Source organism: Hyla sarda, chromosome 4, assembly GCF_029499605.1.
Source record: "Hyla sarda isolate aHylSar1 chromosome 4, aHylSar1.hap1, whole genome shotgun sequence".
In the NCBI taxonomy this organism is placed as follows: Eukaryota; Metazoa; Chordata; class Amphibia; order Anura; family Hylidae; genus Hyla; species Hyla sarda.
The window spans coordinates 387,297,463-387,441,641 of NC_079192.1; the positions used below are offsets into that span (position 1 = coordinate 387,297,463).

Sequence of the window (144,179 nt, forward strand, 5' to 3'; positions counted from 1 at the left end):
TGTGGGGAACTATACTGCACCTAATTTGGGGAACTATACTGCACATTATGTAGGGAACTATACTGCACCCAATGTGGGGGGAACTATACTGCATCTAATGTGGGGGAACTGTACTGCACCTAATGTGGGAGAACTGTACTGCACCTAATGTGGGGGACCTGTACTGCACCTAATGTGGGGAAACTGTACTGCACCTAATGTGGGGGGGAACTGTCGGGGGGGGGGATCATAATGAAGTGCTCCGTCTTCCAGGCAGCCTTAATCTGGCCCTGCTAATTGGGGGCAGTAAGTGTGAATCTCTCTGTAGCCCGGAAATAGCCATTTTTAATAGCGATTTGCAGGGAATATATTCGGATCAGGAATATATTCGGATCAAACCAAATTTTAGGGACACAGTAGGAATATAGCTTTAATTTGAAGGACTCTGGTCTTTTTTAAATCTTATGAACTATGGGGGAGATTTATCAACTGTGCAAAGGAAGAGTGGAGCAGTTGCCCATAGGAACCAATCAGATTGCTTCTTTAATTTTACAGAGGCCTTTTAAAAATGAAAGAAACAGGCTGATTGGTTTCTATGAGCAACTGGTCAACTTTTGCTCTGTACAGGTTTTGATAAATCTCCCCCCTGTGTTCCTATGAAACTACCATTTGTTGGAACAACAAACCTGCAGACTGCTCTAAAACCTCTGCAGTCAGGGCCATATCTATAGAGGTAGCAGAGGTATCTAAGGGGCCCCAAAGCACATCTGCCCTATAAGAGACCAGCATTATAATTGGCATATGGGGTCCTGTTGCAGATTTTGCATCGGGTCCAGAAGCTACAAGCTATGCCTCTGTGTGCAGTTATGGCCACTTTGTGGAACATTTTTATATCTCTTTTCTACAATGGAACATCTGCCAGCTGCACCAATCTTATGGGATAATCTACTAACCAAATAATCATAGCATATGGGAGTATGTAGAAGATCTTACAGCCACTTAATTTGGATTACCTCCCTAAGTAAGTGACTGTAAGGCATGGATATATTTGGCAGAAAGGGAACATAAATACACTGCTCAAAAAAATAAAGGGGACACTGAGATAACACATCCTAGATCTGAACAAATGAACTAATCGTATGAAATACTTTCGTCTTTACATAGTTGAATGTGCTGACAACAAAATCACACAAAAATTATCAATGGAAATCAAATTTATCAACTCATGGAGGTCTGGATATGGAGTCACACTCAAAATCAAAGTGGAAAACCACACTACAGGTTGATCCACCTTTATGTAATGTCCTTAAAACAAGTCAAAATGAGGCTCAGTAGTGTGTGTGGCCTCCACGTGCCCGTATGACCTCCCTATAATGCCTGGGCATGCTCCAGATGAGGTGGAGGATGGTCTCCTGAGAGATGTCCTCCCAGACCTGGAAAGTTGGTGGATGGAGTGAGACATGATGTTCCTGATGTGCTCAATCATATTCAGGTCTGGGGAACGGGCGGGCAAGTCCATAGCATCAACGCCTTCCTCTTGCAGGAACTGCTGACACACTCCAGCCACATGAGGTCTAGCATTGTCTTGCATTAGGAGGAATCCAGGGCCAACTGCACCAGAATATGGTCTCACAAGGGGTCTGAGGATCTCATCTCTGTACCTAATGGCAGTCAAGCTACCTTCTGGCAAATGCCAAACGTCCTGTACGGTGTTGGGCTGTAAGCACAACCCCCACCTGTGGACGTCGGGCCCTCATATCACCCTCATGGAGTCTGTTTCTGACCGTTTGAGTGGACACATGCACATTTGTGGCCTGCTGGAGGTCATTTTGCAGGGCTCTGGCAGTGTTTCTCCCGCTCTTCCTTGCACAAAGGCGAAGGTAGCGGTCCTGGGTTGATGCCTCCTATGGCCTCCTCCACATCTCCTGATGTACTGGCTTGTCTCCTGGTAGCGCCTCCATGCTCTGGACAGTATGCGGACAGACACAGCAAGCCTTCTTGCCACAGCTCACATTGCTGTGCCATCCTGGATGAGCTGCACTACCTGAGCCACTGTGTCGGTTGTAGACTCTGTCTCATATTACCACCAGAGTGAAAGAACCGCCAGCATTCAAAAGTGACCAAAACATCAGTCAGGAAGCATAGGAACTGAGAAGTAGTCTGTGGTCACACCTGCAGAACCACTCCTTTATTTGGGGTGTGTTGCTAATTGCCTATAATTTCCACCTGTTGTCTGTTCAATTTGCACAACAGCATGTGAAATTGATTGTCAATCAGTGCTGCTTCCTGAGTGGACATTGTGATTTCCCAGAAGTGTGAGTGACTTGGAGTTACATTGCGTTGTTTAAGTGTTCCCTTTATTTTTTTGAGCAGTGTACCAATGTAAAAACAAAATAGGATAGGGAAATCTGCAAATAAATAAATAAATAAATAAATAAATAAAAAGACAAAATAAATAAATAAATAAACTAACGAAAAACCCCCACAGATGTTCAACAGTCAAATATTACAACTTCTAATTTGGTAATTCCGAGCAAGGAGCAAATGGTCAGGAAATCCAGAACCATTTTGATAAAAAAATGTGGAACATTCTACTACCCTAAACCTAAAAGAGAAAAAAAAAAAAAAATATGACGCCTTTCACTCTTTCCCCCCAAAAATTGGTTTACATTCATTTTAATAAGTTGAAAGTTATCAAGGGATGTGTAGGTCAATGATTTATTTACATCTTCAATTTGTGTGGTGGGTAGAATATGTAAAAAGAAAAAAACACAGAGATGGCGCCTTGATGGTGCCTTTACCCTTTTAATTCTAGGGGGTAAAGGGGGGGGTAGGTCGGGAGAGGAAGGGGGGGGGGGGGAATATTCTGCTCACCTTTCAGAGTTGTGCTGCAACCAGGCACAACTCTGTGAAGCGTTTTTGCTGGTGTGCGGCAAGGTTCCGGGGCCGCTAACCGCTGGAACAGCTGGCCGATGTCCTGGCTGGTCTGCGGGGTGCCAGCCGGTGTCAGCGTTCTGGAGCGCTGCTTCTGTGGGATGGGTACCGTCGGCTGGTGTGTCCCAGATGTCCAAGTGCAGTCCGCTGGCAGATGTTGCAACTGCTGTCAGTGGTGATGGCCCCCTCGATGTATACTGGTCCCTTGCGGTCAGAGCGCAGTTGGAGTCACGGTGAGCAGAAGGGTGCCACTGTCCTCGAGACCCCGGTGGGATAAAGTTCTTTTCGGTTGGTGATCGGGAGCAGCTTTCTTGCCGAGACCGCAGGCAGGCGGTGGCAATAATATAGGAGAAAATGGCAGGAGTCCCCACGCGGGGGTATCCCCTGGAAAAATTCCTCGGCGTTTGCTGTGAAAGCACTTCTCATTGCGACAATAAATGGCTGAAACTTCTTGATTAGAAGGGGGGATTTATTATAGAAATGGGTTGCAAAAATAAAAAAAAATAAAAAATAAAGAATAAGAGATGAAATTCAGAAGGTGGACAACGCGTTTCAAAAGGGGAATCCTTTCTTCTTCAGGTCTCTGGGTTTCCAGGGGATACCCCCACGTGGGGACTCCTGCCATTTTCTCCTATATAACTTGTGTTGTGGGAATGTGTACCTGTGCACCATTTTGTATGGTTCCTTCTCCATTGCAACAATTTGTGCAACATTTTACTAATGCTTTCCACAGATGGTTTTCTAAGCCAGGTCTGGTCTGGTGTAGATTTTAAGGGGTACTCTGCCCCTAGACATCTTATCCCCTATCCAAAGGATAGGGGATAAGATGTCTGACCGTGGGATAAGACCCAGACATCCGGTGTACGACGCAAACTTCGCTCCATGACGGACAACTGGTGATGCGGGGTGGAGGCTTGTGACATCACGGCCATACCCCACTTGTGAGGTCATGGCCACGCCCCCTCAATGCAAGTCTATGGGAGGGTGACACACCCCCTCCCATAGACTTGGATTGAGTGGGAGTGACGTTACGAGCCTCTGGCGCTGCACCAGACGCTCTAAACGAATGCCGGGTGCAGCAGGGAGATCACGGGGGTCCCCAGCGGCAGGACCCCCACGATCAGACATCTTATTGCCTATCCTTTGCATAGGGGATAAGATGTCTAGGGGTGGAGTACCCCTTTAAGACAAATGAAGGGCTTTGCGACTTTATACCAAAAATCGCACATGATAAATTTGTGACCACTGCAGACAAACAACTTGGTTTTAACAAACCTACAAAATTATGAAAAAATTGTCTATTTGTAAAGTCACAAAATAGAAAAAGCATAAAAAGTAAAATTTACAGAAAAATATAGTCTACATACGATGATTAATTCCCCCCCCCCATTGTGTGTTACTGAGTATGTTTTACAGTTCTATCTCACATTCTCTACAACCAGACCCTGGGTGACTTGATTTTGCAAGGAGGTTTTCCAGTTGGATGAACCTCTTTAGTACACAGGCTGAGCAATTCTCAGTCTCAATGGGGTAGGAAAACTATAAGAAAGAAGGAGGTCTTGTAGAAGGGTTAACTTCAATTGAAAACTTTTTTTATTTTTTATTTGCAAAAGTTGTCTCTTGTATTGCACCCCAAACATCTGGTACGCGGAGTGAACTCCACTCTGTGGCGGATGACTGGCGATGCGGGGTGGAGGCTCGTGATGTCACAGTCACGCCCTGCTCGTGACATCACAGCCATTCCCCCTCAATGCAAGTCTATGGGAGGGGGCGTGACGGGCATCCTGCCCCCTCCCATAGACTTTCATTGAGGGATCGTGGCCATGATGTCACAAGCTGGCGTGACTGTGACGTCACGAGCCTCCGGTGCTGCACCCGACTCTCTAAACGAATGCCGGGTGCAGCAAGAAGATTGCGGCAAGTAATTATAGGTCATATATTTGTATTGGTAATTATATCCATACATCATTTAATCATTACATTATTAGTTATGTTTTAGGTGTTGTTTTTGCCTCTGTGATACTATGCTACAAGTGCGGAATAAAAAGTCCAGACTATAAGCACTGTTTGGGTTTTTATGTAATATACACCTATCACATCTGTTATTCTTTCCTGTGGTCTGTTTTTCCACTAAATTCCTGTTTTAACTACAGACAGTAACATTTCTGTTGATCATCTCCCCTAATGAAGACAATAGAGCCTTCACACTGGCTATAAATGCTGCAACGTAAAATAGTATAAAAATAAAATAAAGCAGCTGGGTATCCAGAACATGAAGGATAGCGCCGGGCTGTGATTAATGTACGGGTTTTATGTACAGTTAAAAGGCGTATTGTGTGGCTCAGAAGCAGAAAACCATCAGATGTTGAACAATAGCAGCGCAAAGCTCATTTCCTAGTATGTAGTTCTTTCCATTGTGTTGATAAAGGATGGTCTAAAAGGACAGATATTATATCCCCGGTAGAATAAAGCTGCTCAGGTGTTAGGACAACAATTAATAGCTTGTTTTGCTCAGGACCGTGACTCAAGGGTTTTATACGGGGAAGATCTGGTCACCTGTAGGGCTGAAGAACTCAAGGGACAAGAAGGAAAACAAGTTGACCTCCCAGGTTGTTTCGGTGGTGACTATGATGCAAAAACAAGAAATTGTTTGTGGTATTTACTCAATTATACCAATCAAGCTGTGTGAATGTAATAATAAAGCATATGTTCCGGTCACAATGTCAGACAACAACAGGATATTGCCTGCAAACAACATATTGAGCCTGTCCAGGCCCATAGGCCAGCATTTATCATTGTAGGTGTTAGTGAAGCATTTATCATTGTAGGTGTAAGTGAAGCATTTTCGACACCTTTTTTTTGTGTGCTGGTAATGTGCAGGAACATCAGATTTATTAGTCGCAGAGCATTTGACACATTTTGTGCAGGTCACATTTTATGAAATTTCTCTCTTCACATACACCAAAAAGCTAAGCTAAGTCTGGGCTGGTGTAGTTTTAGAGACTTTTCAGTAGCTTTGCGCCTTTTTTGCGCCTTTTCACAAAAAGGTGCAGTTCATAAAACCCTTCCATATCATGTGTATTGCTAAAATCAGTGGATTACAACTCAAAATCAGCAGAAATGTTTAAACCAAAAGGTGCAAAAAAGGCGCAAATAAACCCTGCTTGCGCTTTTTTTGCACCTTTTCTACAAACAAAAAAGTCTAAAGACAATGATAAATGTCGGGCATAGAGTGCTTAAAGGGGTACTCCGCACCTAGACATCTTATCCCCTATCTAAAGGCTGCTATTGAGCGAACTTTGTGCCAGATTATTGGCGATGCAGGGTGGAGATTCGTAACATCACGGCCCAGTCCCCTCAATGCAAGTCTATGGTGCTGCACCCCACGCTCTAAACGAATGCCGGGTGCAGCATGGAGATTGCGGGGGTCCCACCGCTGGGGACCCCCGCGATCTCCCTACTGCACCCGGCATTCGTTTACAGCGTCGGGTGCAGCACCATAGACAACTTATCCCCTATGGATAGGGGATAAGATGTCTAAGGGTGGAGTACCCCTTTAAGCCTGATACTTATATAATTTAAAATTGGTAGAGCACACCTAAAACCTATTCCCTTTCTACCCCACTTTAACAGCACTTATTATTGCCAGCTCTGCCCATTCCCTGGTGCATTTTTGTGGCTCAATAGTGTAGATGGGCTGCATTTTATCCTGATATTGGTATATTGATCTGTTCCTGTCTTTGGGATTCCATTTCTGCCTGAACCCTTCCTTATGTACGATATCTCCTGTGACTGACCTGGATTGATGACCCAAAACCAGTGTAGCCTGCTTCAACCCTCTTCCCTGTTCCTGACTCCACCTAGGCCTGCATACTGTACCAAATAGAGACACAAGTCTACTTCATGGAGGATACAGGATAACACCCGGGAACAGCAAGCTAAGAAGCAATGTTGCATAAAATCTTGCAAGTTTATTCCAGTCATTGAGAGTTTCATCCCAAAAATATTGTACAGTTGACTTATCAGTAGAGATAAGTGAACTTCCCATGATTCATTTCTTGTCTGATTTGACAAATCTGACAGATTCTTTTTGTATTTAGATCCTGATTTGGATTTTTAAGAGCCCTGATTTCCCTGCACTTATCCATGCAAAGTATATACAGAAGCAGGGACTCCTGGACAGTATGTTAAGCTTCTGGACCAGATGCATCACCACTTACCTCTTGGCTGTCAAACATCACCACTTACCTCTGGGCCGCTCAACATCACCACTTACTTCCGGGCCACTCAACATCACCACTTACCTTTGGGGAGCTCAACATCCCCACTTACCCCTGGGCTGTCCAACATCACCACTTAACTCTGGGCTGTCCAACATCACCACTTACCTCTGGGCTGCCCCCAAAATCACCACTTACGCCCAACATCACCACTTACCTCTGGGCCGTCCAACATGACCACTTACCTTTGGGCCGTTCTACATCACCACTTACTTCTGGGCTGCTCAACATCACCACTTACCTCCAGGCTGCCCAACATCACTACTTACCTCTGGGCTGCCCAAATTCACCATTTATGTTAAGATTCGGCTAGTTGGATGTGGATCCTCTGTGTCAGCGAGGGATTGGCGTGGACCGTGTCGGTGGACCGGTTCTAAGTTGCTACTGGTTTTCACCAGAGCCCGCCGCAAAGCGGGATGGTCTTGCTGCGGCGGTAGCAACCAGGTCGTATCCACTCGCAACGGCTCAACCTCGCTGACTGCTGACAAGGCGTAGGACAGAAGGACTAGGTAGAGGCAAGGTCAGACGTAGCAGAAGGTCGGGGCAGGCGGCAAGGTTCGTAGTCCAGGAGGATAGCAGGAGATCTGGAACACAGGCTTTGGACAACACTTAACGCTTTCACTGGCACAAGGCAACAAGATCCGGCCAGGAAGTGCAGGGGAAGTGAGGTAATATAGACAGGGAGAAGGTGGAAGCTAATTAGGCTGATTGGGCCAGGCACCAATCATTGGTGCACTGGCCCTTTAAATCTTAGAGAGCTGGCGCGCGTGCGCCCTAGAGAGCGGAGCCGCGTGCGCCAGAACATGACAGCCGGGGACCGGGACGGGTAAGTGACTTGGGATGCGATTCGCGAGCAGGCGCGTCCCGCTATGCGAATCGCATCCCCGCCGGCAATGTCAGTGCAGCGCTCCCGGTCAGCGGGTCTGACCGGGGCACTGCAGAGAGAGAGATGCCGGGAGCGCTCCGGGGAGGAGCAGGGACCCGGAGCGCTCGGCGTAACAATTTACCTCTCGGCTACTAAACATCACCACTTACCTCTGGGCTGCTAAACATCACCACTTACCTCCCGGCCGCTAAACATCACCACTTACCTCTGGGCTGCTCAGTTTACAGAAGCATGGATAAAACCAATCTGTAAGGAATCACAAAAAGTTCAGATTCTAACAAAATCCAAATATTCGGTGAAATTTTGACCAAATTTAAATTTGTTGCCAAATTGACTGGTTCATCTGTGTGTCATGTGTTTCATAAGATGCTCAAGATTTTCAAAAAATCCAGAATTTTTTATAATCCTTTCTCACAGCAACACAGATATCTTCTCCATGTGCGCCATGTGGTATTACCCATCCGCAGAACATCAGTGTTTGTGCCTGCAGTCAGTAGAGGAAATCTCCGGCTTATATTTGTTACCATTTTAGAAATGCAAGAATAGCTAATTCTAACATAAAGTTATTACAGAAGAATTTTCATTCTCTTTTGTGTTTGGGAAAGGCTTTAACTAAGCCCATGACAACATCAAATGACTTGAGATAATTAGCATTGTGACAAATTCATGACCATTTTCCCATTCATAAGCATATAAAACCCTTACATTATCTAAAGTGGCTGCCTTAAGATCCAGCTGCAGGAGAATCACTCACCCATCTTCCGAAGCAAAATGGGGCTGAAAATTGTATAAGAAAAAAAAAAAGAAAAAAATCTGACTGGCAGCTAATTTTCATTCATGAAACTGCACAGAAAATCTAAACATCTGCTCAGATGACTATTCATTGCGTGAGCTGCGCTACCTTTTCCTCCTCACAAACCCCATTATATCTCTTGAAATCACATTTCTCATTTTTTCTCCACCAATATGCCATAAATTCACATAAAACAGCAGTATGCAGTAAATTGGGGGTTATTTGTTAAAGGAGTTTTCCAATTTAGAAAACCTATTTTCATATATACTAAGTAGAGCTGAGTGAATTTTTGAAAAAATTCAAATCACTATTAAAAACGACTATTTCTGGCCTACAGGGGTGTAGAGCAATTTGACTTGTCCTAACACACATAGGGAGTGTGCTGTGTTAGTGAAATAATAGTGTTATTCAGTATGACATGCAGATTACAGGCATCGCTATTAGATTCACTGCTGCAGAGCATCGATGGGGCAGCAGGGAGACAACATGGTGTAAAAATTGAAGAGAATAAAGAGATGTTTTAATGTAATTTGAATGCATTTTAATTTAATTTGAATTTATTAAAATTTTTTGAATACCCCTTCTGGTGAGCATCAAGCTGGCGGTCCTCCGCTAGGTGAGATACCACCTGTTCCAGCCCCTGCCTCTCAGCGCCCCCCATACTATGAAAAGTCAAATGTTTAATTTAATCAGTTAACGTTCACTGTTATCGCTCCAAGCTGTTCCATTGAATTCTTGTGATTATTCCATAGGTAATATGACGTAGACGACCATAGGGCCTCAGTCTTGAAAAAGATTACATCAATTTTTTTACATTTAAGAATATTCAATTCCCAAGTTTAATGTTACAGTGTTTACACAGAGCTACAGGTGGCAGCAGCATGAAAAGACCATAATCTGGCAGAATTATACCGCCTGCAATTGGTGGCAGCACAAGGAGACCCTATAGTGGCAGAACGACCCAGTCTGGAGGTGGCAACAGCATGACAAGACCATAGGGCCTCACAATAGAGAATATTAAAGATATTCTTGAAATTTTAAATTGAAGATTTTAGATACATTAACATTTTAAAAGTTAAATTTAAGGTGTCAACAGCATAAAGAGACCATATGGTGGCACAATGACACAGCCAGGAGCTGGCGGCAGCATGAATAGACAATAGGGCTTCACAATCCCTAAGATTAAAAGATGAATTTTTAAATTGAAATTGAAGATTTATGGTAGCTAGTTAGCCATAAAATATTTTTAGGTAATGTCCCAGGCTCAGCAACATCAGTAAACCATATAGTGGCTGAAAGGCACACCCTGAAGCTGGCGGCAGCATGAGTAGACAACAGGGCTTCACAATCCTTAAGATTAAAAGATGAATTTTAAAATTGAAATCAAAGATTTTGAAATAGAAATTTAAGATTACACTACCAAGTTTTAATCTCCCGGGCCCCGGCATGTGGTTACAAAGGACCAAATCTAAAAAGGAGTCACATGGCAGCACAATGACAGAGCCTGGAGGTGTCATCAGTATGAGGAGACCATACAGCGGCTGAATAACCGCTTGGAGTTTGTGGCAGCATGAGGAGACCATATAGTGGCTGAATGGCACAGCCTGGAGGTGCCTGAAGCATGAGGAAACCATATAGTGGCTGAATGGCACAGCCTGGAGTTGGCTGAAGCATGAGGAGACCATATAGTGGCTGAATGGCAAAACCTGAAGGTAGTGAAGCATGAGGAGACCATATAGTGGCTGAATGGCACAGCCTGAAGGTGTCTGAAGCATGAGGAAACCATATAGTGGCTGACTGACGCAGCTTAGAGTTGGCTGAAGCATGAGGAGACCATATAGTGGCTGAATGGCATAACCTGGAGGTGGTGAAGCATGAGGAGACCATATAGAGGCCAAATGACACAGCCTGGAGTTGGCTGAAGCACGAGGAAACAATATAGTGGCTGAATGAGACAGCCTGGAGGGGGCAGCAGCAGCATCAGGAGTCCTGAAAGTGATTAGGTGACAGAGTGGTGCGGTGGGTGGCAATACCAGTACCCGGTGATGAAGGTGGGAGAAAAAAGGCCTGATGCGGAGGAATGTTTGTAACTGGGGAGCAGCGCCTTGAATCTGTTTGGCACTATCCATATTTGTGAAGTGTTGGTGTGGCACCATGGTCAATCTACTCTGATGCATCAGGCATTGGTGGGTGGAAATCCTGGCTGATCCATGCCTGATTAATCTTCACAAAGGTCAGTCTCTCTACATTTTTCATGGACAGACAAGGTCTCCTTGGGGTGACTATAGGACACAGTGGAGGATGAGGAGGCAGAGTCGCACACTGCAGCAGGACCAACTGCCTGAGAGTGTGGAGGCAAAAGCGGTGTGACCTGTCCAAGTTGCTGTTGTGGCTGTGAAGGAACCACATTCACCCAGTGGAATTTCTGAAACTGGGGACCAGCACCTTAAGAATGGAGCACAGTGTAGCCATCAGACAGTATGGCCCCCGCCACTGCGGGTTTGTGCACCATCCGGGATTCCGGTTCAGATGCAGCAGCAGTTAACTGTAATCGGGACACTATAAGGAACTGTCCTATGCGTCAATGTCCGCTGCAGGAACCCTACACCCTCTGAGTTAAGCACTATGTATCGGGTGCTACTCAAACTAAGTAACTGCCTTTATACATAGAACTGTTTATAAGTCCACACAAGTATTGTTTGTGGTAAATCCCCTGATGATGCCCAAGATAGGGGCTGAAACGTGTAGGTAGTAAACAAGTGTGGTGTGGCTGTTCATATACTAATCCACGTACAGTGGTATGAATCTCGGTATCAGTTATTAATATGATTTTGGTATTGGGCATTATTATACACTAATATACTTTGAGGCGTGATTTTAGTGTACTAATATTAAAAGCTATGTTTTAAAGCACCCCCATATTTTCCTAATAATTTGGATTTTCGAATTCTGTTAAATGCTGGGAGGTATGAGCCCCTTGCAGGCTCTTGTATGTTTCATGCAATATCCTATATGACCAGCACCTTAATCATGTTTTGCAGTATCCATGGCAACACATTGAGAGAGCCTGGAGTTGGTAGCATCAGCATGAGGAGACCATTGAGCAGCACAATGAGAGAGCCTAGAGGTGGCAGCATCAGCATGAGGAGACCATAGAGCAGTACAATGAGAGAGCCTGGAGGTGGCAGCATCAGCATGAGGAGACCATAGGACAGCACAATTGGAGAGCATGGAGGTGGCAGCATCAGCATGAGGAGACCATATGGCAGCACAATGACTGAGCCTGGAGATGAAGTGAATGACCGAGTGAACCAATCAATCACGGCTGCTGGGTTACTGGTCGAGACACAACTGCTAGCTGACACCGGGAGCTCAGACCTCTCGCTGCGACTCCCGCTGCCACACGCCCCTAATCTGCAGCAACCTCTGCCTGTGCCTGATGAATTTAGGCCTATGCCACTCCTCTGTGCACATCCTGGCACTTCTCTGCCTGACATACTTATTGCCTATATGATGGGAGTACAATACGCTTCACTACGCTTAAAACAGTATTTGTCTAGAACAGCAGCAGGTGTGTACTATTGGCTGTCCTTTCACAGTATCTAGACCCTTGACAGATTAACATGTACAAAATAGTACACTACTTAGATGTACATATGTGGTCTGCTCTTATGAGGACAGAAAAATGCGCTACAGTAAGGCTTAAAAAAACGTATTGTAGTATAAGACCAGCCCCTGGACTTTCACAGTATCTAGGCCCTTGACAGATTAACAGGTACAAAATAGTACACTACTTAGATGTAGGTATGTGGTATGCACTTATGAGGGCAGAAAAATGCGCTACAGTATGCTTAATAAATGTATTGGAGTACAACACCAGCCGGTGAGTATTTTTGCCTGGCCTTTTACAGTATATAGGCCCTTGAGAGTTTAACATATACAAAATAGTACACTACTTAGATGTAGAGAAACAGCAATGCTTCAGCTCACCCCAGGTGCGCACGGACAGGGCGCGGACCTCGCCCAATTGAACAGCAGAAGAAAGAGGAGTCCAGCGTCCAGAAACTCGGAGGAAAATATTTATTCACCAGATGGTCATGGCAGGAACACAGGGTACAGTGACGCGTTTCGGCTTTACAACGAAGCCTTAGTCATACACAAATTGTACTACAAAAAGACCGGGTTTTATACATGTGGGTGGGCGGATATGACGTAACGGCACACCTGTACTGACAGGTGGACGTGACGTCAAGGCCACACCTACACAAGATGGTATAACCACCCACATGTAGAAACCAATGGCAACCGCCACTGCAAGACATGCAAAACATAAACCAAAAGAATTTTTTATCTAAGATTTATCGAATATGGACGCTTTTACATGAAAACAGTATTAAAATATTTTATAATATATTAACATACATAAATATGACAATTTCTTTATTACAAAAATATCTTAAATATAAAAGAGAAGAAAGATATCAACATCATTTGTAAGATACAGAAATCTATTTCTCATAGTAATAAAAGAAAAACCGCATATCCATGAAGCATTCACACTCATGGTTTATATAAATGAGTGTGTTGCGGAATTATGCTATCGCACTACAAAAATGCAACACACTCATTTATATAAACCATGAGTGTGAATGCTTCATGGATATGCGGTTTTTCTTTTATTACTATGAGAAATAGATTTCTGTATCTTACAAATGATGTTGATATCTTTCTTCTCTTTTATATTTAAGATATTTTTGTAATAAAGAAATTGTCATATTTATGTATGTTAATATATTATAAAATATTTTAATATTGTTTTCATGTAAAAGCGTCCATATTCGATAAATCTTAGATAAAAAATTCTTTTGGTTTATGTTTTGCATGTCTTGCAGTGGCGGTTGCCATTGGTTTCTACATGTGGGTGGTTATACCATCTTGTGTAGGTGTGGCCTTGACGTCACGTCCACCTGTCAGTACAGGTGTGCCGTTACGTCATATCCGCCCACCCACATGTATAAAACCCGGTCTTTTTGTAGTACAATTTGTGTATGACTAAGGCTTCGTTGTAAAGCCGAAACGCGTCACTGTACCCTGTGTTCCTGCCATGACCATCTGGTGAATAAATTTTTTCCTCCGAGTTTCTGGACGCTGGACTCCTCTTTCTTCTACTACTTAGATGTAGGTATGTGGTATGCACTTATGAGGGCAGAAAAATTTGCTACAATACGCTTAAAAATGCGTATTTTTTGCACAACGCCAGCCGTACCCACAGTGCTGCAGCACACAGTCGCTGTCTACTAAACTTAAAATTGCACTCTCTCACAGACTATTAGGAAGGGAATGCTGGGTATGTATTATATGTCTACAGACTAGTGTAACCAGCAGACCATTTGTTGTAGAACAAAGAGGGCAGAACAATGCGCTACAGTACGCTTAAAAAAAATTATTGGAGTAAAACACCAGCTGGTGATTACTTTTGACTGGACTTTCACAGTATCTAGGCCCTTGACAGATTAACAGCTACAAAATAGTACACTACTTAGATGTATGTATGTGGTATGCACTAATGAGGGCAGAAAAATGCGCTACAGTACGCTTAAAAAAACATATTTTTGCACAACACCAGCAGTACACAACAGTGCTGGAGCACACAAAAGCTGTGTACTAAACCCAAAATTGCACTCTGTCAAAGACTATTAGGAATGGACTGCTGGGCATTATACCATCTACAGACTAGTATAACCAGCAGATGATTTGTTGTGGAACAATGACACAGAATTGCGCTGAAAAATGATTCTTGCCTCATCTGCTAAGGTTTATGAAGTTGAGGCAGCTTGTTTTAATGAATGAGACAACACACAGCTCTCTGCCCCTCTCTGTAATAAAATGCCGTAGAAAGGGACTGGGAGGTTACTGGCTGCAGTAAAAATCCTTTTCAGTGGAAATAAGCACTACTCTCTGTCTACCGGAACGCTGGACTAGGATGTGAAACGCTGCTGGAATGAGCTTTCCCCCCCCCCCCCCTTGTGCCCCCCCTTGCAGCAGTAGGTCACTAGCAGCTCTCATGGCCACCAGTAAGGGGCCCGAGCCCCCGCTGCACCCCCCGCCCCCCGGACCATCTACTCCGGCATCCTTTTTTTTAAATGAACATTCAGCCAGCAGCCCTGTCACCACGCAGGGGCCGCACTATGCAGACTGGGAAGAGCAGACAGGAAGCTCCTCCCCCTCTCTCACTCCCCTGTATGCTGCTGCTAGACCTTGTGGAGCAGGCCTGCTGTGTGTATACAGGCCCGGACACCACCAGTATGGAAGACTTACCTGCCCACTGCCCACTGCTGATGCTGCCCTTTTAAAGTAAGTAACTTGCTTGGGGGAGAGGGGGAAAGTTGTAGGAGACAGTGGGAGGTAGTTCAGTGTTTCCCAACCAGGGGGCCTCCAGCTGTTGCAAAACTACAACTCCCAGCATTCCTTTGGCTTTATGAGCATACTGGGAGTTGTAGTTTTGCAACAGCTGGAGGCCCCCAGGTTGGGAAACACTGATCTATCTATCTATCTATCTATCTATCTATCTATTATATATCTATCTCCTATATATCTATCTCCTATCTATCTATCTATCTATCTATCTATCTCATATCTATCCATCCATCCATCTATCTATATCCATCTATTTATGCATCTATCTATCTATCTATCTATCTATCTATCTATCCTCATATCTATCTCATATCTATCTATCTATCTATCTATCTCATATATATCTCATATCTATCTATCTATCTATCTATCTCATATCTATCTATCTATCTATCTATCTATCTCATATCTATCTATCTATCTCATATCTATCTATCTCATATCTATCTATCTATCTATCTATCTATCTATCTATCTATCTATCTATCTAACTCAGATAGATGAGAGATAGATAGATAAATAGATATGAGAGATAGATAGGTAGATGGATGATATATAGGTAGATACACACACATATATATATATATATATATATATATATATATATATATATAGATAGATAGATAGATAGATAGATAGATAGATAGATAGATATGAGATAGATAGAAAGATAGATAAATAGATGATATATAGATAGAGAGATGATATATAGAAAGATACATATAGTAGAAGGAGAGCAGCACCCAGGAAAAACAAAATTCGGTGCACGCAGAGTCCAGACCCGGGTCAGGGATCCATGTGTAAGCAGAAATTGGAAATATCCGCAGCACACTGAGTAGTAAAATTCAAACAAGTTTTATTCCATCACAGTGGGGGTGTCCAGAACAACGTTTCAACCAGCTCCCTGGTCTTTTTCAAGCTCGAGCTTGAAAAAGACCAGGGAGCTGGTTGAAACGTTGTTCTGGACACCCCCACTGTGATGGAATAAAACTTGTTTGAATTTTACTACTCAGTGTGCTGCGGATATTTCCAATTTCTAGAAAGATACATAAATAGATGGATAGATAGATGATAGACAGATCAATAGATAGATGATAGATACATAGATATGATATAGATAGATACATAGATTACATAGATATATAAGATAGATAGATAGATAGATAGGAGATAGATGGATATGATATAGATAGATGGATATGATATAGATAAATTTATATGATATAGATAGATAGATCAGTTTCCCAACCAGGGGGCCTCCAGCTGTTGCAAAACTACAACTCCCAGCATTCCTTTGGCTTTATGAGCATACTGGGAGTTGTAGTGCTGCAACAGCTGGAGGCCCCCCTAGTTGGGAAACACTTATCTATATCAATCATCTATCTATTATCTATCTATCTATCTATCCAAAAAAAAAAAAAAAATCAAGAGACCAGCAGCACACAGAAAAATTAGTGCAAAAAAGGTGGAGATTTATTGCATTATCCCAGTGTGCAAAAGAAGCGACGTTTCAGCGACCTCTCGTCGCCGTTCTCAAGGAGCTTGTATACTGGGATAATGCAATAAATCTCCACCTTTTTTGCACTAATTTTTCTGCGTGCTGCTGGTCTCTTGCTTTTTTCTAGTACAAGTGAATCTCTCACCAAGGTCCACAACCAGCGTGCACCATTGCATTGGTTTTCTTCATTTTGTTGTGCTGCTCTTCTGGAGTTTTTTTTTTTTTTTTTATCTATCTATCCATCTATCTATCTATCTCATATCTATCTATCTCATATCGATTTATATCATATCTATCTATCTATCCATCTATCTATATCCATCTATTTATGTATCTATCTATCTTTCTATTTATCTATCTATCTCATATCTATCTCAGATAGATGAGAGATAGATGAAAGATACCGTATTTATCGGCGTATAACACGCACTTTTTAGGCTAAAATTTTTAGCCTAAAGTCTGTGTGCGTGTTATACGCCGATACACCCCCAGGAAAGGAAGGGGGAGAGAGGCCATCGCTGCCCGCTTCTCTCCCCCTGCCTTTCCTGGGGTCTAGAGCGCTGCTGTCGGCCCTTCTCACCCCCTGGTTATCGGTGCCGCTGCCCGTTCTGTCCCCCTGACTATCGGTGCCGGCGCCGATAGCCAGGGGGAGAGAAGCGGCGCCGACAGCCAGGGGGAGAGAAGGGGCAGCGGCACCCATTGCCGGCGCCGCTGCCCCGTTGCCTCCCCCCATCCCCGGTGGCATAATTACCTGAGTCGGGTCCGCGCTGCTCCAGGCCTCCGTCGTGCGTCCCCAGCGTCGTTGCTATGCACGGCGCGGCGCACTGACGTCATGCGCCGCGCCGTTCAGCACATAGCAACGACGCTGGGGACGCACGCCGGAGGCCTGGAGCAGCGCGGACCCGACTCAGGTAATTATGCCACCGGGGATGGGGGGAGGCAACGGGGCAGCGGCACCGGCAATGGGTGCCGCTGCCCCTTCTCTCCCCCTGGCTGTCGGCGCCGCTTCTCTCCCCCTGGCTATCGGCGCCAGCATCGATAGTCAGGGGGACAGAACGGGCAGCGGCGCCGATAACCAGGGGGTGAAAAGGGCCGACAGCAGCGCTCTAGACCCCAGGAAAGGCAGGGGGAGAGAAGCGGGCAGCGACGGCCTCTCTCCCCCTGCCTTTCCTGGGGGTATATCGGGGTATACACGCGCACACACGCACCCTCATTTTAACCATGGATATTTGGGTAAAAAACTTCTTTTACCCAAATATCCTTGGTAAAATGAGGGTGCGTGTTATAGGCCGGTGCGTGGTATACCCCAATAAATACGGTACATAGATATGAGAGATAGATAGATGATATATAGATATATAGATAGATATGAGATAGATAGAAAGATAGATTAATAGATGATAGATAGATAGATGATAGATAGATATGATATAGATAGATAGATGATAGATATGATATAGATAGATAGATAGATAGATAGATAGGAGATAGATGGATAGATAGATGATTGATAGATAGATAGATCAGTGTTTCCCAACCAGGGGGCCTCCAGCTGTTGCAAAACTACAACTCCCAGTATGCTCATAAAGCCAAAGACATGCTGGGAGTTGTCGTTTTGGAATAGCTAGAGGCCCCCTGGTTGGGATACACTGATCTATCTATCTCATATCTATCTATCTATCTATCTATCTATCTAACTATCTATCTATCTCATATCTATCTATATGTCTATCTCATATCTATTATCTATCTATCTATATATCATCTATCTATCTATCTACAAAACTAAAGATCCAGCGGCACTCCCAGATAAGGTGCAAAAACAAAGTGTTTTATTCCCCCATGTATGTGTGACGTTTCGATATCATCCCGCCATCTTCATCATACGTACATTTGTACATTCTGTAGTCTCTGTGACATCACTGTGCTTCATAATAAACTGTGACATCACTGTGCTTCATAATAAACTGTGACATCACTGTGCTTCATAATAAACTGTGACATCACTGTGCTTCATAATAAACTGTGACATCACTGCTTCATAATAAACTGTGACATCACTGCGCTTCATAATAAACTGTGACATCACTGCGCTTCATAATAAACTGTGACATCACTGTGCTTCATAATAAACTGTGACATCACTGTGCTTCATCATAAACTGTGACATCACTGTGCTTCATAATAAACTGTGACATCACTGTGCTTCATAATAAACTGTGACATCACTGTGCTTCATAATAAACTGACATCACTGCTTCATAATAAACTGCGACATCACTGTGCTTCATAATAAACTGCGACATCACTGTGCTTCATAATAAACTGTGACATCACTGTGCTTCATAATAAACTGTGACATCACTGTGCTTCATAATAAACTGTGACATCACTGTGCTTCATAATAAACTGTGACATCACTGTGCTTCATAATAAACTGTGACATCACTGTGCTTCATAATAAACTGTGACATTACTGTGCTTCATAATAAACTGCGACATCACTGTGCTTCATAATAAACTGCGACATCACTGTGCTTCATAATAAACTGCGACATCACTGTGCTTCATAATTGTTACGCCGAGCGCTCCGGGTCTCGCTCCTCCCCGGAGCGCTCGCAGTGTCCTCTCATTCGCAGCGCCCCGGTCGGACCTGCTGACCGGGCGAGCTGCGATATTACTCCCAGCCGTAACGCGATTCGCGACGCGGGACGAGCCCGCTCGCGATGCGCATCCCGGCTCCCGTACCTGACCCGTTCCCCGTCTGTGTTGTCCCGGTGCGCGCGGCCCCGCTCCTTAAGGCGCGTGCGCGCCGGGTCTCTACGATTTAAAGGACCACTGCGCCACTGATTGGCGCAGCAGGCCTAATCAGTATCCTCACTATTAACTCTGAACTGTGATGTCACTGTGCATATTTACCCTGTATTGTCACTCGTAGTGCAAGGTAAATATGTACAGTGGCATTAGGATATACAGGCTTAATATATACAGTGATGTCACAGTGCAGTGTAAGTATCAACAGTAATGTTGCAGTATAGAGATAACACACAGTGATGTTATAGTTCAAAGATAATATACACAGTGATGTCACAGTACAGGGATAATACACACAGTGATGTCACAGTACAGGGATAATACACACAGTGATGTCACAGTACAGGGATAATATACACAGTGATGTCACAGTACAGGGATAATATACACAGTGATGTCACAGTACAGGGATATTACACAGTGATGTCACAGTACAGGGATAATACACACAGTGATGCCACAGTACAGAGATAATACACACAGTGATGTAACAGTACAGAGATAATACACACAGTGATGTCACAGTACAGGGATAATACACAGTGATGTCACAGTACAGAGATAATACACAGTGATGTCACAGTACAGGGAGGGATAATATACACAGTGATGTCATAGTACAGGGATAATGCACAGTGACGTCACAGTACAGGGATAATACACAGTTATGTCACAGTACAGGGATAATACACAGTGATGTGACAGTACAGATATAATACACACAGTGATGTCACAGTACAGGAATAATACACAGTGATGTCACAGTACAGGGATAATACACACAGTGATGTCACAGTACAGGGATAATATACAGAGTGATGTCACAGTACAGGGATAATATACAGAGTGATATCACAGTACAGGGATAATACACAGTGATGTCACAGTACAGGGATAATACACACAGTGATGTCACAGTACAGAGATAATACACACAGTGATGTCACAGTACAGGGATAATACACACAGTGATGTCACAGTACAGGGATAATACACACAGTGATGTCACAGTACAGGGATAATACACACAGTGATGTCACAGTACATGGATAATACACACAGTGATGTCACAGTACAGAGATAATACACACCGTGATGTCACAGTACAGGGAGGGATAATATACACAGTGATGTCATAGTACAGGGATAATACACAGTGACGTCACAGTACAGGAATAATACACAGTGATGTCACAGTACAGGAATAATACACAGTGATGTCACAGTACAGGAATAATACACAGCGATGTCACAGTACAGGAATAATACACAGTGATGTCACAGTACAGGAATAATACACAGTGATGTCACAGTATAGGGATAATATACAGAGTGATGTCACAGTACAGGGATAATATACAGAGTGATGTCACAGTACAGGGATAATATACAGTGATGTCACAGTACAGGGATAATACACACAGTGATGTCACAGTACTGGGATAATATACAGAGTGATGTCACAGTACAGGGATAATACACACAATGATGTCACAGTACAGGACAATACACAGTGATGTCACAGTTCAGAGATAATACACAGTGATGTCACAGTACAGGGATAATACACAGTGATGTCACAGTACAGGGATAATACACACGTTGATGTCACAGTACAGGGATAATACACAGAGTGATGGCACAGTACAGAGATAATACACAGTGACGTCACAGTACAGGGATAATACACAGTGATGGCACAGTACAGAGTTAATACACAATGATGTCACAGTACAGAGATAATACACACAGTGATGTCACAGTACAGGGATAATACACAGTGATGTCAAAGTACAGGGATAATACACAGTGATGTCACAGTACAGGGATAATACACACAGCGATGTCACAGTACAGGGATAATACACAGAGTGATGGCACAGTACAGAGATAATACACAGTGACGTCACAGTACAGGGATAATACACAGTGATGGCACAGTACAGAGTTAATACACAGTGATGTCACATTACAGGGATAATACACAGAGTGATGGCACAGTACCGAGATAATACACAATGATGTCACAGTACAGGGATAATACACACAGTGATGTCACAGTACAGGGATAATACACAGTGATGTCACAGTACAGGGATAATACACAGTGATGTCACAGTACAGGGATAATACACAGTGATGTCACAGTATAACCATCTCACAGCCGGACCACCATGTAATTTCACCAGAAAATAAAGCAGGGCCTCATGTTCAAGTATCGCCTAAGGCCTCACAAAGTCTAGAACCGCCTCTGGTCGGCAATACCATGGGACCCAGTGGGACCATAAGTCCCAGGTGGCACTTTTCAGGGGCGGCATTATGCTGCCCCCTTTTTTTTTTGTGCCTAGTAGGTTCATTGTAGGGTTGGCGCCGCCGCTGCTCACTGTTCTAAAGCAGCTGCGGGGTATAATAGCGCAGCGGGCACTTTAGACAGTGAGTCTGCCTCCGGCCGACCGGGGTCTGACGAGGGACGTTGCACAAGTGATGTACTTCTGCAGACCCGCTCAGGAGTACGTCAGTGACGTCACTCGTCAGGCCGCTGCCGGAGAGGAGAAGCGCTGTGGAGGGCAGGTAAGTGTGTCTCTGTGTGTGTCTGTGTCTGTCTGTGTGTTTGGGGGGGCTATGGCTACCTAATGTGAGGAATCTATGCTACCTAATGTGGGGAAACTATGTTACCTAATGTGGGGAATCTGTGCTACCTAATGTGGGGAAACTATGCTACCTAATGTGGGGAAAGTATGCTACCTAATGTGGGGAAGCTATGCTACCTAATGTGGGGAAACTATGTTACCTAATGTGGGGAATCTGTGCTACCTAATGTGGGGAAACTATGCTACCTAATGTGGGGAAACTATGTTACCTAATGTGGGGAATCTGGTCCACCTGAGTAAGTGACACATGGAGGGGGGGTGCTGAACAATTGATGTTTTTTTTTTGGGGGGGGGGCGGGGGGCACAGGAACATTCTTTGCACAAGGGCCCTCTGCTGTCTGTGTCCGCCCCTGGGTAGAGAATAAGGGGTAAAGTGGAACATAGAACATATGCAGTTATTTTTTTCTTAATTTTTTTTTTAATGAAGTAAACGAGATAAAGGTAAGCAATGACTTTTCCTCAGTCTGAAGCGCGGTCCTCATCGGCAGGAAGCAGTGAGGAGGAGGAGGATGACGGAGGTTCTGATTCCATCTCTGCTTCTTTTTCGTCCCTCTCTATAAATAGGGCCGTGGCCATGAAGAAGGCCCCTCCGATGACTGCCATTATGGTGCAGGTCATGAGGGCATACTCCAGGCTGCGGTATTTCAGAAGAGGGGATTTTGCATATCCTTGTTCGTAGGTATCAGATATCAGGCCGATGAGGTACGGGCTGCCGGCGTCACCTAGGAGGTGATAGATTGTCATCTGCACGGCCAGGGCTGAAGATCTCCTCCACGGAGTTACTACTTTTAGTATAATGTCAGATATGAGGGTGAAATTTACTGACAGAAGCGTCTCTCCGATGAAGATGAAGATGTTGGTGGCAACGAGGCTGATGTTGCCAAAAGTCAATGCCAACAGAAGAAAAGGGGCGGAGAGCATCATCGCGCATCCACACACAAGCGGGTCCGCCCGTGGGTTGGATTTGCGATATCTTTTACTTATCTCCGTCCCTGCTACAACTCCCAGAATGCCGGAAACGACTGTAACCACACCAAATATTAGAATGTCGTGATAGTCACACGGTTCAGCACGGCAAGGGTCCTTCTCTTGTAGGAGTGTTCGTGCGTGGGTCAGGTATGACGGACCCCATACACCTATGGCTCCCACTATGAAGGATACAGCCGTCGATCCCATGGTGGTTAACATGAAGCTTCGATTTTTAAATAGTTTTTTCAGATCTGTCGCCCATTTGGCAAACTTCTGGGATTTGTTGTTCTTCTTCCCGTTTGTAGTCGTTCTTGGAAGCTCCTTTGTGACCAAAATCATCAAAGCCACAGCTATGAGGCCCAGGCCAGGGGTGACCCGAAATGCCCAGTGCCAATCACCCCTTGCTGCATCAGTCACTTTGGGCCCGATGATGTATCCTAGTCCGCAGCCTACAGGTATGACGGAGTAAAACACGTTCAACATGCGGGTCCGCTGGTCACTTGTAAAAAGGTCTGCAATGATGGAGGGGGCGATGGTGCAGAAAGTCGCCTCTCCGGCTCCAACCAGTCCACTCGTCAGCAGGAAGAGCAGGAAGTACCCGTCAGGGATGAATGACAGGGTAAGTGTCATGCTCAGCCAAACGATGACTCCTGCGCAAACAGTATATTTCTTATTACAGTGGTCGCCCAAATATCCGGCAATTGGTGCGACCAGCACGTAGCTTCCAATGAACAATGTATTCAATAAGCCGGACAGACTAGCATTGGTGTCATATGCTTTCTGTATATAAGGCAGCACCCCCGCCACGTTGGAGCGATTTGCATAGATGAGCAAATTAACAAAGGCGAGGATCACTACGGTGATGATGGAACGTGCGGTGGACATCACGCTTAGAGATGGCAGGTTCTGCCTCTCAGGGATATCGCCCTTTTCTACATCCATATCACTATGGTACTCCATTGCTTCTTCCTCCTCCTTCAGCAATGGGTCTTGTGGAGAGGCCATGGTCACAGGTCAGAGCCTGAAAACACTAGAGAGAGAGAGAGAGATAAGTGAACACATTAGACAACATGTCATCATTCCTGTCATTATACAATAGATCCTTCATACAGAGCAGAAATGTCCAGCACAGAACCACAAGATAACACTAAGACCATCACAGCCTCAGAAGAAGACGCTTCTCTATAAGTGTTTTATATGGAGACGTCTTCCCTGAGGTTACCAATGTCTGATAACCCTGAACCTGTCCGGTCCTAGTAATATCTGATAACCCTGAACCTGTCCGGTCCTAGTAATATCTGATAACCCTGAACCTGTCCGGTCCTAGTAATATCTGATAACCCAGCACCTGTCCGGTCCTAGTAATATCTGATAACAGTGAACCTGTCCAGTCCTAGTAATATCTGATAACCCTGAACCTGTCCGGTCCTAGTAATATCTGATAACCCTGAACCTGTCCGGTCCTAGTAATATCTGATAACCCTGAACCTGTCCGGTCCTAGTAATATCTCACAACCCTGATTCTATCCGGTCCTAGTAATATCTGATAACCCTGAACCTGTCCGGTTCTAGTAATATCTGATAACCCTGAACCTGTCCGGTCCTAGTAATATCTGATAACCCTGAACCTGTCCGGTCCAAGTAATATCTGATAACCCTGCACCTGTCCGGTCCTAGTAATATCTGATAACCCTGAACCTGTCCGGTCCTAGTAATATCTGATAACCCTGAACCTGTCCGGTCCTAGTAATATCTGATAACCCTGAACCTGTCCGGTCCTAGTAATATCTGATAACCCTGAACCTGTCCGGTCCTAGTAATATCTGATAACCCTGAACCTGTCCGGTCCTAGTAATATCTGACAACCCTTATTCTGTCCGGTCCTAGTAATATCTGATAACCCTGAACCTGTCCGGTCCTAGTAATATCTGATAACCCTGAACCTGTCCGGTCCTAGTAATATCTGATAACCCTGAACCTGTCCGGTCCTAGTAATATCTGATAACCCTGAACCTGTCCGGTCCTAGTAATATCTGATAACCCTGAACCTGTCCGGTTCTAGTAATATCTGATAACCCTGAACCTGTCCAGTCCTAGTAATATCTGATAACCCTGAACCTGTCCCATCCTAGTAATATCTGATAACCCTGAACCTGTCCGGTCCTAGTAAAATCTAATAACCCTGAACCTGTCCGGTTCTAGTAATATCTGATAACCCTGAACCTGTTCGGTCCTAGTAATATCTGATAACACTGAACCTGTCCGGTCCTAGTAATATCTGACAACCCTGAATCTGTCCAAGTAATGGCGGATTATAAGGGCTTGGCTGTATGGTCACATGGGAGTTCATACTGTAGACACAATTGGGCTATCCTGCTATATACATTTACTAATAATGAACCTACCCCACCTCATTGGGATCTATCCATACCCTATATGACTTTCTGCCACTAGTTGATTTGAAAATTTTCCCTTTCGGAGTACCCAGAGTATTTCTATTGTTAGTACACACAGAATTCTATTATATAATATTATATTTCTGCCCTAATCTTTCTGTCATTCTTTTACTACACCACCAAATCTTTCTCATAGACTTATATCTTTTAGAACTTCATGAATTAGGACTCTTTTTCTTGGGGGCTTTTTTGGGCATAATTGCATTTTAGCAGTTTTGCAAGAAAAAGCTCTGGTCATGACACTATCTGTGCGTTTTATTATGTTTAATGCCTAAGCCAAGTATTGTCACAATGCTATGAGAAATATAACTTTTGTTATTTCTTTTGGAAATTAATTTCTTGTTTTTTTTTTTGCTAGAAAAAAAAGCAACAGCAATAAAAAAAAACTGTCAAACAAAATGCCCTGTGTATATATGAATAGAAGAGGCTGAGACTTACCTTGTGGTTCTCTCTTCAGACAAGGAACGGTCAAAATCTTGAATTCTCTATCGCAAATAGAAACTCTCTAACAAACACTTTGCACCACAGGTTGTGAATGCAAAACACACTGAAGAGACTGCAGCCGGCGCGCACCTCCTTGTACAGCTTACGGTGACATCATCACAAGCATGTGTGACATCACAGGGTTCTAAACCATCTTCAGGTATGTGTATATATATATATATATAATAATTATGTGTAGCGGTATTAGTCCAGTGATGCAGATTGTAATACCTTTTTTATTGGACTAACAGAATTTTGTAGAGACAAGCTTTCGGGATTCCTACCTGATAATTTATAAAGTCCTTTGATCATTAGTCCTTGACTATTGGACTTGATAAAGGGAGGAATCCTGAAAGCTTGTCTCTACAAAATTCTGTTAGTCCAATAAAAAAGGTATTACAAGAGACTGCAACATATTTTTTGATTTGTGTGTGTGTATATATATATATATATATATATATATATATATATATATATATATATATACAGTATATATATAGTTCCAAGCGTGAGTAGGTGCCTCCAGCTAGGGTCTGTGTCCAGGATCCTGCATACGAAGTTCCAAGGAAAATGCTGTGGCTCTCAAGGTATGGTGAAAAAATGAAAACTATTTATTCATCCCAAATGTGCAAAGAGCAACGTTTCAATGGTCTCACACCATCATTATCAAGCCACTTGATAAAGATGGTGTGAGACCATTGAAACGTTGCTCTTTGCACATTTGGGATGAATAAATAGTTTCCATTTTTTCACCATACCTTGAGAGCCACAGCATTTTCCTTGGAACTTCGTATGCAGGATCCTGGACCCGGATCCTAGCTGGAGGCACCTACTCACGCTTTAGGAGTGCTGCTTTCTTCTTTGACACATATATATATATATATATATATATATATATATATATATATATATATATATATATATTAATATACACCTAGAAATACATCAAGTACATAAAAACATCTTTTAGAAAAATATTTCTCCAGGCCTGCCGAGTATATCCCCATACTTCACAGTGTCTTCTTAGTTTATATATTTTAATCTTTTGACCTTTTAACCCCACTAGGACCAAGGGCATCCTGGGACTTAAAGGGGTATTCCTGGCCAAAACTTTTTTTTTATATATCAACTGGCTCCAGAAAGTTAAACAGATTTGTAAATTACTTCTATTAAAATGTTTTAATCCTTTCAGTACTTATGACCTTCTGAAGTTAAGGTTGTTTTTTTCTGTCTAAGTCCTCTCTGATGACACCTGTCTAGCAAATCCCCATAGCAAACCTCTTCTAAACTGGGCGTTTCCCGAGACAGGTGTCATCAGAGAGCCCTTAGACAGAAAATAACAACCTTAACTTCAGAAGCTCATAAGTACTGAAAGGGTTAAGATTTTTTAATAGAAGTAATTTACAAATCTGTTTAACTTTCTGGAACCAGTTAATATATATTAAAAAAGTTTTTGCCTGGAATACCCCTTTAAGATTGAACCGATTATTATTGATGTATGTCATGAATGCATCAACGGTCAGATGGTCGGACGACCAAATGATGACCACTTTGTCTACATACCTCCCATACCATGCGAGGCTTGTGGAAAATGGATTGGTGTCAGAAAAAATAAACTGCTCCTCCCACCAAAAAACAAAAAGCTTAGCCAGAGCTGGTGATGACTTTGCTCCCATTGAAGCACCCGTGCGCTGCAAATAAAAATTGTTACCAAACATAAAATAATTGTATTTTAACACAAAATCTACCACCTCAATAATGTAATGTCTCAAATCCACAGAATATTTAGAAAATCTCATCAGTATATCCGCGATAGCTGATAATGCCAGGTTTTTCGGAATACTGGAATAGAGCGATTCAATGTCGCAAGTAAGCCACGACAGAGAATCGCTCCATGTGAATTTAGTTCTTCTGACCAGGAGTTTACTGAAAATTCAGATTGTTCAGATACCACGGACACTCGCGGGGACTCAGAACTGCAATATGTGAACACTCACAAGAATCGCAATGCGAGAAGACAGTCAAAAAACGAGGAAGGCGCGGTGGCAGAAAACATAGGAAGAAGAGCTTCGGAGCGTAACAAAAACAAACGGAAAAAGTAATAAAAGAGGATTTTCAAGTCATTAACATTTCTGCACAAATCATTACAGATGAAGAAACCTCGGTCCTGTGGAAAGGACTGGGTTTCTCTCCTACACATCATTTTGATGTTTATCGGACAATTTTGGATATAAATAAATTTGTGAGAACTTTAACAGTTAAGAAACATTTTTTTGTGGAAAATGCTGATGAACCATCGGACCCACCTCAACTTTCTATAAACCCTGATTTACCACTAATGCATACATTAGCAGAACAAATTGCTTTTAGAGATCTCTGTCTCCTTGAAAATAGTGGGATATCAATTTGTGATGAAGTGAATACTGCACATACCTTCTCCACTAAAAACCAAAATTTTTACCCCATACAGACCAGACCAGCAATTTTTGGTTGGTTCCAGGACCTTATCATGAAAGATTTGGTTAATCTACAATCAAAAGTAATGTCCAATACAACTCGTCCTAATTTGAATAAAAAGGAGGCTGCTGCCATAAAGAAATGAAAGAAAAACAAAAATTTGACGATCCGATACGCCGATAAAGGCGCCTCGGTAGTATGTATGGACACGGGACTGTATATCAATTTAAATGAAAATCTACTATCTGATGATAAAACTTACCTTAAACTTTGTGGGGATCCCACTGAACCTTTTAAAAAAGAACTGTTGACTCTGTTGGAAGAGGGGAAAGCCAGATCTATTTTGACCCAAAAAGAAGTGGATTATATTTTCGTGCCTGCTCCAATTATTCATATCTTCCACTCGCTACCCAAGCTGCATAAGGACCGATTCCCGCCGCCGATCCGTCCGATCGTGGCGGGGATCGGATCCCATAACGAGCACCTATGCGAGTGGTTTGACTCAGTACTGCAACCTCTGGTTATGCAATGCCCAAGTTATATCAAGGACACTAAGCACTTGCTAAAAATCATGGATGAATTCACATGGAGCGATTCTCTGTCGTGGCTTACTTGCGACATTGAATCGCTCTATTCCAGTATTCCGCAAAACCTGGCATTATCAGCTATCTCGGATATACTGATGAGATTTTCTAAATATTCTGTGGATTTGAGACATTACATTATTGAGGTGGTAGATTTTGTGTTAAAACACAATTATTTTATGTTTGGTAACAATTTTTATTTGCAGCGCACGGGTGCTTCAATGGGAGCAAAGTCATCACCAGCTCGGGCTAAGCTTTTTGTTTTTTGGTGGGAGGAGCAGTTAATTTTTTCTGACACCAATCCATTTTCCACATGCCTCGCATGGTATGGGAGGTATGTAGACGATGTGTTCATCATTTGGTCGTCCGACCATCTGACCGTTGATGCATTCATGACATATATCAATAATAATTGGTTCAATCTTACGTTTACCCACACATAGTGTAAAAGTGAAACCCCCTTTTTGGATGTCATATTACGTGGCAACCCTGATACAAATAAAATTGAGGTTGATCCTTACAGAAAAAAGATATCAGGCAATACCATCCTAAGGGCGAATTCATGCCATTCCAAACAAACAGTAAGAGTCATACCAGTAGGTGAACTTATACGAATTAAGCGGAACAGTTCTTCCGCCGAGGTGTACCGCAGGGAAGCTGATGCAGCATGCACACGCCTGGCGGCTCGAGGTTACCCTGGATGGCTCTTGAAACAAGCTTGGTCGAGAGTGGATCCTATGGATCGAAAATCCCTTTTTACAAGTAAGCAACCAACTGAATCACAAGATTGTCCTACATTTCTCACCACGTACAGTCCAGAATTTAATGACATCAAACGCATTGTAATTAAACACTTACCTTTGCTATCAACAGATCCCACGGTAGGGGAGATTATAAAGTCAGGTGTGAGATTTGCAGCGAGGCGGGCACCTACTCTATCCAATCTCCTTGTTCCCAGTATGGTGGACACGGCTAGTGTTACCACCCAGTGGATTAGCACCAAGAGCTTCCACAAGTGCGGTAAATCGCGGTGTGTGGTATGTCCCTTTGCCGAAAAATGCCAGAAAATAGAAGGTACAGTGGATGGCAAATGCCATGTCATTCACAACTTTATAAACTGTGATAGCACTTTTGTTGTATATACAATCATGTGCACACAATGTCACTTAACATATGTGGGTTCCACCAAAAGGTCCCTTAAAAAACGCATGCAAGAGCACATTAGACATGCTGCTGGCCCTTTAAGCTCGAACATTTCTAACATATCTAAACATTTTCTAATATGTCATAATTCAGACACCACTTCCCTCAGGTTCTCAGGCATTGAGAAGGTGAACCTAAATAAAAGGGGAGGTGACCATATTCGATCCCTCCACAATAGGGAAATCATGTGGATTTATCTTTGCATTCAACCCCATGGTCTAAATAGCAAAACAGATTTAATATTACATTACTGATATGTCTCCGAATAATTTATCTGTGTTTGGTCCCATGTTTTTGTTTTAATCACGCGCACATGTGATGTGGACCTGTCCCTCCCCTTCCTGTGGGAATGGGGAAAATGCCCTGGAGTATATAAGGGTGCCTCATTTGAGGATCTACAGGCTATGAGTGAGGATCGATAGATCAGAAACGCGTCAGCCATGCTTGGGACCCCCCTCTGTTTGTGCAATATTTCATATTTTTGATATGTTCACGGTTTGTCTGCCACCGTGAAGGCTTTTAAGGAAGAACCCTGAATAAAGACGGACGTTTTACTTCTACTTGCTGGCTTTTTTTAGTATTTTATTTTAGTTTTATCCACTGTGCCAGGGATGAAAATTATTCCAAAAGAAACTAACTCAACTGTCTATGCTCCCCCGTTGCTTCAATATTGGTGTCCCGTTCTCTGTTCGCCGCCTTCTGCTTTTTCTGCAGGTCAGTGAATCACGTTGCGCTCAGTGTCATCATTGCTTCAGCACCAGTTTTACAAATCAGTGTGCCTCCAGTGTTACACCAGTGTTTACAAATAAGTGTGCCTCCAGCTGTTGCAAAACTATAACTTCCAGCATGCCTTGACAGCTAGAGACTGTCCGGGAATGCTGGGAGTTGTAGTTTTGGACCACCTGGAGAGACACTGTTTTGAAAACACTGCCTTAGTCAGTATTTTCCAACCTGGAGACTTCCAACTGTTGCAAAACTACAACTCCCAGCATTCCCCTGACAGTCTTTAGCTGTCCAGGCATGCTGGGAGTTATAGTTCTGTTGCCTTGACGACGACGCAGAGGTACGTTCATTACCAACGTCCCTCTGCATCATCGTCAAGGCAACGCCTCTATTCTGGGCCCGAAGCGCGGAGAAGAGGCCCCCCCCGGTTAAGATGGCAGCCCGGAACCACTATCCCACCGGACGACCTCCCCACCGGACAGTCCTGCAGCACCTGACCAGCGCCGAGCGGAGGTGAGTACAGAACTAAAGGGGGTGAGAGGGGGCTGGATGATGTCGAAGGCCGCAGTGGTCTTCAACCTGCGGACCTCCAGAGGTTTCAAAACTACAACTCCCAGCAAGCCCGGACAGCCGATGGCTGCCCGGGCTTGCTGGGAGTTGTAGTTTTTAAACATCTGGAGGTCCGCAGGTTGAAGACCACTGTATCAGACATTGACAAGCGGTGATGATGATGACATGTGGTGATGATGACAAGGGGATGATGAAGGGGGGGGGGGGTGGGATTATGACAAGGGGATGATGAAGGGGGGGGGTGTGGGATGATGACAGGGGGATGATGAAGGGGGGGTGTGGGATGATGACAAGAGGATGATGACAAGAGGATGATGACAAGGGGATGATGAAGGGGGGTGGGGATGATGACAAGGGGATGATGACAAGGGGATGATGAAGGGGGTGTGTGGGATGATGACAAGGGGATGATGAAGGGGGGTGGGGATGATGACAAGGGGATGATGAAGGGGGGGGGGTGGGATGATGACAAGGGGATGATGAAGGGGGGGTGTGGGATGATGAAGGGGGGATGATGACAGGCGGTGATGATGAAGGGGGGATGATGAAGGGGGGATGATGACAGGGTGATGATGATGAGGGTGTTAATGACGGGGGTCTGGATGATGACAGGGGGGGATGATGTATTTCCCACCCTAGGCTTATAATCGAGTCAATAACTTTTCTGGGATTTTGGGGTGAAATTAGGGGCCTCGGCTTATATTCGGGTCGGCTTATACTCGAGTATATACGGTAACCTACCTACCTAGCGGCAAACCTTTTACTTGCCTTCCTAACAACTGAACTTACTACCTGCCTAAATAACTTGCAAACTTACTACTTGCCTACGTACTTAGAGAATGTTCTACTTTCCTAACTTACTACTTGCAAACTTACTACCTGCTTACCTAGCAAACATATTACCTGGGTTGGGGGGGGGGGGGGGCTGCAGGCATATTCTTTGCACAGGGGCCCTCTGTTGTCTGTGTCCGCCCCTGGTGTGAACCCACCCTTATACAGGCTAAACGGTAAGGATGAAGAGAAAACAGCTTCGGCACTGATGTCACTTGGTATACATGTGTTCTTTGCTGATGGTAATCACTGATGGAATCCACACCTGCTCTGTATTTCTGTGGTGCACTGTCTGTAAAGTGCATTAAATCCTGTAGAGAAGTTGTAAAGAAGACAGCACTCACCATACAGTAGTGGAGACTTTAATAAGACAGTTGGTGCTTGACAGACATCCAGAGACAGAGACAGTGAAGACGGGGGGGTATGTGCGGGACAGACTTCTTCACGCGACACGCGCGCTTCCTCAAGTCGATATACCCACTTGAGGAAGCGCGCATGTTGCGTGAAACAGTCTGTCCTGTACATACCCCCGTCTTTACTGTCTCTGTCTCTGGATGTCTGTCAAGCACCAACTGTCATATTAAAGTCTCCACTACTGTATGGTGAGTGCTGTCTTCTTTACACCTTCTATACTGGTATTATACAGGCTGTCCGGGCATACTGGGAGTTGTAGTTTGGCAACAGCTGGAGACATCCTGATTGGGAAACACTAGTATAGAGGGAGTACAGTTATGCAAGTTTATGATTGTGCTTTGTGTCCTTTATTGTTGGTTATTGTAACTAAACAAACAAACAAAAAGAGTCAAAATATCTAGTGCAATATTATGCAACCCTTATTTACCAAAATGTAGCAACCCCTTAAGGCTGTCAGAGATTATTATGTCTTCAGAGCAGATACATTCAATAATAAAAAAAAATCTGTATCTGTCTGCTGAATCTCTTTCCTATTGAAATCAATATAATAGCAGGCTCTAAACACAGCAAAACCAATTGTACTTTCCCCTCTTTGTTATTGCAAGTCCTCTAATGTTTCTGCGTCTGCAATTTTTTTTTTTCAGACTAAATTTAACATATTTGCACATACATTGCCACCTGGGAATCAGCATTTTCCGCATATTCAGTTCTGCAAGCAAATGAATCCTGTATTTCTAGCTGTGGACAATGCAGCTGGCAGGAGCCCAAACTCCATAGCATTTGTCTTTAATTAGAAAGGTATCAAGGCTTTGGAAGAAAAGTTTGTGGTCAACTACAGACATATGCAGATATATAGATAATGGGAGATTAGCTCTGTAGAACCAGTCTAATAGTGGCAAAATACCAGTCAGAGACACTAAGGTTTAAACAGAGTTTTTTTGTATCTTTATTTTTCAGTAACAAAAAAATACAACCTTCACACTCATAAACCAAATCCTGCTTGTCCAGCACTAACAATACAGATCTCCTACCTGTCTATACCAGCCAGAAAGTTAAACAGATTTGTAAATTACTTTTATTAAAAAATCTTAATCCTTCCAGTACTTATGAGTTGCTGAATACTACAGAGGAAATTATTTTCTTTTTGGAACACAGTGCTCTCTGCTGACATCACGAGCACAGTGCTCTCTGCTGACATCTCTGTCCATTTTAAAGGAAAATTGTCAGATATTTTCTCCAGCACTATCCACACTACTGAGCCCTACCTTACCCGGATCCGCCGTTAGCCTGCAATTGTAGTTTTATTCTATGTGTATATCTTGCTGTAACTGGCACGGGCGGGGCTTCTGCAGGTTAACTGGCACTGACGTCAGCGCCGCTTATGAATATTCATCCCTCCTCCCTCCAGTTAGGGGCAGCAAAGAGAGGGAGAGCTGGAGGGAGGGGGGACAAATATTCATAAGCGGCACTGACGTCAGTGCCAGTTAACCTGCAGAAGCCCCGCCCGTGCCAGTTACAGCAAGATATACACATAGAATAAAACTATAATTTCGGGCGAACGGCCGAGCGGATCTGGGTATGGTAGGGCTCGTTTTAATCAGCGTCTCCCGCACTATCCACCAGTACCTGTGGATAGTGCAGGAGAAAATATCTGACAGTTTTCCTTTAAGAATTGTCCAGAGTAGGAAAAAATCCCCATAGCAAACATATGCTGCTCTGGTCAGTTCCTAAAATGGACAGAGATGTCAGCAGAGAGCACCGTGCTCGTGTTTCGGCAGAGAGCACTGTGTTCCAAAAAGAAAATAATTTTCTCTGTAGTATTCAGCAGCTAATAAGTACTAGAAGGATTAAGATTTTTTAATAGAAGTCATTTACATATCCGTACAATAGAGAAAAAAGGATAACCATAAGCCTCAAGGGCAACATCAGATAAACCAATATATGATGTTAAGAATAATAATATAGATAACAAAATGAATTAACAGTGCTTCAATTCTATGAAAGAATGCATAAAATATTTATTAAAATATAGTTAGGAAATTAAGTATACCCTCCTATCACAGGGCCCTTGTGAGGAGGTGTATAAATAACACAATTCTGATAAGATAATCGCACCACTGTTAAAATTCAATTATCTGGCATTTACTAATTCGGCATATGCTAGTTCAGTCCGCACATTTGTAAGGTTTAAATGTCAAAGCCCAAGTCCAGAATAGATATCATCAATATGGAGATATACAGTATTTACCAGCCACAATATAGATGTGGGTATAGTCCAGGGAGCTGGTGCCGGCAAGCACCCGTCCGTGCCGAGGTCTGTGGATGCTGCTTGAGAGCGCTGGCATGCGCTTCCACGGCTGGTCTGCTTGCCACAGACACGATAGATGCCGCCGTGATGGTGACGGAAGACGGTTGCAGATTCCCGGTAGTCGGACCTCGTGGAGCTCCCTGGTGTCTGACGTCAGTGGTAAGGCAGTGGGCTGGTTGAATAGAAGCTGCAGCTGTTGTAAAGCGGTGGATATGTCCGGCTGTCAGAGGATTTTCAGTTTGAGCCGATCAGTAGCTGGAATAATAGTGATGCGTTTTCAAAGCGTTTTTTTAATGTATACTAGACGCGTTTCAGGGTACTGGACATATAAATGACCCTTTCCTCAGTAGAAATGTGAGAAATTTCTACTGAGGAAAGGGTCATTTATATGTCCAGTATCCTGAAACGCGTCCAGAATACATAAAAAAAAATGCTTTGAAAACGCATCACTATTATTCCAGCTACTGATCGGTGTCTTCAGCACCTGTGCTGATCTGGACTAGTCTAAAAACCTGAAATGGCCCAGGAAGCCTTTCAAGCCATATAACAAAAAATAAATACATAAATAAATAAAACCTATCTATCTATCCTATTAAGCTATTTCTCATTTTCTGATGGAGTCATCACCCAGCTTTCCAAGGTTTCTAAAAAACAGATATCATTCAGTATTCTAGAAGAGGTGAAATGACAAGCTGTGGGACCTCCATTAAGTTGTTACCCAGCTTTCCCACATTCTTACATGGATAATCTATTCTAGACATGCAGCAGGGAATGTATCCTGGCTATATACAGTAAACAGATGTACTATTCAGTACTAACCTTAGTGACAATTTTAAGGAGATCTATTAGCTGTCAAATAGGTTTTTTTCTCATTGTCACCTGTTTAATCCTCAAGAAGAGCTGGATGACGGACATACAGAAGCAGCCATATGAGTTGCTACCCAGCTTTCCCAGTTTAACATTAGCAAATACACCGCAGTATGCGGCAAGGAATGAGACAAATTAACAGTATTTCTTGCTAGAGATGTAATAATGATCAGATGAACTATCACTGTCACCCATCTACTCCAGATTCCCATAGAGAATATTGCCCTCCATAGTCAGCAGTAGTGTTGCTCGCGAATATTCGCAATTCGAATATTATTCGCGAATATCGCATATTCGCGAATTTCGCGAATATAGCGCTATATATTCGTAATTACGAACATTCTTTTTTTTTTTCTTCACAGTACACATCACAGTGATCATCCCTCTCTGCTTCCAGCTTGTGTGGTGTAAAGAAGGCTCTAATACTACTGTGTGAGACTGGCGTGCGAAAATTCGCATATGCGAAAATTCGCATATGTTAATTTTCGCATATGCGAATGTTCGCATATGCTAATTTTGTATACACTAATATTCACATATGTTAATTTTCGCATACGCGAACATTCGCATATGCGAAAATAAAACGAGAATATAACGAATATGCGAATATTCGCGAATATATGACGAATATTCGTCCATATATTCGCAAATATTCGCGAATTCGAATATGGCCTATGCCGCTCAACACTAGTCAGCAGGTCATGTAACTCTACTTAACCCCTTAAGGACTCAGCCCATTTTGGCCTTAAGGACTCAGACAATTTAATTTTTACGTTTTCATTTTTTCCTCCTCGCCTTCTAAAAATCATAACTCTTTTATATTTTCATCCACAGACTAGTATGAGGGCTTATTTTTTGCGTGACCAGTTGTCCTTTGTAATGACATCACTCATTATATCATAAAATGTATGGCGCAACCAAAAAACACTATTTTTGTGGGGAAATTAAAACGAAAAACGCAATTTTGCTAATTTTGGAAGGTTTTGTTTTCACGCCGTACAATTTCTGGTAAAAATGACATGTGTTCTTTATTCTGAGGGTCAATACGATTAAAATGATACCCATTATTATATACTTTTATATTATTGTTGCGCTTAAAAAAAATCACAAACTTTTTAACCAAATTAGTACGTTTATAATCCCTTTATTTTGATGACCTATAACTTTTTTATTTTTCAGTATAAGCGGCGGTATGGGGGCTCATTTTATGCACCATGATCTGTACTTTTTTTTGATACCACATTTGTATATAAAAAACTTTTAATACATTTTTTATAATTTTTTTTTAATAAAATGTATTAAAAAAGTAGGAATTTTGGACTTTTTAAAATTTTTTTCGTTCACGCCGTTCACCGTACGGGATCATTAACATTTTATTTTAATAGTTCGGACATTTACGCACGCGGCGATACCAAATATGTCTATAAAAAATGTTTTTTACGCTTTTTGGGGGTAAAATAGGAAAAAACGGACGTTTTACTTTTTTATTGGGGGAGGGGATTTTTCACTTTTTTTTTACTTTTACTTTTACATTTTTTTACATTTTTTTTTACACTTGAATAGTCCCCATAGGGGACTATTCATAGCAATACCATGATTGCTAATACTGATCTGTTCTATGTATAGGACATAGAACAGATCAGTATTATCGGTCATCTCCTGCTCTGGTCTGCTCGATCACAGACCAGGGCAGGAGACGCCGGGAGCCGCACGGAGGAAGGTGAGGGGACCTCCGTGCGGCGTTATGAATGATCGGATCCCCGCAGCAGCGCTGCGGGCGATCCGATCGTTCATTTTAATCGCGAACTCCCGCAGATGCCGGGATCTGTATTGATCCCGGCACCTGAGGGGTTAATGGCGGACGCCCGCGAGATCGCGGGCGTCGGCCATTGCCGGCGGGTCCCTGGCTGCGATCAGCAGCCGGGATCAGCCGCGCATGACACGGGCATCGCTCCGATGCCCGCGGTTATGCTTAGGACGTAAATGTACGTCCTGGTGCGTTAAGTACCACCTCACCAGGACGTACATTTACGTCCTGCGTCCTTAAGGGGTTAAAGGGGTACTCTGGTGGAAAACTTTTTTTTTTTTTTAAATGAACTTGTGCCAGAAAGTTAAACAGATTTGTAAATGACTTCTATTAAACAATCTTTATCCTTCCAGTACTTATTAGCAGCTGTATGCTACAGGAAATTCTTTGCTTTTTGAATTTCTTTTTTGTCTTGTCCACAGTGCTCTCTGCTGACACCTCTGTCCGTGTCAGGAACTGTCCAGAGGGGTATAGGTTTGCTATGACGATTTTCTCCTGTTCTGGACAGTTCCTGATACGGGCATCAGGTGTCAGCAGAGAGCACGGTGGACAAGACAAAAAAGAAATTCAAAAGGAAAATAATTTCCTCTCTAGCATACAGCTTCTAAAAAGTACTGGAAGGGTAACATTTTTTTAATAGAAGTCATTTACAAATCTGTTTAACTTTCTGGCACCAGTCAATAAAAAAAAAAAAAAAAAGTTTTCCACCGAAGTCCCCCTTTAAGGGGTTAAGGCTAGGTTTAGACTACGGAAAATTTCTGCCCGGAGATTCCGAGTTCCGCCTGCACCGACTGAATTAGTCGGCGCTAGGACCGTGCGGACACTGCAGTCTCCTATAGACTGCTATGTGTTCCGCTAGGATTTCCGCCTGAAGAAAGAGCAACACCTTTCTTCAGGCGAAAATTTTCTAGCGGATTTTTCACCCGGATTTTCCGCTTAACAAATTCCGAAGTGTGAATTTGTGAACGGAAAACCATTCACTACACTATGCATTATAGTAAGCGGAATTTCTGCCAGAAATTTCAAAGTGAAAATTCCGGCGGAAATTCCGTAGTCTGAACCTAGCCTTAGACTCACAAACTAGGCCACACTTATAAGCCTTTCTCCCAAAACAGATTTAACAATTTAAAAAATATTCCACCGGAGTACCCCTTTAACTAAGCAAATTTATTATTCTGAACTTTAGAAGCACTAGATGACAATCCTGCAGATATAGCAGCGTCTATCCAGCTTGTCACCCAGCTTTCCCAGATTCCTGAACGACAACTCTGAATAGCTGTACAGCAATGAATCCACCGCTACATAACTAGGCATTCGTTAGTATTCAGAGCTGTGCAAAATTTAGGTGACAACCCCAACGGGAAACATAATAGAGGCTATATGGCTCGTCACAAAGTTTTCCCAAACGTTGATGTAACAGAGATAGCTGAATAAAACATTCCTTATTGTTAAAAGAAATCCCATTTACCATGTAAACAGTAAGACGCATTATGGTGTATTCTAAAAAGATATATAGATAAAGTACACCAGATAATGGCACCCCAGTGGATCGCCCGCTTCCATGCCCGCTTTTGGGGAGGTACAAGTGTTGCACATCTCTGGCCACCTCTATCGTTGCCGCACCTCGTCTGTTACTTTGGAAGAGGCATGTCAGGCTCAGTTGGCCTCTTTCATCTGCAGTCTGTTCTGCACCGCAGGACTGTTGTTCGCGAGATGTTCTTGGGTGGTAGCCCATTCACACTACACCCATGACAATTTTGTGTGTGAAGCCCCAAGCTGTGATCATGCTGGCAGATTTGGGCTCGCCTGCCAAGCTCACATTCCTATGGCCATTAAATATTTTTGTCTTTATTATTTGTCATCTGAACCAAACACACTCTCAGGTTCTGTTCATCCGCGGCAACTCGCTTCAGATAGCGGTGTCTGCGTAGACCAGTGTTTCCTAACCAGGGTGCCCCCAGCTGTTGCAAAACTACAACTCCCAGCATGCCCAGACAGCCTAATAGATTTGAGGTAGATAATAATGGATTGTCCACAACCGGAAAGTTTTCTTCGATAAACGTCAATGCTGTTTAAGATTTTCTACAAGCTTCATTAACATAACAGTCTCTAAGCATAACAACAGCTTTCCTTGGAGATTGACAAAGGTTGGGACTTTAGCATTAAGATTCTTTTAGTACTATGCGTTGCTCCACTGGATTTAGGGGTTAGTTGCGGTCCAATAATCACTCTAGCATTAGCGTGGATTTAGATTTGAACTCACGGTTTTGGTTCCGCTGAGGCCGGAGGTTTTGAGGCCTAGCGTGTCTTTGAAAGTTGCGTAGCACACCGTCCTGTTAGTCTGGCAACCACGAGAGCAGCAACCCAAGAGAGCGATAATTGGACGCAGCTCCCTTATATGGGCAGGGGCTGGACTAATGCTAATTGGTCCATACTGATGTCAATCACCATTACACAGATTTGTGGGTAACACGTGACCCAAGGACCTCCTAAGGTCCTTCAACATACCATAGAGGTTACTAGCCTGGTCACATGACCGAAGGTCCTGCGACGCTGAACAAGGTAAGTACTATACATTACTATAGAATATAGATATAATCATCAAATATATACATTTATTAACATTAAAGTTAAACTTAAGGAGAGGCGACTAGGGGCTGTCCAACCTGAGGAACGTAGTTACTCTGATTTTGGGGACCTCTACACTTGGTACGATATGCAATACGGTACCGGGACACCACAAGAAGCAAACTGGATAAATGCAGTACAAAAATTTTGGGGGGAAATTCAAAAACTACTGTAATTTCTGTTCCTGCGATATTAATTACACTTTTTGTTTCCTCTTCACATTTTTAAAGGTCTCTTGTGCTGCTTTGAAAATATGAAAATATGTGAGAGTTCATTTTCGTACCACTTTATTTATTTATTTATTTATTTATTTTAAGCCAGATATTGCCAAATTTGGTGCCAATGCTTTTGGGGGGGCCTGCCATATTGGATTTTTTGCACCAAAATTACAGGGGTTGACACCAAAATCGGCAATTTTAGCGCCATATTTTACATCCCGGAAAATTCTGGCCAAAGGATATCATGTGTTCCATAATTACTAGAGCCCAGACAAGCGATAACTATATAAATAAAACATTTCTAGGGTTTAAATGGGGGTTCAGGTGCAGTGACCATAAAAAAATAAAATAAAAAAAATAAATTATAACATTTTCCAATAATAATAATTAATTTTTTCAATGAATAATTAAGGTTAAGTTTCCACTTGGGTTTTTTTTCTGGCAGTTTTTGGAAAACTGCCACCGGAGTTTATGAGCCAAAGTCAGAAGTGGATCCATAAGGGAGGAGAAGTGTAAGTCCTTCCTTTATTTGTCCTATTCCTTTTGAATACACTTCTGGCTTTGGCTCAAAAACTGCAGCGGCAGATTTCCAAAAACTGCCAGAAAAATCCAAGTGGAAACTTAGCCTAAATAACACCTTTTCCCAAAAAAATAAAGAAAACTAAAAACTACAACCATTTCTATGATTTCTACACTAGCAAAAAGCTGGTGAGAGATTTTTGATGTAAGATGGACTCTCACCCCTTCGAAAATATCAAGTAAAACATGCAATTTGCATAGCCACACCTACTTTTGCAAAACTGGTGTGACTAGTGTAAACCTTGGCTAATTCTCATGTGAATACTTTGAAAATCACGCAAAACGCAACATTTTTGATGTGAAGTGTTTTGACCCCCTTTGTCTTTTTCTTTTGTAATTTTATAGTTTTATTGTTCATAATCCCCAACTTATCTTCAACCTATTCCTTTCTTCTAAGGCTTTGTTCGCACATTAATTTTGAAGCTTAAAATTGCAGAAAATTTTAACCAATTGTTTTGCCGTTTTTGCTTTATGGTCCAATTTTTGGTTCTTTTTTTTAACAATTTTTGGCAGCCATATTTGTAGCTGATTTTTGGGCTACAATAAAGCTACAGTATAGTCCCCCAAAAAATTTTTTTTAACACTACTTTGAGCCTTTTTAGGCTACATTCACACTATGCCCGAAGACTCCATCAGCTGCAGGTGCTGCCAAAATCCTGCAGTAGTAGGACAGCGCAGACATGCACCAGCATCACCTTTGACGGCAATGCAGTACGTGCAGATTTCTCTGAAGAAATTAACTCGTCCGTTCTGTAAGTGGAATCTGGAATTTTAGAGAAATTTGGGTGGAATTTCTCCTTCTTCTGGATCTGTTGACTGAAAAATTATGGGCAACATAGTTCTGGCACAAAGGTGATAAGGTGATGGGTGTAAGCACTCCACCAGTCAGATAGTAAATATCTATCCTGAGGATAGAGATAAGGAAATAAGCGCTCCATAGAGTAGTATTGTTTCAACCCAAGCGTGAGATTGGTGCATAAAGATTAGCTGCTCACCCTGGGTGGTTGTATAGCCACATACACAACAATTCTATCAATGTATAAGATAGGTCCTCTGCTGCCCTCCGGAAAGTAAAAGTGCCTGAGGAAGCTGCGCATGCGCAGCGAAACGCGTTGCATTCTGGTCAATAAATCCATTTTATTCATTCACCTTTCTCGTTCATCAGTGCCGTTGAGCCGGTTCATCCTGAAGCCAAATCTCCATTGCCATATCCTGAGGATACACCAGAAAATAGAAAAAAGGAGAACAAAGGAGGCGCCTCGTGTGTTACCACTAAAACAATTGGCAGTATTGCGACGGGCACCATCACTAAGCGATAGTTGCCCCTAGCTAATGGCCGCTCACCTTAAGCGAATCGGAAATTCGCATATCAACCCACATAGTGAGTTACCAAAATGAAGAGGAGGAATAGCTGCTAATCCCGGGTCCCAGGAGAAGGAGTGATCCAATCCTGATGGAAGTCAGTGCAGAGTGGAGAAAAATGACCCTTACAATGGCGCTGCTGGTTCCAGTAAGAAGTGAAATCCAAGCCAGGTGTATTTTCAAACACCGGAGTGGTTTATTGAACATTAAAATAATAAAAGTACTAGCATGACGCGTTCCTGGGACTGATCTGAGGAAGGGAGTGGCTCCCCCGAAACGCGTCATCCTTGTACTTTTATTATTTTTATGTTCAATAAACCACTCCGGTGTTTGAAAATACTCCTGGCTTGGATTTCACTTCTTACTGGAACCAGCAGCACCATTGTAAGGGTCATTTTTCTCCTCTCTGCACTGACTATCCTGAGGATAGGCTGTCAATGAAAAAAGTCTTTAGCGGCAGATAGCTTAGGCAGCAGAATATTTGCTTAAATTTTTGCCTGCTGCCGCAAGACAACGGTATTCAGTATACCGATTTTAGGATGTTTGCCAAAACTGTAGGCTGAATGTTGATATATACATATATCTATCCTGCCGCCATCACTGGAGCTGGACTTAGGGTAACTTTTTGCTTCAGGGAGGCAACAAGCTTGGCATTAACCCTATTCACAAGCTCAACTGTTCAGCAGTTCTCAGGATGAAGTACAGGTCTTAGTTAAAAGGTAAGGTTTAGGGAAGCTTGTGGTTGCGACCCAGCCAGGCTTGGCTGCCCCTTAGGGGAACAAGCAAATTCCCCAACAGTCCCTTGAGAAACATTACTGCCTCAGTTCCAAGTGAAAGACAGAGTAAATAAAGTAAAATAAAAAATAATCATCCGACCCATTTGTGAGCATTACATTTGCTGTAGGACATGAAAACTCATCAGGTAAATGGGACAATCTAAACAATAGCCCCTCATCGTTTCATAGCAATGTCTTTAATAGTTTGTACTCTTGTTTGTTCCCTTATAGCACTATGTACCGCTTCATGTCAAATACATGTGCAGTGTCTTTCCCATGTGCTGTGATGGTGTTAGTCGGTCCCAAACCTCTTTCTCCATGCATATAGCATTAGTGCTCAGTAACACGGAATAGCTGAGCTTGTGTCTTGTAATCTGCCGAGTGCACGGGGTGGATAACCTAAAGCTGTGTGGAAAATAGATTTCATGGCTCCTGATCGTATAGCTGCTTTATTCTGTCTACCTCATAGCTAGAACATGCAGCTCCAGTAAAACCCTCATGTCCCATTTATTAATTATATATTATTATCCATTCTTGGTATGGGCTTATGTTTAATAGGGTTTACATCAATCACTATTACAAGACTATTTGTATAAGTCTATTCTTCTTATGTATTGTATTATTATTATTATTATTATTATATTTTTTTTTTATTGGGAGCTGAATGTGTACCTGTCATAAAATGCATGGACTTTTCATATTTACTTCTATGCAAGGTCCCTCATAGAATTCAGTCAGCAGGTGGTGTATGCGTCTTCCGCTGGCCTGCAGTATGGGACAGCTGGAAGGTACAACAAGTGGTCGTCCTGCCTGCAGCTTTCATCCAATGTTTTATGTAGTAGTCATAGAAGCTTGAATTACATTGTGTCATGTGCCACCTCTGCAGCCCTGTAACCGGAATTTGTTATGTACTCTGCTGCATATAGATGAATATACTTCTGCAATCACTGAATCATAGATATTTTGCTACAAAAATAATGACTAACAGGGAACCTCTAAAATGTTACTTTTAATGTGTTCATAAAAATACACAAAAACACAAAAAGGTAGTATCAAACATATGTTAAAATGTTGGTCACCATTATCCGGTCCACATACTCATATGTAGATATGTTAGGGTTAGTCGTTCCGGGCTGTCCATCTTCACCGGTAGGCCCTCTTCTCCTCTCCGGGCCGGCCCCGGAGTAGTGACCTTGCCTTGACGATGATGCACAGGGATGTTCATGCGCAGGGACGTCCTTGTGCATCATCGTCAAGGCAACGTCACTAGTCCGGGGCCGGTCCGGAGCAGAGAAGTGGGCCTCCCGGTGAAGATAGACAGCCCGGAACGACTAACCCTTCCCACCGGACGGTCCCTGCAGCATAGAAGGCCTGGACCAGCTCACCCTTCCTTCCCACCGAGGGGAGGTGAGTAGAAAACTAAAGGGGGGGTCTGGATGATGACGAAGGCCCGCAGTGGTCTTCAACCTGTGGACCTCCAGATGTTTAAAAACTACAACTCCCAGCATGCCCGGACAGCCAATGGCTGTCTGGGCATGCTGGGAGCTGTAGTTTTGCAACATCTGGAGGTCCGCAGGTTGAAGACCACTGAGAAGGGATTAACAGGCGGAGAGTTCACGCGAGTATAAGCCGAGGGGGGCGTTTTCAGCACGAAAAATCGTGATTAAAAACTCGGCTTATACTCGAGTATATACAGTATCCTTATATGCACCATTTGTCTCCTCTCAAAAAGATGGTGACATATTGCAACCACTATTAGTACAGTCTTCAAAGTGGCATATATAACTTTATCACGATCTCCAGTCCACAGAAATAATAATTATTTCTAACACTGGTTAGAATGCACCAGGACAATTTAATGTGTTATGGATGGTAGCTATAGCTGGTTAGGATGCAACACAAGATATTTTGTTTAGTCACAGTTCATACAATGCGATTTAGACTGCAGGGTTTTGCCATTATTTATATAAATGTATACGCAGTTAATATATACTTTGTTCGCAATTTACTGCAATATATCACTTTCCAACAGTCCAAATCTCAGTTGATTAGTTCAAAGCAAGGATGTCTCATAATCCCATTACAAATAACGCTATCAGTGATTCATAGTCCACCATTCACATTTGTAAATAATGATATTGCATCTTAAACATATGCACTCAGTGTACTGTTTGCAGTTCTGTATCGCCTTACTCCAGTGAGAATATAATACACATTCATTGATGGATGGCTCGAAGACTATTCACATTGTGAGTGCATTATTACTTCAGTGACCGTTTCAGCACAGAGATACTTGCACAATAGACAAGTTAGGAGACCAAGCTGTAAAACAGGCCCCTGACGATTTGAGCTCATGAAACACGTTGGGCTCCTTCAGAGATGGAACCATCATACTGGAAGCGATTACTTCAAAAGCCGCAGATGACCACACTGGGAAGAATTAAAGCTAAGTGTGACCACAGCACATAGAGATCATTTTACAGCATGTGGATGCTTTAATATGGACTTATCACGTTGATATTGCCTGCATAGATACAATAGTGATGACACTGAAGCTTAAGATTACACTCTAAGGGTGTGTTCACACGCTATTACTAGCAGCAGGTTTCCCGCTGCGGAAATCCTGCTGCGAGTTACGCTACCATTGATTTAAATCGGTCCGTAACAGTGTCAGATTTGCGGACTGTCCGCGGACCCATTCAAATGAATGGTAGCGTAACTCGCAGTGGGTTTCCCGCAGCGGGAAACCCGCTGCTAGTTACTAGTGTGTGAACGCACCCTGAAGAGCACTGCAGTCTGTAAAACAGAGGAGTGTCTGTGAGTTGTATACACTGGTAAGTGGATGCGCCTGTTGGAACCACATGTAGTGAGTTTATAACTGACTAAAGCGGATGCTGGAGAGTATAAACGAATGCAACATATGAAAACTATGTGTCGTACTCGTACAAATGGTGACTTGCAAGTTTGCTTGCTGATACAGCCTTGGAAACCGTAACGTTTGTGCCGATATAATTGTGGAAACAGTAAGGCTAGGTTCAGACTATGGAATCTCCGGGCAGAAAATTTCCATCCGGAGATTCCGAGTGCGGCCAGCGCTGACTGAATCAGTCAGCGCTAGGACCGCGTGGACACTGCAGTCTCCAATAGACTGCAATGTGTTCCGCACAGATTTCCTCCTGAAGAAAGAGCAACGCCATTCTTCAGGCAGAAATTTCCAAGCGGATTTTCTGTTCACAAATTCCGCTTCACAAATTCCGAAGTGTGAATTTGTGAACAGAAACCTATTCACTACACTATGCGTTTTAGCAAGCGAAATTTCCGCCTGCAATTTCAAAGCGGAATTGCAGGCGGAAATTCCGTAGTCTGAACCTAGCCTTACATATTGCCAGTGTGAACTACACCAAATAATTGCTGACTTTTGTGGAATGGACTATTACTTTATGTTAAACTATTGTGCAAGTATCTCTGTGCTGAAACAGTCACTGAAGTAATAATAGCACTCACAATGTGAATAGTCATCGAGCCATCCAACAATGAACGTGTATTACATTCTCACTGGAGTAAGACGATACAGAACTGCAAACAGCACATGTTTAAGACGCAATATCATTATTTACAAATGTGAATGGTGGGCTATGAATCACTGATAGCGTTATTTGTAATGGGATTATGAGACATCCTTGCTTGGAACAAATTAACTGAGATTTGGACTGTTGGACTCAAAGTGATATATTGCAGTAAATTGCAAATAAGTATATATTAACTGCGTATACATTTATATAAATAATGGCAAAACATTGCAGTCTAAATAACATGGAAACATAGAACCCAATGAATATTTCCATATAAGATTAACCCAAAAAATAAACCACTCAGACAAGAAATGTGGATAAACAAGGCTGCGATGTTTATTAAACAGCAATAATAAATATTTATTTACTTATTTATTTATATATTATTTAATATATATCAAATGTTAACAAGTGATAAAATGAGAATGGAATAAGAAAAAATCCAAATATATATATATAATGAAATAAAACAAAAACATGTCCAGTCGAGAATCGAGTGACTAACCCCAAGAGGAACTTTGCGACTGGAAAATACCTAAATAAAGAAATAAAAAGGGGAGGGAAGGGAGGGGCAGCTTGTAAACCGCCATCTGCAGTGCAAGACGTGGTGAATAAATATATAAACGTGCAAAGGTACCTCGAGAGGCAACTTGCCAATCAAGCAAGAGATGAAAACTGACATCGCACGTGCAAAAAAAAACGCCAATTAGAAAAACAGACCATGTTTCCATGGTCCCCCAATTTTCATTCATTGCGGTCCTCACATTGTATGAACTGTGACTAAACAAAATATCTTGTGTTGCATCCTAACCAGCCATAGCTACCATCCATATAACACATTAAATTCTCCTAGTGCATTCTAACCAGTGTTTGCCAACACAAATGATTATTTCTGTGGACTGGAGATTGTGATAAAGTTATATATGCCACATAACTTTGAAGACTGTACTAATAGTGGTTGCAATATGTCACCGTCTTTTGGAAGAGAGGAGACAAATGGTGCATATAAGGATATTTGGTTAGTTCATAAGAGGAACAATACCCAGTGTGTATATGGGCTGAGCGGCCTTTGTGTAACATATCTACATATGAGTATGTGGACCGGATGATGGCGACCAACATTTTAACATATTTTTGATACTACCTTTTTGTTTTTTCTATCGTATCTTGTATCGGCCAAGTATCAGATGACGCAAGGTGATCTGACCTGAAATCATTGTTGCATAAAAATCAATTATGTAGACAGATCACCTCCAAACCTTACTTCCTACCGCTGCTATATTTTTATCCCTTCGCAGTCTATTCAGGGACCTGGAAGATTATATTTGTATAGATTGTTATAGTAAGCAAGAGCTAGTATAATGGTGAATTGGAGGTATTTATCATCGAGGGTTCATGCTTTAGTGACATTAGTCTGGAGTTTGGGTCCAGGTCTTGGCAGTAACTGAAGGTTCTGGAGATAAAGTCACTCCCATATTCCACCTATGGTATTTGTTTGAGTCCTGAACCTGATCCCACAGGTGTGTAAGCAATACCAGAGAGCAGCACAGAGGAGTTTTTCTGAAGCAAGACCAGTTTGTCTTTGGTAAATTAAATACTGATATACCGCACCAAAAAATATTGAATTTTAGGACTGAACGTGCCAAGTTTTGGGTGGGAAGCTCAGAAGTTTATGTAAAGAACCTGTTGTGAAGGGCATTCAAGTTTCTGTTATACTACTTGCTGCAAGCAGAACTTATTGCTGTATATAAATTGTTACAATAAACCCAAGACTAACAAACTGTGACATGTGCCTATTTGGGTCTGTTTGTTTGTTGGCAAGACTGGTTGAAGGGTCCTTTATATATCGCACCACAGTAAGCCACCTGTCAAGATCCTCATCAGTAGAGTATAAGCTAATGGACCAAATATCCATACATCTGGCTAAAAAGCTGTAGCATTCTGAGTTAAGCCGTAGCAACTGTAGTATACTAGATATGTTGGAGAAGTTCATTAAATTCTCGTGTCCAGAGGTCTCATTGCTGCACTTTGAAAAAAGTTGGTTAGGTTCACAGGGACCATCAGGTTAGCTGAACTACCCTTTCACAAAACATAATAGGTAAAGGACTATTACTCCCAGCTATCCTGCAGCAGAAGCCAATGCAGATATTGTTCGTAAATGGTTTGAGGAACATGACAAAGAGTGTTGACCTGGCCTCCAACCTCCCCAGATCCTGATCTGAACAAGTGCCTGTGTGGTATACTGGAATAATAAGTTTGATCCATGGAGGCCACACCTCACAACTAAGGCTAAGTTCCCATTGCTGTTGTGCTCTGTCCCTTTAAGGGCCCGTTCGGCTCTCTTTTTGCACCAAATGGCCCCAAAAATGGTCGGAGCACAACAGACTCCACTAGGTCACCACCAAGTCCTGAAAGATCCCATTGAGTTTAATCGGGTCTGTCGGGGATCTGCTAATTTTCCAGAGTTAAGTGGAAAAAAAAATATGCACATGCACTATTTTTTACTCCGCTAGACTCTCATCGTTCCGACTGACTTGACTTGGAGTTTCAACTAACAGAGATTTACGGCAATGTCAATGAGCCCTTAGAGACTGTTGAACAGATTAATCTGTTTCTAAAGTTTAGTGCCAGATACCACTGGAAACCTTCAGAGGTCTTGTGTTGCCCATGATTCAAAGGGTAAGAATGGTTTTAAAGAGTGGGACCTACACAATATTAGGTTTTAATGTTATAGCTGATGGATGTACACTGTTTATTAAGAGCCTCCTGAAATTGCTCTTTGAAGGCACCTAAATGCACATACATTTACAAGCACAAAAGCCATGCCGCTTGCAATATACTCATGTTTCCTATGAAGCTCGTGATACCCTCTGTTGCCACTTTCACTAAGAGATGGTTATTGTCGCTGGAGCCAGTAGGTGGCAATAAGAGTAGTAACTAAAGATTGTGACACGTGTGGCTACAGGCCAATATATTATTCATAATCAGACACTTCAGAGATTAATGGAGTTTTGTTTTTAATTTTCCATCTCAAGGAAATGGCAAGTTGAGCAGCCGAGTGAGGGAAGAGTTCACCGAGAGTCAGATCTGCAGAGCATGAGACATAATGATGCTCATATAAACATTAGATTGCGGAGAAACCAGGAAGAGCAGATAATAGGGAGAGCTAAGGGGCATGCAGAATGTATAACATTACAATCACAGTCATTTATTCATACAGTACCACAAATAATCAGAGGAAAGTATTGGTGCACATGAGATTTGGTCTATTAGTTAACTATAGAAGTGTTAGGGACCGCGCTCCGGCCGCACACGCCATCCGCAAGCGCTTTGTCCCTGCAGTTGGTGGGGCTGGGATTCGCATTGCGCGACGCACCCGCATGCGAGTCCCAGTCCGCCACTTACCTGACTCCTCCGCTTCCACTGTGTCTCAGATCCGGCACACACGTCCCGTCTCCTAGGGTGCGTGCCCACCGGAGCTCTGAAATTTAAAGGGCCAGTGCACCAATAATTAGTGTTTGCACCTGATACCACATTATAAGTCCCTGCACCTCCCACACTTCCCTCACGGATCTTCAGTGCCCCTAGCCTGAGATTAAGTGACCTTTATAGCCTGTTAGCCTACCTGTGTATCCAGACCTTCCGCTACATTATTAGACTCCGCATTTTTGCCGCCTGCCTTGACCTTTGACTACGCTAATGCCTTATCCTTCCGTACCTCGCCTTGCCCAGCTACCTATGTGGTCGAGCCTTGTTGGGGTAGCGACCTGGGTGTTGCCTGCCACAGCAAGCCCATCCTGCCTTGCGGCGGGCTCTGGTGAAGACCAGCAGCACCATATACTCCGCTCCCCGATACGGTTCGAGTCATCAGCCACACAGGTAAGAGGATCCACATCCAGCTCCGTTACAGCAAGATCCGTCCATGGATCCCCCTGGGGTTCCTTTGCCTGATAATCCGGATCTCGCTTCCATCGTGGCGCTCCAGTCGCAGCAGTTGGCCCAGCAGGCACAGCAGTTGAGCCAGTTATCCGACATGATGCAGCAGTTGCTAACTGCGCAGCAACAACCGCCACAGCCTCCTCCTGCTCCGGTGGCACATCCTGCTCCTGCAGTCATCTCCGGATCAAGACTCCGTCTGGCTCTTCCAGAGAAATATGAGGGGGATCCCAAGTCCTGCCGTGGTTTCGTTACTCATGGCGGATCAGTTCCCTATGGAATGAGCAAACGTGTCCTTCATCCTCAGTCTTTTGACTGGAACGGCTTTGGCCTGGGCAACTCCACTTTGCCATTCAGTTTCACACCCTGGCATCGAAGTTAGCTTGGAATGATGAAGCTCTTTGCACCACCTTCAATAGAGGATTTTCAAGACAAATCAAGGATGTCCTCGCTGCCCAGGAATTGCCATCTAATCTGAATGAGCTTATACAGTTGGCATCCCAGATTGATATCCGTTTCTCAGAGCGACATGAGGAACTACACCTAGAAAGGGAGTCTGCACGACCGCTTTCCTCATCTGGCACCTGTCTTCCAGCAGCCTCCGCAGTGGAGGCTATGCAGGTGGATTGGTCTCGCCTGAAAGAACTCGCCGACGAACTGAGAATCTATGCCTATATTGCACCAGTGCGGATTACTTCCTAAAAGATTGTCCTATGCGTCCTCAGTCACAGGGAAACACTCACACCTGGGGTTTGTGGGAGAGGACTCCCTAGGTGTGAATATCACCTCTCCACGCTTAAATATGACGGTAAAGCTTTCCCTACCCTCCAAAGAGATCAACTCCATTTTTGCCTTTTTGGAATCTGGCTCAGCGGGAAAGTTTATTGATGTTTCCCTAGTACATAGGCATCGTCTGCTGGTGTCCCGCCTATTAAAGCCTCTGTATATCTCTACGGTCAATGGTGAAAGACTGTACTGTACTGTACTATATTGCACAGAACCATTGTCTATGCAGGTTGGAGTCTTGCATAGGGAGAACTTGTCCTTCTATGTTCTCCCATATTGTACTTCTCCTCTCTTGCTTGGCCTACCTTTGCTGCAACTCCATGCTCCGCAGCTGGATTGGAAAACTGGAGAAGTTCTTCGTTGGGGTCCGCATTGTAACAACCACTGTATCCACATACGTATCTCAAAATTGTAGCAATCATCTAGTCCTATTCCCGGCTTGCTTTCCTTTCTTCAGGACTATGCTGATGTCTTCAGTGAAAAGCAAGCCGAAGGGTTACCACCGCATCATCCCTATGATTGTCCAATTGACTTGCTACCCTGCACCACACCTCCCAGGGGCAGAATCTACCCTTTGTCGGTTTCTGAAACTCTGGCCATGTCGAATTACATCCAGGAGAACCTTCAGAAGGGATTTATAAGGAAGTCCTCTTCCCATGCCGGAGCCAGCTTCTTCTTTGTGGAAAAAAGAGACGGGTCTTTGCGACCATGCATTAACTACAGAGGTTTGATCTCAGAGTTATTTGATCGTCTGCGAGGTGCCAAGATCTTCTCTAAACTAGACCTTCATGGGGCCTATAATCTGATTCATATACGTGAAGGGGTTGAATGGAAGACTGCATTTAATACTCGTGACGGACATTTCGAATATTTTGTGATGCCATTCGGACTCTGTAATGCTCCAGCAGTCTTCCAGGAATTCATCAATTATATTTTCCGTGACCTCCTGTACTCCTGTGTTGTTGTTTATTTGGATGACATACTCATTTACTCGCCCAATGTCCAGTCTCATCGCTCACAGCTCTGACCTCCGCCAAGTGTTACAGTGTCTCCGTGAAAATCATCTCTATGCTAAATTAGAGAAATGTACTTTTGAAAAGACCTGCCTCCCTTTTCTGGGCTATAATGTTACCAGTGAAGGTCTTCAAATGGATCCCAACAAGCTATCCGCAGTTCTGGACTGGCCACAACCTACTGGTCTGAAAGCGATTCAGTGCTTCTTCGGCTTTGCCATATACTATCGGCAATTCATCCCTCACTACTCCACTCTGGTAGCTCCCATTGTTGTGCTCACCAAGAAGACTGCTAATCCAAAAGTCTGGACTCCGGAGGCTGAAGATGCGTTCAAACAGTTAAAGTCGGCCTGCACATCTGCTCCTGTTCTATCTAGACCCGATCATAGCAAACGATTTATCTTGGAAGTGGATGCTTCTTCAGTTGGAGCAGGTGCAGTGTTAATGCAAAAGTCTACTAATGGTAAAACTTTAACATGCAGATTTTTCTCTAAAACCTTCTCCCCTGTGGAAAAAAAAAACAATACCATCGGAGATCACGAGCTCTTGGCCATTAAGTTGGCGTTAGAAGAATGGTGTCACCTATTGGAAGGTTCTGTACATCCTGTTACTATTTATTCAGACCACAAAAACTTGCTCTATCTTCAGACAGCCCATCGACTCAACCCACGGCAGGCCCAGTGGTCTCTATATTTCTCCACATTCGACTTCTACATCCATTTCCGTCCTGCGGAAAAGAATTTACAAGCAGACGCTCTTTCCAGGTCTTCTGATGTGCATGACCATGAATCTACTCTGCAGCATATTTTATCTCCTGAATGTCTCATCTCTGCAGCCCCTGCAAGTCTTCAGCATCTGCCTCCCAGAAAGACTTAGGTATTTCCCTGCATGAAGCTCCGAGTTTTGAAATGGGGACATTCTTCTCTTCTTGCCGGACATCCCGGTATTCCTAAATCCCTACAGCTCATCTCCAGACAATACTGGTGGCCTACTTAAAAACGGGATGTCATTGATTTTGTCCGGTCCTGCTCAGTCTGTGCTTGGGACAAGACCCCCCATTCCAAACCAGTCTTCCCTGGGCAGAGTTTTCCTACAATCATAAAGATTCCGATTCCACTGGTACTTCACCCTTCTATGTGGTCTATGGACTTCACCATCGTCCTCCTCACCCTTATCTTCTTCCTCTGGAGTTCCTGCTGTTGATGAACAAGTGCTGAATTTTTCTTCCATCTGGCAGAAGACACGTTGCTCTCTTATACATACAACTTCTCGCCTGAAATTCCAAGCGGACAAGAAAAGACGTCCTCCTCCTGAATTTTCTCCTGGTGACAAAGTCTGGTTATCAACTAAATATATCCGTTTCAAGATACCCAGTTATAAACTAGGTCCTCGCTATTTGGGTCCCTATAAAGTCAAGAAGAGATGTAATCCTGTGGCCTATTCCCTCCATCTTCCCTCCGGATCCCGAATTCCTTCCATGTTTCCCTCTTGAATCTACAACTGTTTTTCATCTCTCTTTCTGCCATCTCTGGCACCTCAGATGTTTTTGTTGTTAAGGAGATCTTGGTTTCCAAAATTGTCAGAGGAAAGTGCTTTTTCCTTGTGGATTGGGAAGGATTCGGTCCGGAGGAGAGGTCTTGGGAGCAGCAGGACAACATTCTGGACCAGGACCTTCTCAGGTCCTGGTCCAGAATGTCGTTCCTGAACCGCAAAAGGAGGGGGAGACCAAAAGGGGGGTACTGTTAGGGACTGCGCTCATGCCGCACACACCGGCCACGAGCGCTTTGTCCCTGCTGTCGGCGGGGCTGGCATTCACATTGCGGGCCGCACGCGCATGCGAATCCCAGCCCGTCACTTACCTAACTCCTGCGCTGCTTCCGTGTCTCAGCTCCGGCGCGTGCATCCCCTTCTTCTAGGGCGCGCGGATGCCAGAGCTCTGAAATTTAAAGGGCCAGTGCGCCCATAATAAGTGTTTGCACCTGACACCACATTATAAGTCCCTGCACCTCCCACACTACCCTGCCAGATCTTCAGTGCCCCTAGCCTGAGATTATAGCCTGTTAGCCTTCCCGTGTATCCAGACCTTCCGGTACGTTATTAGACTCCGCACCTTTGCCGCCTGCCTTGACCTTCTGCTAAGAAGATCCACATCCAGCTCTGTTACAAGAAGATCTCTACCATGTATATTCAAGCATATATGAGTAATTTTCTCAGAGAAATAGTAAATATTCAAAACTGCAATCTAGAAGATCTAGTGGAGACACGAACACTATAAGAATTTAAAGGTAACCAGTCATGTCAAGTTTACTGCTTTATCTGGAAAAGTCTATAGATCAGAAATAGTTAAACAGATTAATATAGAGCTGTCCTGTCCAGGGTAGGGATCAGTGCAGACCTGGATTTCTCCCCAACCATTGTCCCTACCTACTTAGATTATCCACCCTAAATGACAGCCCCCAGCTGGAAATGTTCTTTACGCAGGGGCATCAGAAGAGTAAAACAGTCTGGGTCAGCAACAAACAGGCAAAACAGAACCAAGAAGGTACACATGTGGTTAACCAGGAAACAAGCCAAAGGTTGAGAATCAAGAATTCAGCGAAGCAAACAATCAGAAGGACAAGGCAATGTCGGAGAAGCACTGGGTTAAATCTATAGCAGCACAGTACAAAATCAGAAAGAAGGAGCAAGGTCAGCAAACAGGCAAAAGGTCAAGTCACAGAAGGTTGGAATAGCCATAGGGATAAAATGGATAAACTTACCACTAGTGGAGGGTGAAAATTACTATCATGAGTTGTAAACATCAGCGCTGCAGCTGATCGGCTTGTCCCTCCTATCTCCTGTTCAATCTGCAGGGCAATCAGTAAAACAACATGCATCTCTGCACTGTGCAGTGCTGTTCATTATAGAGACCATGGCACATTCCCGGCAATGCACTGTAGGGAATGTACTCACTGTGAGAGTAAGACAGGTACATTTATGCCAATAAAAAATAAAGATTCTGTGTGATTTATTGATTTAATTGGCTACTTTTGGCCTATAAGTCTGGTGAGTGATCATTGAGTAGGATCCCCAACTGGATTGACATGGGAGAATGAGCATTGTTTCATCTCAATAATTTACAGATGAATCTGAAGCTTTTATCACATAATGTATATTTATTTATTTCAATCTGCTAAATTCCTCCTCATCTATAACCTTAAGACAGGTTTCTGTCTTATAGCTATGTCATGTTTATTAATTTTATATTGTTAATATATATATATATATATATATATATATATATATATATATATATATATATATATACATACATACAGGGGAGGGGCCATTTATTTGGATACACCCTAATAAAATGGGAATGGTTGGTGATATTAACTTCCTGTTTGTGGCACAAACAAACTTTTCAAGATGGGTGATGACCATGGTGGCCATTTTGAAGTCGGCCATTTTGAATCCAACTTTAGTTTTTTCAACAGGAAGAGGGTCATGTGACACATCAAACCTATTGGGAAGAAAAACACTGGTGTGCTTGGTTTTAACGTAACTTTTTTCTTCATGAGTTATTTTACAAGTTTCTCTTTGTTTACAGCTATTGACATGTAGTTGAGTTTAACACATGAGGAACGGATAGAAATTGTGTTGATTTCTGGTGAATGCAGTAACCGGGTCATTGCAGCAGATTTCAATGCAAGACACCCTACGAGACCACCCATCTCCCATGCTACAGTTAGCAAACTGCTTGCTAAGTTTTGTGAAACTGGTTCAGTGTTGGATTTGTCAAAATGCGGACGTATGAAATCTGTCACTAATGAAGAAACATCAGTGGTTGTCCTAGCTTCATTCAGCAAGAGCCCACAGCGTAGCACTCGCTGCATGTCACTGGAGAGGGGCATTAGTCGAACATCCCTTCAGAGGATATTAGCTACTCACAAATGGCACCCTTACAAACTCCAGCTACTGCAGCATCTCAACGAGGATAACCTAGATCGGCGCACTGAATTTGCAGAATGGGCAAAACAAAAATTGGAACAGGACCGTCAGTTTACGCAGAAGATTTTGTTCAGTGATGAGGCAAACTTTTATGTGAATGGTGAAGTTAACAAACAAAACCACCGCTATTGGTCTGACACTAACCCACATTGGATAGATCCCTCCAAGACTGTTGAAACACAAAAATGTATGGTGTGGTATATGGGGTACAAAGTAGTGTTGAGCGGCATAGGCCATATTCGAATTTGCGAATATTCGCGAATATATGGATGAATATTCGTCATATATTCGCTAAATTTGCATATTCATAATATTCTTGTTTTATTTTCGCATATGCGAAAATTCGCGTATGCGAAAATTAACATATGCGAAAATTAGCATATACAAAAATTAGCATAAGTGAAAATTCACAGTAGTATTAGAGCCTTCTTTACACCAAATAAGCTGGAAGCAGAGAGAGATGATCACTGTGATGTGTACTGTGAAAAAAAATAAAAAATTTAAAAAATTTAAAAATAATATTCATAATTACCAATATATAGTGCTATATTCGCGAATAAAATTTGCATTGCGAATATTCGCGAGCAACACTAAGATAGTGGGGCCATTCTTCATCAATGGAAACCTCAAGGCCACTGGATATGCAAAATTGCTACATGATGATGTGTTTCCCTCTTTTGCACTGAAGCTAGAACGTTCCCTGAGTTTTTCTAGCAAGATGGTGCACCACCACATTATGGGTGTCAGGTCCGAGCATTCCTAGATGAACAGTTTCCTGGAAAGTGGATTGGTCGTCGTGGGCCAGTTAAATGGCCCCCAAGGTCTCCCAATCTGACCCCCTTAGACTTTTATCTTTGAGGTCATCTGAAGGCAATTTCTATGCTGTGAAGATACGAGATGTGCAGCACCTGAAACTACAGATACTGGAAGCCTGTGCTAGCATTTCTCCTGCAGTGTTGCTATCAGTGTGTGAAGAGTGGGAGAAGAGGGTTGCCTTGACAATCCAACACAATGGGCAGCACATTGAACACATTTTATAAGGGGTCAGAAACTTGTAAATAACTCATGAAAGAATAAAGTTACGTTAAAACCAAGCACATCATTGTTTTTCTTGTGAAATTCCCAATAAGTTTGATGTGTCACATGACCCGCTTCCTATTGAAAAATCTAAAGTTGGATTCAAAATTGCCGACTTCAAAATGGCCACCATGGTCACCACCCATCTTGAAAAGTTTCCCCCCTCACATATACTAATGTTCCACAAACAGGAAGTTAATATCATCAACCATTCCCATTTTATTAAAGTGTATCCATATAAATGGCCCACTATATATATATATATATATATATATATATATATATATATATATATATATATATATAAATGTAGAAAAAGCGCAGCACTCCTCAAATACGTGAAAAAAAGTGGTGGTTTATTGGCTCACATAGCAGCAACGTTTCTGTCCTACCATAGGACCATTTTCAAGCTATGGTAGGACAGAAACGTTGCTGCTATGTGATTCAATAAACCACCACTTTTTTTCACGTATTTGAGGAGTGCTGCGCTTTTTATACATTTATATTACATGGACTTTGATCGGGTCTGGGGCGCTGGCACCCGCTGCTGTATTGGATAAGTAGTGCTGCAGACTTTCTTCATTTATATACATATATATATATATATATATATATATATATATATATATATATGATAGATGGTTCGCTTCCCCTTTGGGGAGAACTCTGACTTGGCATAAATCCCAATCAGCTTCTGAGGCTTTGTAACCAGAGCCAGAACTGATCAGAGGGCACGCTACCTTATATTATGGTGGTGTGATGAGACACTTTGCATACTTTTTACCCAGAAAGCCTGCTGATGGCCTTTTTGAATCTCCATTTTACACCAGAAGCGGTGCCTCTCCCTGAGGAAAATACTTGTCCCTTTTAGCTGTATATATATATATATATATATATATATATATATATATATATATCTTCTTAGTTGCTTATTAACCCCTTAGCGCAGAACAACGTGCATGCCATCTGTGTTCTAACTGACTCAGAAGTAAGTTATAGGTGTGTGGTGTCCCGGTACCGTATTGCATACCGTACCTAGTGCAGAGGTCCCCAAAGTCAGAGTAACTACATTCAGGTAGGGTTCATCAGGTGGGACTGCCCCAAGTCGCCTCTCCTCAAGTCAAATTTTCTAATGATAATATATGTATATATTTAATAATAGTATATATTTTATTATAATGTATAGTGCTTACCTTGTTTAGCGTCGCAGGACCTTCGGTCATGTGACCATGCTTATAACCTCTATGGTATGTTGGAGGACCTTTGGAGGTCCTTGGGTCATGTGTTACCCCCAAGTCTTTGTAATGGTGATTGACATCAGTATGGACCAATTAGTATTAGTCCAGCCTCTGCCCATATAAGGGAGCTACGTCCAATTATCACTCTCTTGGGTTGCTGCTCTCGTGGATGCCGGACTAACAGGATGGTTCTGCGCAACTTTCAAAGACACGCTAGGCCTGAAAAACCTGCCAGCCTCAGCTAAACCAAAACCGTGAGTTCAAATCTAAATCCCCGCTAATGCTAGAGTGAATACTGGACCGCAACTAAACCCCTAAATCCAGTGGAACAGCTCACAATACTAAAAGACTCTAAATGCTAAAGTCCCAACCTTTGTCAATCTCCAAGGAAAGCCGTTGTTATGCTTAGAGACTGTTCTGTTATTGCAGAAATTCTTCAGTAAAAGTTAATCCTGTTTCAGAAAACTCTCCGGTTTGTGGACAATCTATTATTTTATACCTCCCTATCGCTCTTGGGAAGGGTGGCGGTAGGACAAGTGTTACTGAGGAGCCCTCAACCTGGCGTCACGAATAGCAAGGGTTAACAAACAACCTTTAATTACAGTACAGCTACGCTCCCCATATCCTACATCCCCCAGGATATCACAGGTGCAACTCCTGTCCTAATTGTTATGGCCCTATCTATTATCTGTCTATCTCATGTCTATCTATCTATCTATCTACAGCATCTATACTAGCTGAGTACTCAGTGTTGCCTGTTTTTTCCTACCTAATCCTTGTGGGGGAGAAAATCAAATTAGGAGGAAGCTCTTGTTCTCTTATCCCATCCTCATATCCTGACCTCATATCCCATCCTCATATCCTGACCCCATATCCAAACCTCATATCCCGTCCTTATGTCCCAACCTCATATCCCGTTCTCATATCCAGTCCCCATATCCCGTCCCCATATTCGGACCTCATATCCTTACCCCATATCCCAACCTCATATCTCTTCCTCATATTTTGTCCTTATATCCCGACATCATGTCCTGCTCTCATATCCCAATCTCATGTCCCATCCTCATATCCTGACCCCATATCCAAACCTCATATCTGGTCCTTATATCCCAACCTTATATCCCATCCTCATTTTGAGTCCCCATATCTCGTACCCTCATATCCAGTCCTAATATCCTGACTCCATATCTCAACCTCATATCTCGTCCTCATATTTTGTCCTTATATGCCCTACCTCATATCCCACTCTCATATCCCGACGTCATATCCCACTTTCATATTCTGACATCATATTCCGCTCTCATACAGTATCCCATTCTCATATCCTGACCTCATATCCCATCCTCATATCTCATCCTCATATCCCATCATCAGGTGGGGCTGAGTTGTGATAAAGAAATTGTTGGCCAAAATTAGTTAATTACTTGCAAGCTGGGCCGTTGCACAAAAGGGTAGAAAATAAAAGGGTGTTGTTTAAATTGTGGGTGTGGCTTTGTGAGATGTGGTGGGGCATGCGGGAGGGGTGTGGCTTGCAAGCCAGACTGGCCCACTCACCAGGAGATGCAGAGGGAAGAGGAGATACTTTCATGGGACTTGAGACAAAAACCCCATCCTTTACATAAGGGGTAGGTTAGGGTTAATTTAACTATCATATATTTTTATTTGATATAAAAATAACATGTGTACTAAGTATTATTGAAATATCTCCAGCCATTTGGAAGTTATGCTGAAACATATACTTCCCGTAGACTTGAATGGGATTTTAAACAAAAACCCTGACCCTTGCAAATGGGGGTGGGTTAGGGTTAATTTAAACATCATATATTTATAGTTGACATATAGGAGAACGTGTGTCCCAAGTTTTATCAAAATATCTTCAGCCATTTGGAAGTTATGTTGGAACATACTATACATTTCCCAAAGACTTGCATGGGACTTTAAACAAAAACCCTTACCCTCTCAAATGGGGTTGGGTAAGGGTTAATTTATCTATCCTATGTTTTAGTTGACATTTAAGTAACATGTGTGCAAAGTTTTATCGAAATATCTCCAGCCATTTGGAAGTGATGCTGGAACATACACACATATGCATACATATACATACATACACCCATACATACATACACACATATACATACATACACACACATACCTACACATACACACATATACATACATACATACACACACAAACATATACATACATACATATATATACATACACACATACATACACACATACTTATACACACATATACATACATATATACATACATACACACATACACATATACATACATACACACATACACACATATACATACACACACATATACATACATACTTTTATATACATACACACATACATACATACACACATACATATACACACATGTACATATACATACATACACACGCACATATACATACATACGCACACATACATATACATAAATACACACATACACACATATGCAGTAACCCCCCGACATGCGATGGCCCCGACATATGATAAAATCGACATACGATGGCCTCTCAGAGGCGATCGCATGTCGATGTCAGCATCGACATACAATGCTTTTATATGTCGGGGCCATTGCATTAACTGCTATCCGACAGCGCAAAATGCTTAAGTTGCTGTCGGATAGCAGTTTAAGCATCCCGGGCAGGTTCGCTTACCTATTCCCGCTGCTCCGGGTCCACTTTGAGATCCTCCGGCATCTTCTGCATCCTCTCCAGGGTCCGGGCCTTGCTTTCCGGCGTCGCTATTACGTCACTACTTATGCCGTGCTGGCGCAGCAACGTAATAACTAGTGTTGAGCGGCATAGGCCATATTCGAATTTGCGAATATTAGCGAATATATGGACAAATATTCGTCATATATTCGCATATTCGTAATATTCTCGTTTTATTTTCGCATATGCGAAAATAAAAGCATGTGAAAATTAGCATATACAAAATTACCACAAACAAATATTCGCATATGCGAAAATTAGCATACGCTAATTTTCGCATATGCGAAAATTCGCACACCAGTCTCACACAGTAGTATTAGAGCCTTCTTTACACCACACAAGCTGAAGGCAGAGAGGGGTGATCACTGTGATGTGTACTGTGAAGAAAAAAATAAAATAAAAAAAATGAATATTCGTAATTACGAATATATAGCGCTATATTTGTGAATATGCGATGTTCGCGAATAAAATTCGTATTGCGAATATTCGCGAGCAACACTAGTAATAACGTCACCAGAAAGCAAGGCCCGGACCCTGCAGAAGATGGGGAAGAAGCCTGCAGAAGATCCCGAAGAAGACGCCAGAGCAGCGGGACAGCATCGGGAGCCCCTGGGACAGCATCGGGAGCAGTGGGGACCTGAGGTGAGTACAGCTTCCTATACTTTACATTGCACGGATCCCTCAACATACGATGGATTCGACAAACGATGGGTCGTTTGGAACGAATTATCATCGTATCATGTTGAGGGACCACTGTACGTACATACACACATATACATACATACATATATATACATACACACATACATACATACATACATACATATACACACATACATATACATACATACACACATATACATACATATACACACATACCTACACATACACACATATACATACATATTCATACATACACACATACACACATACATATACACACATATACGTACATGTACATATACATACATACATACACACATATATACACACACATACATACATACATACATACATACACACATACACATACGTACATACATACACATACACACATACACACACATACATACACATACATGTACACACATACGCACACATACACACACATTAGTCCAGATTTATCAAACTGTGTGAGAGAAAAAATAGAGTAATTTTACCACAGCGACCAATCACAGCTCAGCTTTCACTTCACGAGAGCTCGTTTGCTGAGCTGTGATTGGCTGTGGGAAAATCTCTCTATTGTTTCCCCGCACAGTTTGATAAATCTGGACCACTTTTTATATATATAGATGACATATGAATAATCACATGTCATATTATTGCTACCCCTATAATCATCCGATAATATATTGCCGTGATCCCAGCGCTTATTTCCAGCAGAGGTTACAGTCTGTTTTCCTATATACCCAAACAGGTGTGACAATGCCAGTAGCAATTTAAAAGGTTTCTTTCAAACTATAGTGTTTTTTGGAGTAAGCAATTTTCCATTCATTATTGCTTAGCTGTTCTAGCACTTTATAAACCAGAACTATGCAGAAAACGAGGCTCCCCATGTAGAAGGACTGTGCTCATGTGTAGGTAAACACAATGGTGACATTGATCAGCAATAGCTCTCACCAGGGGTCTTATGGATGTGTGCCCACGTGCTTATGGCAGAACTTTAGCTAGGCGGTTACATTAATGCTTTGCAGGAAAATATGTTTTAATAGAACATCAGCCTTGATGGCTTTCACATGAAGTTGGTTATCAGTCAGGAAAATAATATCTAAAGAGCGAAACAAAGACAGGACAACAAGCGCAGTGACAGCTTGTGTTGTACTGACAAGGTAGAAAAGCCTGCAATAATGCAGTAATGAGTTGTGAGTGGCAGCAAAGAGCATCAACAGGCAATAAAGTCAGCGGCAGTGGCACGTGCATCTGCTGGCTTAGGCTATGTTCACATCATGATGGGGCTGAATGTCGGAGGCATACCTCAACAGAAGACCATTGGTTACATATAAACAAAGGACGTGCTTTGCTTTTGACCTTGAGCTTTTGACCTTGAGTTAACGGGGGCCTGTGTTTTTGTTAAAGGAGTACTCCGGTGAAAACCTTTTTTCTTTTAAATCAACTGGTGGCAGAAAGTTAAACATATTTGTAAATTACTTCTATTAAAAAATCTTAATCCTTCCTGTACTTATTAGCTGCTGAATGCTACAGAGGAAATTCCTATCTTTTTGGAACACTGATGACATCACGAGCACAGTGCTCTTTGCTGACATCTCTGTCCATTTTAGCAGATGCATAGCAGATGTATGCTAAGGGCAGTATGGTGGCTCAGTGGTTAGCACTGCTGCTTTGCAGAGCTGGGGACTTGGGTTCAAATCCCACCAAGGGCAACAATAAATAAAGTGTTATTATTATTATTATTATTATTATTATTATAACATCAGCAGAGAGAACTGTGCTCATGATGTCATCAGAGAGCATTCCAAAAAGAAAATAATTTCCTCTGTAGTATTCAGCAGCTAATAAGTACAGGAAGGATTAAGATTTTTTAATAGAAGTAATTTACAAATATGTTTAACTTTCTGCCACCAGTTGATTTAAAAGAAAAAAGGTTTTCACTGGAGTAGCCCTTTAACACATGTACTGAACATATTCACTAAACCTGATGTGAACACAGCCTTACATAAGACAATAGTGAATGCGTGCTGCATCGCATATTAAGTGTAGAGATGTAAGGCCATGTTCACATGGTGGAATCTCTGAGCGGAATCTGGTGGTAATTCCCATTGTTTTGCTGCACCGTGAACATAGCAGAAATTCTGTGGCAGATGTTTCCGTTGCACCCTCATGTATCATGATCCAGAACTTTTCACATCCAGAGTTTTTGGGCTTATTTTTAACAAACAGAGATAAAACTATAAATAATTAAACTTACTACTGAAATAACATGTAATAAAATATGTGTCCAACAGTTCCCAATTTACATGACAATTAGAGATGAGCTAATTAAAAAAAAAAATTCAATTAGAATGATTTGTCGAATTTTACCCAAAAATTTGGTTTGGTCCGAATTTATTTGCGGCGATTCCCTATTAAAACGGCTATTTCTGGGTTAAAGAAAGCCTTGATAGGGGTGTAGAACACTTTGCTTTGTCATAACATGCATAGGGAGTGTGCTGGGTTAGTGAAATAATACTGTTATTAAGTATGACATGCAGATTGTTTTGGAAATGTCCTTCATGCCATGAGAATGTAGTGACAAGAGTTAGCTTCCATTCAGTACTTCTTATATGGCTTTTATGTATTGAAATTATTTATTCAAATTCACTCTTCATCAATTATAAAACTTAAACGTCTTTAACCCCTTATGGACTCAGACCATTTTGGCCTTAAGGACTGAGCAAATTTTATTTTTACGTTATGTTTCTTCCTTCTTGCCTTCTAAAAATCCTAACTCTTGTATATTTTCATCCACAGACGAGTATAAGAGCTTGTGTTTTTGCGCTACCAGTTGTCCTTGGCATCACTCATTTTACCATGAAATGGATGGCACAACGAAAAAATACTATTTGTGTGGGAAAATTTAAAGGAAAACTGCAATTTTGCACATTTATGAGCAGACCATATAGCCTGAGGAGACCATATAGTGGCTGAATGACACAGCCTGGAGGTGGCATCAGCAGGAGGAGAACATATGGTGGCAGAATGAGGCAGCCTGGAGGTGGCATCAGCATGAGGAGAACATATGGTGACAGAATGAGACAGCTTGGACTTGGATTCAGCATGAGAACATATGGTGGCAGAATGAGACAGCCTGGAGCTTACATCAGCATGAGGAGAATATATGGTGGCAGAATGAGACAGCCTGGAGCTTGCATCAGCATGAGGAGAACATATGGTGGCAGAATGAGCCAGCCTGGAGGTGGCATCAGCATGAGGAGAACATATGGTGGCAGAAAGAGACTACCTGGAGCTGGCATCAACATGTTGAGAAAATATGGTGGCAGAATGAGACAGCCTGGATGTGGCATCAGAATGAGAACATATGGTGGCAGAATGAGAAAGCTTGGAACTGGCATCAGCATGAGGAGAACATATGGTGGCAGAATGAGACAACCTGGAGGTGGCATCAGCATGAGTAGAACATATAGTGGCAAAATTAGACAGCATGGAGCTGACATCAGCATGATGAGAACATATGATGGCAGAATGAGACAGCCTGGAGGTGGCATCAGCGTGAGAACATATGGTGGCAGAAGGAGACAGCCTGGAGCTGGCATCAGCATGAGGAGAACATATGGTGGCAGCCTGAGACAGCCTGGAGGTGGCATCAGCATGAAAACATATGGTGGCAGAATAAAACAGCCGGAAGGTGGCAGCAGCAGCATCAGGAGTCCAGAAAGTGACCCGGTGACAGAGTGGGTCGGTGGGTGGCAATGCCAGTACCCGGTGACGAAGATGGTTGAAAGAATGAGCACTTGGCATCAGATGTGTGGCATCAGGGGGGTGGCAGGATCAGAACAGTAGCTGAGGCAGGTAGGCAGTAGTGATGAGCGGCATTGGCCATATTCAAATTTGCAATATTTTGGGAATATATAGAAGAATATTCGTCCTATATTCGTGAATTTCCCGTATTAGTTATACTCGCATTTTTGCATATTCGTATATTCGCATATTCGCGTATTCGGGGAACAAAACAGTGAGGGGGTGGGCAACTTCACTATTGGTTGCTAGGAATGTTGTTGATAACCTCTGACAATTGTATTTGCATCATTTTAATTGGCCCACAAGTGAAAAGAAAGAATATATGAATATTCACATATGCGAATATACGCACATGGGAATATTCACATGCGAATATGTGCATATGCGAATATGCGCATATGCGGAAAAAAGTGAACATTTGTAATTTCGAATATATAGCAATATACAGGGTGGGCCATTTATATGGAAACACCTTAATAAAATGGGAATGGTTGGTGATATTAACTTCCTGTTTGTGGCACATTAGTATATGTGAGGGGGGAAACTTTTCAAGATGGGTGGGGACCATGGCGCCATTTTGAAGTTGGCCATTTTGAATCCAACTTTTGTTTTTTCAATAGGAAGAGGGTCATGTGACACATCAAATTTATTGGGTATTTCACAAGAAAAACGATGATGTGCTTGCTTTTAACGTAACTTTATTCTTTCATGAGTTATTTACAAGTTTCTGACCACTTATAAAATGTGTTCAATGTGCTGTTCATTGTGTTGGATTGTCAATGCAACCCTCTTCTCCCACTCTTCACACACTGATAGCAACACCACAGGAGAAATGCTAGCACAGGCTTCCAGTATCCGTAGTTTCAGGTGCTGCACATCTCGTATCTTCACAGCATAGACAATTGCCTTCAGATGACCCCAAAGATAAAAGTCTAAGGGGGTCAGATCAGGAGACCTTGGGGGCCATTCAACTGGCCCACAACCACCAATCCACTTTCCAGGAAACTGTTCATCTAGGAATGCTCGGACCTGACACCCATAATGTGGTGGTGCACCATCTTGCTGGAAAAACTCAGGGAACGTGCCAGCTTCAGTGCATTAAGAGGGAAACACATCATCATGTAGCAATTTCGCATATCCAGTTGAATGGCCCCCAAGGTCTCCCGATCTGACCCCCTTAGACTTTTATCTTTGTGGTCATCTGAAGGCAATTGTCTATGCTGTGAAGATATGAGATGTGCAGCCCCTGAAACTACGAATACTGGAAGCCTGTGCTAGCATTTCTCCTGCGGTGTTGCTATCAGCGTGTGAAGAGTGGGAGAAGAGGGTTGCATTGACAATCCAACACAATGGGCAGCACATTGAACACATTTTATAAGTGGTCAGAAACTTGTAAATAACTCATGAAACAATAAAGTTATGTTAAAAACAAGCACATCATTGTTTTTCTTGTGAAATTCCCAATAAGTTTGATGTGTCATATGGCCAACTTCAAAATGGCCGCCATGGTCACCACCCATATTGAAAAGTTTCCCCCCTCACATATACTAATGTGCCACAAACAGGAAATTAATATCACCAACCATTCCCATTTTATTAAGGTGTATCCATATAAATGGCCCACCCTGTATATTCAAAATATTTGCGAATTCGTGATTTGCGATATTCGCGATAAAAATTTGAAATGCAAATATTCACGCCCAACACAAGTAGGCAGAAGAAAACGGTCTCTTTTGTAAAAGTGTTGGTGTATACAAGTAAGTATTGAGGATATGCATTACGTAAAACGTAACTTTTTAAAATATATGTACCCAATTTTTTTTTCCTTTAACAAAAGGAAAGGTTTGCAAAAAACACTATGTGCTACCTACACCACCAAGTATTGATGTGATGCAAAGACCTCTAAAAGGTGAAAGGGAACAACCTATGGTCCATTGTAACCGGTGGGGGTAAAAACTTCCCCTGCAATGCCCTAATCTCGCACAATCAATTCCCTTCTTGGCAAGTGTTACTCGCCCTAAAAAGGGCAGCCCCACACAGGAACATCTCCCTATTTCCAACTAAAAACACTGCCATTTCCCAGGGTTTTTAGGTGGAAAATAGGGAGAGGTTCCTGTTTGGGGCCGTCCTATTTAGGACGAATAACACTTGACTCCAAAAGGTGGAAGGGAACAATGTATTGTCAATTGTAGCAGGTGGACGTAAAAACTTCCTCTGTAAGGCCCCATTCTCGCCCTATTAATTCCCTTCTTGGAAAGTGTTACTCGTCCTTAAAAGGGCGGCCCCACACAGGAACCTCTCCTTATTTCCAACTAAAAACCCTGGGATATGGCAGTGTTTGTATGTGTAATTAGGGAGAGGTTCCTATGTGGGGCCGCCCTTTTTAGGGTGAGTAACACTTGCCAAGAAGGGAATTAATAGTGTGAGAGTAGGGCCTTACAGGGGAAGCTTTTACCCCCACCTGTTACAATGGACCATACATTGTTCCCTTCCACCTTTTAGAGGTCTTTGCATCACATCAATACTTGGTGGTGTAGGAGGAACATGGTGTTTTTTGCACACCTTTCCTTTTGTTCCTTTAGTTAAGTTTTAGCTAATGCATATCCTCAATACTTACTTGTGGTCTGATGCGGAGGAATTTCCTGTAACTGGGGAGCAGCACCTTAAATATGTTTTGCACTATCCATATTTGTGAAATTTTGGTGTGGCACCATGGTCAATATACTCTGATGCATCAGGCATTGGTGGTGGAAATCCTGGCTGATCCATGCCTGATTCATCTTCACAAAGGTCAGTCTCTCCACATTTTTCGTGGACAGACGAGTTCTCCTTGGGGTTACTATGGCCCCTACTATACACCCGCTCTTATGGCACACTACTGGATGGGCAGGACAGATTTTCCAGAGCAAATCTGGCTAGTTGCAGCCACAAATAAAGTTTGACTGCACAGAAGTCCAGCGGATGTTCAAAGTGTGTTGGCAGGGTCATGTCAAGGTATGCCACCACGTGCTGGTTCAGGTCCTGCTTAGTGTTGCTCGCGAATATTCACAATGCAAATTTTATTCGCGAATATCGCATATTCGCGAATATTCGCGAATATAGCACTATATATTCCTAATTACGAATATTCGTTTTTGTTTTTTTTCCACAGTACACATCACAGTGATCACCCCTCTCTGCTTCCAGCTTGTGTGGTGTAAGAAGGCTCTAATACTACTGTGTGAGACTGGCGTGCAAATTTTCGCATGTGCGAAAATTTCCATATGCTAATTTTCGCATATGCGAATTTCCGCATAGGCTAATTTTTGTATATGCTAATTTTCTCATATGCTAGTTTTCGCATACGTGAATTTTTCGCATATGCGAAAATAAAACGCGAATATTACGAATATGCGAATTTAGCGAATATATGACGAATATTCGTCCATATATTCGCAAAATACCGCAAATTCGAATATGGCCTAGTGTTGAGCGGCATGCTCAACACTAGTCCTGCTCCAGGTGTACCTGCTGCTGATGAGTTGCTTCACTATGCGGTTGAAGAAAGCTACTCATCAGCGACTGTAGACTCAGGCTGCTGCTGATGGAGCTGGTACTGCTCCTGCCACCCCACCCCTCCCCAGCAGCCATGGCAGTATAAGGTGAGCACAGGGGCCCCCAAGTCAGACCTGCAAGAGGGTGGACGATGGAGCACTGTCTACATAGGATGTCACTGTAGTAGGTCAGTTTGTCCTCCCTCTCAGTGGGTGTAAAATGGCCCCCATTTTGTGCCGGTATCGAGGGTCCAATAAGGTGGAGAGCCAAAGTCATCCTGCTGCCGAATGGTGAACATTTGGCGGTCACTACGCAAGCAAGTGAGCATGCATCGTGCCATTTGTGCAAGTGACTCGGAAGGACTACCTTCCTCCATCTCCACTGCATACTGCCACAGTGTGTCTGGGTCCTCTATCTTGTCTTTCTCATCACCCTGTAGCTCCTCTGGCTGCTCCTTCTCCTCCTCTCCTGTCAGATGATTAGAAAAACCACCCATTTCACGAAACCTAAACTATGCTCCACTGTCCAAATCCTCCTCCTCTTCCAGTTCAGCCTGCATAGGGCTCATGTGGCCATGAGTTGTAGGCGCCACGTCTCCAGTGCCCTGAACAGCCGTCATTTCCAACACATGTTGTAGGAAATGAAGCTGTGGAATGACGTCATTCACCCCGTAATCCTGGTGACTGACTAATAATGTGGCTTCCTCAAAGGGCCTGAGCAAACATCAGGTGTCACGAATGAGCTGCCACTGGTTCACATTGAAGTTACACAGGGGAGTCCCCCTATCTGCTTGGATCATGAATAAATCAGTGATGGCTTTTCTCTGTTTGTATAGTCGGTCCAACATATGGAGGGTGGAATTCCAACATGTGGAAACGTCGCAAATAAGACCATGTTGGGGGATGCCGTTCTGACACTGCACCTCAAGGAGGGTGTGCTTTGTGGTGTACAAGTGGCTGAAGTGCATGCAAAGTTTCCTTCCCATTGTTAGGATGTCTTGCAGATGGGGGGAACACTTCAGGAACTCCTTGGCAACCAGATTGAAAACGTGTGCCATGCAGGGCGCATGTCTCAGGCTTCCTTGAAGCAGCGCAGACAAGATGTTCTTCCCGTGGTCAGTCACCATGGTTCCCATTTCCAGTTTTCTTCGAGTAAGCCATGATTTGATTCCTTAATGAATGACTTTCAGCAGTTCCTCCCCTGTGTGAAGGCAAACCATGTGAAGAACAGCGTGACACTGCTGTGCCCTGCACACATGGTATGCTGGAGGGCCACTGAGACTTGTCCGTGCAGTGAAGGCTGAGGACACAGTGGAGGATGAGGAGGTGGAGTCGCACACTGTCACAGGCCCAACGGCGTGAGAGAATGGAGGCGGAAACGGCGTGACCTGTCCAAGTTGCTGTTGTGGCTGTGCAGGAACCACATTCACCTAGTGGGCTGTAAAGGACTTTTATTGTCCCTGTCCACAAGTTGGAGCTTCCATGCACTTTGGTACACACTGACTGGCTCAAGGACTGGCCCACCTTCTGTTCTACAAAATTGTGCAGGGCTGGTACTGCTTTCTTCGCAAAGAAATGATGGCTTTGGACTCTACATCTCGTCTCGGCGCAAGCCATCAGTTCTCTGAAAGGTGCAGAGTTCACCACTTGAAAAGGGAGGGACTGCAGCACCCGCAACTTGGACAAAAGCACATTCAGTTTTTACACCGTTGGATGAGTGGATGCATACTGTTGTGTCCTGGACATGACTTCGCTGATGGATTGCTGGCGGAATGACTGACTCGAAGTAGGAGGAACAGGAGCATCCAGAGCAACAGAAGATGGGTATGACAGACAGTTCCCTTCAGTTGAGGTGGTGGAGCCTTTGCTGGTTGGAACAGGGAAGTAGCTTATGCCTGTCCTCTAGTAGATCATCCTCACTAAATAGTGGAGTTGAACCCACAGCATAAGATACTTCTGTAGGGGAGGAAACAGCATAGGACAGAGGCAATGGAAGGACAGGGACTGCTCCAGTGCCATGCCAACTGAGGGTTGTGTCTGAGGATCCCACCAATTATTTACTGGGGGGTGTCAGATGTCACTTGTGACCGAGTTAACCAATCGATGACAGCAGATGGGTTGCTAGGCCTCCCGCTGCAACTCCTGCTGCCACTCGCCCCTGGCCTGCTGCGACCTCTGCCTGATGAATTTAGGCCACTGTCACTCCTCTGTGTAACACTCACGGTAGTAGTGGATCCGCTGTACCTGTGTGGAAAATGAAGTGGCCATACCAGGGAGCAGAGTCTAAGGTGCCGCTGGTTTTCACCAGAGCCCACCGCAAAGAGGGATGGACTTGCTGCGGCGGCGGCGGCACCCAGGTCACTACCCCTGGTACGGCTCGTCCACACATGTTGCTGAGATGTAGTGTAGCGCAGAAGGGATATGGCAACTCGATGTCAGGATAGCAGAAGGTCAGGGCAGGTGGCACAGGTGCGTGGTCAGGAACGTAGCAGGAGGTCAATAGGCAGGCTGCAATGGAGCAAGGTCAGGTCACGGAACAGAAGATCAGAACACGGCTGGGCAAACACAGTAACTCTTTCTCTAAGGCTCTAGGCAAACAAAGATCCGGCAAGGAGTGGTGGGAGGTGCAGATACTTATAAAAGAGATACAGGTTCAACTCATAATTAAGGGCACACTGGCCCTTTAAATCGCAAAGCGCCGGCGCGCGCGCACACGTCCCGGCGATGCGCATGCAGAGAGGAGACAGGGGGAGGGGAGTGCTCACGACCAGAGCGCTGCCCGTAAAACTCTGTGCATGTTCTGGCACTTCTCTGCCTGACATATTTATACACCAGCTGAGTGTGTATATGTTACTTATGACAAGAGGACAATACACTCCACTACGCTTAAAACTGTATTAGACTACAGAAACAAGTGGGTAGCTTTGGCTGGCCCTTCAGAGTAACTAGGCCAAAATTAATTAGTTTTTCAGGGAAATAAACATACACAACATAGGTGTACGTACAGTTTACACTTATGACAGGTGGACAATACGCTCCACTTAAAACTGTATTAGGCTACAAAAAGAAGTGTGTTACTTTGGCTGACCTTTCACAGTAACTAGGCCCAAATTATTTTAACAGGAAAATATATAAAGGACACCACGTAGGTGTACATACAGTTTAAACTTATGAGAGGAGCTGAATGGGCTATAAAAAAGTGTGTAGCTTTGGCTGGCCTTTCACAGTAACTAGGCCAAAATTAGTTTTATAGGAAAATATATAAAGGACACCACGTAGGTGTACCTACAGTTTAAATTTATGAGAGGAGAACTATATGCTCCACTAAAAACTGTATAAGGCTACAGAAACAAGTGGGTAGCTTTGGCTGGACTTTCACAGTAACTAGGCCCGAATCAGGAAAGAAAAACTAGCCTTTCACAATAACTAGGCCCAAATTAGTTTTACAGGAAAATATATAAAGAACACCACGTAGGTGTTAATACTCTCCGCTTAAAACTGTATTTGGCTACAAAAACAAGGGTGTAGCTTTGGCTCGCCATTCACAGTAACTAGGCCCAAATTAGTTTTACAGGGAAAAAAAACGTATACCACCTATGTACGCACCTATGTTACACTTATGAGAGGACAATAAGCTCCACTATGCAACCTGTATTAGGCACCGTAATCAGTGGCCCCTGTTAGCTTAACAGTTGTTGTACACCCAACTGCAGCAGTACAGAATCGCTGTGTAGTAGAGCCCAGTACAGTATCATTAGGCACTAATAGCAGGTGACAATGGCTTTTACTGCTCAGCCTAAGTGGCCCCTATAAACTTTAGAGTTGCTGTACACCACAGCAGCAGTAGAGTCGCTGTGTATTACACCGAAAAGTGTACTTTCTCTCTCCCTTCCCTGTCAGTGCTTTTCTGCAGTGATTTAGGCTTGTGGTGAATCGCTACTGTCAAGCTGTTTTTCTGTGCAACACACACTCTGCTTTATCTCTCCCTGCAATTAAACGCTCTCTCTGAAATAAAACGCTGGAATACCTGGCCGCAAGATGGCTGTCATAGGGCTGTGACATCACAGGGCTGGCTGGCTGCTGATAGACTGTATGCTGCATGTTATTCAGGGTCATACCACCTACCCACCTTCCCGCCTTCCCAGAGTTCCTTGCTCCATTTCCTCACATGTGGATCCGCCAGTTTAAATGCCCTGGAGCCTGGACCACACTAAATTGAGTTTAATGAAATGATTTGTGCAATCGATTTGCGGCGATATTCAGATTCATTGCAAAGCAAATTTTTCCTGAAATTCGTAATGAATTCGGATTCGTCAGATTCGATTCGCTCATCCCTAGTGACAATTATATGACACCAACATTAATACCGTATTGCGTACATCAGTACCTTTGGCAGGTATGAGTTAATACATTGCATCTTGTCAACACCAAGTAAATAGTTTTTGAATAGCCTATTCTTTTTTCAAGCATACCTGTACTTTCCAAAGATGTTTAAAAACACCCATGGTCAGAGTGCTGACAAGGTGATTTTAGTGCTCTCGGTGCTGTTATTGAGCCCCTAAGAGTCCCCTCCATGGTGCACAGCTATTTATTATTCTCTTAATTTTACAGGGCGGGACCAAAGCTGGTTTGTTTGCCCGTAGTACACACACAGGGACTTTACCTCCCTTACTTGTTTGGCCAGTCACGGCACAGCACAAGATATTCCTGTCTGCCATGCCTTAACATAGTATTGGAGAAAGAGCACTGAACTTAACAGGCTAGTATTGTGCTGAAGGAATGAGTTATAGTATAATATTATAGATGGTATGTGAATGGAAAATAATTTACTGATGCGTTTACAATGTGCTATGCTATGTGCGCCACAATAAAGGAAACTGCTGCAGGATGATAACAAAGTAGGGGCTACATAACAAAAAAACCTGATCTAAAGAATGAACTGCTTTTGACAACAAGCTAAAGGGGAGTTTGAATTACATTCAGGAGGCAGCACTGTTTTTTTATTGCAAGTATTTACTCAAGAAACAGCTGCCCAGAGCTTTAACTTTAGGGTGCTAAGAGATAAGATAGAAGTTTTGATTCAACATTTAGGCACAGGGTATTATGTGGACCCTCTGGAGGAGGAGAATCACAAAAAGTTTGGATTCTAACTGATCCAAATTTATGTGATATTTGGACCATATCCAATTAACACCGAATCACTTCAGTAATCTCAAGTTTAGGTGTTTGTCTTCAATATTGTGAGAGGCCAAACAACTCATTTGGGTCCTAGATAGGAACTTCATGAATTAACATAAAAAAAATATCTTTAGTTTACAGAATATGTACATTCTTTATTAGCAATGTTTTTTTTAGTATGATGGAGCACCCAGTCACAAGGCAAAAGTGATATTTAAGTGGTTGGTGAACAAAACATTGACATTTGGTGTTTACGGCCAGAAAAAACTTTTTAGATCTCAGTCCTATTTGTCAATCCTCAAAAAGCACGAAGACATACAAACACACACAAAATTGTATTAAACACCAAGCTCTGCTTAGACAAGAATTGGTTGTCATAAGCCCAGAAACTGGAAAAAAAGGGTCAGTATTGTAAATATTTATTCTGAAAAAAAAAAATATATATATATATACACAGTACAGACCAAAAGTTTGGACACATCTTCTCATTCAGTGTTTTCTTTATTTTCATGACTATGAAAATTTTAGATTCACACTGAAGGCATCAAAACTATGAATTAACACATGTGGAATTATATACATAACAAAAAAGTGTGAAACAACTGAAAATATGTCATATTCTAGGTTCTTCAAAGTAGCCACCTTTTGCTTTGATCACTGCTTTGCACACTCTTGGCATTCTCTTGTTGAGCTTCAAGAGGTAGTCAACTGAAATGGTTTTCACTTCACAGGTGTGCTGGTGTGGAGGAGGAGGTGTGATGGTGTGGGGGTGCTTTGCTGGTGACACTGTTGGGGGATGTATTCAAAATTGAAGGCATACTGAACCAGCATGTCTACTACAGCATCTTGCAGCGGCATGCTATTCCATCCGGTTTGCGTTTAGTTGGACCATCATTTATTTTTCAACAGGACAATGGCACCAAACACACCTCCAGGCTGTGTAAGGGCTATTTGACCAAGAAGGAGAGTGATGGGGAGCTGTGCCAGAGGACCTGGCCTCCAAAGTCACTGGACCTGAACCCAATCGAGATAGTTTGGGTGAGCTGGACCGCAGAGTGAAGGCAAAAGGGCCAACAAGTGCTAAGCATCTCTGGGAACTGCTTCAAGACTGTTGGAAGACCATTTCAGGTGACTACCTCTTGAAGCTCATCAAGAGAATGAGTGTGCAAAGCAGTAATCAAAGCAAAAGGTGGCTACTTTTAAGAATCTAGAATATGACATATTTCAGTTGTTTCCCACTTTTTTGTTATGTATATAATTCCACATGTGTTAATTCATAGTTTTGATGCCTTCAATGTGAATCTACAATTTTCAAAGTCATGAAAATAAAGAAAACTCTGAATGAGAAGGTTTGTTCAAACTTGTGGTCTGTACTGTATATATATATATATAGTAGTCTGGCTAAGCTGACACCAGGGAACATTACCTGAAAAGGTGATGTAATGAGCTGCTTTGCATATTCCCCTACCCAGAATGCCCGCGGAGTGGTTAATGGCCTTCTGAAGCTCCGTTACACCAGGAGTGGTGGCCTCGCCATGAGGTAAATACTCGTCTCCTTTATATATATATATATATATATATATATATATATATATATACGTCAATAAAAGTGTAAAAGCTTATAAAATGCTTATTATTGTACCTTAGTAACCATAGAAACATCTGACAAAAAAATCTAAAAACACAGAGACAGCAAACATCGTAAAAACAAAAAAGACACTGTTTGGTCTTTTTGAAATTAACCTTTATTTTACCTTCTGTTTGTCACAGACAAAATAGATATATTTCAAACTAAACTGCAATGAATCGCAATGAAGCGACAGAGAACGAAGAAACATTGCCCATGGCAAGTCTCATTTGATGTGACCTAGGCTCATATGTTATGGAAAGATTGTGCCCTCGGAAAACAAAGAACAAAGGAGCTTTTCTTGTGGAATCACCCTAGAACCCCATGTAATTTGTTAAGTTAACACTATGGCTTGTGCAGGAATCGAAGGAGCTTGATACGCTTCACTGTGCTATGTGAACACTAGGGTGCCCTCCTGTAAGCTATATATAAGTCATGAGATACATGTTACAGTTGTTCTGTTAGTTGTTTATTTGAGATTTATCTTACATTTATTACATTCCCACACTACTTATTGAGCTTGGTTGATCTGATTGGATAAAAGTTGTTTTCATATTTGTCCTCTAATAAATAACTTTGGGTAAACATACCTCAGCATATTATTTACTTAATAAAAGTAGTAGAGAGTCGGCACTCGTATAAGTGGTGGTGCACGTGGAAAAGGGGTGCAAATAATAGGTAGAAGAAATCCCGGCACTCACTGGATATGCTGAATCATAGTAGTAGTTTATTTATCCATATGCAAGGTAATGCAAGATAGCTACTCGCAGGACGCGTTTCGGCCAAGTGGCCTTTGTCAACTGATAAGTTGACAAAGGCCACCTGGCCGAAACACGTCCTGCGAGTCGCTATCTTGCATTACCTTGCATATGGATAAATAAACTACTATGATTCAGCATATCCAGTGAGTGTCGGGATTTCTTCTACCTATTATTATTTACTTGACCACTGGTTGTCTGGAAGCAAACACAGTCTTGAAGGGGTACTGCGGTGCTTAGACATCTTATCCCCTATCCAAAGGATAGGGGATAAGATGCCTGATCGCGGGAGTCCCATCTGTTAAGATTCGGCAGGCTGGAGGTGGATCCTCTGTGTCAGCGAGGGATTGGCGTGGCCCGTATTGGTGGACCGGTTCTAAGTTGCTACTGGTATTCACCAGAGCCCACCGCAAAGCGGGATGGCCTTGCTGCGGCGGTAGCAACCAGGTCGTATCCACCGGTAACGACTCAACCTCGCTGACTGCTGAGAGTGGCGTGGGACAGGAGGACTAGACAGAGGCGAGGTCAGACGTAGCAGAAGGTCAAGGCAGGCGGCAAGGTTCTTAGTCAAGGGTAACGGCAGAAGGTCTGGTAACACTGGTAAGACAATCACAGGAACGCTTTCACTAGGCACAAGGCAACAAGATCCGGCAATGCAGGGAAGGGGAAGTGAGGTAATATAGGCCTGGAGCAGGTGAGCTAATTACACTGATTGCTTGCGTGCCCTAGAAAGCGGAGCCGCGCGCGCCAGGACGTGACAGCCGGGGACCGGGACAGGTAGGTAGATTGGGATGCGATCCGCGAGCGGGCGCGTTCCGCTATGTGGATCGCATCCCCGCCGGCAGTGTCAGTGCAGCGTTCCCGGTCAGCGGGTCTGACCGGGGCGCTGCAGAGAGGAGAACGCCGCGAGCGCTCCGGGGAGGAGCAGGGTCCCGGAGCACTCGGCGTAACAGTACCCCCCCCTTAGGTCTCCCCCTCTTTTTGTCTGCTTGTCCCTTCATACGAGACAAGGCCATTGGGAGTGACTCTTGAGTTTCCTTCCAGATGATAGAGAAGTCCTGGGTAACTTCATCAACGGCAGGCAATCCAGAAGAAGTGGGAATGGGGAGGGGGGGCAGAGGGTGAAGCTTGCCATGGGGCAGAGTGTTACCAGGAAGGGGGCTATGAGGAGGCAAAATCTCAGCTTGCTTTTTGCCGAAAATATCCTGGTAAGCCTTGGGAGGGACCGGTATGGGTGGAACCTCAGGAGTTAGACAAGTGGGAGCAGATGTGAGGCATCGTTTGTGACAAGAAGGACCCCAATTTTTGATCTCCCCGGTGGTCCAGTCAAGGGTAGGAGAATGACGTTGGAGCCATGGCAGACCGAGGAGGACTTCAGAGGTGCAGTTGGGCAGAACAAAAAATTTAATTTTTTCGTGATGCAGTCCAATGCTCATAAGCAGGGGTTCTGTGCGGTAACGCACAGTGCAGTCCAATTTTACTCTGTTGACAGAAGAAATGTAGAGCGGCTTGACGAGACGGAAATGTTCGGTACTAGCGCAGTACAGGCATACATTTTTATCTCTGCGACGAGACCTCTCTTCATGGGTCAGGCGAGACTGATCCACTTGCATAGCCTGCTCTGCGGAAGGCACAGGGGTAGATTGCAAAGGATTCCGGGGGAGAGGTGCCCAGAGATCAAGGTCCTTTTCCTGGCGGAGCTCCTGGTGTCTTTCAGAAAAACGCATGTCGATGCGGGTGGCCAAATGGATAAGTTCAGACAGGTTAGCAGGAATTTCTCGTGCGGCCAGTACATCTTTGATGTTGCTGGATAAGCCTTTCTTGAAGGTCGCGCAGAGGGCCTCATTGTTCCAGGCTAGCTCAGAGGCGAGGGTACGAAACTGGATGCCGTATTCGCCTACAGAAGAACTTCCTTGGACTAGGTTCAGCAAAGCAGACTCGGCAGAGGAGGCCCGGGCTAGCTCCTGGAAGACACTACGGACTTCAGCAAAGAAGGACTGGACAGTGGCTGTGGCCGGATCATTGCGGTCCCAGAGCGGTGTGGCCCAAGACAAGGCCTTTCCAGACAGAAGACTAACTACGAAAGCCACCTTAGACCGTTCTGTGGGAAATTGGTCCGACAACATCTCCAAGTGTAGGGAACATTGAGACAGGAAACCACGGCAGAGTTTAGAGTCCCCATCAAATTTGTCCAGCAGAGACAATCGGAGGCTAGGAGCGGCCACTCGCTGCGGAGGAGGTGCAGGAGCTGGCGGAGAAGGTGGTTGCTGCTGTAAAGGCAGAAGCTGCTGTAGTATGGCGGACAACTGTGACAGCTGTTGTCCTTGTTGGGCGACCACGGTGGCGAGGTCAGCGAGACTTGGCAGTGGCACCTCAGCGGGATCCATGGCCGGATCAACTGTTAGGATTCGGCAGGCTGGAGGTGGATCCTCTGTGTCAGCGAGGGATTGGCGTGGACCGTACCGGTGGACCGGTTCTAAGTTGCTACTGGTATTCACCAGAGCCCACCGCAAAGCGGGATGGTCTTGCTGCGGCGGTAGCAACCAGTTCATATCCACCGGTAACGGCTCAACCTCGCTGACTGCTGAGAGTGGCGTGGGACAGGAGGACTAGACAGAGGCGAGGTCAGACGTAGCAGAAGGTCAAGGCAGGCGGCAAGGTTCGTAGTCAAGGGTAACGGCAGAAGGTCTGGTAAGGCAATCACAGGAACGCTTTCACTAGGCACAAGGCAACAAGATCCGGCAATGCAGGGAAGGGGAAGTGAGGTAATATATGTCTGGAGCAGGTGAGCTAATTCTACTGATTGGGCAAGGCACCAATTAGTGGTGCACTGGCCCTTTAAATCTTAGAGAGCTGGCACAGGCCAGGACGTGACAGCCGGGGACCGGGACAGGTAAGTAGATTGGGATGCCATCCGCGAGTCACACGGGGGCGGAGGCGTGACGTCACACGACGCCCGCCCTGTAGTCGCCGGTAATCAGACCCGGAGCGAACACGCTCCGGGGACTGATTACAAACGGGGTGCCGCGTGCAAGATCACGGGGGCCCCCAGCGGCGGGACTCCCACGATGAGGCATCTAATCCCCTATCCTTTGGATAGGGGATAAGATGTCTAAGCACGGGAGTACCCCTTTAAGTATGTAAAGGGCTACTCTGGAGGATAACTAATGTTTTCAGATCAACTGGTGACAGAAAGTTAAACAGATTAATAATTACTTCAATATAAAAATATTTATCCTTCCAGTACTTATCAGCTACTGCATGCTTCAGAGGAAGTTGTGTAGTTCTTTCCAGTCTTACCACAGTGCCCTCTGCTGCCACCTCTGTCCGTGTCAGGAACTGCCAGAGCAAGAGTAAATCCCCATAACAGACCTCTCCTGCTCTGGACAGTTCCTGACACAGACAGAGGTGTCAACAGAGAGCACTGTGATCAGACTGGAGAGAACTACACAACTTCCCCTGGAGCATACAGTAGCTGATAAGTATTGAAAGGATTAAGATTTTTCAATAAAATAAATGTACAAATTTGTATAAATTTCTGGCACCAGTTGGTTTGAATTTTTTTTTTTGTCCTCTGGAGTACCCCTTTAAAGGGGTTAACCACCATAAGGTGATTTTAGTACATACCTGCAAGACAGTAATGGACATGCTTAGGAAGGATCTGCGCTTGTCTTGGCGCTAAATGGCTATGTTGTGAGATTACCTTAACACTGTGGCTAGCATTTTGTGAACTGGTATTTCCTGTTGGAGTTTTCTTCTTTGCCTACAAATCCCATAATTCAATTTTCCTCCTTCCCACATATCAGACACCCCACCCATTGAAACATAAATGAGCTGCATCCATTCAAAAGACCTGTGGTTTTCAATCAGGGTGCCTACAGCTATTGCATTAGTTGCAGATTAATCTCTCTGCCACCAAGCGATCGCTCCACCCATTGAAGCAGACAGGCTCCCTGTCATCAGCTGACTAGTGAGTCAGGTCTCGGCCGCATTGCAACCTGGGAAAAATCTGAGACAACAGTCATTTTGTATGCTGTTAAAAATAAATATTGGGGTGAAAATCACAGAAGAATTGTGAGAAAACCGTCACACACAGGTGCAGACACAAAATTATGAACTACACTAACTTTACAGCCCCTGTAGCATAGTCAAATAAAAAAAATACTGGAATTCCCCTTTAAGTCTCATTCGTTAGATATAAAAAAAGAAATAATGTCCCTGATTTAAAACTGTCTAATACATAGGCCAGGCTTTTACTATGGAATCTCCACCCAGAAATAATTCCTGGCTGAGGCTATTGCATGTTCGGACATGCACCATCACCATTGACGGCAATGCCTATTCGAGCAGATTCTGCTTAAATAATAAATATGATCAATGTTTTAGTCCGGAATTTGAAGTCTGCAGTGTGCAGAAAACAATGGGAGGCTTCTGCATCTGAATTTCCTAGCAGAATATTCTCAGCTTGGTAATTCCGTAGTGGGAACATACCCTAAGACACTGCAAACTTAGATGGACAGTCTTTCAAATGCACCACATTTATGAAAGAGTATCAAACTGACTGATAAATCTGGCCTATCTGTAGACGGTCTAGTATAAGTTTAGACCAAATATTCTGCTGTAACCAATAAATTCTTCATATAGAAGAGCAGTAAGAATAATAAAAAAACTAAAGTAGAGATTATTGACCCAGCTCTTCCTATGATGTGAAGTGCCAGCCAAGACATTTACCATCTAATAAGAGAATGGAGGATAAAAGTTCTGACACAGTCCATTTAGTAGAAGAGTCCGAAGAGGGAAAGGGAAACGACAGAAGAAGAACGAGCATGAAGAAGAAAGCTGTGACTTGGAAGCTGTAGCCTGCGATACATCTACAGTTATTACTATCTCTAGTGTGCAGTAAATGAGGATTGTATGTCACTCTTTTCGAAAGGATTGAACTTTTGTATAGCTGAGAATTTTTGGACTGAATTTGGAATCAATTTATCTTACGGATTAAGGAAGATGAACCTATGTATGTTTTTGGAGAAGGATAAAGGCGTTTGGTATGTGAAGAGAAAGAGGCGTGAAGAGATACCACAAATAATTGGTCCACTTGGTTTCACCCTTTACGGCTACGGATATCAACCCTGAATGTGTCTTTACTTATGGAACTTGCTTTGAAATAAAATAATTTATAGGAGAAAATAAATCAACATATTGTCCTCCTATCTGAACAAGTCGTTAAAGATGTTTGGGCTTTCAAACTGTACATCCAAAGGCCCCTTCCAACCAAAGAGACTTAAAATGGCTAAAGAATAGATTATAAAGAAAGTAGATGAGGGAATCAGTACTGGTTTAAAGGGGTTATCCAGGACAGAGGTGGCACTGTTTTGGGAAGAAAATAGCTCTGTGTTTCTATCCCTGGATGACCACTTTAATTTCTCGAAAATACTATATAAGTGTTGTGACAGCTGAATTATGGAAATCTGGTATGTATATATTACTGAAATTATCTCCAGGACAGCAGGACAGACTGCGGTTCAGCCAATCACTGACTGTGGAGATATCCCGTCTCTATCAGTGATTTGCTGAGGGGCAGTATTACACTCTGGGCCTAGATGTCACTCTGGGCCTAGATGTCACTCTGGGCCTCGATGTAGCTCTGGGCTTAAGCGTCATAATTTCTGACAGGAAGTGGATCACAGCTGGGGATCGAAGAGGGACACAGGAGTCACCGCTGGAAAGCTGAAGGTAAGGTCATGTGCAATGATCAAAGGTGTAAACCAACATCCCCACCCCAACCCCCAGGCTACTGGATAACCCTTTTATTAAATTCCATACTATGAGAGGTGTGGATCCCTTACCCTTTAGTGACTATTAAACCCTCAAATCCCACATTCATATTCAGACTGATTAAGAACAGTGTGTTCAAAATGCCTTAGTGCAACCAAATCACTATGGATTTAATTATTGTATACTTTAATAAACTTCTGGATTTGAACCTTTTGCTTGAGAGCCGGACCATCTTCTTTACTACCACATAAGACACAGCTGTAGCCATAGTATCATTGTGTCCGTCTATCTGCTATGGTTCATGTACCTGAACCTCTGGCAGAAATCTCACCATCAAGGACCTGAAGAAGAGGGGAGTTATCCCCTAGAAACGCGTAGTCCATTGATATTGCTTGTTTGTTCATTGATGTTAAATGTAAATAAAACAGAGTTATCTTTCATACACATCTAGAATACAGGATCTGTTCTTTCCAAGCGAGTTTGTGACGAAACTCCTTAGCAAATCTTTTTCAAGTCTCTCCATTGCTCCCTCATGGAACCAGTACTGGCGGCCTGCAGCTTCTACCCCTGTCAACTACTGGATTAAAGACCTATAAGGAGCTTCACGGTGTTGTGCCTTCCTCACAACACTCAAAGGTGAGCACACTTTACCACTGATCATCTGTTTTCTTAAATATAAATATATATATATATAAATATATATATATATATATATATATATATATATATATATATATATATATATATATATATATGGATTTACGGCACTAGATTAGTGCCTTCCGCTTCTCTATCTTTTTTTCTATTTCTGCATACTAGAATTGTCACCATAGCATAGACACTCTGGGCAAATCCTACAGCTACTTTTGGGTTTAGGGGGTCTCAGCCCAAATTTTCACAGATCCTCTCGTAACAGCTAAGCTGGCTGACTAGAAGCAGCAGTATGGTGACATTGCACTTCTCAAGAGGTGAAAACAAGTGACTTGTCTGTATCCTAAAATACGTAGAGGCTTGGGTATACACTATTCAACTTGAAATCTTTGAAAATTTTAATTGTTAAGACAAAAATGAAAACAGGTCTATCTGTGTCTTCATTAGAAGAGATCAACATTCCGAGCTGGCAAACACTCGGAGAGCACTTTACCAGTAAATTACATACAGAATGCGTTCTCTCACATCTTAAGCCATATCCTTTCTTTACCTGAAAGGAGAAACTCTCCTGGGTTTGTAACCCGAGGTCTTTTCATTTCATCGGCTAATGAGAATCAATCAGACAGATGTGTTTGTGTGCACGATCCTCCGCCTCTGATTATTCTTCCGGCAGCTGATTGAAAGAAAGTCACAAGTTTTTTTTTTTCTTTTCTTTTTACACGTACACAACCCCATGTAGAGAGACAACGATGAGAGGAAATGTTCCATAAGTTATCTATAGTTTTTTTTCTTCTTCTAGCAAATCAGATGTCCTTCAGCTTACATTTGTAACTTTATGTCCAAACTTTGATACGCTTCTACAATGTAAGAAACTTTTTAAAGCTGAACATGCACATAAGATACATAAGTGAGTATTTGGCCTATAGCTTTGCCCCCCAATTTCTACTTACCATATACATGGAATAGGAAGAAAGACACTAAGGTCATAAAGTATAGCCTTTATTAGTATGTAATAAAATACGAAACATACAAAGTTAATTATATACAAGATATATATGATAACATGATATTATTGCCAAAATGCAGCTGGTCCTAGGTGTGGAGCAATTGCTAATGGCCCCTATGACTGGCCCTGCTGGTCTATGTAGACCTCTTACCTGTTAATGCAGGAAGGCCTTGCTACAGAGAGCCAACCCGAATCTGGAACCTCCTACCTCTCCCTAGTTATGAAGGAAGGGGGAAGAAGCCAGGTGCAGTGTGACCATACAGACCATCAGTGATCAAGTGAGGAGAAGCTTGAAAGAAAACCCTTGTGAGATGGCACTGTAGCTCACTCAGAAAGAAGAGGATGCACCAGATAATGTTAAAAGGTTCATAGTGGAACCGTTTTTATTGAATATTGAAAAAAAGAAAAAAAAAACATGAGATGACGTGTTTCTGGAGGTGCCCTCCCTTCCTCAGATCAGGATGCTTACTGTTAGTTATACAACCATATAAATACATAACAAAAAGGCCAAAGTACAAAGTAGGGGGCATGGCTTAGTGACATCATGAAAGGTGCATACACTGAAATTCAATAGTTTCAATATAATAATGTTGCATATTTACATTCAGTTACAACAGTATGTATTTAGTGGGAACACATAAAAGAAACACATAAAAGAGTATCACATTAGCAGGCACTGTACTTAGAACATTGCGCTATTTAGCTCGCAGGTGGCGCACAGGGCCGGAAGTGCTCGTCTGTCCGTAAATACTATCAGGCGGCAGCTTCCGGACGTGTCCCGGCATCTAGTTGCCATGGACGTGTTGCCATGCGTGGCGGTCACGTGACCACGCATAGCCAATAGCAGCCAGCACAGATCGCAAGATGTAAACATTACGATCTGAACTGGCATATCATAGCGGAGTTGACAGTCGCTGCGACGTGGTGGCTGTATACTGCTGTAGCCCCATGATAGGAAAAAAAAAATCAAAAACAGATACATAGGTGTGTGCACATCTTTAGATAATTATCGGGAAGTATAGGAACCTGTATAGATATTTGGGCACACGTCAGGAAAATGATAACTAGTGAATATAATAGGTTAGCAGAGAAAATAAACCCCTGTGCAATGTGTCCACTATATGGATATAGGGGCAGGGAAACTGTGTGATCTAGTGTGTACATAAATGTACAAGTGCGCTCATATAACTAAATAAATAAATATACAATAAAATCTAATATAATAAATGCATCTAAAATGGGAATAAATCCACATAAAAGCACATAAAGGTAATGGGGAATAAAAGCACATAAAAGGTAGTAAAATAGAATATTCTGATAAGATAAAATACAGTACTCATAAAAGGTAGTAGGGATAAATGACTGTGAGCACGGACATGATGGGAGTACAGCAATAAATATGTATAACATTAGGATAAAAATAGTGGGTTATATGTATAAAAGAAAGGGGTGAGGATGATTAGTGGATCACAGGGAGCACTCAATAAGTTCATTCAAAACAGACGGGACCAAGGTCTGTAGTTTATAGATCCAGTAGTTCTCGCAATTGGGGTCAACGTAATGCAGTTAAAATCCTGCTTGTGGTGTTGGGTCAGGTGCCTGGATACACTGTGTAGTGTAAAACCGTTTTCTGTGTTGTTTCTGTGCTTCATGATCCTTTACACTACACAGTGTATCACTGGGGGGAAAGGCTTTTATTACTCTCTTTTCAGGTGAGCGGCCATCTATATGGTTTTTGGGCCAATCCCTGGAATCCATTGCTCCTGCTACCAAGGGTAATGCACTAGGCGCCGGTATCGGTCTCTCTACTTTTTTCTCCTGAACAGATTATCAGTGGTCAAGTAGCTGGTTTTGATTAAACCTCCAAAACACTTTCAGAGTATTGAGTATTAGAAGTTGTAAACACATATACACAGTCGGTACAGTGCATACATGTCAACGCTAGTCACAATCAAGCAAAATCCAACACGTTTAATTGTATTTCATAAACAGGCGGCACAACTCATCAGGGACTAGTGCCAGGTGACACTTTTATAAACATATGTCACTTTTCTCACAGACAAAAAATATCATGTTCATAAAACATGGAGGTATTGATAAACATCAGATATATTGTGGTAAAGAGACCCAAGGTATATGTCCGTATTGGTGGCAGTCCGTACAAAATGTTGTATCCCACTATTAAATAGGTTGTAGTGTTGCTGCATTCAATGATCATTTTAATATGGCTTCTGATGTGAATGACAGTCAGTTGCAGACAGGGAGCATAGATTTAGAGAGGTAGTGTTCAAGTGGGATCCTACCGGGGATCTCACAGAGGATGATAACCTCAGTGTCGTCCAGTATAAGGTGAGGAACCCATAGATAGCATGGCCGAGATGGTGGTATAATGTGTGTTGTCCAGGGGTTTAAGGTTCCCGACTGGTGCAGTGTTACCATATACAGTACATGGCCAACCACACAGGCATAGTGCCATAGTGTGCCATGGCTGAAAATGTGGACGGTCTCCGCACATTTGAATGATCTTGTGGGCGCTAGGTCTGCTCATCAATGCATCGTCTCATAGACTGCAATGTGTTTTCGAGCGGAATCAACAGAAAGAATAGACAAGACTATTTTGTCTTTTTGCGGATGCCGAAATCAGGATTTTAACAACAGAAATAGCTGCCACAGAATTTTCGCCGTGGGCACAGTGCAGCAGAATAGGACTCTGCTGCAGATTAATGTTCGTGTGGAATATTCCTGAGCAATTCTGCACGGACATTCCGCCATGTGAACATTCCCTCAAGCGGCTCAATTCATGATAGAACAAAGTTTAAAAAAATCCACAAAAAAAAATTTCCCCTAAAGTATGTTGGTGGTTGCACTTTGATAGCCACCATGTACATTAGATAATGAATGCATCCCATTGACATGTATCTGATGTTTATGGGCAGCGTAGCCCTTTAAAGACAAAAGCCTATTTTAGCTCTAGACTATGTTCACATGGCAGAATGTCTGCCTGAAAAATTTCTGGGTGGACATTCCCTCAGACTGCTAGCATGGAAATGAGCTGTATTAATGCATTTCTGGGCAGGCATGTCAATTCTTTCTGCGGAGGCCTGAGTCAAAATTTCCGGGACAGATGTCAGATTTCCGCTGCAGAAATTCTGCTGTGTGTGGTTCAGTAGAATCCTATGAAAAACAATGGGACTCTGCTGCAACAATATTTTTAAGCAGAACTTAGCCTTTATTCCCAACTCAAAAGTTATCCCCTATCCACAATCTAATTGGTGAAATCCGGCTACTGGGACCCCCATCAATTGTAATGGAGAAAAATTGTGTTTCCCGAATGAATGAAGTGCACCACGCATGTGCAGCCAGTGCTATATTAATTCTCATTGGGGCTTCTGAACATTGAATAGCACTGAGAACCGAGTGTCATTCAGATACAGTGACCCCCCGACCCCCGACATACGGTAATTTCAACATGCGATGGCCTCTCAGAGGGCATCGCATGTTGAAGGCAGCATCAACATACAATGCTTTTGTATGTTGAGGCCTTTGCATAAACGGCTATCCGGCAGTGCTAACTGCTTCAGCTGCCGCCGGATAGCCGTTTACGGTGTCCCGTGTGCTCTGGTGATGGTCTCCTACCTGTCCTCGGGGCTCTGGACCGTCCTCTTCCGGATTCCCTGCATCGCCCGCGCTCTCCATCATCGTCATCACGTTGCCGTGCACGCAGTCCCGTCATCCAATAGGAGCGGTGTGCGTAGTGACGTGATGGCGGCGACAGAGAGTGAGGATCCCGGGGAAGCAGAGACATCCGGAGCGTCGGGGATACCCCGGAGACGCGGCGACAGCGATGGAGGGCGACATCCAGGGCAGTGATGACGAGCGTTGACGGTCCGGAGCATCGGGGACAGGTGAGTATAACTTCCTATACTTTACATTGCACGGATCCCTCAACATACAATGGTTTCAACAAACGATGATTCATTTGGAACGGATTACCATCGTATGTTGAGGGACCACTGTATTACTTTTGTACATACGTCCCAGTGCATAAAAAAAGAAAAGACAGCATACTTACCTCCCCCGCCGCTGCAGTCCGATCTTCTGGAGCCTGCTGTAGTCCTCTTCTTCCTTTGTCCATTTAGCTAATCACTGGGCTAAACAGGGAGTTCCTGTGGGCACAAAATATCACTGGAAGGAGGATGAAGTGGACCACAGCGGGGGCTGAAGATCTGTAGAAGATCTGCAGAAGCGAGGGAAATTATACTGTCTTTTATTTTATTTTTTTATGCACAGGGAGGCATATGCATAAGTAATATTTTCACCTTAAAGATCTTCAAGGACCAGATTTATTTTCCTTTCTTTTTTTCTTTACAGCCTTTCAAGAGCCATAGCTTTTTTTTCAATTTTTCCTTCAATAGAAGTGTATGAGGGCGCTTTATTTATTTATAATTTTTTTTTTAAATCATTTGCACAATTTGGGGGTTCATATTACCTACTGATTTATTATAACAAAATAAGTGGAGCTCACATATGTAGGATCAAAATAAGGCCAATGTTCACCAAACAAAACAAACAAAATTAAATAAATAAATATGGCTGCAGTGATGTGGCTTAATGTCACTGCGCCCTTAATGTTGTCATGAAGATTAACCGGTTTTCTTACCATATCTGAATGATCGTCTTCATATTTACTAAATGTGCTCCTCTCCAATCCTGGACTCTTCCCAAGGCAACCAATACAGCTTTTAGTATAAGTAACGATAATGAGAATCCTGGATACTATCTGGCCAGAAGGCAAAGGCAGGAAGGAGGAGATTCTACTTTCAAGAATTAATGGACAGCGTACAGACCACAGGCAGGAAGGACGATAAATGTTCTCCCAGGAGAGATGTCAGGCCTGCGCTGATATTATATTCTTAAAAGTCACCGGTAAATATAAGCCCTTTAGTCGTCCTCTTCTGTCAAGTTGTTAGCGATTCTATTAAGCCTCTTTCATAGTTAGGTCTGTTTCTGGAAATGCCGAAGTGACAACTAATATGGCTACCATGATAGCCCCACCCGGAATGTCAACCATGTTTCTGCTTGTAAATGTACCAAGTAATGCACCCTCTGATCCTAGTTGCCTAGCAAGACAGACCGGCCATTCCAGATTCTGGAAAAGCTTGGTGTCAACCAGCCCTAGAAGCAACAATAGTAGCCATATTGGTTGTTATTTAACCTTTCTATACAGTATATAATCAGGGCCAGTTCTGCCTATAGGCAAAATAGGCAGCCGCATAGAGCACCCTCTTGATGGGGCGCCGCTCTGCCCGCTGCAAGAAAGTTAGTATCCAGCCAGCATCCGAAGCACCTGCCCAGCCAGCACCGGTGAAAAACCCCCTTCCCCCGGTACCATAATAATCTGGATTCTCCTGCCTGCTGGAGGTGCGCAGTGCCACCTCCGCGGCAGACAAGTCAGGTCCATACAGCATCCTGACATTGCGCGTGCCTCCATACATCCGCCCCAACTCCCGCCCTGAAACAAAACCCCAGTAGTAAGGTGATTACATGAGGAGGAGATTTGATACAGTGTGTCACCCCAGTAGTAAGGTGGGGCATGTCAATGGGCGGGGTCAAGGGGCGGAAAAATTCATTTCACCTAGGGTGGCAAAAATCCTTGCACCAGCCCTATTTATAATGTAACATCTATATGACACATGTATGTACATCTACATTTGAATAGCTTTACAATCTGATAAATCTGATGAATAAGGGAATCTATAAAAGGAATTAGCAAGAATCAGAAAAACACAGGTAATAAAAAAAAGTTCTGCACTCAGGTTGTGTGGTATTGCAGCTCAGTTCCATTGAAGTAAATTAAGCCAAGTTGCAATACCATCCTCCTATCACGTCCTCCTATATCGACCTCCTATCTCGACCTCCAATCCCGACCTCCTATCCTGTCCTCAAATCCTGTCCTCATATCCCGTTCTCCTATCCCGACCTCCTATCTCGACCTCCCATCTCGACCTCCTATCTTGACCTCCTATCCCAGCCTACTATCCTGACCTCATATCTCGACCTCCTATCTCGACCTCCAATCCCGACCTCCTATCCTGTCCTCATATCCCGTCCTCCTATCCAGTCCTCCTATCTTGACCTCCTATCCCGACCTCCTAACCCGACCTATTATCCTGTCCTCATATCTCGACCTCCTATCCCCTTCTCCTATCCCGTCCTCCTATCCCATCCTCCTATCCCGTCCTCCTATCACAACCTCCTATCCCGACCTCCTATCCCGTCCTCCTATCTCGACCTCCTATCCCATCCTCATATCCTGTCCTCACATCCCGTCCTCCTATCCTGACCTCCTATCTCGACCTCCTATCCCGACCTCCCATCCAGTCCTCATATTCCGACCTGTAATTTGTGTACCATGTATTGAAATATCTCCAGCCATACGGAAGTTATGTGTGAACATACATTTCCCATTGATTTGCAGGGAACAAAAACCCTGACCCTCACAAATTGTCAGGTTGTGCGCCAGATTCTGTCGCATTGCATCAGAAATTATGTTGGTGTCAGATTTTGCGCCAAAATTGTAAAAACCCCGACTAACTCTCCATTTTGCTAAGAAAACCCAGAAAAGGGCGTGGCCCCTGGGAAACGGGGGCGTGGTCTTCGAAAAGGGGCGTGTTCCCAACATTTTCACAAAAACCCAACATATTTACTAAGGTTTCCACATAAAATGTGGTGGATTTGAGCTGACGAAACCAGACAGATCAGAACATGTGTAAAAAAAAAGCAAAATGTAAGGAAAGTGAAACATTTTGGGAAACCTTTGTAGGGAATTAAAACCCACAAAGAAACTTACACAACACTCTTAGTAAATGAGGGTCATTGAGTTTTATTTATATATATATTTTTACTTTTTTTTCTTCACTGTAGTGCTGGTGAGCTGAACTTGCTGGTACTGTGTTGTTGGATGATTTACAGAACTATAGATGGCATATGGAGCGAGAAGGAGTTAGTGATGGACTGGGTTTGCAAAGTGCTAGGTCAGCAGAAAGAATGAAACAGCAGCAACAGGATCACAGCAAGGAAAAGGTTACATTAAAGGAAAACTGACAGATGGATCAGCTCTACTAACCTGACTATACAAGAGGTTAGTGGGGGTGAAAATAAGTAAAATATTGTATTCCTTATGCAAATGAACTCTTAACTGCACTTGATGCTGTCATTTGGATCCTGTTTGTACCACCTGCTCATCAATATTCTAATGAGATTATAATGAGGACAGTACAAACGGGACCATGGGGGTGGTGTCAAAGGTGCAGAACAATGTAATGGGGAGGGGGGTTACACTGCAGCACTGTGGATGTAGAGCAGTAGGTACACTGGTATTTAAACAATGTAAAGCTGCCTTGTTCTTTATGCATGGTCAAATATGAGAAGGAAGCCTATATTTACCTTTTAGGAACAGAGTGGATCATCTTCAGCAGGCAGACTATGTCAACTTGCAGGCACACAGCCCAAGCTTTTTTATGCTCTCTCTCCCTACTGCACATAGCACATGCTAACCCCATATAAAAGACTTTCAATCTGTTTTATTGTGGTAAAGAGTAATTTTTGGCTTACAAAATGACAATCATATTGGCTGTCAAATGGAGGGAAGTTGTTTGAAAAAACAGTCACCATTTAAATCTCACTATAGGACCTGTCACCTGGACAAAACCCTACAATAATTATGTAGCATATTACACTGTGATTGTGATCCTGTTTTACCCTGCTAGGGTGAGTTAGGGGTAAAGGTGGCAAACCTGCTGCCCTATCAACCCCTTAGCAACATGGCATCACTTCATGGAGGAGTCAATTGGGTCACAGAAGGGGACACTTTCTTTCTAACCACCTAGATGCATTGATTTCTATCAACCATGGGATCTAGGGTATTAGATAGATGGGATCAGAGATATGTCAGATCCTGGCCATTGCTATGTATTATAGTTAGTCACTATATAAGGATAAAATAATAACACAGAGTGTTTCCTGATCAGGAGAACAAGACAGGATAATGTCCACTGGAGATGAGCGAATCGAAGCTGACAAACCCGAATTACTTACGAATTTCAGGAAATATTTGATTAGCAACGAATGCGAATATCGCTGCAATTCTATCAATCTATCAAATCGCTTCAATAAACTCCATTTACTGCTGTCCAGGCTCCAGGGCATCTAAAATGGCAGATCCACATGTCAGTACATGGGGCAAGGAACACTGGGAAGGCGGGAAGGCAAGGCGAGAAGGCAGGTAGGCGGGATGACCCTGAATCATATGCAGCATGCAGCCTATCAGCAGCCAGTCATCCCTGTGATGTAACAGCCCTATATAATCAGCAGCCATTTTGCTGCTAGTCATGTCATTCATTACACTGCAGAGATATAGGATGGACATCAATGTGTGTGTTATTCAGAAAAGCTCATTCCAGCAGTGTTTCACATCCTAGTCACATCAGCGTTCTGGTGGACAGAGAGGAGTGTTTTTTCCACTGAAAATGATTTTTACTGCAGCCATAAACCTCCCAGTCACTTTCTTCAGCATTGAATTACAGAGAGGGGCAGAGAGCTGTGTGTTGCCTAATGCATTTCGAGTAGTGTACTATTTAGTACCTGTTAATCTGTCAAGGGCCTAAATATTGTGAAAGTCCAGGCAAAAGTAATCACCGACTGGTGTTTTACTCCAATTCGTTTATTAAGCATACTGTAGCACATTTTTCTGCCCTCATAAGTGCATACCACATAACTACATCTAAGTAGTGTACTATTTTAAACCTGTTAATCTGTCAAGGGCCTAGATACTGTGAAAGTCCAGGCAAAAATACTCACCGGCTGGTGTTGTACTCAAATACTTTTTTAAGTGTACTGTAATGCATTTTTCTGCCCTCAAAAGCGCATGCCACATACCTACATCTAAGTAGTGGACTATTTTGTATCTGTTAATCTGTCTAGAGCCTAAATATTGTGAACGTCCAGGCAAAAGTAATCACTGGCTGGTGTTTTACTAAAATAAGCTTTTGTAAGCGTACTGTACTGCATTTTTCTGCCCTCATAAGTGCATACCACATACCTACATCTAAGTGGTGTACTATGTTGTGCCTGTTAATATGTCAAGGGTCTACATACTGTGAAAGGACAGCCAAAAGTAATCACCGGCTGGTTTTTTACTCCAATACGTTTATTAAGCATACTTTAGCGCATTTTTCTGCCCTCATAAGGGCATATCACATAAGTACATCTAAGTAGTGTACTATTTTGTACCTGGTAATCTGTCGTGGGCCTACATACTGTAAAAGTCCAGGCAAAAGTAATCACCGGCTAGTGTTTTACTAAAATAAGTTTTTTAAGCGTACTGAACCGCATTTTTCTGCCCTCATAAGTGCATACCTGATATAAAAATTTTTTTTTAAAGTACCATATTTTTCACCGTATAAGACACACTTTTTCTTCCCCAAAACTGGTGGGAAAAAGTCGGTGCGTCTTATACGGCGAATACACCCCTATAGCGGGGGTCCCTGCGGCCATCAACGGCCGGGACCCGCGTCTGAAGGGAAATTGACACTAACCCGGCTGTTTAGTCGGGCTGTTCGGGACCGCCGCGATTTCACCGCGTCGGTCCCGAACAGCCCGACTGAATAGCCGGGTTAGTGCTTAAAGGACACCGGGAGGGACCTTACCTGCCTCCTCGGTGTCTTCTCCGTTCAGGGATCCCCTGTATGGTCGGCGCTCTCCTTCCTCGTCATCACGTCGTCGCGTATGTGCGTCGGTGTGTGTAACGACGTGATGGCGGCGACGGAGAGCGAGGATACCCGGCCGGCAGCAGAGACGTTCCGGAGCGACGGGGACATGACAACAGTGATGGAGCGACATCCAGGGCAGCGGTGACGGGTCCGGAGCGGCGGGGACACGTGAGTATTACCTCCTATGCAGTGGTCTTCAATCTGCGGACCTCCAGATGTTGCAAAACTACAACTCCCAGCATGCCCGGACAGCCAACGGCTGTCCGGGCATGCTGAGAGTTGTAGTTTTGCAATATCTGGAGGTCCGCAGGTTGAAGACCACTATTGGGTTCAAAATATTTATTTTTTTAGATTTTGCACCTATAAATTGGGTGCGTCTTATACGCCCGTGTGTCCTATAGGGCGAAAAATACGGTAAATCTTTCATCAATGTCACCTGCACTTACCTGTCGGTACAAACAGGTAGTTCAGGTTACACTGATGACATTCATACTTACCTGATCCCATTCCTTGCTCTGTTCTCCTGCTATCTTCCTCCGTTTCTTCCATGCCGTGGCCGACTTGAAGTATGGGCGGAGCTTCCTGACGTCAACTGTTATCAGGAAGCTCCACCTATGCTCCAAGTCAACCCCGGAACAGAAGGTACAGAAGAAAATAGCGGAAAAACAGGAGCACAGAACAGGATCAGGTAAGTATGGTTGTCATCAGTGTCACCTGCACTACCTGTCTGTACCGACAGGTAAGGGTTGGTGACACTGATGACAGATTTCCTTTAACTGACAGGTTTTAATTGATTAAGCATTCATTAAAACTGCTAAAAGGTGGAAGTTACACAATAATATAGCAACCAGCCATTCAATTCCATCTCTGACTTACACATGACAGGTAGATGGATGTTCGGTTTCTATGGTTTTAGTGCCAATTTTAGTAATTTTGGTAAATAATCTGTGTTACCTGCATTGCTATAACTCGCTATCAGGTCAGCCTCTGTTGAAGTCTTCATTTCCTGTGAATGCACAATACATCAAATCTCTCTCTATGTCAAGGAACAGCTTGTTTTGATAGTATACTGATATCGTCATTGACTTTCTAAGCTCAGGTTGAAGAATGGTGTCCTCTCTCAGTGTGACAACTTGATAATACTGCGTGTCCCTGTCCCTCGGGGACCTGAGGTAATGTAAACCCTCACCCCTGTATACACTGGTGGTGTATCGATGGCTCTGCGCATGCTTTGACATATTAGGGGAGAATTTATTAATACTCGCCGTCTCCTGCCGTGCGCTTGTTAATTAGCAATCTTTGTATATTGATTGATTTACAGCTCTGACAGCAGTGTGTGGGAATGAAAGCCCTGCTGTATTCACTCACCTCCAATGGATTAAAGGACAGATTAGTAAAATAATACGCTCCCTCAGCTTTCCTGTCCTTTGTTATTGATTTCTCACTGTATATTCACTTGTCTAGAAGAGGACGGGGAAAAGCAAATCTATGGAGGAGGCTGAAAAGGGAATATGGAATTGAAAATGTCCTGCAGATTTTTTTATTTTATGATCTGGTTCATCAATTGGGCAGCCATTTTGAAGTATTTTTTTCTAGTGCCGTGCAGATGTAGAGGCAGCAGGGTTGCGTTACTCTCTTTTCACAATGGTTTTTTGCAATGTCTGCTAAATAGAGACGAACAAACAAAACTTGCAGAACCTGAGTTCAGTCAGAACTTTGCTGAAAGTTTGGTTCTGCTAAAACTTGGTTTAATAGAACCTGCTAAAATACCTCAAGCCATATGGCAGAACGGAGAAGAAGGAAGAATCACATGACCTCAGGGAAATCCATGATGACTTTGAAACAGCTCTACCAGTCAATCAGGAGGCAGCATAATGGTGATGTCCAAGCAACTTTAAAATGCCTAAGCATGTAGCTTCAGTAGAAATTTTAGAGATAGCAGGTGTTAGATGAAGATCTCTTTGAGGGACACTAAACTGTGAACAACACAGATAGGAGTATGACCACACATAGATATTATTTGTAGTAAAGCAGCGGAAAGTGTTCTGCATCTGTTCTGTCAGTGCAAAATAAAGTCAGAAATAGAAGGTTTTGTGTCACCTTTCTGCACTTTCTAGGATGCCAATCAAGTTGCTACACCTCAAAAAGAATAATTTTTCACAGCTTGTAAAAAGAGTGGTAATATCTGAACAGCACTGAGGAATATGTTGGTAATTGATTAGCAACAGAAAATAAATAAACCATACATGTCATATCTGCATTGGCAACACTGGATACCAAGAATACTTCACTTTTCAGGCTCATAACCTGTTGCTGCTCCCAAATAGGGAAATTTTTAGGTCACTTGAAAAAAAGCCATTCCTTCTTTTAATACCTCTGTGTGCATTTAAACACAGTTAAGCATCAGACTTTAAAAAATTATAATTTTTGGAAATAAACTTTAAAAAGCAAATAAAATTTCCTCTAGTGCAGCGTGTTTTTATTCAACCTGTTACTCAAACCTAGTACCATCTGTTTACCCATATCCATATATGTTACCAAAACTTTGAAATTAACATCTCAGAAGTCCATAGATACACTCCTAGGTGACCTAACATTGCTATATGGGACTTTTAAGACTCTTAGACAGTGTTATACACACAGTTTGGGCTATTGGTGAAGTATAGGTTCAGACAGAATTAGTTCAGTGAACTAACAGAACTTTTGAAAAATTTGCTCATCTCTGCAATTAATAAACACCTCCAGGCTCTGTCATTGTGCCGCTCTGCAACAGTGACGCCTCTGATCTGCATGTCATACTTAATAACAGTCTTATTTCACTAATACAGCACACTCCCTATGCATGTTACGGCAAGGCTAAGTGTTCTACACCCCTATGGAGGCTCTCTGTAGCACAGAAATAGCTGTTTTTAATTGCGATTTGCCGCAAATAAATTCCGACTGAACTAATTTTTGGGGAAAATTCGACAAATCGACCAAATTCTAAACAATGGACTGACATACAGCCAGTTCCCGTAGCGCAGAGCTTGAGTTTATATAACCCCACCCGAGCTGCCATAGGCTAAGAGCATTAACTCCTCCCTAGCCAGGGAGAATAGTACAGAAAACTATTCAGACACAAACCTAGACCTCAAAACAGAACAATACAAAAATACAGAAAACAGACATTACACCCCCTAGGTAAGTGTGCCACAGGAGACTCTTCAGGGTCACCTCCCACTCTTGTTACCTTTGACATCTATGGTGGAACTATAAGCCCCAGCTCCTGGGGAATCACCTTAGCTGTCTCCTGCTGTTTTACTGCAGATGGGAGGCCGCAACAAATGTAGGACCAGGGGTCTCTACCAACCTTAATCTGACCCTTATTGAATTTACCCTTTGTACTGAGGATCTTAGCTTAGAGTATTGGCTAATACGGGACACTGTTCTCCCTACCTACTTCTATGTTCTTGCATTAAAAGAGTACTTTGGCATGTTAAAACTTATCCTCCATCCTAAGAATAGAGGATCAGTGTCAGATCGTGGGGATTCGACCGCTGGGATCCCCTGCGATCTCCTGTATGGGGCCCTGGCAGTCCGCAGAAAGGGGGCGTGTTCGTCCACAGCACAATGCTTTGGCTGACACGCCCCCTCAATACATCTCTATGGGAGAGCCAGAGCGCTGCATTCAGCAATCTCAAACTCTGCCATAGCGCTCCATTGAGAGGGTGTGTCAGCCGCCGCTTCGTGCACTTGTCAACATGCGCTATTCGGAAAGAGAGCCAGGGCCCGGGATGGGAGGTCCCAGCAGTTGGACCCCCCCGCGTTCTGAAACTTATCCCATATCCTTAAGATAGGGGATACATTTTTATACTCCCTTACGAAGAAGTAAATCAGAGCACAAAGTAAAAAAACTAACTTTAAAAAAGAAATCTAAACTTCCAAGGCAGAGCTCATGTATTGTTCTGTGTTTATCATCACATCTCTATACCCCCCCCCCCCCCACTCCCATTCTTTCATTTAGGCAGAAAAGTGATGGATTAGCTGAAGTTCCTCTTTAGTTGTGTAATATCTTTAAAGTGGCATATCAAGCCATTAGCTATTTGTCTTCTCCTGGAGAATCTTGTCAGGGCAGCCAAAGGAATTTTAAATTACTGTCACTTCAGGAGCTGAAAAAAGGCAGTCCTTGACGGATGAGAAGGGGGGTTTAATTTGCAAGCATGTTTAATTTGTTTAAATGGACATTACACCTCACAGCTCTACTGCCCTGGGGGCTATCTGTATGATATAGGACCCACTATTTTACCCTAATTCCCAGCCAACTCAAAGCGTTACCTCGCTAAAATGATATAAAGGTGATCATATGTTTGTCCCCTGCAGTCAGATGAAAATATATGTTCTATAATATCCCCTCCTAGGTCACGATGTTCATGCAGCCCGCTTAATCATTTTGATATGAGCGGAAGCACCTGTCATACAAATATTAATATGTTCTTTTTTATTAGGTGATAAGTTTTACTTTACGGTTCATTGCTGGGAATTCAGATTACCAAAGACACCTTCTGTCTTAATAGATTTCCAAAGGGAGCGAGATAAAAGATCCTGTAGTAAATGCTCGTAATATATGGCACCATATAGCTTTGTCAGTAGGATATTTCCACTTTGGGAATAGAGGTTTTTTTTCTTTCTTTTTGGATGTCTGATAAGTGTGCAAGGCTTAGAGTTCAATAATAATACAACAACTCTCAGCATAATTTTGCAGATTCTGTCCTGAAGCTTCTGAAAATCTTTTTTAAGTTAAAGGGGTTCTCCACTGCCCTGCCTTCCGGAGCTCCGCTCGCAGCGTCCGGAAGTTTATTACTCCGAACGCTGTGTGCGAGCTTCCGTGTTCGAGGCCGCCCCCTCATGACGTCACGCCCGCCCCCTCGTGATGTCATGCCCGCCCCCTCAAGACTTTTGTTGAGGGGGCGGGCGTTACATCACAAGGGGGTGGGCATGACGTCACGAGGGTGCGGGCGTGACATCACGAGGGGGCGGCCTTGTGATTCACAAAGCCAATAAGGCCCCACCCTGGTCCTACATTTGGTGGGGCCTTCTGCAGTAAAACAGCAGGCGACAGCTAAAGTGATTCCTCATTAGCTGGGGTGTATAGTTCCACTATAGATGTCAAAGGTAACAAGAGTGGGAGGTGACTATGAAGAGTCTCCTGTGGCACACTTACCTAGGGGATCTCTGACCATGACTGTTTTATTATTCACCTTTCTTTTGTCTGTTTTAGTATTTATCTGAGTTTTACCGTGGTTATTCACAAAGCCAGATTCAGCACCAGATGACAGCTTGTTTCATGCGGCTCCCCACACTTCCTCACTCCAGTAGGTACGGGAGCCGCACAAAACAGACTTTCGTGTTCTTCATCTGGCCACGTGAACCACAATAAACACCAAGATTTTATCTACCTTATGGTTAATGCTGTTATGTTATTCCCTATTATGGATATTTACTATGGACATATTAGCTGCATCTGTGAACTCTGTATAATAGCTGAGCACCATTAAAGTGAAGTCTATGTAAGAGTCTATAATTGCACTAGCATGCGGATAGTGCCAGTACACTACTAATCTTATGAAGAAGCTAATATTGTAGGTTAGCATAGTCCTTGCATAGTGTGCTACACAATTAGCAAGAAACATGGCTCCAATGGCTCCACACAAAGTTAATTAGGTGCACAGCTATTGCAGGCACAAATCAGTTTTTCAATAAACTTTGCAGAGCACACTAATAGCACTGTGTGTTTTACTAGTACCATAGCACTCTACACTAATAGCATAGTTTGCTCTGCTAATCTGGGAATTTACTCATAGGCAGCATATCCATGTCCTAAAATGAGTGCTTCCGAGAACCCAACCATTATAGAACAGATCAGAAGATGGGTGAGTGTTCAAGTGCAGCCGTCACTGGAACGGGCTATCAACAACAAAGAGGAAATATTGTGGAAATAAGAACAGTCGATTTCTGCAAAAAAGGAGCAAATTATTCAAGTTAAGAGTGGAATTGGAATACCTCTTAAACACTTTAGACTAGACACCTAGGCTGGTGTGTGCATCTAGGGCAAGTGTCCTGGATCTAGGGATCTTGGGTTAGTGTCCTGGATCCCCATTAGTGAGCAAGTGTATGTGCTGACTGGCCCACTCTGTTTCGCCTTACTTCTGCCCTCACATGGTTGCAGCATTGGGATGAATAGAAGACCACAGGCTCTGTGCATGTTTAAGTCTGTGTTGCTATCAGTGAGGCTCTCCTGCAGCTGTCAGTCTGTGCAGCTTTCTGTGAGAATCTGTGGAGCTTTCACTTTCTGTGTAGCTGTCAATCAAGCTCAGTGCAGAGAAACACTTCCTGAGTTTGAACTCCTGCCAGGCTGGGAGGAGACCAAACTCACTGTAATAATTGTGGTTGGGAACAGAACAGCGCCACCTAGTGGCCATTTATTATATTACATTTAAAACATATTTATAATGATAATTATAAAAGCAAGTGAATGGGAAAGTGTCTGCTAAATACACAAGGAACACTATATTAAAAGTTTATTTGGTGACAGGTACTCATTCAGATATGCTGTAAAAGATACTAAGTAGTCAATACAAGGCATTAATATGCTAGATAACAACACAACAAGAAAAATTAATAAAATTCCATAAAAACAACCAAATAAAATAAAAAAAAAATTAAGTAAAATGAATAAGTCTTATTAAAAGGGTTAACTTTTTTTGTCTAATAAATGCAAATAGATAGAGAAATATGGATTTTAAGGAAGTGCTTATTATAATGTTACCGACTATTAATGGAAACACACATATTAACCTTTCTTGTAAACAATGCATGTCTCCAGGGTCTGAAGCTGAATTCCAGGTCTCTGGCCTCCATTCACATACACATACGTCCTTTTATTTATATTTTTACTAAAACTACTTTAACAACGTTGAAGGAGTTCTCTGGGAACTGCATTTTCTTGTCTTTTTAGATAAGACATTTTACAATAAAAATTACAACCGCTTACATCAGCTTGTACATGACAAAAATGTCATCGTCCAAACATTTCCCAAATCCTGAATCCACTTTACCTAAGTGTGTGTCTTATTTTGGATAAATCTTCTATAAGAAAATTGCTCAGTAACCTATTTAGAATTGTAATTTATTTTACTTTTTTAAGTCTAGAAAAGTCTAGAAGTCCCCTGATTTAAAAATGTATGAAATTCATAATACTAGATGCAATAGAGGGACAAGAAATGACAACAAAATAATATGATTTGCATGACAACACTATCATTATCTATTTTTTAACTCTATTTAATTAACTAGAGAATATCATAGGAGATATGGGTTTTGAAAGAGTTCCTCTTACAAACAGGAGAGCAGTGTCAGTGTCACGATTCGGCAGGCTGGAGGTGGATCCTCTGTGTCAGAGAGGGATTGGCGTGGACCGTGTCGGTGGACCGGTTCTAAGTTGCTACTGGTTTTCACCAGAGCCAGCCGCAAAGCGGGATGGTCTTGCAGCGGCGGTAGAAACCAGATCGTATCCACTGGCAACGGCTCAACCTCTCTGACTGCTGAGATAAGCGCGGTACAAAGGAGTAGACAAAAGCAAGGTCAGACGTAGCAGAAGGTCGGGGCAGGCGGCAAGGTTCGTAGTCAATGGTAATAGCAGGAGGTCAGGAACACAGTAATGGTAAACACAGAGTAGCTTTCTCTAGGCACTAAGGCAACAAGATCCGGCAAGGAAGTGCAGGGGAAGTGAGGTAATATAGCCAGGGAGCAGGTGGAAACTAATTAGGCTGATTGGGCCAGGCATCAATCCTTGGTGCACTGGCCCTTTAAATCTCAGAGAGCTGGCGCGTGCACCCTAGAGAGCGGAGCCGCGCGTGCCAGAGCATGACAGCCGGGGACCGGGACAGGTGAGTGACTTGGGATGCGATTCGCGAGTGGGCGCGTCCCGCTATACGAATCGCATCCCCGCCGGCAATGTCAGTGCAGCGCTCCCGGTCAGCGGGTCTGACCAGGGCGCTGCAGGGAGAGAAACGCCACGAGCGCTTCGGGGAGGAGCAGGGACCCGGAGCGCTCGACGTAACAGTACCCCCCCCCCCCTTAGGTCTCCCCCTCTTTTTGTCGGGATGTCACTCCACATGGGACGAGGACATTGGGAACGATTGTAGAGTCTCCTTCTGGGGGACAGTGAAGTCCTGGGTATGCTCATGAACGGCAGACAGTTCAGAAGGAGTGGGAATGGGGAGGGGGGGGAGGGTTAGGCTTGGCACGGGGCAGAGTGTCACCAGGACGGGGCTATGAGGAGGCACGGCACAGTCCTGATAGGCCTTGGGGAGACCAGGCACAGGAGGAGACACTGAGGCTCGACAGACGGGGCTGGGAGCAGATGTGAGGCATTTCTTGCGGCAAGCAGGACCCCGATTCTTGATCTCCACGGTGGTCCAGTCAAGGGTGGGAGAATGATGCTGAAGCCATGGCAGACCAAGGAGGACTTCAGAGGTGCAGTTGGGCAGAACCAAAAATTAAATTTTCTCGTGATGCAGTCCAATGTTCATAAGCAGGGGCTCTGTGCGGTAACGCACAGTGCAGTGCAACTTGACTCCGTTGACCGAAGAAATGTAGAGCGGCTCACCGGGATGCAGTACCTATCAAGCAAAGAGGCCAGAATAAAATTTCCAGAAGAACCAGAGTCCACGACGGCCACGGCTGAGAAGGAGGAGTTGGCAGAAGGAGAAATCCGCACGGGCACAGTGAGACATGGAAAAGCAGAGTTCGTACCAAGAGACGCCAGACCCACGTGAGCGGGGTGCGAGCGTGCGTTTTCCAGACATGGAGGACGAATAGGGCAATCCACCAAGAAATGTTCGGTACTAGCGCAGTACAGACATAGATTTTTATCCCTACGGCGAGACCTCTCTTCAAGGGTCAGGCGAGACCGATCCACTTGCATAGCCTCCTCGGCGGGAGGCACAGGGGTAGATTGCAAAGGATACCGTGAGAGAGGTGCCCAGGGATTAAGGTCTTTTTCCTGGCGGAGCTCCTGGTGTCTCTCAGAAAAACGCATGTCAATGCGGGTGGCCAAATGGATAAGTTCATGCAGGTTGGCAGGAATTTCTCGTGCGGTCAGCACATCCTTGATGTTACTGGATAGGCCTTTTTTAAAGGTCGCGCAGAGAGCCTCGCTATTCCAGGATAATTCAGAGGCGAGGGTACAAAATTGGATGGCGTATTCGCCTACAGAAGAACTACCCTGGACCAGGTTTAACAAGGCAGTTTCGGCAGAAGAAGCTCGGGCTGGTTCCTCGAAGACACTGCGAACCTCAGAGAAGAAGGACTGTACAGTGGCGGTGACAGGATCATCGCAGTCCCAGAGTGGTGTAGCCCAAGACAAAGCCTTCCCAGACAGGAGACTAACCACGAATGCCACCTTCGACCGTTCTGTAGGAAATTGGTCCGAGAACATGTCCAAATGTAGGGAACATTGTGACAGGAAACCACGGCAGAGTCTAGAGTCCCCATCAAATTTGTCCGGCAGGGACAAGCGGAGGTTAGGAGCGGCCGCTCGCTGCGGAGGAGGTGCAGGAGCCGGCGGAGGAGATGGTTGTTGCTGCTGTAGCTGTGACTGAAGTTGCTGTAGCTGTGACTGAAGCTGCTGTAGCTGTGACTGAAGTTGCTGTGTCATGGTGGTCAAGTACGACAGCTGGTGATCTTGTTGGGCGATCTGTCGGGATTGCTGGGCGACCAGCGTGGATATGTCAGCGACACTTGGCAGCGACACGTCAGCGGGATCCATGGCCGGATCTACTGTCACGATTCAGCAGGCTGGAGGTGGATCCTCTGTGTCAGAGAGGGATTGGCGTGGACCATGTCGGTGGACCGGTTCTAAGTTGCTACTGGTTTTCACCAGAGCCCGCCACAAAGCGGGATGGTCTTGCAGCGGCGGTAGCAACCAGGTCGTATCCACTGGCAACGGCTCAACCTCTCTGACTGCTGAGATAAGTGCGGTACAAGGGAGTAGACAAAAGCAAGGTCAGATGTAGCAGAAGGTCGGAGCAGGCGGCAAGGTTCGTAGTCAATGGTAATAGCAGGAGGTCAGGAACACAGTAATGGTAAACACAGAGTAGCTTTCTCTAGGCACTATGGCAACAAGATCCGGCAAGGGAGTGCAGGGGAAGTGAGGTAATATAGCCAGGGAGCAGGTGGAAACTAATTAGGCTGATTGGGCCAGGCATCAATCATTGGTGCACTGGCCCTTTAAATCTCAGAGAGCTGGCGCGCGCGCCCTAGAGAGCGGAGCCGCGCGCGCCAGAGCATGACAGCCGGGAACCGGGACAGGTGAGTGACTTGGGATGCGATTCGCGAGCGGGCGCGTCCCGCTATGCGAATCGCATCCCCGCCGGCAATGTCAGTGCAGCGCTCCCGGTCAGCGGGTCTGACCGGGGCGCTGCAGGGAGAGAAACGCCGCAAGCGCTTCGGGGAGGAGCAGGGACCCGGAGCGCTCGGCGTAACAGTCAGGCTGCATCACAGAGGACAATAAAGAATCTGCACACAGAAGAGACAGGCAGTGGGATCAGGGGAGGTGTTTAACTCTGCAGCTAATTTTATGGAATCACCTATTACTGTATATCAGTGCACTACTGCTAGCAGCAATGATCTCTTTAGCTATAATCTTCCAGATAGATCTGGGTGGGAAGGCCTGAGCTGCCAAAAAGCATCTGATGAGTGATTATCTAATCATCACAATTTTCAATTATAATTATCAATAAGGTGATCTGTCCTCCTTCTCCATGAGCCAGATGCTAGACTAAAGACCTCCATGCCATCCTGCATCATTTGCATCCTGTATTTAAACCTCCTAGTGGCTGCAATGAACACCCCCCCCCCCAGTGTTCCCTTTGCCTTCTGACAATTATGGACTCAAGCTAGGGACTTGGGTTAGTGGTTGCTCCAGTCCCTTTCTATGCACGGCAGCTACCTTCCTGTGTGGATGGCACGGATATCTCGCCAACTCTGCTGCTCAGCTCTGTCACACCCTATAATATAAATCAACACTCCAGCTATAAAGGATAGGGTACTGTCAGGATCCGGACTGGTATGCGGAGAGGACACGGGTGGTGGATCCTCTGTGTCAGTGAGGAGATGGCGTGGGCCGTACCATGGTAACAGAATCTAAGGGGTTGCTGGTTTTCACCAGAGCCCGCCGCAAAGCGGGATGGACTTGCAGCGGCAGGTAACCCCCAGGTCATTCCACCCGATAGCGACTCAACCTCACTGACAGCTGAGACAGGCGCGGTACACAAGGGCAAGGCAAGAGCAAGGTCGGACGTAGCAGAAGGTCTGGGCAGGCAGCAATGGTTCATAGTCAGGGGTAACGGCAAGGGTCTGGATACACAGGTAATGGAACACAGAAACGCTTTCTCAGGGCACAAGGCAACAAGATCCGTCAGGGACAGGAAGGGGAAGTGGGTTTATATGGAGTGGGAAGTGCTTAGGAACTAATTGGGCCAGGCACCAATTAATGGTGCACTGGCCCTTTAAATCTGAGAGACCCGGCGCGCACGCCCTAGAGAGCGGTGCCGCGCGCGCCGGGACTGAGCAGAAGGACGGGTGGATCTGCCATATCGCTGTCGAATTCATGCCATTTCCCATTGATTTCACTGAGCCGCCTGGAGTCAGGAAGTGTCTTTAGTTAGCCGATTTATTTTCCGACCGTAGCATTGTTTTCAGTTCGGTAACAAAAGAAAAAAAAAAAAGGAACAAACAGATATGGTGACAAAATGAGCCATCCAGAGACACTTCCGGACTCCTGGTGGCTCATTGAAATCAATGGGGTACAGTGTGGGTACATCAGCGATATGACAGGAGGTGCTTTTAAAACTCTTCCAACATATCTGGCTGCCAAATCCACAAATCCTAGGTGTGAATGTTACCTTATTTCATAAGGGTCTTTAGCAGAGTGAGGCTATACAGCTGCTCTGAAAATACAAAAAACACAAGTCAGCTCACCACCAGTCTGAATAGAGATTCAGGATGTAAGTTTGTGGACAGCAGTGGGCCATATCACATATAGATAACAGGATAGAAAAAAATAATGATATTTCGGTCCCAAATTTAATTAAATTTTTTATGTAAAAAATAAGACTTTAACCCCTTCACGACGAGCGACGTACATGTACGGCACCGCGAAGTGTCACTTGGCGTGCGGCGACAGAGATGTACGTCGCGGGGTTCCGGGAGCGCTGCGTCACCGGTAGCGGTGATCGGACCGGTATGACTGCTGTTATCTAACAGCAGGCATCCCTGCACATCACCGAGGGGGGTCCTGAGACCCCCCCAGACCTGCGATCTGCGAGATTCCGGGTCATACGGGTCACTGGTGACCCGGTGACCCGGAAAATAAGAGGGATCAGGGGTGTCCGAGACACCCTCGATCCCCCTAAAGGGATAGGAGTTTGGTGGCAGGGGTGCCACCCCTCCTATCCCTGCTATTGGTCGGCCGAGCGACCGATCGATAGCAGACCGGGGGAGGGGGGGGGGGGGGTTAAAGTTCGGTTCCCCCGCTTTGCCCACCTGTCGGTGTCCGGGCAAAACGGGGGAACCGTCCAGGGAAGGTCGGCGCCGAAGGTCCCTACCTGGATCCCGGATCCCCGTTCGCGATCCTCCCCCACGTGCGGCGGCGGCAGCAATACTTCCGGGTCCTGCTACGTGAGTTGTTGCCTAGCAACATCCGGAGGGCCACAGTTTACAGTGGTCTCTAAACCGTGGCCCTCCAGATGTTGCAAAACTAAAACTCCCAGCATGCCCAGACAGCTGTTTGCTGTGTGGACATGCTGTGACTTGTAGTTTTGCAATATTTAGAGGGGTTCAGGTTGTAGATGTCACGATTCGGCTGGCAGGAGGTGGATCCTCTGTGCCAGAGAGGGATTGGCGTGGACCGTGCTAGTGGACCGGTTCTAAGTTGCTACTGGTATTCACCAGAACCCGCCGCAAAGCGGGATGGTCTTGCAGCGGCGGTAGCAACCAGGTCGTATCCACTAGCAACGGCTCAACCTCTCTGACTGCTGAAGATAGGCGCGGTACAAGGGAGTAGACAAGAGCAAGGTCGGACGTAGCAGAAGGTCGGGGCAGGCAGCAAGGATCGTAGTCAGGGGCAACGGCAGGAGGTCTGGAACACAGGCTAGGAACACACAAGGAAACGCTTTCACTGGCACAATGGCAACAAGATCCGGCGAGGGAGTGCAGGGGAAGTGAGGTATAAATAGGGAGTGCACAGGTGAACACACTGATCAAGCCAACTGCGCCAATCAGTGGCGCAGTGGCCCTTTAAATCGCAGAGACCCGGCGCGCGCGTGCCCTAAGGAGCGGGGCCGCGCGCGCCGGGACAGGACCGACGGAGAGTGAGTCAGGTACGGGAGCCGGGGTGCGCATCGCGAGCGGGCGCCACTCGCATCGCGAATCGCATCCCGGCTGGGAGAGGTATCGCAGCGCACCCGGTCAGCAGATCTGACCGGGGCGCTGCAATTGCGAGGATGTTGCGAGCGCTCCGGGGAGGAGCGGGGACCCGGAGCGCTCGGCGTAACAGTACCCCCCCCCTTGGGTCTCCCCCTCTTCTTGGAGCCTGAGAACCTGAGGACCAGACTTTTGTCTAGGATGTTGTCCTCAGGTTCCCAGGATCTCTCTTCTGGACCACAGCCCTCCCAATCTACCAAGAAAAATCGTTTTCCTTTGACCGTCTTGGAGGCCAATATCTCCTTCACGGAGAAGATGTCAGAAGAACCGGAAACAGGAGTGGGAGAAACAAGTTTGGGAGAGAAACGGTTGATGATGAGTGGTTTAAGGAGAGAGACATGGAAGGCATTGGGAATACGAAGAGAAGGAGGAAGAAGAAGTTTGTAAGAGACAGGGTTAATCTGGCACAAGACTTTGAAAGGACCAAGATAGCGTGGTCCCAGTTTGTAACTGGGGACACGAAAGCGGACATATTTAGCGGAGAGCCATACCTTGTCTCCGGGAGCAAAAATGGGGGGAGTTCTTCTTTTCTTATCGGCAAACCTTTTCATGCGGGATGAAGCCTGTAAAAGAGAATTTTGGGTCTCTTTCCATATGGTGGAAAGATCACGAGTCACTTCATCCACAGCGGGCAAACCAGAGGGCAAGGGAGTAGGGAGGGGGGGAAGAGGGTGACGGCCGTACACCACGAAAAATGGGGATTTAGCAGAAGATTCAGAGACTCTGAAGTTGTATGAGAATTCGGCCCATGGTAGAAGATCTGCCCAGTCATCCTGGCGGGAGGAAACAAAATGCCGTAAATAGTCACCCAGGACCTGGTTAATTCTTTCTACTTGCCCATTGGATTGAGGATGATAAGCAGAAGAGAAGTTTAATTTAATCTTGAGTTGTTTGCAGAGAGCCCTCCAGAATTTAGACACGAATTGGACGCCTCTATCCGAGACGATCTGCGTGGGCAAACCGTGAAGACGAAAAATGTGTACAAAAAATTGTTTTGCCAACTGAGGCGCTGAAGGAAGACCAGGAAGAGGGATAAAATGTGCCATCTTGGAAAATCGATCAACGACCACCCAAACAACAGTGTTGCCACGGGATGGGGGTAGGTCTGTAATAAAGTCCATACCAATCAGAGACCAAGGCTGTTCGGGGACAGGCAGAGGATGAAGGAGACCAGCAGGCTTCTGGCAAGGAGTCTTATCCCGGGCACAGACAGTACAGGCCCGCACAAAATCAACAACATCCGTCTCCAGAGTCGGCCACCAATAGAAACGAGAGATGAGTTGCAAGGACTTTTTGATGCCCGCATGGCCTGCAAGGTGGGAGGAGTGACCCCATTTGAGAATCCCGAGACGTTGGCGTGGAGAAACGAAGGTCTTCCCTGGAGGAGTTTGCCTGATGGAGGCTGGAGAAGTGGAGATCAGTCAGGAGGAATGATGTGTTGCGGAGAGACCTCTACTTCCGAGGCATCCGAGGAACGAGAGAGAGCATCGGCCCTAATGTTCTTGTCGGCAGGGCGAAAATGAATTTCAAAGTTAAAACGGGCAAAGAACAACGACCACCTGGCCTGGCGAGGGTTCAGCCGTTGGGCAGACTGGAGATAGGAGAGATTCTTGTGATCGGTGTAAATGATAACTGGAAATTTTGATCCCTCCAGCAGATGCCTCCATTCCTCAAGTGCCAATTTAATGGCCAGTAGTTCTCGATCCCCGATGGAGTAGTTTCTCTCCGCCGGAGAGAAGGTCCTAGAAAAAAAACCACAAGTAACAGCATGCCCGGAAGAATTTTTTTGTAGAAGGACCGCTCCAGCTCCTACTGAGGAGGCATCTACCTCCAATAGGAAGGGTTTAGATGGGTCAGGTCTGGAGAGCACGGGAGCAGAAGAAAAGGCAGACTTGAGCCGTTTAAATGCGTCTTCCGCTTGGGGAGACCAGGACTTGGGATTGGCATTCTTCTTGGTTAAAGCCACGATAGGAGCCACAATAGTGGAAAAGTGTGGAATAAATTGTCTGTAATAATTGGCGAACCCCAAAAAACGTTGGATAGCACGGAGTCCGGAGGGGCGTGGCCAATCTAAGACGGCAGAGAGTTTATCCGGGTCCATTTGTAATCCCTGACCAGAGACCAAGTATCCTAGGAAAGGAAGAGATTGAAATTCAAACAGACATTTCTCCATTTTGGCATAAAGTTGATTGTCTCGAAGTCTCTGAAGAACCATGCGGACATGCTGGCGTTCTAAGTTGGCAGAAAAAAATCAGAATATCGTCCAGATACACAACAACACAGGAATACAAGAGATCACGAAAAATTTCATTAACAAAGTCTTGGAAGACGGCAGGGGCGTTGCACAGGCCAAAGGGCATGACCAGATACTCAAAGTGTCCATCTCTGGTGTTAAATGCAGTTTTCCATTCGTCCCCCTCCCTGATGCGGATGAGATTATAAGCACCTCTTAAGTCCAGTTTGGTAAAGATGTGGGCACCTTGAAGGCGATCAAAGAGTTCTGAGATAAGAGGTAGGGGGTAGCAGTTTTTTACCGTGATTTTATTAAGTCCGCGGTAATCAATGCAAGGACGTAGGGAGCCATCTTTTTTGGACACAAAAAAAAATCCAGCTCCGGCAGGAGAGGAGGATTTGCGGATAAACCCCTTTTTTAAATTTTCCTGGATGTATTCAGACATAGCAAGAGTCTCTGGGGCGGACAGAGGATAAATTCTGCCCCGGGGTGGAGTAGTGCCCGGGAGGAGGTCAATAGGACAGTCATAAGGCCTGTGAGGAGGTAAAGTCTCAGCTTGCTTTTGCAAAACACGTCAGCATAGTCCATATAAGCCTTAGGGAGACCGGTTACAGGGGGAACCACAGGGTCACGGCAGGGAGTACTGGGAACCGGTTTAAGACAGTCCTTGAAACAAGAAGTACCCCAGCTCTTGATCTCTCCTGTGGACCAATCAAGGGTTGGGGAATGGCGTTGAAGCCACGGTAATCCAAGGAGAATTTCGGAAGTGCAATTGGAGAGGACCAAAAACTCAATTTTTTCGTGATGAGGTCCGATGCACATTAGGAGGGGTTCCGTGCGGTAATGCACGGTACAGTCCAATCTTTCATTGTTAACACAATTGATGTAGAGGGGTCTGGCGAGACTGGTCACCGGGATGTTGAACCTATTGATGAGAGAGGCCAAAATAAAATTTCCTGCAGATCCGGAATCCAAGAAGGCCATAGTAGAGAAGGAGAAGGTAGAGGCAGATATCCGCACAGGCACAGTAAGGCGTGGAGAAGCAGAGTTGACATCAAGAACTGTCTCACCTTTGTGCGGAGTCAGCGTACGTCTTTCCAGGCGGGGAGGACGGATAGGACAATCCTTCAGGAAGTGTTCGGTACCGGCACAGTACAGGCAAAGATTCTCCATGCGGCGTTGTGTCCTCTCTTGAGGTGTCAAGCGAGACCGGTCAACTTGCATAGCCTCCACGGCGGGAGGCACAGGAACGGATTGCAAAGGACCAGAGGAGAGAGGAGCCGGGGAGAAAAAACGCCTCGTGCGAACAAAGTCCATATCCTGGCGGAGCTCCTGACGCCTTTCGGAAAAACGCATGTCAATGCGAGTGGCTAGATGAATAAGTTCATGCAGGTTAGCAGGAATTTCTCGTGCGGCCAGAACATCTTTAATGTTGCTGGATAGGCCTTTTTTAAAGGTCGCGCAGAGGGCCTCATTATTCCAGGATAATTCGGAAGCAAGAGTACGGAATTGGATGGCATACTCGCCAACGGAAGAATTACCCTGGACCAGGTTCAGCAGGGCAGTCTCAGCAGAAGAGGCTCGGGCAGGTTCCTCAAAGACACTTCGAATTTCCGAGAAGAAGGAGTGTACAGAGGCAGTGACGGGGTCATTGCGGTCCCAGAGCGGTGTGGCCCATGACAGAGCTTTCCCAGACAGAAGGCTGACTACGAAAGCCACCTTAGACCTTTCAGTAGGAAACTGGTCCGACATCATCTCCAAGTGCAGGGAACATTGTGAAAGAAAGCCACGGCAAAACTTAGAGTCCCCATCAAATTTATCCGGCAAGGATAGTCGTAGGCCGGAAGCGGCCACTCGCTGCGGAGGAGGTGCAGGAGCTGGCGGAGGAGATGATTGCTGAAGCTGTGGTAGTAGCTGCTGTAGCATCACGGTCAGTTGAGACAGCTGGTGGCCTTGTTGCGCTATCTGTTGCGACTGCTGGGCGACCACCGTGGTGAGGTCGGCGACAACTGGCAGTGGAACTTCAGCGGGATCCATGGCCGGATCTACTGTCACGATTCTGCTGGCAGGAGGTGGATCCTCTGTGCCAGAGAGGGATTGGCGTGGACCGTGCTAGTGGACCGGTTCTAAGTTGCTACTGGTATTCACCAGAGCCCGCCGCAAAGCGGGATGGTCTTGCAGCGGCGGTAGCAACCAGGTCGTATCCACTAGCAACGGCTCAACCTCTCTGACTGCTGAAGATAGGCGCGGTACAAGGGAGTAGACAAGAGCAAGGTCGGACGTAGCAGAAGGTCGGGGCAGGCAGCAAGGATCGTAGTCAGGGGCAACGGCAGGAGGTCTGGAACACAGGCTAGGAACACACAAGGAAACGCTTTCACTGGCACAATGGCAACAAGATCCGGCGAGGGAGTGCAGGGGAAGTGAGGTATAAATAGGGAGTGCACAGGTGAACACACTGATTAAGCCAACTGATTGGCGCAGTGGCCCTTTAAATCGCAGAGACCCGGCGCGCGCGTGCCCTAAGGAGCGGGGCCGCGCGCGCCGGGACAGGACCGACTGAGAGCGAGTCAGGTACGGGAGCCGGGGTGCGCATCGCGAGCGGGCGCCACTCGCATCGCGAATCGCATCCCGGCTGGGAGAGGTATCACAGCGCACCCGGTCAGCAGATCTGACCGGGGCGCTGCAATTGCGAGGATGTTGCGAGCGCTCCGGGGAGGAGCGGGGACCCGGAGCGCTCGGCGTAACAGTAGATCACTAAGTGGTCTCAAACTGTAGCCCTCCAGATGTTGCAAAACTACAACTCTCAGCATGCCCAGACAGCAGTTTGCTGTCTGGGCATGCTGCGAGTTGTAGTTTTGCAACATCTGGAGGGCCACAGTTTTGAGACCACTGGACAGCGATTTACAACCTGAACCCCTCTAAATCTTGCAAAACTACAACTCCCAGCATTCAGGAACAGCATAAGGATGTCTTGGCATGCTGGGAGTTGTACTTGCGTGCCTCCAGCCATTGCATAACTACATCTCCCAGCATGCCCTTCCGCAATCAGTACATGCCGGGAGTTGTAGTTTTGCAACAGCTGGAGGCACACTGGTTGGAAAATACTGAGTTAGGTCATAGAACCTAACTCAAGGTTTTCCAGCTAGTGCGCCTCCAGCTCTTGCAAAACTACAACTCCCAGCATGCATGGTCTGTCAGTGCATGCTGGGAGTTGTAGTTTTGACCCCCCTCCCGTGTGAATGTACAGGCTACATTCACACTGGCGGCAGATTACAGTGAGTTCCCCGCTACAAATTTGAGCTGTGGGAAATTTTTCGCCGCAGCTCAAACTCCTAGCGTGAATGTAACCTAAAAACACTACACTACACTAACATAAAAAAAAGAGTAAAACACTACATATACACACGTACACTGCCCCCCCTACCACCCCCCTACCCCAATAAAAATGAAAAACGTATTGTATGGCAGTGTTTCTAAGATGGAGCCTCCAGCTGTTGCAAAACAAAAACTCCCAGCATTTCTGGACAGCAATTGACTGTCTAGGCATGCTGGGAGTTTAGCAACAGCTGGAGGCACCCTGTTTGGGAATCACTGGCATAGAATACCCCTATGTCCACCCCTATGCAAGTCCCTAATTCAGGCCTCAAATGCGCATGGCGCCATCACTTTGGAGCCCTGTCGTATTTCAAGGCAACAGTTTAGGGCCACATATAGGGTATCGCCGTACTCGGGAGAAATTGCCTAACAAATTTTGGGGGGCTTTTTCTCCTTTTACCCCTTATGAAAAGGAACAGTTGGGGTCTACACCAGTATGTTAGTGTAAAAAAATATTTTTTACACTAACATGCTGGTGTTGCCCTATACTTTTCATTTTCACAAGAGGTAAAAGGGAAAAACGCCCCCCAGAATTTGTAATTCAATTTCTCCCGAGTACGGAGATACCCCATATGTGGGCGCAAAGTGCTCTGGGGGCGCATAACAAGGCCCAGAAGGGAGAGTGCGTCATGTACATTTGAGGTGATTTGCACAGGGGTGGCTGATTGTTACAGCGGTTCTGACAAACGCAAAAAAAACAAACACCCACATGTGACCCCATTTTGGAAACTACACCCCTCACGGAATGAAATAAGGGGTGCAGCGAGAATTTACACCCCACAGGTGTCTGACGGATCTTTGGAACAGTGGTCCGTGAAAATGAAAAATTTTGCACAGCCCACTGTTCCAAAGATCTGTCAGACACCAGTGGGGGGGTAAATGCTCACTGTACCCCTCATTACATTCTGTGAGGGGTCTAGTTTCCAAAATGGTATGCCATGTGGGGGTTATTTTGCTGTTCTGGCACCATAGGGGCTTCCTAAATGTGACATGACCCCCGAGCAAAATTTGCTCTCAAAAATCCAAATATGACGCCTTCTATTCTGAGCATTGTAGTTCGCCCGCAGTGCACTTAAGGTCCACTTATGGGGTATCTCCATACTCAGTAGAGATGGGGTTACAAATTTTGGGGGTCTTTTCTGCTATTAACCCTTTAAAAAATGTGAAATTTGGGGGAAAACCAACATTTTAGTGAAATTTTTTTTTTTTTTTTTTACATATGCAAAAGTCGTGAAACACCTGTGGGGTATTAAGGCTCACTTTATTCCTTGTTATGTTCCTCAAGGGGTCTAGTTTCCAAAATGGTATGCCATGTGTTTTTTTTTGCTGTTCTGGCACCATAGGGGCTTCCTAAATGCGACATGCCCACCAAAAACCATTTCAGAAAAACGTACTCTCTAAAATCCCCTTGTCGCTCCTTTGCTTCTGAGCCCTCTACTGCGCCCGCCGAACACTTTACATAGAGATATGAGGTATGTGCTTACTGGAGAGAAATTGGGCTACAAATATAAGTATACATTTTCTCCTTTTACCCCTTGTAAAAATTCAAAAATTGAGTCTACAAGAACATGCAAGTGTAAAAAATGAAGATTTTGAATTTTTTCCTTCACTTTGCTGCTTTTCCTGTGAAACACCTAAAGGGTTAAAACATTTACTGAATGTCATTTTGAATACTTTGGGGGGTGCAGTTTTTATAATGGGGTAATGTATGGGGTATTTCTAATATGAAGACCCTTCAAATCCACTTCAAACCTGAACTGGTCCCTGAAAAATTGCGAGTTTGAAAATTTTGTGAAAAATTGGAAAATTGCTGCTGAACTTTGAAGCCCTCTGGTGTCTTCCAAAAGTAAAAACTCGTCAATTTTATGATGCAATCATAAAGTAGACATATTGTATATGTGAATAAAAAAAAAATTATTTGGAATATCCATTTTCCTTACAAACAGAGAGCTTCAAAGTTAGAAAAATGCAAAATTTTAAATTTTTTCATCAAATTTTGGGATTTTTCACCAAGAAAGGATGCAAGTTTCCACAAAAATTTACCACTATGTTAAAGTAGAATATGTCACGAAAAAACAATCTCAGAATCAGAATGATAACTAAAAGCATTCCAGAGTTATTAATGTTTAAAGTGACAGTGGTCAGATTTGCAAAAAAGGGCTTCGTCCTAGAGGTGAAAATGGGATCCGTCCTTAAGGGGTTAATGAAACGTTAAAAAGTCTGACACAAAATGTCACTAAAACAAGTAAAACTATGACACATTTCTGGCTGTACACTAGCCCTTAATCATGGACGTCCTGTTTCCCATCTTGCCACACTGATTGAAAAAAATAAGTAAAAAAATAATGGGCCTGCCAATTACTTATGAAAATAATAAAGTTGCTTCTTAGTAACATAGTAACATAGTTCATAAGGTTGAAAAAAGACCAGAGTCCATCAAGTTCAACCTATAACCTTAATGAATACCTACTGAGTTGATCCATAGGAAGGCAAAAAAAAAAATCCTCATACTAGAGGTAAAAATTCCTTCTGACTCCAAATATGGCAATCGGAATAGATCCCTGGATAATTCTTCTGTCCCTATAGATCTAGAATCCATAACCTGTAATGTTATAATTCTCCAAAAATGGATCCAGACCCTTTTAAATTATTTTACAGAGTTAACATGGCCACCTCCTCAGGCAGAGAATTCCACAGACTCACTGCTCTTACAGTAAAGAACCCCGTCTGTGCTGGTGTAGAAACCTTCTTTCCTCTAGACGTAGAGGATGCCCCCTTGTTATAGATACAGTCCTGGGTATAAATAGATCATGGGAGAGATCTCTGTACTCTCCCTTGATATATTTATATTTATACTTTTTTCCAAACTAAATAACCCTAATTCTGATAATCTTTCTGGGTACTGTAGTCCTCCCATTCCCCGTATTATCCTGGTTGCCCGTCTTTGAACCCTCTCCAGCTCCTATATATATCTTTCTTGTGCACTGGTGCCCAGTACTGTACACAGTATTCTATGTGTGGTCTGACTAGGGATCTGTACAGCGGTAGATTTATTTCCTTATCGTGGGCATCTTTGCCCCTATTGATGCACCCCATAATTTTATTTGCCTTGACATCAGCTGCCCCACACTGGTCACTACAGCTAAATTTACTATTAACTAAGACCCCTAAGTCCTTTTCCATGTCAGTCTTCCCAAGTGTTCTCCCATTTAATACATAATCCAAGCCCATATTTTTCCTCAGCATGTGCATTACCTTACATTTATCAGTGTTGAACCTCATCTGTCACTTCTCAGCCCAAACCTCTAACCTATACAGATCCATTTGTAACAGTGCACTGTACTCTATAGTGTTTACCGCTTTACAGAGTTTAGTATCATCTGCAAAGATTGTTACTTTACTTTTCAAACCCTCTACAAGGTCATTAATAAATATATTAAATAGAACAGGACTCAAGACTGAACCCTGTGGTACCCCACTAGTAACAGTCACCCAACCAGAATAAGTACAATTCATAACCCCCCTCTGTTTCCTATCACTGTGCCAGTTACTTACTTACACACATTCTCCCCCAGCCCAATCCCTCTGATTTTATGCACCAACCTTTTATGTGGCACCATATCAAGTGCTTTGGGAAAATCCAGATTTACGGCATCCAGCGATTGCCCCTGATCCAGTCTGGAGCTCACCTCCTCATAAAAGCTGATCGGGTTAGTTTGACAGGACCGATCCCTCATAAACCCATGCTGATATGGAGTCATACATTTATTTTTGTCAAGATACTCCAAAATAGCATCTCTTAGAAAACCCTCAAACAATTTACATACAACAGAGGTTAAACTAACAGGTCTATAATTCCCGGGGTCACCTTTTGACCCCTTTTTAAATTTTGGCACCACATTTGCCATGTGCCAGTCCTGGGGAACAGTCCCTGTTAGTATAGAGTCCCTGAATTTTAAAAATAGGGGTCAGTCTATTACATTACTTAATTCCTTTAGAACACGGGGGTGAAGGCCATCGGGACCTGGTGATTTGTCTATTTAGATTTTTTGTAGGCGGCACGGTACTTCTTCCTAGGTTACACAGGTGACCTGTACTGGGGAGTTTACCTTATCTCAGGTATCAACACTTTAATTTGTAACCTTTTTGCTATTTATATAGTTAAAAAAACATTTTGGGGTTAGTTTTACTCTCTTTGGTCTTTTTCTCGATTTTTGCGGCTTTTATCTATTTTTTACATATTTAAAATTTTTCTCTATAGCTTTTTAATGCTTATTCACTTCCGTCCTGTTTTAGTAGTTTAAATGCTTTATTTTTTTCATTTATTGCCCCCTTAGCATTTTTATTCATCCATATTGGTTTTCTTTTATATCTGACTCTTTTATTCCCATAAGTTATATACATCTTACAGTGAGAAAAATATCTTAAATATCTTTAACCTCCTGAGCGGTATTCCCGAGCGTGACTTGGGGTTAACTTTCCCTGCCAGGATCGGTAACCCCGAGTCACGCTCGGGGTAGAATTACAGAGTTCCCGGCCGGGCTGCATGATATATCGCAAAAGCAATGCGATATAGCGATGCGGCCCCCGGGAAAACATTCGATTATCTGCTCTGGTCGGCTCCCGTTGCGGGGGCCGGCCAGAGCAGGTAAAGAAAAATACTAAAAGTTAGTGTTTCCCTACCAGGGGGCCTCCAGCTGTTACAAAACTACAACTCTCAGCATGCCCGAACAGCCAAAGGCTGTCCGGGTATGCTGGGAGTAGTAGTTTCACAACAGCTGGAGGCCCCTTGTTAGAAAAACACTGAGCTAAATGTAAAAGGAAAAAGTAGTAAAATAAAAAAAACTTTTGCTTACCTAATCCCGGTCCCTGAAGATGTCGTTCCCCTCCGTGCGCTCTGGTTCCTGCTCTATTCCTCTTACAGGACCTTTCACTTTTCAGCCAATCACAGGCCGCAGTGGTGTAAAGCCTGTGATTGGCTAAAGGGGAAAGGGCTTGATCTGCAGCAAATACACTAGGTTTGAAATCTGCCCGGCAAACCTAGTGTATTCTGCTGCAGGACAAGGTGACAAGGGGGGGGGGGGGGATAGGAAGAATGTGACAAAGGGGGAATGTGACAGAGGGGGGGATGTGACAAGGGGGGGGAATGTGACAAGAAGGGGGGGGGGATGTAACAGGGGGGGAATGTGACAAGGGGGGGAATGTGACAAGAGGGGGGAATGTGACAGGGAAGGGGGAATGTGACATGAAGGGGGGGATGTGACAGGGGGAGGGGAATGTGACATGAAGGGGGGGGATGTGACAAGAGGGGGGAATGTGACAGGGGGAATGTGACATGAAGGGGGGGATGTGACAGGGGGAGGGGAATGTAACATGAAGGGGGAGAATGTGACAAGGGGGAGAATGTGACAAGGGGAGAATGTGACAAGGGGGGAATGTGACAGGGGAGGGGGAATGTGACATGAAGGGGGGGATGTGACAAGAGGGGGGAATGTGACAGGGGGGGGAATGTGACAGGGGGGGAATGTGACATGAAGGGGGGGATGTGAAAGGGGTAGGGGAATGTAACATGAAGGGGGAGAATGTGACAAGGGGGAGAATGTGACAAGGGGGGGAATGTGACAAGGGGGGGAATGTGACAAGGGGGGGAATGTGACAAGGGGGGAAGAATGTGACAAGGAGGGGGGAGAATGTGACGGGGGGATGTGACAAGGGAGAGGGGGAATGTGACAAGGGAGGGGGAATGTGACATGAAGGGGGGGATGTGACAAGAGGGGGGAATGTGACAGGGGGGGGAATGTGACAGGGGGGGAATGTGACATGAAGGGGGGGATGTGAAAGGGGTAGGTGAATGTAACATGAAGGGGGAGAATGTGACAAGGGGGAGAATGTGACAAGGGGGGAAGAATGTGACAAGGAGGGGGGAGAATGTGACGGGGGGATGTGACAAGGGAGAGGGGGAATGTGACAAGGGAGGGGGAATGTGATGGGGGAGATGTGAAATGGGCGGGGGGGGGGAGATGTGAAATTCAGTGCAAAAAATTGTACCGCTTTTGGTACAAATTTACAGAAAGAATAATACCGCCAGGGAGGTTAAGGACTTTAAGGAATTCTAGGAAAACCCCATCCATTCCCTGCACAAAATTGTAACGGCATGACATCAAAGAGAATTTCTCTCGGTGACGAATACCACATTTGCTTGTCATGTTCACAATTATGATATTTTATATTCATAGGTCGTAGAAGTTCAGAAAATAAAGATTACTACTAGAATTCACAGCCATGGTGCAGGCACAACATCATTAAAGCCCTGTCTGTATAAGTAATTTGATGTATTTCTTAAAACCTTTAAGGTTTCCTTGGTAACTAAATCAGTTGGATGATTTTTTAATGATGTTTATCTTATTTATTTGGTGATAAGTTTTTTGATGAATTTAGAACATCACCCCGATGCTCTTCCCTTCATAAGCACTAATGTCTGTCATCCCTTAAATGCATTAGAAAGATCAGAGTTTATATTGTAATGAGATATAATGTGTCCTTGGAAACCAACCAAAAGGAGGGGAAAAAACTAATTGTTCCTGTATTCTTCCCTTTCTGATTTTAGACGTTTTCATGTGAAATTATATTATTTCACGTGCAATCTTTTTCATCATCCAGTGGGTGAAAGACCTAAAACAATCCTTTGTAGCATGAAGAAGGTTGTCACTCAGGAAGGAAGTCAAGTGGTTGCTGGGAAACCTGAAGTATCATTGTCTGCTGAAAGTATTGGGGAAAGGAGGCTGCTAATATACATAAATTCTGCAGAATAAAATAATAGTTACAATTTTTTGTATATGTGTGTAACGCCCCACGAGTGTGGACCTACTGTGCCACAAGTGGCACCTGGCCAGGCAAGCAGAATGCGGCCAACTTACATTAAACATAGCGTCAAACACAGCAGAGCTGAACAGGTGTATTTTTAGCTATGCAGATGCTGGGAGAACCACTAGCCAAGTTCACTATACAGGCAGGATCAGGAATACAGGTAAAGCAGATAGATAGGATAAGGAATCAGGAACAGAAGACAGGTTTCAGGGACTGTAGCAGTACAGGAAATACAACCTTGCTGAGGCCAGGAACAGCAGATGTGGCACATTTATATATATGAAGTACCTTGCTTAGATTGGAGGAGGATTCAACCGTGAGAACACCATGTCTCTATAAGATTAAGCCAGTGCTCAAGCCCAGTCCTAGTGGACAGAGCAGGAACTGCTGAAGGAGACACACCAGAACAGTAAGTCCAGAAAGCATGGCTGATTCATGGCACAGATGATGCCACATGATGCTGGTGGTCAAGGACCAGGGCAATGGAATGCTGGTGGTTGCCAACAGGCAGCATTACAATGGGGTAACTACAGTATGGCTAGGCTTTAATCTCCTCTAACATTTTACATATCTTGCACAGGGATTCTGCAGTAGGATCAGGAGCTGTCCACTCCAAAGTGGGTGCTAGCTGTGCTGTACAGCTGACACCCACCTTCAGTGCCTTGGGAGCAGAGTTGCTTCTGGTCCTGATTGATTCTGTAGTGGGCATGGGACCTAAAAGCTCAGAGATATGTGCAGGACATCCTGAAGCCACAGACTCATCAAGGATTTCCCCAATAATTTCTTAGACAGATTGCAATACTTCCTTGGCCTGCCAAGTCACCAGATTTATCACCATCAAGCATTTATGAGAAGCCAGCTTCAGCAACCTACAAGTGTGCAGGTACTACAGGCCCAGATGCAACATCTGTGGGCAAATACAGAACCTGTATTCTTTCATGCCCAAAAGCATCTTGTCTTTTATCATGGCTAGAGGTGGACCAGCAATTTCTAGAGTCTCCTTTCCATTGTGCAGTTTCCCCAATAAACTTGTCCTTTGCCTCCAGTATTGTCATCACTTTCTTACTTTATATCATCATTGAATTAACACATATAATGTTTTATTTGATTCCAACAACTCCTTGGTGATACTGTGTGCAATATGCTGAAAACATTCCTTATTGGTCTATATGGACATGATGGCATCACACAGTTGCTGCAGACTTTTGGACTGCTCATCCATGATGAAAATCTCACCGTTCACCACATCCCAAAAGTGATCTATTGGATTGAGATCTGGTGACTGCGGAGGCCATTGGAGTCCAGTGAACTCATTGTCATGTATGAGATGATGTCATGTATGAGATGATGTGATGTCATAGTGCATTATCCTGTTAAAATTAGCCATCAGTCATAAAGGGATGGACAACAACAACAATATACTGTATAGGTAGGCTGTAACGTTTAAACAATGCACAATTAGTATGCCCAAGGTGAAAATGTCCCCCAAACCATTACACCATCAGCCTGAACAGTTGAAAGCAGGATTACACCAAATTCTGACCCTGCCATCTGAATGTTGCAGATGACATTGAGACTCATCAGACCAGGCAACATTATTCCAGTTTTCTATTGTCCAATTATGGTGAGCATGTGCCAATAGTAGCTTTAGTTTCCAGTTCTTGGCTGACAGGAGTGGCACCAGGTGTTATCTTCTTATGCTGTTGTAGCCCATCTTCTTCAAGATTCAACATGTTGTGTGTTTAGAGATGGTTTTCTGTATGCCCTAATTGTATTGAGTGGTTAATTGAGTTACTGATGCCTTTATCTCAGCTCAAACAAGTCTGCCCATTCTCTTCTGACCTCTGACATCAACATGGCATTTTTGTCCACACAACTGCCGCTTACTGGATATTTTCTCTTTTTCGGACCATTTTATGTAAACCCTAGAGACCAACAGGACAGATTAACATTGGTATGATTAACCAGATGTCCCTTTAATACAGCCATCGCATAGAAAATCTATTTTTGTGAAGGCATTCCTTTTTTCTGTGATATAGCGGCTATGTGTGTGTGTGTTGCCAGCCTTGCAAGCTGCCCGGGTTAATAATATGGTATAATTTAGTTAGCCCGAGCCCTTACTTTCACCATTACTGCTGTTCCACAAGAGCTGTAAAGAAGAGGGCAAAAGTCTCTGATGCTCTGGTTGAAATGCCATCTTTCCCTCGGGTGAGCGGAGTCCTGACTGACCCCATCTGTAGCCTCCGCATATGTTCCTTCACAGTGCATTACAAGCCCAGCTCTTAAACCTTTGTGTCTCATGTCAGCAGTGTTGTTTTAGATAGATTTATTATAATATATCATACTCGCTTTCTTCGTTTTTGACTTTCAATGCATTCAAGGTTGATTCTTCCCGAAATAAATTCTGAGCAAAAAGCAAAGAAATTCAAGAACACTTAGAACATATTGTCGTTCAGTATTTTTGTTTTCAAATCCTTAAAAGTCATATAATAGAGTTTAGACAGCTATTATATCTTATGAGACTGCAAACCGCAGACATTTTTACATTCATCCAAAATCTTTAAAAAAAAAAAGAAAAAAAGACATCACCTAAGAATATAAAAATAAAGAACAGCCAAAGGAGGAGAGAAGGAGGGGGACCAGTAAAGAGTTGAGCTTTAAAATAAAGCATCATAAATGAAGGAATTGCATTGCTCAGTTGACATAGCCTGAAATCCAAAGCACAACTTCATCATACAGCCGGTGCTACGGTGTACGGAGTTTATTACTGGGACTGTAAACTGTGGGCTGAAAAACTATTGCTGTCTTAGTGTTGCAGAAAACATGGTTAGAAAAAAAATGGCCAAGAGGTTTTTAAGAGAAACATAAACACCCTTTAGGGAAAAATAACAAAGTAATATCCCTCTGGTTCTAATGGAAAACCTGTTGGTCTGGAAGAGAAATAATCCTGAAAACCATATTAATATTTATGAGGCAGCGGTCTGGAATTTTCAGGGTCCAAAAACAAGAATAAAAGTCCTATAAGCAGTAGCTGAAGGGCATTGTCGGTATTGTTCCATCATGGTACTGTATGTTGTTAACATCAGGCTATGTTCACACTACAAAATTTCCTGGGTGGAATTCCACTCAGGAGTTCAGCTTGAAAACTTTACTGCGTGAATTGAACATAAGTGTGAATGGGTTTTCTGTTGACCCATTCACCTTGCAGAATTTCTGCCATGGAAATTCTGGATCCCGGACCTGTCGAAAGAATGAACATGTTCATTCTTTTGGAAGAAATCTGTATGAGCTGTATTGCCGTCAACGGTGACGGTGCAAGTCCGTGCAGTTCTATTGCCAATGGATTTCAGGGGTGGCTGCTGCACTCAAAATAAAGCGAAAGTGGAGAGTGGCGCTATTCATAGTCAGACTGGTCCACCAAAATACCAGAATGGATGTCTGATGGGGAGTGCTGTGATGTTCCCTGTGATATGGCAACCAACCTTTACCCCAGAAAAAGCAACATCATGTAAAGATTGGCAAAGGCTGTTACCATAAAACACAGGTTTCAGTTACACCACCAACATCAGTGGTCTTTAATCTCTGCCAGCACAAGCTCTAAAACTAGACAGAAATCATACTAAACAAATAAAACACAATTTAAAACTTTTAAACCTTAAGGGGAAGCATCAACATAATACAGTAAAATAATATTTGGTCAAAGGATAAGGTACACCTGCTAAACCCAAACTCAGTAGTGTTCTGGCACCACTAACTCAGTTCTAAATCCCTTTTATTCCCAGGACCAAAGGGGGTCCCTGAAACACACCCCCACTGATCATATAGTGAATTTTTGGCTTTCTTTTGCAATAATGTTATGTTGTTGCAATTAGGAACATTGCTGCAAAATGACTGAACAAAATCTAATGGCGGAGAGTGGAGTAAGCCACTTCCAGACTCCAATGCCAATGACTAGAAATGAGCTATATGGTAAATTACAACATTTTTGCTCTCAATTGTCCAAAAAGTTTACTATTAGTCAAAATCTAATGGGGGTTTGTTTCAGGTGATTGCAATGTACAGGCTCTGCGCAGGCCCAGAGGATGCTAGACTAGACCTGTCAGCACAGGTGTAAATAGCCCATTACATAGCTATGGCTAGTCATTTTTAATAGTCCTTTCCATTGGTCAGATATAGTCCTTTTGATAAATATGCAAATCAGGCTCAAGCGCTGAGGGGGTGTTAACCAGTATGGCAAAAACCCAGGGTTACTCAGCTCATCTCTTCTTATTCAATGTTTCCATGCCTTTGGGGTAGGTGTACAGAAGCAGGCACAGAGGGGATGAATTAGGGGAAGTAAATGTCTAAATCTGGGTACTTGCTCTGCAGAGGAAGGGACCCATGGGTTCTTGAGCATCATTTATTTATTAACAAAAAGTCTTATATGTCACTATATATGTCTTATATGCAACTGGAGGCACCCTGGTCAGAAAACACTTGTCTATTGCATTGAAGGGATCACAGGTGTGTTTCAACGGGTGGGGTGGCTGATGTGTGTGAAGAAGAAAAGAGGACTATTAAAAAAAAGATATTCCTAGAATCCTGATAACTTGTTCTATCTAGCTTATTTACACCCCTGATATCCTGCTGACAGGTCGGCTTTAACTAAGTGGTGAGAGGTATTCCGGGATTTATTTGTATTTGACTATGCTACAGGGGCTGTAAAGTTAGTGTAGTTCATAATATAGTGTCTGTACCTGTGTTTATGGTGGTCTCACAATTTTTTTCCAGCCCGAGACATTACATCACTAGTCAGGTGTACAGAGGGAGCCTGTCTTTGCTTCAATGGGTGGGGTGCGACCGCTGGGTGGGAGGGAGATCATTCTGCAAGAATTGGGATTTTGCCATTGGAGGCACCCTGGTCAGAAAACACTTGTCTATTGCATTGAAGGGATCACAGGTGTGTTTCAACGGGTGGGGTGGCTGATGTGTGTGATGAAGAAAAGTGGCCTCACACTTACAAACAAGGAATTATGGAACTTATAGTTTAAGGGAGCATACTCCAACAGGAAATACCCAGTTTACAAAAAGATAACCTCAGTGCTATGGTAATCTGACAACATAGCCATTTAGCCCCATGACAAGCGCAGATCCTTCCTAAGCATTTCCATTGTTATCTGGCAGGTACGTTTCAAAATCACCTTATGATGGATAACCCCTTTAAATCTGATGAAAACAAAAAAAGATCGGGCAGTAAACATGTTCAGGCCCCAAGGGTCAGTCAACCAACTCCTATACATAAGATCATCAGCGCCTCCAGCTGACATCTAAGGGTTTAGCTGACTTTCGTCTCTTGTATGTCCTGCTATAGGAAATTGTATAAAGTAAGTTTGGCCACCACAGCAATAAAGTATTTTCTATAAAGTTTGCTCAATGTGTCTTCCCAATTCAATTTATCATCTAAAATTATTATTTATTTTTTTTCTGAAGTTTTTGCCACTCGATTGTTCAGTAATATTTTTACAGTAACTACCGTATTTTTCGCCCTATAGGATGCACCGGCATATAAGACGCACCCAATTTTAAAGGTGCAAAACCTAGAAAAAAAGATTGTGAACCCAACAGTGATCTTTAACCTGCGGACCTCCAGATGTTGCGAAACTACAACTCCCAGCATGCCCGGACAGCCGTTGGCTGTCCGAGCATGCTGGGAGTTGTAGTTTTGCAACATCTGGAGGTCCACAGGTTGAAGACCCCTGGATAGGAGGTAGTACTCACGTGTCCCCGCCGCTCCGGACCCGTCACCGCTGCCCTGGATGTCGCTCCATCACTGTCGCTGCGTCCCCGTGGTGTCCCCGACGCTCCAGACGTCTTCTTCCCCCGGATCCACACTCTCCGTCGCCGTCATCACGTCGCCATCATCACGACGCTACGCACGCCGCTTCTATTGGATGACGGGACGGCGTGCGCGACGACGTGATGATGTCGAAGGAGAGCGCCGGACATGAAGGGGATCCTGGCATGGAGCAGACACCGAGGAGGCAGGTAAGGTCCCTCCCGGTGTCCTGTAAGCTGTCCAGGACGCCGCGATTTCACCGTGGCGGTCCCGAACAACCTGACTGAGCAGCCGGGTTAGTGTCACTTTCGCTTTAGACGCGGCGGTCAGCTTTGATCTCCGCGTCTGAAGGGTTATTACAGGGCATTACCGCGATCGGTGATGTCCTGTATTAGCCGCGGGTCCCGGCCATTGATGGCCGCAGGGACCGCGGCGATAAATGTGTATTCGCCGTCTTATACGGCAAAAAATACAGTATATCTTTGTATGTTTTTAAACTCCATAAATGAATCTAATTAATCCCAATTACCATATAGTTGTACATTAATATTGTGTACATAGTGTTTAGTATCCGGCGTCTCCGGAGACAACGAGGTTTATGCTGTGTCATTACCAGGTTCTTCATATTTACTGTACAGACCTGTCTGCGCTGCAAAAATACTTCTGTATCTTGTATCCATCAGATTCCTAAACAACAATATATCTAAAGCCCATAATCCCTTCGAACACGGAATTAATCTTCACGGAAGACTCTGGAGATCATTAAAACAGTGCAGGGATACTTCTCTTCTGTAACTACAGCGCCGCTAAAAGGAGCGTTAATCCCTGAACAAACAGCTGTAATCCTAAGGACAAGCGGAAACAGCACCCACTGCTAGGAGTAAATGAGCACATGTCATTGATCCGCTATTGATAAGAAAGCGCTATTAGTTGGGCATTCAGTCTTTTAACCCTCGTGAGCGCTGTACGTGCACCACACTGCAGATTATGCTGATAATCTTAGAATGTAGGCCTATGGTGTGTGTAAGAATTATAATGTAAAGGAAGTAAGGTCAGTATCAAAGATAATTTGGTGTATATTTGGCAAAATCGGGGAAATTATTAGGGGAGTCCACCCTATGGCTATAGAGAGGATCTGCATATCCCCTTGGTTGTTATCACACATTGCATGTATCATCAATAGGAATTAATAGACGGCAAGGGATCTGCTAGTAAGAGACTCTACCAAACTTTTACTAAAGATTAGGTGTTTTGTTCATGTTAATTGTCATGTTTATTGCAAGTGCTGTGATCTTGGGCCTTAAAGGAGTACTCCGATGCACCACCCAAAACATGCCACAATGTAGCCCATGAAATTATCTTTTAAATGACCCCTCATTCATGTAAAATGGCCCAGCCGTTCTTCTGTTATTGCCGCCCGAAGTTTCCGGTACTTTCGGGTTCTCTTCCTTGCTCGCAATATAAAAAACTACTTCTCCCAGCAAGCCTGCTCCTGACTTCCGGACAGCTCCTGCCCTCCCCCTGTAGCTCCCCTGCTCGGCCCCTTCCCGAAATTATAATATTTCACGCCCCCTCCTCTCCCACTTATTTCCCTATCCCCGCCTCACAAAATGCGTCCTCCTCACATGGTCGCCGAGCTCCAAGGAGCTTTCGGCCGCCGCTGCGTGTTGGTATGTGAATAAGAGTAGCTAGTACGCAAGCGTGAAACGAAGCTTGCTGATTGGCCCATGTAATTTTCCTATTCTTTTGATATAGTGGGCCTTGCGCATGCACCGGACGTAAGCGCTGATTGGCGGTCAGCGCTGCGATAGGCGTTTGCTGAGCTGAGCCTATGGCAGCTCAGCGCATAGATGAATAAATTAGTGATGGGGGCGTCGCAGACTCCGGGCTGGAAGGCCGGCACAGCCCGCAGTGACTCATGGGAGCGATGAGTCACCGGGCTAAGATGGCGGCGGATCGGGAGGAAAACGAAGTCGAACGTCATCTAAGGACCCAGCTTCCGGTGGAACAGAAAAAAGAAGATAACTCCCTGAAGAGGCCAATATTGAAAACGAAAGTACATAGGTAAGTAATATAACTTTGCTTAATGCTTACTCATATGTACTCATACGTACTCATATGTCATCCTTATATCTTGTCCTCATGTGCTATCCCCTGCACTAACTATTCTTTGCACCTACCTGCTGAATAATTGGCAGGAGGTTTAAAAGTCCCAAACAATTTCTGCAGATGACTAATACGATCAGGAAATGTACTAGAAATCCCATAGACTTGCATGGGTCTTCAGACCAAACCCCACCCTCGTAAATATTTTTAGTTGACACATAAGTAACATTTGTACCAAGTTTTATCAAAATATCTCCAGCCATTTGCTTTGTAGGGTTAAAGGGGTTATCCAGGAAAATATGTTTTTTTTTTATATATATATATCAACTGGCTCCAGAAAGTTAAACAGATTTGTAAATTATTCTATTAAAAAATATTAATCCTTTCAGTACTTATGAGCTGCTGAAGTTGAGTTTTTCTTTTCTGTCTAATTGCTCTCTTATGACACGTGTCTCGGAAGCTGTCCAGAGTAGTAGAAGCAAATTCCCATAGCAAACCTATTCTGCTCTGTACAGTTCCTGAGACAAGCAGAGATGTCAGCAGAGAGCACTGTTTCCAGGCGGATAAGAACAACTCAACTTCAGAAGCTGATAATTATTGGAAGGATTAAGATTTTTTAATAGAAGTAATTTACAAATATGTTTAACTTTCTGGAGCCAGTTGATCTAAAAAAAAAAAAAAAAAAAAAAAAAATAGTTTTTTTCCTGGAACACCCCTTTAACAGGATCATGATAACCATGGCTATGCCATCTTTATGCATTTTTATGTTTCATGTTGATTGGCGATGCTGTCTATTTTAGTCTTTTTTTTACATTACATGGGGGAATGGCTGTCCTCTAGATTGGTTCTTACCTGCCCTGTGTAAATTTTGTAGGCTTAATAAGGGTAAGAAGGGCTCAAGTTTGACAGAAACGCATGGGAACTGAGTTCCTGTACTTTTTCCACAGCAGGAACACCGTTCCCATTAGCAGAATTTCTGCAGGACCAGCCCTTGAGTGAAAATCTTGGGTGAGTTTCTGCACTTTTATTCCCCAGGACTCGACCCCTGAGGGTAAGTCTTTTTAGCTTTGGAGTCCCATCCAATACAAAGCCAACTTATCCCGTTGGATGGGTGACACAATTTGACTAAAATGTGTGCTAGGAATTTCAGTTTTACTATTTAATCTGATTTTATAAAAATTTTTTTTTTTTTTTTGTTACCGTATATACTCGAGTATAAGCCGAGTTTTTCAGCACGATTTTTCGTGCTGAAAACACCCCCCTCGGCATATACTCGAGTGAACTTTCCACCCTCAGTGGTCTTTAACCTGCGGACCTCCAGATGTTTCAAAACTACAACTCCCAGCAAGCCCGGACAGCCATCGGCTGTCCGGGCATGCTGGGAGTTGTAGTTTTGAAACATCTGCAGGTCCGCAGGTTGAAGACCACTGCCCAGTCCTTCGTCATCATCCAGACCCCCTCCACCCCCCCTCCCCCTTTAGATTTCTACTCACCTCCGCTCGGCGGGACGTTAGGGTGAGCTGGTCCGGGCCATCTGTGCTGCAGGGACCGTCCGGTGGGGAGGGATAGTCGTTCCGAGCTGTCCATCTTCACCGGGGGGGGGGCCTCTTCTCCGCGCTTTGGGCCCGGCCCCAGAATAATGACGTTGCCTTGACGACGATGCACAGGGACGTTGCTCATGAACGTCCCTGTGCGTCGTCGTCAATGCAACGTCATTATTCCGGGGCCGGACGCAAAGCGTGGAGAAGAGCCCCCCCCCCCCAGAAGATGGACAGCTCGGAACGACTATCCCTCCCCACTGGACGGTCCCTGCAGCACAGATGGCCCGGACCAGCTCACCCTAACGTCCCGCCGAGGGGAGGTGAGTACAAAACTAAAGGGGGGAGGGGGTCTGGATGATGACGAAGGCCCGGGGAGTGGTCTTCAACCTGCGGACTTCCAGATGTTTCAAAACTACAACTTCCAGCATGCCCGGACAGCTGATGGCTGTCCAGGCATGCTGGGAGTTGTAGTTTTGGAACATCTGGAGGTCCGCAGGTTGAAGAACACTGTTAAATCAGACATTGACAAGCGGTGATGATGAAGGGGGGGATGATGAGGGGGTAATGATAACAGGCGGTGATGATGAAGGGGGATGATGAAGGGGGGATGATGACAGGATAATGATGAAGGGGGGGATGATGAAGGGGGGATGATGACAGGGTAATGATGAAGGGGGATGATGACAGGGTAATGATGAAGGGGGGATGATGACAGGGTAATGATGAAGGGGGGATGATGACAGGGTGATGATGAAGGGGGGATGATGACAGGGTGATGAGGAAGGGGGGATGATGAAGAGGGGATGATGACAGGGTAATGATGAAGGGGGGATGATGACAGGGTTATGATGAGGAGGGTGTTAATGACGGGGGTCTGGATGATGACAGGGGGGATGATGTATTTCCTGGGTTTTTGGGGTGAAATTAGGGGCCTCGGCTTATATTCGGGTCGGCTTATACTCGAGTATATACGGTAGTACAATACAAAATATAGAACAGAAATAACCCTCAAGCCATGATGTACACAGCATCCTTGCCACCATTAGACTTGTGAATATGTAATATTTCTAAGTATTTTATATATTTACTATTAACATGTCCTGCTGTCATTTCTTTTGTGTTTGCATTGCTTAGTTAACATGACAGATGTTCTTCAAATCTTTGCCAGTGTTTTATAGTAGGAGTGGATATCATGCCTTCAGCAAAACATGAAAAAACAACCTCCTCAGGCCTTTTCCTGGTAAACTACTTCACTTTTTACAATATATAATTTCCAAGAACATGTAAAGGAGTCATACATAATTAATAATTAACTGCAATGGGCAGTAATCACCGCACCAAATAAATGACTTTACGTGCTGACACTTTGCAGATAAATAGCCCGCCTACGAGGCATCTAAATCGCCACCAAAGTTTACGCAGAACTGTAATTATTTAAAGTCGTAGCTGCTACTGCGGGATTCTAAAGTCTGCATAGCCATTTAATTATTCAGTTCCATTGCCGTCTTCCCTCTACCAATAAAAAAGGATTAATCGGTTTCATGCCTCCATGTTATTGCTGTGTGATGTCGCTAATCCCCTGGATGGCGGAGGTTTCAGCGATGTAATGCTTTGCCCCTCTTGTGGAAAAGGGTTAAGGATGTCAAAAAAATGATAGGTGTTGAAAATGAAATTACAGGATATAAATAAGCATGAAAATGGTGGTACTGCAGGCTGGCAGAGGGCCCAACAAGCAATTTTTTTTTCTCTTATTCACAACAATAAATAAATAAAACATATTAATGATCTCAACTCGTGAAGGAAATTGACCGGGCCCACAGGGGACTCTAAGAAGTAGTTAAGACATTTGTGTGGGGCTTGGCTTGTACCTCCTTGACTCGCTCTAATATCTTTCTGAGTTTTAATGGTAGGGAAGAGCAGGACTCATTAGTTCTCGGCATATACAGAACAGCCGGTTATCTGGAAGTCTTAGGGATGCTTCAGACTAAGGGAAAAAAGCAAATCCAATTTCTTATTAATGTGTTATTTTTTTTTTAGATTTTTCTTTTGGAATTCTCGAAGGATAATTCTCTTGACTGTGCAGCTGGAAGACTAAGATATAGTAATCCCACATGAGCTCATTCATAAGGAACTACATCACAGAGATACAGTAGGATAGTTAGGTTACGAGCAGCTTGTGTACCTGTAATACCAATGAATATAGATCAGACTTTAAGAGCCAGAACCGGCATGATAGTAGAGTTATGGAGAATTAAAAATATATATATATATAGTGTCTGAGTGCTATAGAGAGAATATGGAATAGAGCAGTACTAGGCTAGAGTAGGATCCCCAGGATCATGATAATAAAATAGGTAATAGAGTCAGTTGGAGATGTGAATACTCAACTACCACTCTTCTTTACTAAGGAGTTTCCGATTCCCGGCACAGGTATGTGGAGGATGGTTGGTCTGGTCTATACTGGAATACCAAAAGTCAGATACTAGCAAACAGGGCTTGTCGTCTCAAGTGGCATATCAACAACTTCCAAAATCTCATTGCAAAATGCAACAAAATACTATCTGTCTGTACAGGGTATCCTGTTGTGCATTTAACAGAGATTCGACAATAAAAGGTGTTCTGTTCATATACTCCATGTTCATCAGATACGCTCATGGCCAGCATGGTGGCTCAATGGTTAGCATTGTTCCACTGCAGTGCATAGGGGTCCTAGGTTCAAATCCTGCCAAGGACTGTGGGGGATCTGCAAAGAAGTTTCTACATAGCACAGAGGATGTTGCTTGATGCTGGTAAGGACCAGGAAACATGGAACGCTGTGTTACAACAACATAATAATAGGTGAAATTAGATTGTATGTTCCAAAGGGGACAGGAATTGTAATGTAAAGGCACTGTGGCATATGTTGGTGCTACTGTATATAAATAAAGAATTGTTATTATTATCAAGAAGTGTGATCAAGAATAGAGATGAGCGAACCCGGATTTGACCCAAACTTTTGGATTTTTCACTCGAGTGTGTACCAGTTCAGCTCACGCAAGCTAGTAAATAGCGCAAAGAAACATAAAGCAGGGTTTTTGGCAGGTGGAACAAGCTGGGTGAGCAGGGGGCAGTGAGATGATGTAGAGAAAGCAGCAGATCACATGATAACCCAGGTCTGTCATGTGATTTGCTGCTTTCTGTGTCAATCAAGCACAAAGGTCAATAGGACACAGCCAGGGACACAGATACAAGGGCACTGACGTCACCCACAGTGTTCACAGTGCTTGGAACTTCTTCAGAGAAGAGACAGAGAAAGAGAGAGAGACAGCTAGACTTAGGGACAGTTAGTGGTCAGAAAGATAGAGATACAGATTAGAAAGAGAAAGATATAGTGTTCCTCAACCAGCTACAGTAGCCAGTGCCATGATCTGTATCTAGTTTGTAGTTTCTTTGTACTTTATATAGTTCTGCAAACACCATCATTACGCATTGTGCAGTAATCTCAGCCAGTCAAAAACCGTGATAAGTAATACGTATCTACTATCTAGCCGGTAGTGTTAATAGAGGTCTGTTGAATTTCACAGAGTTCCGCAAACACCGCCAGTTCACATTGTGCTCTCATCTCTGGCAGGCAAAAGCGTGTTCCTCTGACATGTATCTGGCTTGTTAACACAGTTTTGTTGAATTTCATATTTTTCTACAAACACACCTTAAATCTTTCTAGTTGTGTACACCCAAACACACATTATGGTAAAAAGCCTGTGCATTCCAAACACAGGCTTCTAAAGCAACTGTATTTCTTAAATTTTGGTTTTATTAAACTTATACGTGTAAAATAAACGCAGTTCAAAGCATTGAAACTAAAAGTTGACAAGTAGGTTAGTGAAAATTTACCCCAAAAAGATAAAATGATCCTTAAAAAATATGTCTGGTAAAGGAATTGTCTGTCCTAGAGCCAGTTGTTTTCTCATCTCTGTCTTTGCCCCCCCCCCCCCCCCCCCCTACACAGAAGGATAGCACTAGCCACGAAGAGGAGTTGGGTAATGGTCAGCCATTGGAATGTGTTGCTGAAGTGGGCGAAGGGGCTGCAATGGCCCAGCATAGCATTAGTGGGACTGGTGGTAGTTGCGGTGAGGATTCTGGAAGGCATCATGGTGGATTTGGTGCAGGGGAACAAGGAGGCCACGAGGACACATCAGAAGTGCTAACTTGAGAGGAGTGGTGGGGGTGATGAAGAGCAGGATGTCAGAAGGCCTTCTGGTCCAAGCAACTCAGGAGCAGGTCACGGTGACACTGGTGCTGGATCTTAAGGCTTGAGAAAAAAAAAACAGGGGCACAGTCGGATGTTGATAGCTATTAATGGTATCCTTGCGTGTGGAGAATCTTCACAATGTTACCAGATGAAGAAAAGCAGCAATTTTGGGGCAATTCCGGGTCAATTGGGTCCCCGGTGACCCAGAGACCTGGAAAAAAAAGGATGATAGGTGCCGTCTGATACGGCACCTGTCATCCTTTAGCAGCAGGAGGGAGGTGGCACTGGTGCCACCTCACGATCGACCTGAATCAGGATGCCTGCTGTGGAGGTGTGCCTAACTGCACCCGCTCTGCTCCTGTTCCGGAGGGCGAAGGCGGGTGCCAGGAGACCTCACCTGAGGCTGGGGCCTCTGATCCCCAGCATCGGTGGTGAGATCGGGGGCCCCACGAGTGGAGTCAGTGGCAGCAGGAGGATCATCACAGCGCACCAGCAGGAGGTAAGGTTGGCACAAAAGAGCATGCTGGGAGTTGTTGTTATGCAACAGCAGAAGGCCAAACTACAACTCCCAGCATGTTCTTTGGTAGTTTGTGCATGCTGGGGGTTGTAATTATGCAACAGCTGGAGGCATGTTTGTGCCTCCAGCTGTTGCATAACTACAAGTCCCAGCATGCCCTTTGGCTTTAAGTGCATTCTGAGAGTTGTAGTTTTGCAACAGCTGTAGTCACACTGTTTGCGAAACACAGAGTTTGTTACCTAACTCTGTGTTTTGCAACCAGTGTGCCTCCAGCTGTTGCAAACTACAATGCCCAGCATGCACTGATATACCATACATGCTGGGAGTGGTAGTTTTGCAACAGCTGGAGAAGCACTGGTTGTGAAACACTGAGTTAAGTAACAAACTCTCAGTGTTTTGAAACCAGTGTGCCTCCAGCTGTTGCAAAACTACAACCCCCAGCATGCACGGACAGGGTACATTCACACGGGCGGGGGTTTACAGCGAATTTATTGATGCAAGTTTGAGATGCAGCAAACTTTCCGCTGCAGCTCAAACTCCCAGCGGAAAACTCAGCGAACGCCTGCCTGTGTGAATGTACCCTAAAAACACTACACTACACTACACTACACAAAAAGTAAAACACTACATATACCCCTACACAGTAACCTCCCCCCCCAAAAAAATGAAAAACGGAGCCACCAGCTGTTGCATAACAACAACTCCCAGTATTGATGGACAGCCTGGCACTCTCTCACTTCGGAGCCCTGTCGTATTTCAAGGCAACAATTTAGTGCCACATATGGGGTATTTCCGTACTTGAGAGAAATGTCCTAACAAATTTTGGGGGACTTTTTCTTCTTTTGCCCCTTATGAAAAGGTAAAGTTGGGGTCTATTTTTTACATTAACATGCTGGTGTTACTTTTCAGAAGAGGTAAAAGGAAAAAAAGACCCTCAATATTTGAAACACAATTTCTCCTGAGTACGGAAATACCCCATATGTGGGCGTAAAATGCTCTGTGGATGCGCAACAAGGCTCAGGAGTGAAAGCGCACTATGTACATTTGAAGCCTAAATTGGTGATTTGCACAGGGGTGGCTGATTTTACGGCGGTTCTGGCATAAACTTAAAAAAAAAAAAATCCACGTGTGACCCCATTTTGGAAACTACACCCCTCACGGAACGTAATAAGGGGTATAGTGAGCCTTAACATCCCACAGGTGTTTGACTAAAAACATGTAAAAAATTCACTAAAATGCTGGTGTTACCCTAAATTTTTCATTTTCCCAAGGGGAAATAGGAAAAAAAGACCCCCAAAATGTATAACCCCATTGTAAAGTGCTCTGCTGGTGCACTACAGGGCTCAGAAGAGAAGGAGCGCCATTGGGCTTTTGGAGAGAAAATTTGTCCAGAATTGAAGGCCACGTGTGTTCACAAAACCCCCATAATGCCAGAACAGTGGACCCCCCCCACATGTGACCCCATTTTGGAAACTACACCCCTCACGTAATTTAATAAGGGGTACAGTGAGCATTTAGGTCCCACAGGTGTCTGACATATTTTTGGAACAGTGGTCTGTGTAAATGAAAAATGTTCTGGCACCATGGGGGGCTTTGTAAACGCACATGGCCCCCGACTTCCATTCCAAACAAATTATCTCTCCAAAAGCTCAATGGTGCTCCTTCTCTTCTGAGCATTGTAGTTTGCCAACAGAGCACTTTGCATCCACATATGGGGTATTTCCATATTCAGAAGAAATGGTGTTACAAATTTGGGGGGCATTTTCTCCTATTACCCCTTGTAAAAAATTTACAATTTGGGGAAAAAACAGCATTTTAGGGAAAACAATTTTAACGAAAAGTTGATTTTAACGAAAAGTTGTCAAATACCTGTGGGGTGTTAAGGCTCACTGTACCCCTTATTACGTTCTTTGAGGGGTGTAGTTTCCAAAATAGTATGCTATGGGTTTTTTTTTTTTTTTTTTTGCTGTTCTTGCACCATAGGGGCTTCCTAAATGCAACATGCTCCCCAAAAACCATTTCAGCTAAATTTGCTTTCCAAAAGCCAAATGTGGCTCCTTCTCTTCTGAGCATTGTGGCGCACCAGCAGTGCACTTGACGTCCACACGTGGGGTATTTCCATACTCAGAAGAAATGGGGTTACAAATTTTGGGGGGCATTTTCTCCTATTACCGCTTGTAAAAATTAAAAATTTTGGGGAAAATAATGCATTTTAGAACGTTGGGACCCCAAACGTTCTAAACGGCAATTATCCAATTAAGCCTGCGGTTTTATGAATGAAAAATGTTCCCACAGCAATTACTATGCATGTCATTGACCTGCTAACCCATTTCTGAAAAAAGTGAGCAGAATTTGAAAATGAATTAAAAAGCTTTGTGCATGTTTGCCAATGTATGCCTCCAGCTGTTGGAAAACTGCAACTCCCAGCATGCCCAGACAGCCTTTGGCTGTCAGGGCATGCTGGGTGGGTGTTGTAGTTTAGCAACAGCTGGAGGCACCCTGGTAGCAGTAACAGAAACAGTGTGTAGCGCAACAGTGTTAGCGCAAGGACCAATAAAAAAATTAGAATGAATTATTTACTTTAGTTTACGGATAACGAATGCATTCGTTATTTTGCTATTCGTATTGTCGTGGCTATTCGGGAATGTTCAAAATATGTTTTCGTGCATTCGGATTGGTCCAAATGCCTGAAAACGGTAAAATTCTATAAATTAGATATTCGTGCCGAAACAAATTGCACAAGTCTACATCTGTGTGTATATTAACACTGGCAGGCATCTAACGACAACCAGGAATACTTTATACCGCTTTAAAAAAAATTAAAACTACTTGATTACACTCCTAACAGTGTTAGACAGGGGTTTAGAGCTGTGTTTAGGGGCTTATTTCATTGCAGGTTCGAATCAAGCTAAACAGAACTTGCGATTTTCGAAAAGTTTGGCAAATCCAGCAAACCAAACTTTTCAAAAATTCGCTCAACTCTAATAAAGAATATGTCCTTATGGATTTATAACTGAAACAAACCACAGAAAATTTGAACAAACGTACCCAAAAAACCACAGAAGGACCATAGAAGGACAGATTAAAAAATCCACCTTGTAGCATTGTAGCTTGTTAACATCATACTGGAAATTGTTTGATATCATAACATATGGCCCCCTCACTCATATGGCCCTTTCTTCTTTTTCAAAATTGGGAAACTGATATAAACCACACTCTTATAGACAGATTAGTTCCTTATTATCATAGCTATATATCTAGTTATTTTTTTCCATAGTGGAATTTACCCTGGAGGCCTAAATCTGAAATGGCTCAATAATGGCTCAATAATGCTCTAAAGCTTTCAGGTTAGAGCAGGATAATTCGCTATTTATCATTACAGGACCCTATTACTCTAATTGTCTGCATTTCCATCTTAGTTGACAGTGTATTCTATCTTATTGGTCAAGGGTCTCAACTCAGAATGATAACCTCCCTAAGAAATTCAGATGTCTCCAATGCAATATAAGGTTGAATCTCCAGATGATACTTACAGCAAATGTCCATGCAAATAGACCTACTAGAACCATTGAACATACCAGGTTTGTTTAATCCTGCCTTGTGGTTCCCTTAAATTCCTGGGGTATTCCAGGATTTCTTTTTATTTGACTATGCTACAGGGGATGTAAAGTTACTGTTGTTCATAACATAGTATATGTACCTGTGATTGATGGTGCTCTCCAAATTCTTATGTGATTTTTGGCCCAATGTTTATTTTTAACAGCATACAAAATTAGCGTTGTCTCAGGTTTTCCTAGGTTACAGTGCGGACCAAGACATTACATCACTAGTCAGGTGTCCAGAGGGAGCCTGTCTTTTCTTTAATGGGTGGAGCAACCACTGGGTGGGAGTGAGATCATTCTGCAGTGAATTGTAGGTTTGCATCAGCTGGTGGCACTCTTGTTAGAAAACACTGGTCATAGCATTGAAAGGAACACAGGTGTGTTTCAGTGGGTACAAACAAGGAATTATGAGACATTTAGATCAAGAGGGGGAACTTAAGAGGGGGAAAAATATAGCCACATCATTATAGTTGACTCAGCCGTTTAGCTCCATGACAAGCATGGATTCTTCCTAAGCATGTCCATGACTGTCCGGCAGGTAAGTACTAAAATCCCCTTATGGTGGATAATCCCTCTAATGTAAATGTTACAGGCAGATAATATTTTTTCTCATCTGCTTCTATTTTCTGATTATATATATATATATATATATATATATATATATATATGTATTTATCTATCTATCTATCTATATATATATATAATAACCAAAAAAGAGGGGCACAAAATACTGACCTATGGTCCAACCTTGTCTCTGGCATACAGAGAAAAACAAATAATACCCAAGAAAATTACACAGAGTCACAAAGTAGTGAAAAAGTATATATAGTCTTTATTAGTAGTGACTGATTTTAAAAAACAGAATTTAAAAGGAACGACAGTGGACAGACTACTGAGGCGTCTGGATGAGGGAAAGAGACAAAACTGGGCTACAGAACATCAATAGAAAATGGGAGATAATAAAGTGACCCCCATCCGGGTGTATATACATGTAAAAGGTATAGGCTGTACAAAAATATACTAGCAATTAAATACCAACATATGTAAACATATACACTCAGAATGGCTATATAGATGTAAATCCCGTATTGCACAATGCCCAGAGAAATAAGTTTTTATGACCGCACCATGGAGTAAGAGAATGAATAAAGTATGCAATTATGAGAGTGATAAGCGGGTAAAAGGATAGAGAGTCCCAGGAGCCGGGATAAGACATACACAAATGTTCAACAATCACCGGAATCCTGGAAAATATGACTCAAGTATAAATCACCGATCTCACATCACAAGAGCATACAGCGGACATCTTACCCTAAAACAGAACGCCACCCCTACAACGTTGTTTCGCAACAAGCTTCCTCAGGGAGTATATGGTATGAAAGGGAGGTAGATATTTATATACATGTGTAGCCAATAGGAATACAAAACACATACAAAGCAATCAGGGCACCTGAGAGGAGAATCCAATGTGAACCAGCGTCCGAACGCCATTACAGTCATCACTGCGCATGTTCGGCGTGATGATGATGCAGTGCGTCCACTGCGTCACCACGCCGAAGACTCATAGCACCGCTCCGTACTAACGAAAAGGTATGGGATGTGCGGCGAAATCTCGCGCATGCGTATCACGCTGAGACAGCACGTAACGGCCATCTTGGATGTGGGAAACGGAGCTGGCAGCATTATTGCAGACATCCTTGGGAAAACATACAGCAAATAGAAGTGAGGTGTGTGCGAAAACGTGAAAGAAAGCAGTGACATGCAAAAAGTGAGATGTGCAAAACCAAAGTGCCATGCCGTGATTGTTGTACATAAGTGCAATACATATGTTGCAGTGACGACCAAATATAACAATATGAAAATATGTAAGAAATATATCTATAAAAAGATATATATATAAAAATAAAACCTATATATATATATAAAAATGTGTGACAAGTGCAAATATGTATGTGAGATATGCGGATACATAGAGAAAACAAATGTGAATAAATATTAATCGATATGTGCGAACACATTTATGTGAAATACAAAGGGCTCACTATAAAAATATATATGAGGTGATAGGGGGTACATGTAGATGAATATTCACCAATAAATTAATGTGAGCCACAAAGGACTCACTGGAGAATATATAATATTCAAATGATGTGATAGAGGATACGTCTACTGACATATTTATATGAAATGTGAAAAATATACTGTATGCATGTATCGGTGAATTTTTGGATGTTGGATAAAACCAGCCATTTCTTGGACTGCTGCAAGGATAATTTCATAAGTTCGTATCTTCCATCGGATCCGGTTAGGGTGCCCTTGAGGAGTTTGCTGTCAAGACAAGTACAACGGGCACTTAGAAAACATTGGTCGGTGTTGACAATGGATCCGGTCTTAAAATCATATCTATCCAATCAACCTTCTATCACATATCGCCGAGCCAAGAATCTGAGAGATTTATTGGTGCATAGTCACCATAAAAGCAGACAGAGCACTGGCCTATTTGGCTCTAAGGGTCCCAAATTGGGCTGTAGGCCCTGCGGGGGATGCGTAGCATGCCCGAATGTAGAGAAAGCTGAAGAATTTTTTAATTCCTCTGGGGAAAAGAAGTTTACTATAACACACACCATCAATTGTTGCACATCTGGTGTAATTTATTACGCCACTTGCCCCTGCCACCTAATATATGTTGGTCTCACCTCTAGAGAACTGAGGAGAAGGGTACGTGAACATGTCCTGGGGATTGAGGCTGCAAGAGACACTGAAGATCTATCTACTTTGAAAACAATACCTCGTCATTTCCGAGAACATCATGGGTGTGACAGCAAACTCCTCAAGGTAAGAGGCATAGACAGGGTCTTGGTTGGCCCTAGGGGTGGTAACTGGCGCCAAATTCTTGCACAGAAGGAATCAAGGTGGATTTTTACCCTGAAAACTGTGACCCCGTATGGGCTTAATGAGCACAATAGTTTTGCGCCCTTTCTACGTACATGATTTATTTTGTTTCTATTCCGTTGGTATTGCCAGCTGGTCCGGTTTTAATTTTTCTACTTTAATATGGTTTTAATTGATTTTAACTTGTTCTTTTGTAGTCATTATGTCTTATTTTGTTCTTTGTTTTTTGTTGTCTTTTTCTTGGTTCCCCCCCTTTTTCTTTCTCTCTCTCTTGCTCTTATTTATTTTTCTTGCCCCCCCCCCTCCCCTTAATCCTCCCTTTTTCCCTTGTTTTTACTTATCTTCCTTTGTTTTTCTTTTTGCTTGTCTCTGTCCTCCCCTGTTTTCTCCTTTTTGCCTTCCCCTTTCCCTTCTTTTCCCTACCACTTTTCTTTTTATCCCCTTTCCTTACTTCAGGGCACCCTAACCGGATCCGATGGAAGATACGAACTTATGAAATTATCCTTGCAGCAGTCCAAGAAATGGCTGGTTTTATCCAACATCCAAAAATTCACCGATACATGCATACAGTATATTTTTCACATTTCATATAAATATGTCAGTAGACGTATCCTCTATCACATCATTTGAATATTATATATTCTCCAGTGAGTCCTTTGTGGCTCACATTAATTTATTGGTGAATATTCATCTACATGTACCCCCTATCACCTCATATATATTTTTATAGTGAGCCCTTTGTATTTCACATAAATGTGTTCGCACATATCGATTAATATTTATTCACATTTGTTTTCTCTATGTATCCGCATATCTCACATACATATTTGCACTTGTCACACATTTTTATATATATATATATAGGTTTTATTTTTATATATATATCTTTTTATAGATATATTTCTTACATATTTTCATATTGTTATATTTGGTCGTCACTGCAACATATGTATTGCACTTATGTACAACAATCACGGCATGGCACTTTGGTTTTGCACATCTCACTTTTTGCATGTCACTGCTTTCTTTCACGTTTTCGCACACACCTCACTTCTATTTGCTGTATGTTTTCCCAAGGATGTCTGCAATAATGCTGCCAGCTCCGTTTCCCACATCCAAGATGGCCGTTACGTGCTGTCTCAGCGTGATACGCATGCGCGAGATTTCGCCGCACATCCCATACCTTTTCGTTAGTACGGAGCTGTGCTATGAGTCTTCGGCGTGGTGACGCAGTGGACGCACTGCATCATCATCACGCCGAACATGCGCAGTGATGACTGTAATGGCGTTCGGACGCTGGTTCACATTGGATTCTCCTCTCAGGTGCCCTGATTGCTTTGTATGTGTTTTGTATTCCTATTGGCTACACATGTATATAAATATCTACCTCCCTTTCATACCATATACTCCCTGAGGAAGCTTGTTGCGAAACAACGTTGTAGGGGTGGCGTTCTGTTTTAGGGTAAGATGTCCGCTGTATGCTCTGTATGTGATGTGAGATGGGTGATTTATACTTGAGTCATATTTTCCAGGATTCCGGTGATTGTTGAACATTTGTGTATGTCTTATCCCGGCTCCTGGGACTCTCTATCCTTTTACCCGCTTATCACTCTCATAATTGCATACTTTATTCATTCTCTTACTCCATGGTGCGGTCATAAAAACTTTTTTTCTCTGGGCATTGTGCAATACGGGATTTACATCTATATAGCCATTCTGAGTGTATATGTTTACATATGTTGGTATTTAATTGCTAGTATATTTTTGTACAGCCTATACCTTTTACATGTATATACACCCGGATGGGGGTCACTTTATTATCTCCCATTTTCTATTGATGTTCTGTAGCCCAGTTTTGTCTCTTTCCCTCATCCAGACGCCTCAGTAGTCTGTCCACTGTCGTTCCTTTTAAATTCTGTTTTTAAAATCAGTCACTACTAATAAAGACTATATATACTTTTTCACTACTTTGTGACTCTGTGTAATTTTCTTGGGTATTATTTGTTTTTCTCTGTATGCCAGAGACAAGGTTGGACCATAGGTCAGTATTTTGTGCCCCTCTTTTTTGGTTATTATATATATATATAGATAGATAGATAGATAAATACATATATATATATATATATATATATATATATATATATATAATCAGAAAATAGAAGCAGATGAGAAAAAATATTATCTGCCTGTAACATTTACATTAGAGGGATTATCCACCATAAGGAGATTTTAGTACTTACCTGCCGGAGGCTAAACCAACACAAGCGAGAGAATTACAGCAGCACAAGGAGATAAATTAAATATAATATGCTATAACTATAACGATACGCTATATTGCTATAGTAAAAAATTTAGGTTTTTAGCTTACCATTTGGCAAAATAGCATGTACCATCCCACCACGATAAGGTGACCTCATATATATGAAATGTTGCCTTAGCTGTTTTCACAGCCTTTAGAGATATGCTTTACAGCAAGCCCAATTGACATACAGTCATGGCCGTAAATGTTGGCACCCCTGAAATGTTTCTAGAAAATGAAGTATTTCTCACAGAAATGGTTTGCAGTAACACATGTTTTGCTATACACATGCTTATTCCCTTTGTGTGTATTGGAAATAAACCAAAGAAGGGGGAAAAAAAAAGCAAATTGAACTTAATGCCACACCAAAAAATGGGCTGGACAAAATTATTGACTCAAAATTGTGGACAAATGAGATTGTTTCAAGCATGTGATGCTCCTTTAAACTCACTTGGGGCAAGTAACAGGTGTGGGCAATATAAAAATCACACCTGAAAGCAGATAAAAAGGAACAAGGTCCACTTAGTCTTTGCATTGTGTGTCTGTGTGTGCCACACTAAGCATGGAC

At 43.7% G+C, this 144,179-nt stretch overlaps 1 protein-coding gene and 1 long non-coding RNA gene across 2 annotated transcripts; one reads left to right on the forward strand and one right to left on the reverse strand.

The window, feature by feature from the left end:
- Positions 1-15,141: 15,141 nt before the first annotated feature.
- LOC130367102 (uncharacterized) lies at positions 15,142-77,159 on the forward strand. Its single transcript, XR_008892078.1, has 3 exons — positions 15,142-15,226; positions 26,206-26,320; positions 76,793-77,159. It is a non-coding gene; the product is annotated as an uncharacterized LOC130367102 (long non-coding RNA).
- On the reverse strand, positions 22,675-26,268 carry LOC130367101 (protein spinster homolog 1-like). Its single transcript, XM_056569492.1, has 2 exons — positions 26,116-26,268; positions 22,675-24,251 (listed from the first exon to the last, which is right to left on the reverse strand). The coding sequence occupies exon 2, from the start codon at positions 24,224-24,226 to the stop codon at positions 22,712-22,714; it is 1,515 nt and encodes a 504-aa protein (XP_056425467.1). The 5' UTR covers positions 24,227-24,251; positions 26,116-26,268; the 3' UTR covers positions 22,675-22,711.
- Positions 77,160-144,179: the final 67,020 nt, after the last annotated feature.

What these genes read in the sequence shown, in the direction of transcription:
- LOC130367101 (XM_056569492.1), bottom strand. Translation starts at nt 24,226, where the DNA reads ATGGCCTCTCCACAAGACCCATTGCTGAAGGAGGAGGAAGAAGCAATG.